The sequence below is a fragment of the Muntiacus reevesi genome, chromosome 12 (assembly GCF_963930625.1).
Source record: "Muntiacus reevesi chromosome 12, mMunRee1.1, whole genome shotgun sequence".
Lineage (NCBI taxonomy): Eukaryota > Metazoa > Chordata > Mammalia > Artiodactyla > Cervidae > Muntiacus > Muntiacus reevesi.
This window is the reverse complement of record NC_089260.1, coordinates 34448391-34592569: the sequence shown is the minus strand read 5'-3', so window position 1 is coordinate 34592569 and position 144179 is coordinate 34448391. Positions and strand designations below refer to the sequence as shown.

The window sequence follows — 144179 nt, the reverse complement described above, 5'->3', positions numbered from 1 at the left end:
TCTCTAGTTGCTCAGACAGTAAAGAATCTGCCTGCAATGCAGGAAACACAGGTTCAATTCCTGGGTCAATAAGATACCCTGGAGAAGAAAATGACTAACCACTTCAGTATTCTTGCTGGAGAATTCCATGGACAGAGGATCCTCTCAGGCTACAATCCATGGGTTCGTAAAAAGTCTGACATGACTGAGCGACTAACACATTCACTTATTATGAACAGGACAATAGAATTTATGAGAAAGAAATCTCTCCCTTATTTGTTTCTCAGTAGTATTGTCCACAGATTTATTTTTTGAGACCATCCAGAAAGGGTATGAAGAATAGAGGGGAAGGTTGTGTGGGTGAGTGGATGATTGAATCACTTTTGGTGTCTTAGGAAGTTTTAGCTTATAGAGTTTCTACCAATGATTGCTAAAATCACATTAAAACCATCATTCCTAAGACTTACATGAAAATGTATGATATTTTAATATAACAGCTCTGTAAGGAATTTTTTAAGAACTGTGCCTTTTGCTAATAGAAAATGCATGATCTCTTGTTACTGAGCTTGTGAGATTGTTGTAGCCACGCATTCCAGGAAACAAACTCACTCAGAAGGACAATGCAGATAGTAGAGTGCAGTTTATTACACTGGTGTGCCCAAGGCAGAGACTCCTCTTAACCAAGGACCCTGACCAGTTTTTGTGAAAACCTTAAATACCCTAAGTGTATGTGAACAAATCTGCCTCCCCAAATTCCCTGAAACTAATATGAACAAAGGAAAAAGAAATATACGATCAAAGTTAACTTGTGATTCATATGCCTTAAGCCTAGGTAGTTAACAGTGGACTATTATCAATAGGCCTGTGATCACACCCCAATCAGTTCAGTTCAGTCCCTCAGTCATGTCCGACTCTTTGCGACCCCATGAGCCACAGTACGCCAGGCCTCCCTGTCCACCACACACTACTGGAGTTTACCCAAACTCATGCCCATTGAATCGGTGATTCCACCCAACCATCTCATCCTCTGTCATCCCCTTCTCCTCCTGCCCTCAATCCCTCCCAGCATCAGCGTCTTTTCCAATGAGGCAGTTCTTCCCATCAGGTGGCCAAAGTATTGGAGTTTCAGCTTCAACATCAGTCCTTCCAATGAACACCCAGGACTGAGCTCCTTTAGGATGGACTGGTTGGATCTCCTTGCAGTCCAAGGGATTCTCAAGAGCCTCCTCTAACACCACAGTTCAAAAGCATCAATTCTTCGGCACTCAGCTTTCTTTTAGTCCAACTCTCACATCCATACATGACCACTGGAAAAACCATAGCCTTGACCAGACAGACCTTTGTTGACAAAGCGATGTCTCTGCTTTTTAATATGCTATCTAGGTTGGTCATAACTTTCCTTCCAAGGAGTAAGCGTCTTTTAATTTCATGGCTGCAATCACCATCTGCACCGATTTTGGAGCCCAGAAAAATAAAGTCAGCCGCTGTTTCCACCGTTTCCCCATCTATTTGCCATGAAGTGATGGGACTGGATGCCATGATCTTAGTTTTCTGAATGTTGAGCTTTAAGCCAACTTTTTCACTCTCCTCTTTCACTTTCATCGAGAGGCTCTTTAGTTCTTCTTCAATTTCTGCCATAAGGGTGGTGTCATCTGCATATCTGAGGTTATTGATATTTCTCCCGGCAATCCTGATTCCAGCTTGTGCTTCTTCCAGCCCAGTGTTTCTCATGATGTACTCTGCATATACGTTAAATAAGCAGGGTGACAATATACAGCCTTGATGTACTCCTTTTCCTATTTGGAATCAGTCTGTTGTTCCAAGTCCAGTTTTAACTGTTGCTTCCTGACCTGCATATAGGCTTCTCAAGAGGCAGATAAGGTCTGGTATTCCCATCTCTTGAAGAATTTTCCACAGTTTATTGTGATCCACACAGTCAAAGCCCTTTGGCATAATCGATAAAGCAGAAATAGATGTTTTTCTGGAACTCTCTTGCTTTTTTGGTGATCCAGCAGATGTTGGCAATTTGATCTCTGGTTCTTCTGCCTTTTCTAAAACCAGCTTGAACATCTGGAAGTTCATGGTTCACATATTGCTGAAGCCTGGCTTGGAGGATTTTGAGCATTACTTTACTAGCATGTGAGATGAGTGTAATTGTGTGGTAGTTTGAGCATTCTTTGGGATTGCCTTTCTTTGGGATTGGAATGAAAACTGACCTTTTCCAGTCCTGTGGCCACTGCTGAGTTTTCCAAATTTGCTGACATACTGAGTGCCACACTTTCACACCATCATCTTTTAGGATTTGAAATAGCTCAACTGGAATTTCATCATCTCCACTAGCTTTGTTCATAGTGATGCTTCCTAGAGCCCACTTGTCTTCACATTCCAGGATGTCTGGCTCACCATCATGATTTTCTGGGCAGTGAAAATATTTTTTGTACAGTTCTTCTGTGTATTCTTGCCACCCCAATAAGCATAATAAGATGTATGATTCTATTCAGTTACACAGTTAATTATGGTATTCTTTAAGGCGATGTAGCATCTAGGTATGAGCTCTGGGGCTCTTCCTTCTGGGGTCCTGGTTTTCCAGTTGATATGTCATTTCCATAGATACTGGGCATATAGCTCAAAATCCACAGTCTGGCCCAAGATGGAGTCCTGCTTTCATGATAGAGCCTATTCTGTTTTCTCCTTCAAGATGATATGAATTGCTCTACTGCCTAGACAAGAGTCCTGACAAACAATGCCAGGCAGGGAAATCAGAAGAATCCAGTTTCCACCCCCCCCCCCGGCACCCCCCACACCCCTGCTGTTATACTCAGAACAGTTTTTGTTAAGTGTATTCAAAAGTCCTATCCAAGTTTCAGAATCCACATTGTTTAGTAATTTCAATCGCTCACAACAAGATATATATGAAAAATATGTAATCTTAAGCTCCCTTTGTAATGGAAGAATTTCAGCTAAGAAATGTAGAGAGAGAATGGGAAAATAATAGGAATCACAATTTTTATAATTCTTTATTAGGTAAGAGTCTTTAGGGCTCACATTTGATTTGCTTCAGCTCCTTAGAACCTGTAGTTCTCACAGAATCTCAGGGCCAGGAATAACCTGGTTAACTGAGTAGACTGAGGTGGCTTGATTCTAATGTCACCACTTTCTTTTTTTTTTTTTTAATTTTATTTTATTAGTTGGAGGCCAATTGTAATGTCACAACTTTCTACCCACATGACCATCCAGGAAAGGAATACCACCAGAAAGTTTAATTTTCAGTTTTCTTATCTGTAAAATATTGTTATGAATAGTATTGATCTCTCAGTAGGATGAAATTATCTAAGACCTAAAATGTGTAACCTTCATTAACAAAAAAGTCACCTACTCTGCAACAGACATTAATTTGATACTCACTTTGTCATAGACCTCACTCTAGGTGCCAGAAATTAGAAAGTGGACAAGACACCAGCCTCTGGCTTCATGCAGCTTTCCTTTTGATGTTGGGAAGACACCAAACACAGTGCAGAGGCAAATTATCAATTGATTACAAGTTATAATAATTGACGGGAATAAAGTAACTCTCCCATTCTTGTAACCTGGAAGGGCTAATTTTGAATTTATACTGGGTCTGCTTCTGTGACTTTAACTCTTTTTGCTATCTTAAGCATGCATAATGGTCATCTGATGGGAACAGACAACTCGTTGGAAAAGTCCCTGATGCTGGGAAAGATTGAGGGCAGAAGGAGAAGAGGGAGTCAGAGGATGAGATGCCTGGATGGCATCACCAATGCAATGAACATGAGCTTGGGCAAACTCCAGGAGATGGTGAGGGACAGGGTGGCCTGGCATACTGCAGTCCATGGGTTCACAAAAAGTAGACATGACCAGGTGACTGAGCAACAGGAATGACAATGGCCTGCCTCAGGGATATAGCCTGGCCCCGCCTACCTGTGAAGGAATGTGATGTTCTTGAATCCTCTGTGTGACAAATGGTGCATTGCCCTGCCTCTCCTCAGCAGCTTACCAGTACTGCCCAGAAATTCACATTTGGGGAAGCCAGAATGACGGATAGATACAACAACTTTGTTTGTTGATATAACAGGGAATATTTCATTTCACACCACCCATGAAATGACTGAAAGGAATTGGAACTAACACATCCCCCTACCTGAGGCTTGTCATTCTAGGAGATGACTGCAGGAATTAAATGGTTTTTTAAATTTTGTTTCCTTACGTCCCCCCATACCTCTCTAATTCATAAAAGAATCAGACATGTAGGTTCCAACAACATGGTTATTTTGAAGTGCTGGACTGCCATCCTTTTGGTTAGCCGGCTCCAGAATAAAGTCCCTTCCTGATCCCAACACCTCGTCTCTGATTCATTGACTTATCTCGTGGTGAGCAGAACAAGCCTGGACTTGGTAAAATTCTGAGAGAGTGGTCAGCGAAGGCCCCTCTGAGGAGATGACATTTCAACAATGCAAGAAGATGGGGAATCTTTGGCAGGAGATGGAATGTTTGTGTGAGGATCCTAAAGCCTATAGCATCTTTGTGGAACCTGCTGTAGACTGAATATGTCTGTCCCTAAATTCATATGTTGACACCTAACCCTCAATGTGATGGTATTAAGAGGCAGGGAACCTTTGGAAGGTGATTAGGTCATGAGGGTGGATCCCTCATGAATGAAATTGGGCCCTTATCAAAGACCCCAGGGATTTTACTCATCCCTTCTGCTATATAAGGACGGTGAAAACACAGCTGTATTTGAATAAGGAAGTGAACTCTCACCAGACACAGAATCTGTGGGGGCCTTGATACTGGACTTTCCAGCCTCCAGGACTGAGAGAAATAAATTTCTACTGTTCATATGCTACCCAATCCATGGTGTTTTTGTTATAACAGCCTAAATAGACTAGAATAGTCAACCCTTCAGAAAATCAACCATGAATATTCTTTGGAAGGACTGATGCTAAAGCTGAAACTCCAATACTTTGACTATCTGATGCAAAGAGCCGACTCATTTGGAAAAGACCCCAATGCTGGGAATGATCGAAGGCAGGAGAAGGGGACGACAGAGAACAAAATCATTGGATGACATCACCAACTCAATGGACATGAGTTTGAGCAAACTCTCGGAGATAGAGAAGGGCAAGGAAGTTTGGAAGTCTGGCATGCTGCAGACCATGGTGTCGCAAAGAGTTGCACACAACTTAGCAACTGAACAACAACAAAGAACCCATGGAGATAAAGCCAGCAGTGAGTCAACGAGCAGCAGAAAATGAGTCTGACATGATAGACAAAGCCAGATCAGTCAGGGTATTTCAGGGCCAGGGTTAGAAATTCAGATTTTGTTCCAAGTGCCACAGGAAGTTATTGCTGGGTTTTGAAACAGATAAGTGACCTCAAGGTGTGTTTTAAGTATATTTTTCAAAGTTGAATGGATTTAGACTGAGTAAGAGTGAGAGGATCTGGTTAGGGGGTTGTTGAGTGATCCAGGAAAGAAGCAATGGTGATCTGGGCTAAGGTAGGTAGACTGAAGATGGAGAGAAAGACATGGATTCCACATGTACTTATGACAGGATAAAGAGGACTTGGTGGAGTAAAATAAAAAGGACTCATGCTTACAACCTAGGATCGTGATTCACTGGTGGGGTGATCACACCATTTACAGAGTTGAGGAGAGGACAGGAGGAGGAAGGGGGACAGATTTGGGAAATAACCAAATCAAGTTAGCAACCTTTTCTTTATGTTCTTCAATTATTATTTTGTTCCCTGCCCTCCCCCCTCCCCACCTTCGACTGTGATGTGTAGACATGCAGGATCTTAGTTCCCTATTCAGGGATCAACCCATGCCCCCTGTAGAGGGAAACTTGAAGATCAAACTTCTGTTCCATCAGGGAATTCCCCTCAAGTCATCAGTTCCTTTTAAGACATATTAAATTTGAAATGTCTCTGAGACAACCAAGCACAGTTACTGTATCCCAGCATGGGAATAAACAAATATAATTTTATTTTTTAATAATAACTTTCATATCTTAGTGAATAAAATTGTTTTGTATGGAGTTTTTCCTTAGCAATTCTTAACTGAGAACCTACCATAATCATAAGTGACTATTCAAAGATTTGAGGATTCTATTTTGGCTAATAAAATTTTATCATGATTAAATTCAATCTACTAAAGAATCTCAAAATCTGTTAACTTTTGAAAAGCATGATTTAAAAATATATATATAAGTATAAAAAATGAAATGTTTTGTGGCCAAATTGAAATAGAGATCCTGGGTGGCCAAACTGCAATAGAGACTTAGTTCATTTAGTTAGTAGTATCAGTGAATAAAATTGTTCAACTCTGACAGCCAAATCATGGCTTCCCAGTTTTCATCTTAGTTATATGAATGGAAAACATACCATTCTTGGATTCAGTTAACGTGTTCGTTTTAGGTTCTGAATTACTTTAATGGTAGCATTTTTGAAAAAGCAAATGGTATAATATCTTTCCCTCATATCCTGAAGAATTTAATCTAAATCAGTTTAAAAACAGGTATTCATTCACACTGTCACTTAAAAATATAGATATAAGGCCCCAATGTGAAATAACTCAAAGTTATGGTTCCCTCAGCAATTATAAATTACTTCTGTTCACTGATGTTTCTAGTACAATTAGGCTAGAAAGTGATGCTATGAAGTGAAATGATTGCTGGAGGTATTATAACTGAGAACTGAATGATTTGAAGGTTTGCTTTTCTTTATTATTTAATATAAGGCATCGAATTTTCTTGTTGCTTTTTTGAACAGTGAGATAAATAAAGTGTATTACTTAACTCCTTGTCAAAAGATCAAACTTTTGGTTTGAGCACTAATTAGTTCATATACTATTCCTAGCAGACTGCTGGGCATACATGAGAAAAACAAGACATATTTTTTAAAATTTGGCTAACTTGAACCTGGTCATGTGTAAGAAGGGTGACCACCTGTCTCAGCTGGCTTAGAACTGACAGGGACTTTCAACAAATAGGATTTCAATTTTAAAACTGAAGTTGCCTTGGGAAAACCTGGAAGAAATCTGGTTAATTATTCACCCTTTAAGAAATCTGGTTAATTATGGCCTTTGGAGTAGGATGTGGGGTTGGGGGGAGTGTTGCCTTTGTTGTTGTTTTGTTCAGTCGCTAAGTCATGACCAACCTTTTGGTGACCCCACAGACTGCAGCCCGCTAGAAACCTCTGTCCATGGGATTTCCCAGGCAAGAATACTGGAGTAGGTTGCCCTTTCCTTCTCCAGGGGATCTTCCTGACCCAGGGATCGAATCTGAATCTCCTGCATTGGCAGGTGTGTTCTTTACCACTGAGCCACCAGGGAAGCCTCAGTGTTATTTTTACATATATATATACACACACACATATATATATACACATACATATATATGTATATATTATAAATTTTAAAAATATATATATGCATACATATATATGTGTGTGTATATATATATTTAAATTTATAATTCCCCAGCAAGAACTAAAAATCACTAAAACTAATTAAAATTGAATCTGCTGATCTTGAGACTAAAATAAATAGATCTTAAAAAATATCTAATAGATTTTTATTTGTCCTTTGAAAGGCATATTTCAAGCTGGAACTGTGTCTTATTTACTTTAGTCTTGACATTTAACATTAATGTCCACAATAGGTACTTTATATACATTGATTCAACTCAGTGGTGATTTGTCTAGAAAATAAAAGAGAAGAGTGACACCACAATGTAAGCTGCCTTTCTTCCTCCAGGCCCCTGACTCTTAGATTCCCATGAAAAGGGAAAATGTCTATAATCTATGCTTTATAAAATTTATCTTGGGGTTGCGGGGGGCGGGGGTGAGGGGGGGAGAAATGTGAGAAATTTCTAGTTCCAAGGGCTGATTCAGAAAGTTTTATGAACCAGGATGCAACCTCTTGGTAATAAAATTAAATTTTTAGAGCCAGAGTTTTCTGTGTTGCTCTAACAAAGTCAAATTTTAAACCCACCTTTTTCCTGCTGAATCATCCTTGAATGCATTTTTCAATGTTAAACTGAAGCATTAGATATGTAGATTTTAATGAAACCCAAAATTAAAGAAAACATTTGCTTCCTGCTTCTTTTCATTAAATGTTTTAAAAATAAATAAAACCAATCAAACCAGTTCATCTACATTCTTGGTAAAGCATTACCTGTTTCTTGACACGAGGAAGTAAAAATACACAATATATATATAAAGAAGTCTTGGATCAAGGCCATGTACCTTACTGCTTGTGTTGGCCTTTGAGATCAAAGATCAGAAACCTCCTTTAATCTAATGTACGACCAATCATGCTGTTGGTTCGATGGAAATGCAAATTACATGTATGCACACAGGTAAAGTTTGAGTGTAAATGGGAAAAGGAACAATGCAGAGATGTTTGTGGGTCATCTCTTCATGACATTTAAGAGTGGGAATAAGTGAAAACTGTCTGAGAATTAGGTGTGGGGTGCCAAGTAACAGATCCAACATTTAGTGTCAGAAGAAGGTGGAGCTTCCAGTGCTGCTGAAGAGTGGTGGAATAAGCAAACAATTTCTCACCATGTCAATCGTATCCTAACTTTTACAGAATTGAACACATTTCATAGTGGCAGATATTCTTGAATTATTGGAAAGGGTTGTGTCAATAATAGGTGTCTTGTTAAGACAGAAATATCCTTGCTAGTAGTTTTTCATGCCTGCCTCCCAGCATACATGCATATACACATCTTTTTTTGCCCTTTTTATATGAGAACTCTGCATTTAAAGACATGTCTAACTCAAGGTACTCATATTTGGGAATTTTAATTAATCTGAGTTTTTTTGGTGGCAATTTGGAATGCATTTAGAGAGGTTTTGATGTGCTATGGGCTGTTAGAATAAATAAGCCAATTTTGAAAATATGTAAAAGAAAATGTATTAGTTGATAATGCTTTTGTAACAAATTAAATTCGGTGCCAAGAAGCAACATAAATTTATTATTTTAGAGTTCTGAAAAGCAGAAGTGAAAACATACGTTCATGAAATTTGTAAAACATGATCAGAGAAGGTTTTTTTCATAATAGCCTCAAGCTAAAAACACCTTGAATATTTACCAGTAGTTGAATGGATAAGCAAATTGTGATATTAATCAGTAATGTAAACTATTTATATACACAGCTACATGGATGAGTCTCCAAAATATTGTGGTATCAAAAGAAGTGGAACAAAAAAGAATACATTCTGCAGGCTTCCATTTATAGAAAGTTCTAGAATAGGCAAAACTAATCCATGGCCATAAAAATCAAAACAGGTATTGCCATGAGTTGAAGCCATTGATTGGAGAAAAACATGAGGAAGGTTTCTGGGGTGATGAAGTCATTCCATACCTTATTGGGTATGTGGGTATACTCACGAGCCAAACCTCAATGAATTGTGCTTTAAAATGAGTGAATTTTACTGTATCATAGTTTTACATTAATAAGCAAATCAAAATAGTAACACTAAGTAAATATACAGCATTATTCTAATTTTATTTTAAATAATGTGAGCATACTTTATGCTTTCCACAAATAAACTAGAAGTAAATAAGCTGATTTATAAACAAAGGTGATTATCAAGTGGTAAAATCATTGATTTTTTTGGTTCTTTACACTTCTAATATTTTCTTTATTCATTTTTTATAATAAAGTCATTTAATAAATAGTGCAATCACACAAACAGCAGACCTATAGTTAGACTGTCATTTTTGGGTCCTATTTTATATTTATTTTATTTATGTGTTATTTATTGATAGCACTTATTATACTAAATTTATTTATTTATATTCTTATGTCTATAATATATTGTGCTTTATTTATTTTGTTGTATTTATTTATATTCTAATTATTTATATAATATAGTTTTACTTTAAAATTTTTATTGTATTTAGTTATTATTTTATTCAAATAATGTTTATTAGAATCCAAACATAGTTTATTAGCATGGAAATTGTTCAGTAATTAAGATTAAATATTAAAGAGTCTCTTGAAGGAGCCAAGCCTTGGTCTTGGGAGGCATGATGAAACTCTTTAAATTTGGTTATTTCTAGGCTTCCTCTCCTTGATTTCCTATCTTTTTTTCTACTCTGTGTATCATTTTGAGTGTTTAATCACTCTCAATAACTGCCTCACTCCCAAGCTAACAATTCCCATATCTTTTTCTATAGGGTTAATCTCTCCGAGTTTCACTCCTTCATGTTTATCTGCCTTCTGAGCATCTCCAACTGAAGGCAGTTACCTCAAATTCAACATTTTCCTACTAGACATGATTAACAAACCACTTTCCTAAATCTTCATGCATTTGGGGGGGCAAACTTACCCATCACTTACCAAGGAACCTAAGGATTCTTTTGTCTCTTTACCGTTACATCTAATGGAGGCTAAGTTCTGGTCAAGCAGTCTCCTAAATAGCTCTCGCGTCCTCCACTTCCTTTTCAGATCCATGGTCACACACAGCCTCAGTCTAGCCTCTTAGCTCAAGCCTGACCAAGGTCAGTAGCAACCTGCTGACATATTTCCCTACTTCCACCTCAAGATTTATAGTAATTGCATTTGGGCCAGCTGCTCTTGTGCCCTTATCAAATGCAACCTGGCTTCTAAAGAGTTTGGTCTTCCCAGGTAGCTCAAACAGTGAAGAGTTCGCCTATGATGTAGGAGATCTGGGTTCAATGTCTGGGTCAGGAAGATCCCCTGGAGAAGGGCATGGCAACCCACTCCAGTATTCTTGCCTGGAAAATCCCATGGACAGAGGAGCCTGGCGGGCTACAGTCCATGAGGTCGCAAAGAGTCAGAAACGACTGAGCAACTAACACTTCCAAAGAGTTTACAGAGCACTGAAACCATATGGGTGCTAGAGTCAATCCACCTGTGTTCAGATGAAGCTCTAGCACTTGCTCGGTGTAACCTGGGTAGGTTATTAACTTCCCCTTCCTCACCCTCCTGGTGAGGAAGTAACAACACCATCAAAGAGCAGTTAAGAACTATACATGGGATAATTCAGTCAAAAGTACTCCATGTGATACCTGGCTTATATAAAGAGATCAATAAATTATATTTTACATAAATATGAATTTATAGTATATTTAATATAAATAGACATTTAGATATATATGTATAAATTAATTTTATGAAGTATAATTGCATTACAATGTTGTATTAGTTTTTGCTGTACAATGAAATGACATAGCCATATGTATATATGATAAAGGACAGAGATGGGATGGACTTATCAGAAGCAGAAGATATTAAGAGGAGGTGGCAAGGATACCCAGAACTGTACAAAAAAGATCTTCATGACCCAGATAATCACGATGGTGTGATCACTCACCTAGAGCCAGATATCCTGGAACATGAAGTCAAGTGGGCCTTAGGAAGTATAACTATAAACAAAGCTAGTGGAGGTGATGAAATTCCAGCTGAGCTATTTCAAATCCTGAAAGATGATGCTGTGAAGTGTTGCATTCAATATGCCAGCAAATTTGGAAAACTCAGCAGTGGCCACAGGACTGGAAAAGGTCAGTTTTCATTCCAATCCCAAAGAAAGGCAATGCCAAAGAATGCTCAAACTACTGCACAATTGCACTCATCTCACACACTAGTAAAGTAATGCTCAAAATCCTCCAAGCCAGGCTTCAGCAATATGTGAACCGTGAACTTCCAAATGTTCAAGCTGGTTTTAGAAAAGGCAGAGGAACCAGAGATCAAATTACCAACATCCGCTGGATCTTCGAAAAAGCAAGAGAGTTCCAGAAAAACATCTATTTCTGCTTTATTGACTTTGCCAAAGGCTTTGACTGTGTGGATCACAATAAACTGTGGAAAATTCTTCAAGAGATGGGATTACCAGACCACCTGACCTGCCTACATGCAGGTCAGGAAGCTATATGCTTCCTGAGAAACCTATATGCAGGTCAGGAAGCAACAATTAGAACTGGACATGGAACAACAGCCTGGGTCAAAATAGGGAAAGGAGTATGTCAAGGCTGTATATTGTCACCCTGCTTATTTAACTTACATGCAGAGTATATCATGAGAAATGCTGGGCTGGAAGAAGCACAAGCTGGAATCAAGATTGCCAGGAGAAATGTCAATAACCTCAGATATGCAAATGACACCACCCTTATGGCAGAAAGTGAGTGAAGTGAGTGAGTGAAGTCGCTCAGTTGTGTCCGACTCTTTGCAACCCCATGCACTGTAGCCCACCAGGCTCCTCCATCCATGGGATTCTCCAGCCAAGAATACTGGAGTGGGTTGCCATTTCCTTCTCCAGGGGATCTTCCCGACCCAGGGATCGAACCCAGGTCTCCCTCATTGCAGGCAGATGCCTTAACCTCTGAGCCACCAGGGAAGCCCATACCTGATGCCAATTCACACATCAGTGAATTGAATAATTCAGTGTCCCTGTTTTCTCAGGAAAGATGAATATGAATGAACCACACTTAATCGGGTTAGCCTCTTCATCTTACTAATTCCTCTGCAGAGACCATCATGAAAGGCCTGTCAGAAAGTTATAGAAAGTTTTCAAACTACTGTGGAAAAGTCATAGTAATATGGCCTTCTCAAGAAAACTCCACAAATTAAATACTTTATACACTGAAGATACTGGGCTATCTTCCTACATGTCCTTCAGTTTCAACATATTTAATACAAATATTCTGCAATAGTATTGGAGGTTAATGTTGGAGAATTAAAGATTTATTTATTCCTAATATGAATTGTCTGATGTGTGGTCTGTGTAAGAACTGGTCTATAAACTTAGCAAATTCGCTACATCTATGAGGATTCTCCCAAATGCGAATTTTTTGGTGAATCTTGAAGACACACTGGTTTTCTTAGAAGTGTTTTCACATTCAGTATATCTGATCAGTTTCTGATCTGCATAAATCACCTCATTATGCCCAAGGTGTGAATATCTGATGAAAAAAACTATGCAACATTCATTACCTGTACAAACTTGCTTTCCAATATAAATCCTTTCATGTTTCTTAGATTTGAACTTTGGGTTAAAGTTTCAGCAGGCATATTATATCTGTGTAGTTTCTCTGAAAGACGTGTAATTTGAGGTCTAGTGCACTCGGAGCCTGGAGAAAGCCCTTGCCCACATATTTCCATGACTCCTCTTCAGTATGGACTCTTGTTGTCAAATGCATCCAACTCAAGGTGAAACTTTTTCCACCCCCACTGCATTTGTAAAGTACTGTTCCAGTATGTTCCCCACCTTACATTTGTAAGGTTTCTCAGCATTATGAATTTTCTGATGATGTGAATGATGAGACCTGTTACTAAAGACCCGGCCACACAGTACATTTATATGGTTCCCTCCATAAGAGTTACCTTATGGTCACTTAAGATTCACTGCACTCTAAATGTATGGATTTTCTTCAGCATGAATTTTCTCTTGCTTTGTAAGAAATGAATGCCTTCCAAAACACTTGCCATATTCACGATGTGGGTAAGATCTCAATTCAGAATTAATTACCTGATGGTTACTTAAGTCTAGACACAGAATCAAAGCTTTGCCACATACAACACATTTGTGTGGTTTTCCTTCAGTGTGACTTTTCTGAGGGTCAAACAGATGATAGCAGAAAGTGAAGAGGAACTAAAATGCCTCTTGATGAAAGTAAAAGAGGAGAGTGGAAAAAGTTGGCTTAAAGCTCAACATTCAGAAAACTAAGATCATGGCATCTGGTCCCATCACTTCATGGCTAATAGATGGGGAAACAGTGGAAACAGTGTCAGACTTTATTTGTTTGGGCTCCAAAATCACTGCAGATGGTGACTGTAGCCATGAAATTAAAAGACACTTACTTCTTGGAAGGAAAGTTATGACCAACCTAGATAGCATATTAAAAAACAAAGACATTATTTTGCCAACAAAGGTCCATTTAGTTAAGACTATGGTTTTTCCAATGGTCATGTATGGATGTGAGAGTTGGGCTGTATAAAAAGCTGAGGACCGAAGAATTGATGCTTTTGAACTGTGGTGTTGGAGAAGACTCTTGAGAGTCCCTTGGACTGCAAGGAAATCCAACCAGTCCATCCTAAAGGAGATCAGTCTTGGGTGTTCATTGAAAGGACTGATGCTGAAGTTGAAACTCCAATACTTTGTCCACCTCATGTGAAGAGTTGACTCATTGGAAAAGACCCTGATGCTGGGAAGGATTGGGGGCAGGAGGAGAAGGGGCTGACAAAAGATGATATGGTTGGAAGGCATCATCGACTTGATGGGCATGAGTTTGAGTAAACTTTAGGAGTTGGTGATGGACAGGGAGGCCTGGTGTGCTGTGATTCATGGGGTGACACAACTGAGTGATTGAACTGAACTGATACATATATTGAACTGTGGTGTTGGAGAAGACACTTGAGAGTACCTTGGACTGCAAGGAGATCCAACCAGTCCATCCTAAAGGAGATCAGTCCTGAATATTCTTTGGAAGGACTGATGCTAAAGCTGAAACTCCAATACTTTGGCCACCTGATGCGAAGAGCTGACTCATTTGAAAAGACCCTGATGCTAGGAAAGATTGAAGGCAGGAGGAGAAGGGGACGACAGAGGATGAGATGGTTGGAAAGCATCACCGACGTGATGGGCATGAGTTTGAGCAGGCTCGGGGAGTTGATAATGGACAGGGAAGCCTGGTGTGCTGCAGTCTTATGGGGTCGCAAAGAGTCAGACACAACTGAGTGACTGAACTGATACATATATCTGAGGAGGGCATGGCAACCCACTCCTGTGTTCTTGCCAGGAGAACTCCCATAGACAGCCTGGTGGGCTACAGTCCATGGGGTTGCAAAGAGTCAGACACAACTGAGCGACTAGGGACAGCACGTGCCTATATCCCATCCCTCCCTTGCTCCCCCTGTAACCTCCTTCCCACCACCCCCACCCCACCATTCTAGGTCATCACAGAGCCCTGAGTTGAGTTCCCTGTGCTATGGGGCACCTTCCCACTCACTATCTATTTCACACATGGTAGTGTAAGCATGTCAGTCCTAATCTCCCAAGTTGTCTTACCCTCCCCTTCCTCCCCTGTCATACAGAGTAAAGTCAGAAAGAGAAATATATCATATTTGAACAAATATGTATGGAATCTAGAAAGATGGTACAGATGAGCCTGTTTGCAGAGCAGGAATAGAAATGCAGACATAAATTACATTCACTGTCTAAATGCTACTCTCTCCACAAGCTGCATCCAAAGCTGTGCAGACAGACTTGTAACATTGATCAAACTTCTTCAGCTTGTATGTTAGACATCTCAGGATTTCAATTTTACATCAAGATAAACTTAGTTTCCACTTCACAAAGAGCAATGGAAAGGTCCACCTTGCATTATCTTGCCCTGTGATAAGACCCTTTATTTTCCACCTGTTATTGCTAAATTTGGCTTGATTCTGTGGAATCTTTAGTATACACAAAGTCTCAGAATAACTTAGTGCAATTTTGCCATTTTCTGTTTATTTAGTCATTCTGTTTACTCTGTCTACTCTGTGCAATTCAAAAAGCAAACCTGAAGAGAAAAACGATGCGTGGACTATGGAACATACTGCAGTGTATACACTGCCCAACTTCACCCAATGAAGCTGCCTTTGCTTCCAGCATCAGGTGACACAACCTAATTTCTAGCTGAGTGGTCTTTACTGATGTGTACTTAATAGGTTTGATCAGGAACTAATTAACTACCTTTCTTCTCTCTCCTTTAACCCCCACTGTGGTCATATGAGAAGCTGATCAAACTATAAAGATGACATTGTTTGTAACTTATTTTATAGTGCCTGTAGAATTAGACTGTTTCTTTCTCTGTAAAAGAGGATAAAATTATACTTACCTAGTAGAGCAGTTGTGAGGATTAAATGAATTCATACATGTCAAGCACATAGTTTCTGGTACATAGTAAGGGTTTGATAAATGTTTATCTATATTATTATCACTATTATTTTTATCACATTCTCAGCACTCAAAGTCTATGACAATCTAAAAATGACATCAAAACAGATACACGCACATACGTACTTATATATCAATATCAAAACCAAACACAGCACATGTATTAAATATATGGAATATTTTAGTTAATTTCCTGTGATTTCATTTTAATTTCCCTTGCATGTTGAGAAGTTTCATTATACTTTCAATAAGTGGTTGGAAGAACTTCTGTGTGATTTTACTTTTCCATTCTGCTCTTTTCAACTGATATTTATTGGGTTATTATGTGGCAGATACTTTTGTGTGCACTGGACATCAAGTGGAAGACAGTGCTAATACATCCCTACTCTGATAGGGTTTAGAGTCTAGCAGTGAGTATATTTATTAAGCAAAAGATTGCAAGTTTGGTTAATTATGTTTGGGGAAATACTATGGGAAGGTACAACTGTCATTCACTGATTTTTTAGTTTCCAGGCAATGAATAAAGTGAGTTATTTAACTCATTTTAATAATAATTTCTCAGACTATATATCCTAAATAAGTAAACTTTTGCTCATTTTGCCTAAATTTTTTAAAACCAGACCTTTGTGAGCAGTGGACTTATCCTGGTAATCAGACATTTAATAGATTAGAATAAATAAACAAAGATTTTGAACCAAGTTATTCACAAAATCAGAGTGTACATAGTTAATGAAAGAAATTTAGGCACAAATTCCACAGCAGTAAATAGTATTCTATAACAATCAGTGGATTGAATGAATGAATAAATGAATTTAGCAAACAAAATAGAAATTTAGTTCTGAATGTAAAATTCTGAAATATATTCTTTAATTTCAGATTGATTCCACAAATTGACTTTATAAATTTTGGCACGTCATATTTTATCTCTTTTACAAAGATTTTTGCCCTTTTGAAACAGAAAATAACTAAGAGAAGTAAAATTGTGTACTTTAAGTTTACAAACCACATTAATTCTTTTAAATTAAAGTAGGTAATAAATGTGATAATGTTATAAAATTTCATGTTTCGGTTTTATCTGACATTTAAGAGAGCTATGTTGATCAATACTGCAAACATAAACAAGCCTTAGATATCATAATGTTATTATATTCTTCAAAGAAACTACATCCCTCTTCAAGGCAGAGACTATCTTTTTAATCCTACTAAAGACAATAAACATTTTTGCAAAGAACAAGGGTTTTTATCTATAATTAAATAACCAGTGAATAATTGTTTCCTGGTATATTTATCTATATATTCATGCATAGTTATACCTCTATAGCCAGGCAACCAGTCATTTAGGTTTTTGCAAGGGTAACAGTCATTCTTTCAATAAGCCTTTTTTTGAGCATCTGCTATGTGCAATGCTGGGATAGACAGTGAAAAAAGACAAAAATAAACAAAATTGGCCCTTGGCTTTGCATAGGTCATGATTATTATCTAAAGATCATTCTGTAATTACAAATTTTGTTGGTCATTTGTTTGCTTGGAGGCACTAAACTTTCTTTACAGAAACCATTTGGTTCATGTAATTTGGAAGTACCATAGAATATAGTGTGAACTGAATATCTCTTGAAATAATTTTCAGACTTTATATTGAAATTCTTTTATAGTTGAAATTTCAGAATTTGAAGTTTAGGACTGCCATTAGTCTAAAATTTTTGTGTCAAAGTTTTTGTCTTTATCTCTTTCTTACTCTCACTCACTTTGCTACATCCTCAAGTATACAAATATAGTTAGAATTTTCTATTTTTAAATCATTAACCAACAACCCCCTTCCTTCTTTAAACCATAAACTTTCTTATTCTCTGTGTGTTTGCATATCACACACATTATTATTACTTTAACATCAAACATGAGACTACCGTTGTATGTATGGCACAGTGAGATACACAAAAATGAAAAAGAGAGAAAGTGTGAGTGGGGTGGGGTGGGAAGAAATTCTACTTGTTGAGAATCCAAAATAGCTGGCAAATTAAGCACAGCTTAGAGAGCAAATGAGTCTATTGTCAGGTTCATCTATTTTAATTCTTTAAGAAACCACCAAGTTTGACCACAATTTGGTTTTCAATCCAGATTTGATGTCTGCTTGCTTATGGCTTATAATTTTATTTTTTCCCCTTCTTTTCTGTTTCTTCCTGGTCATTCACATTCATTCCTCTTCCTTCTGTTAACCCCAATTTTCATCCTTTATAGAAAGCAGTATTTGTGGGATATTTATCAGGTTTCTCTGATCTTCCTAAGCCAAGAGGGATCTAAAGTCTCAAAGACTGAAACCCAAATTAGCATAAATGAGTCATATTGGAATGCAGGAAGATTCTAGCTTTTATACTTTATATCAGAGAAAGAATTGGTAATAATATATTTTTATGTGCTAAATTAAGTGATTATCTTTATTAGTTATTCCCACTCTTTCCTAGTGTAGGTGGCTTCCTCCATTAGAAAAGGAAAAATGTCTGTGACAACTCCAATTTCCATCACCTTTATTATGTGTAATCCCAGAGGAAGAAAGATACTTCATCTCTTCCATTATCCATATGTTAAATCTCAAGAAAAAGTGGTTGGCTTGTGCTTGAGCCACATTCTTGAATCAGTCACAGCGATTAGGAAGTTTATTTGCTTGGTCATCTTAAAGCATGTTCCCACCCACAGAAGGACAGAGACAGAGTAACATGTTTACCAGTCCCTGCTACAGCCACTTGGAAAAAGAAATATTGAGCAAATAACCAATATCCATTATAGGGAGCATTCCAGGGCACTATTTTCTTACAGACCTGACTTTATTTGTCATATTAGACACAAAAATTCTACATTAAAGAAGTGCTACCATGTGTCAAAAGCCCATTGTTTAGACGTGTAACTTTATCTAAATGATATATGGTAAATTGTTACCCTGAGTGTAGGTTGACTTTTTTTTTAAGCATGTCTGTTAATAGTCTAACAATGACAGGTTACAACACACAAACAAGGAACATGAAAATCTAGATCACGTAAGAGCAGAATCATGTTAACAGCAGTGCAGTCTATTTTAAAACCATTAGAAAAGCTTCAGTAGGTACCAGTAATGAGTTTTAAAGTACCCAGGTCAGAAATACCAAGCAAGCTGCTAGTTCACCACACAGGATTCATTAATCATTGACAATGCCTGCAAAACTAGGCTGTTAAAATGGACCAAATTGGCAGTTGGAGGAGATGCTGATCCATGAAATTTTCAGACATGAGGATTGCACAGAAATTAACCATCATTGACAGCTTTGATCAGAAACTGAAGATTGTTGATATTCTAAGAAAAGATTCGAAAAAATGACTTGAAATATTCTAGCCAGACAAATGTTTCTCCATTTAAGATATCAGAGTAAAACAGCCAGAAGCTTAGCAACTAGAAGCTTTCTTCCCTGCCTTTTCAATCCTATTTGCTGGTTTCACTGATGTACTTCATCACTTGATAAATTACAATGACCCATTGCACTGAATTCTTGCAGAGAGTGGACCTCTGGGTTAGCCTGCCTGCTTCAGTTATCACCTGTTAATATGTGTGCTTCCTAAGAGGCACGTGTGCGTGTTTCCAAACTTGTTTCGCCAGGTCACATTACTATAATAATTCCATATTAATGAACAGAGGTAATATTTACAGTAAAAGAGGGCTGTTTCTATGAAGATTAAGTTAAATCCACTATAAATTCTTGGCTAACATAACTTCCCAGAAAAATTGCTGTATAAACAGGTGAGTGTAGCCTTTGTGAAAGTGGCTGTGGTGACTATCTGGGTTGCCACTTCAGAATCCTTTTTCCTTCATTTTCCACTTGGGGTATCTTCCCATGCTCCCTTCTGATTCACTCTCTTTCTCCTTTTTCCAACTTCTTATTTTTTCCCAGAGGCTGAACAGCCTCTCTCCAACTTCCAAGTACTTTGGGTGAATGAGAAACACTGGCAGGAGATCCAAGGGAGGGAGATTTTGAGTATTTATGGCCCTTGACCCTTCCCTGTGGGGTCACATTGGGTTTCATATGTCCCTGGACCTAAGTTCTCATTTTTTTAAATTTTAACTATTTTAGGCATATAGTTGATTCACAATGTTGTATTAGTTTCAGGTGTATAGCAAAGTGATTCAGAAATAAATAAATAAATAAATAAATAAATAAATATATATATATATATATATACATATATATATATATATATATACATATTCATTCTTTTTTAGATTCTTTTCTCATATAGGTTACCACAGAATATTGAGTAGAGTTTCCTGTGCTGTACAGCCTGTCCTTGTTGGTTATTCATCTTATATATATTAGTGTGCCTGTGTTCATCCCAAGCTCTTGGTTTATCCTTCCTCTCACATTTTTCCCTTTCTCTGACTTACTTCACTTAGTATGATAATCTCTAGTCCATTCATGCTGCTGCAAATGGCATTATGTCATTCTTTTTTATGGCTGAGTAACATTCCATTCGGAGAAGGCAATGGCACCCCACACCAGTACTCTTGCCTGGAAAATCCCATGGATGGAGAAGCCTGGTAGGCTGCGGTCCCTGGGGCCGCTAAGAGTCGGGCATGACTGAGCGACTTCACTTTCACTTTTCACTTTCACACATTGGAGGAGGAAATGGCAGCCCACTCCGGTGTTCTTGCCTGGAGAATCCCAGGGGTGGGGGAGTCTGGTGGGCTGCCATCTATGGGATCACACAGAGTTGGACACGACTGAAGTGCCTTAGCAGCAGCAGCAGCAACTTTCCATCGTATACACCTACATCTTCTTTATCCATTCATCTGATGAGGGACCTAAGTTCTTATTCTCTTATAGGTAGGCTCCTCTCTCTCACTTCCCATAGTTATTTATTATTTTTTCCATTCAGTGCTGCAGGCAGGAACTGTGCTCAATTTTACCAGCCCTGGTGTACTCTATTATCCCTTCATTTCCCCACACTTGGCCCACAATTTTGTTAGTAGTTCCTTTTTTCCTGAACATTTAAACAAAATATTTATTTTTAAATTTTTGGCTGCACTGGGTCCTCATTCCTGCATGCGCACTTTTCTCTAGTTGCAGAGAGTGGGGGCTGCTCTTCATTGTGGTGTGCAGGCTTCTCATCATGGTGGCCTCTCTTATGGTCGAGCACAGGCTCTAGGCATGCAGGTTTCAGTAGTTGGTGACTCTAGGCTTAGTCGCCCTGCCGCATGAGATCTTAATTCTTGGACCAGGGATCAAACCTGCATCCTCTGCATTGGCAGGAAGATTCTTAATCACTGGGCCACCAGGGAAGTCCCTATAGTCCCTTTTTAAAACTCACCCTGACTTATCCATTTTGAGTGTACCAGTGGTTTCCTGCCAGCACCCTGACTGATATGCTGGAGGAGGATAAAGTATCTGGGTGCAGGCACAAGATCTCCTGGATGCAGATCTTCACTTCATCATTTCCTGTGTTAGTGACGAAAAGTAGAGCATCTATAGCACTGTTTCAAACTCCAATATCTTATTTATTAAAATGTAGATAATAATAAATTCTACTCCATAGGCACACAGTCTGCTTCTACCACCAGGTGGAAAATCAATTATTTAGAGCTTTTTTGTTTAACTCCATATCTGGCACATAAGAAGTGCTTATTAACTTTTGGTAAATAAACCGTTTTATAAATAAAAGACAATATTTTCTCATTCACATTCGATTCCTGGTGACTTTGGTAGTCATTAATCAGATAATTCCTCTACAGCCTTCAGGAGGAGTATTTCTTACGTGAGTATCAAATTAGGCCCATCTGAAGAATTTTCACTAGTGTCTCATCCTATTGGCTCAGCACACTATCTAAAACAAATCCTGCAAAATTGAAATGAGCTAAAATAATAGGACACAGAATGAGAGGCATGAGTTATTTTGGCCTTAGAGCCCCATGGGCTGGGATTTTTAAATATCAGTATTTCTAGTCAAATCAACTGACTATAGAATGGCTCCTTTGCTAATTATTTTGGTGTGCTCTGAACTGACATTTCAACAATTTGCTGTGTAACTCTTATATAACCTTACATAGCACTTACTGGTGTGCCAGGCTTGCTCTAATTACTTTGTGTATATAAACCTATGACCCTCTGATGTAGTTACCCTTTCACAATCCCCATTTTACATGGAAAGAAACTGTAGCACATGGAGGTTAAGTAACTTGCTTAATGTCCCATGACCAATACACAGTAAAATCAGGGTCATTATACTTAACTACCACTTTGTATTTGCAGGCAGCAGAGAAAATGGTATGTGTTTACTACATTTTCCTTTTCCAATCACACAGAAAGGCTTCATTTGCTAGATTGCCTTGCAACTAGATAGGGCAAAATGACTGAGTTCTAGCTAGAAGAATGTAGGCAATAACGATATGAACTTCCTTCCAGACACGGCCTTTAAAATAATTTCCTGCTGTCTTTCAGATCTCTCTCTCCTTTGTGGCAACTAGGAAGCCAGTGGTTCTATACAGGGCCACCAAGAGATGAAGAAGGACTCCCCAGTCTATTTTTAAGGGTCTTATGAATGAGAAATAAACATATGGTGCATTAAACCCCTATGATTTGAGAGTGCATTTACTTAGACATACCTCAATGTATCCTGACCAGTAAAGGAATTGGTATTTTGAATCAAACCACTTCAAATAAATTATAATATGTGACATTAGCTTCATTATTAGTCATCAGGAAGATCCATATCACAGGCTAGGATTATGAGAAACTATTCTGTTTATACTGTAGAAGAGGAACTGGAAAAGGCTGTGCTTCTAGTAACTCCATAGACAGAATAAATGTCTTTAACTCGTAAGAAATGGATGTATAAGATGAGAACACTAGTGTCTATTGGCTATTACTGGCTGCCTTTGGCAAGGTTATTATGCAAAAAAATATCTGACAAGAACTGGCCAGTATGTAAGCAGAATTGAAAGAGAGCAACATGCAGAAATTGAGTTCTTGCCACGTCAGAAGGCATCCAAAAATTAAAGAAGATGCTCCTTTCTTTTAGTTTCTTTTCAGAACTACCATCTTTTAGTAATTTGCCAAAATGACCAACACAAAGGGACAGGCATTCTACACGTTCTCTAGGCCTTTTAGAAAAGGAGTTGTTCCTTTGGCTACATCCCGGCAAATCTACAAGAAAGGTGACAATGTAGATATCAAGGGAATGGACACTTTTCAAAAAGTAATGTCCCACAAATGCTACCATGGCAAAACTAGAAGAGCCTACAGTGTCACCCAGCATGCTGTTGGCATTACTGTAAACAAACAAGTTAAGGGCAGGTTTCCTGCCAAGAGAATTAATGTGCCTCTCGAGGGTATTAAACACTCTAAGAGTGGAGAAAACGTCTTGAAACATGTGAAGGAAAATGATCAGAAAAAGAAGGAAGCTAAAGAGAAAGGTAAGTAAGTAAGTGTTAGTCGCTCAGTCGTGCCCAACTCTTTGCGACCCCATGGACTGCAGCCCACCAGGCTTCCCTATCCATGAGATTTTCCAGGCAAGGATACTGGAGTAGGTTGCCATTTCCTTCTCCAGGGAATCTTCCCAACCCAGGGATCAAATCCAGTCTCCTGCACTGCAGGCAGATTCTTTACTGACTGAGCTACAAGGAAAGCCCAAAAGAGAAAGGCACTTGGGTTCAACTGAAGCACCAGCCTGCCCTACCCAGAGAAGCACACTTCATGAGAACCAATAGAAGGGAACTTGAGTTCAAGTTGGAGCCTATCCGTGTGAATTCATGGTAAAATGTGTCTAAAAAATATAGAAAACCTGGACTGTTAAAAAAAAAAAAAAAAAGATGTGATGCTAGAAGACATTCAAGAAAAGCTTTAATAAAACTTCTCAGTTGAAATAAAGTAATCTGGGTAAAGACAGATGAAGACTGTAGACTTTCCAACACTGCTTCCAGAGAGTCTCCAAGAGAGGGAATGGGACAGGTACAGAGCAAGAAAACAGAGAAATACATCAGGTTTGAAAATTCTTCCTATCAAAGAATTTTGTGTGTGGTTGCTAGCACATGGAACCTAGAGCAAGAAGAGGAGAAGACTGCTGAGTTTTAAAGGAACTGCATTCCTGAAGAGATCACAACTCTGGCTTTAAAAGTTCCTTTGGATGAGACCTAAGACAATCTTTTGGTCCCAAACTTTTGAAGAACAGTCAAGCTTCAAAGGGGCTTTCCAGGTGGTGCTAGTGGTAAGGAACCCATCTGACAAAGCAGGAGACATAAGAGATGCAGGTTCAATCCCTAGGTAAGGAAGATCACCTGGAGGAGGGCATGGAAACCCACTCCAGTATTCTTGCCTGGAGAATCCCATGGACAGAGGAACCTACAGAGGCTATAGTCCATAGGATAGTAAAGAGTGGGACATGACTGAAGTGACTTAGCATGCACACATGCAAGCTTCAAAAGCTATTCAACCCCGAAAGAAGGCATGGTCTCTAACACCACATCAGTACAGGCCAAGGAGAATGATGAACAAGAAGGAACTTGCCCAGTGATAGAAACAGGGATGCTAAAGATCAACGGCCAAATGTATGCCCTGTTGGACCAGAAAGACTGGTAGGTCAGCAGAATCAAAGAGCACACGTGCACTTATTCTTGTAGCTGGAACAACTTTAGATTCTCAAATTGACTGATGGCGCTGTCAAGTTGCCAGGTATAATGTGTCAACTCAGCAGCCATATGTTTTTTTAAATCACAGAAAAAGCCTTTCTCACCTTGAAAATGTCAACTTGATAAAAAAAAAAAAAAGATAAATAGGATCACCATGAACATAATAAAAACCTGAAATACCTCATGGTCATTGCCATAATTGCTAGTTCCTCATTTAGGAAATGTCTGGTAATCATAAAAATACTCAGGGCAATTAAAATGTCAGTGAGTGTGAAAGTGATCCTACACAATCAAATTGATTTCCAGCTGGCAATCACACTCCCATAGTCTTACCCAAGTTTGGTTTCTGTGTGAGGCAGTAACACAACCCTGCTTATTGGACCAAGATATTTCAAGCAGTGTGCCAAAGAGGTCCAATGTAAAGGAGAAATACGGTCTGTGTTTCTCTACTGCCTGAAACAGCCAGTAGGAACATTGTTTTATATTAAAGTAAACATACTGTATTGTAGATGAGATTGCAGCGCTGAGATGAATTTTTGAGATGAGCTATGGAAGTGCAAATAAATTTATTTTTGCAGCATTGGCAAACTTCAGCTTCCATGGGCTGAATCACTTGGCAGAGACAAGCCTGCCTGCCTTAGTTAACTGAGAAACTGGGAGGCAAGGATGAACAGAAGGGAGAATGGCTGTAGGAGGCAATTTACAATTTAGCAGGATGGGTATCGGTGCCTCCTTAGATATTTATATCAAAAATCCCACTGGTCTTAACTCACTGGATACGAGAGCAGAATTCAGGTCTAGGACTTTCAAGGATGCATGTTCCTTACAAGTAATTGGGGTTGATTGTGATGGATGACGTCTCCTGGGCAAAATGAAGGTGCAGTAATGGCACAGCTAGGTCCTTTATCCCTCTTCATTTCTTTCCCTTCTTCCTACTCAGCCCTTCAATTCTAATCCACACAATTCAAAACAGTATTACTCCATACAAAGATAGATGCCTTTCTAGATGGGTAGATGATTAGATAAATCAAAATATAGAAAGAAAAAAGAAAGACATAGAAAGAGAGAGATTCCATGAGTTACTGTAACTGTTATTTACTCCGCCCCCATCCCAGCTCTTCTGCCTTAGTGCTGGGACAGACCAACACCAAGCTCTGCGGGGACGACAATGGGATCTTGTGCCACAGCCAGCAGGACACGCTGCATTTTCACAGAGGTTGGTGAAGAGGAAGAATGAGAGTCTACATGAGGCTGACAAGTGGCCAGCGTTCCATCGAGGCATGAGAGTCTGTAAGGACACCAAGACAAGAACCCAGAAAAGGCAGAGTCCTGTCAGGACTTGGATCCAGCTGAATCACAATCTAGCAACAGCCCTATGTTTCCCACTTTCTTCCCCTGCTGCAGTCGGCCTGAGCTGAGTTGCTCTTTCCTGCTGTTAAAATATTCTGGTCTTGGCATTGACATGTACACACTGCAGTGTTTAAAATGGATAACCAGGAGGGATCTTCGGTACAGCAAAGGGCACTCTGCTCAATGCTATGTGGCAGCCTGGATGGGAGAGGAGTTCGGGGGAGAATAGATGCATGTTTGTGTATGTGTGCTCAGTCGCTCAGTCATGTCTGACTCTTTGCAATCTCATGGACTGTATGTAGCCTGTCGGGCTCCTCTGTCCATGGGATTTTCCAGGCAAGAATACTGGAGTAGGCTGTCATTTCCTTCTGCAGGAGATCTTCCTGGCCCAGGGATCAAACCTGTGTCTTCTGCATTGCCAGGCTGATTCTGTACCACTGTGCCACCTGGGAAACCCACGTATGTGTATGGTTGGGTCATTTTGCAGTGCACTTGAAACTGTCACAACACTGCTAATTGAGTATACTCCAATATAAAATAAAAAGTCAAAAAAATATTCTGGCCTGAAGCAGTACAAAGGGAAAGCTATAACCCCAGAAGTAGTGGGGCAGAGGGAATGGGGAAACACACTCTTTGCACAAATGACTTCTGCTTGGTTGAGTTGACTCTGATTGACAATAAAATTTGAGTCTTACTTTATGTGTTGTTATGATTAGAATTAAAATAGACTCATGATAACCAATTTATTGGTAACTTTTTGAAAAATTATACTTAAAACTGTATATACACATTTTCATTTCTTAAGTATGACACCCATGATAGCAAAGAATTTCAGGGTCTTGTGGAAACTTTTTTTAAAATTCTCAAGGACTGGGGATCACAAGAGTGTGCTTAAAGACATGAGATGATAGAATATGCAGATACGGATGGTACACTTGAATTCTATCTGACCCTTTTGCATTGATGATTTAGAAACTCCTAAAGTTAGGAATATCTTTTAGTCCCCTTTGCATCTGCCAAAACCAGCTCTGTAGACTTAGTAGTTCTTTCTTCTCTTAAAAATAAATCTGTAAACATTTTGTGAAAAGTCCCTATAACCAACTCTACTATTATAGAGAGTCTCCCCTCCCTCACCTTCTAACTTTCACTGAAACTTTCCTGTTTCATCCTGGGTTCAAGTCCCATTGCCTCACATCTGGTACCTACCATTCTGCTCATCTCTTTATTCTGATGCTTTGTCAGGACTATCTCTATTAATCCTGGCTGTCCATTGCTTGCTGCCTTTCTAAGTTTTGGCCTTCCAAAATCCTTATCATATCCTAGTTTCTAGATGCCCTAGTAGGCATTGTCAGCCTCTGCTTGCTAAAGAAGTGAGTTTGGACTCTGATCTCTCTGGTGGATTATTTTGTTTGCCCTTCAACTCCATCTTTACCTGGCTCCACCATGGTTAGAGTCTATAGAGAGGTTGAATTTTTTAGCCTACAAAATCTGATCCCTTACACTGGTTTCTGGTTGGGATTAGCAATGGGAAGCCCTTGTGGGTTAACAGGGAGGAGTAGGAGATGCTAGTCAGCTAATGATCTGTTGGTTTCCCTCCCCACCTGGCAGAAGGTCACTTTCCTACCTCTAAGCCACAGTTCCTCTTGGATCGCTCTCCCATGAGCTCTCTCCAAGTGTGGTAACCCATTCCTCAGACTGGCCCTACAGGCATGGCTGTTACTGCCCCCCATGTTTCATCACCTCTTGGTGGTTTCTCTTAACTGTCCATGAGCATGCATGCTCAGTCACTTCAGTCTTAACTCTGCCTACATCTTTGTAAAAGCTCCCCTTTGCAAGTCTTCTCACTTGCCTCATTTACATGTTTCATCTCTTTCCCATAAGGACCCTGAATAAAACACTCCTTGTTCCTAAAATACTGCTCTGAACATAGTTGGGCCAGAGGACACCAAGAGACCTTGAACTCTTTTCCTGAATTGGCCCTTTATAAAGTAGTTATTGAGCAAACATGTTGTTGCTTAGTCGCTAAGGCTTGTCCAGCTCTTGAAAACCCATGGACTGTAGTCCACCAGGCTCCTCTGTCCATGGGATTTCCCACGCAAGAATACTGGAGTGGGTTGCCATTTCTTCCTCCAGGTGATCCTCTCAATCCAAGTATCAGACTCACATCTCTTGGACTGGCAGGCAGAATCTTTACCACTGAACCACCTGGGAAGTCCTGTCCCACTATATACATCACAGTAATAAAAGAGGAAGGCAGGGAATAGGTTTTTCCAGGCTAGAATACTATTTCTACGGCAGTGGGACCCAAATGCTTTCAGAATCCCCAAAAATGACTAGACATCCTCACCAGGGGGGACCCACAGGCCCATGCTTCCCTCCAGCAGCACTCACACTGTTCTTTAAGATGACCCCTGAGCATTCCATCTTCCTGCCACACTGCCTCCCACAGTCACACCACTCCAGCCCAGGGAAGCCTAGTTATGTCATTTTCCCTCCTCTAGGTCAAAGCAGTTGCTTCTTAAGGTTCTTTCAGGAACTTCATCATGTTTGGCTTTTAAGTGTTTTCCACCAGATCCCCCCGGAACACTCTGTCTCTATTAGAGTCACTTCCTTTAAGTGAGGCTGTAATTTTTCTCACCTTCTGAGGGACAGAGAAAAAGAGTAGTCTCCAAAACTCTTGAAATATCCATTTGTTCTTTTTGAGATACAGACAATATGTTCCTAAGTTCCAAACAAATTCATGACTGATGGAGTTGTTGTAAAACAGGAGTTTTTTGGACAGTTTTTCCTCTTCTCCACACATCCATCAATACGTGTGCTGTGTACACTGACAACACGCCCAGAAAAACTGATTTGTGAAGGTTTTATCTAGAACCTAACTAGCAAAGCCAGAGCAGAAACTCTGGACTTTCCAAATATGCCAATTACATGGTAAGATGGAACAGTGCAATGATTCAGCAATGAAGCACTGGACTGAATTGCCTGCAATGAAATCCTAGTGGGGTGACCTTAGGGATGCTCTGTAATCTCTGGGCCTCTATGTACTCAAAGGCAAAATGGAGATGGTAATAGCATGTGCCATATAGGGTTGATTTGTGGATTAAATTGAAACCACATGTAAAATGCTTAACATAGCATTCAAATTACTTTAGTTAGTACTGTACTATTATTTTGATTGATAATCCAGTTTCCATTCTTGATTTGATTGTTTCAACTCTCTTCTACTGGAAAACTTCCTGAAAAATATTACCTATATATACCACCTCTGGGACTTCTCAGGTAGTACTAGCGGTAAAGAAGCCGCCTGCCAATGCAGGAGATATAGGAGATGAAGGTTTGATTCTTGGGTCAGGAAGATCTCCTAGAGAAGGAAAGGGCAACCCACTCCAGTATTCTTGCCTGGAGAATCCCAAGGACAGAGGAGCCTGGCAGGTTACAGTCCACAGGGTCACAAAGAATTGGACACCACTGGAGCGACTTAGCATGCACACACGTGTATCATCTTTACTCTTTGCAGACCATTACCCCCGAGACCCAAGTCTACTTTATCTCCTGATTATCTTGTTCTACTGAGATTTCTTTTGCTAAGTTATTTTAGGACTTCATGTTGATAAGTCCAACAGGTACTTTTTAATGGCTTGTCTTTGAACTCTCATAGACTTTCAATAAAGTTGACGCTCCCTTTTTGAAATGTTCCTGAGTGTACTACTATTCTCCCTGTACTCTTTAACAATGTATCTTAAGAAACCTACCCCTCTCCTTCTCCCTAACCTTTAAATATTAGAATACCTCAGATCTCAGGTTTGGGATATCTGGTCTCCGCACTCAACATTGTAACCCAAAGCAGCCTACCTCGTTTCTGTACCTTCAAATCCCATCTCCATGTCCAGGATGGCTGTGGGGAACTCTGACCAGGACTGCCCATGAAGTCTCTAAAATAACATGAATGGGAAATGTCTATGTGCTGTGATACAGACTCAAGTAAAGTGAACTTTTAAAATTGCTAGCATAGAATTTCAAATTCTGGAACCTACTCTTTAGGCATATATGACATGGCTTGCTGAGTTGCAGAATTATTGTCATGTAATAGCATAAATTGTTTCTGACAAGGTCTTTTGAAGAGAAGGAAGCTTGATTTGCTCAGGACTTCTCATAGTATATTACTCTCCTCATGTGGGGTGTTGAGTATTACCAGTATTTTGAGTAAATCTTAGTGAGAAATAAAAAAGGAAGCTTGTTCAGATGTGTAATTTGGTGGATATCACTCTTGCTAGTTAATAAAGTATTGATGATTTTTATTTCTTCAGTCCTTGAATTCATCCTTGCTTTCTTTGATATAGGTTTAAGACCTTTAGTATCATGAGCTGGATGGTAAAATTGATCTACTAGCTTATACGGGAGAAAAAGAAACAAGGATAATATAGCATTTCATCATGTCAGAAGAGGTTAAGGCTAAGCCTAATACCTGGTGGTAAAAGAATCAAAGTCTTATTTTGAATAGTCCATTAATGAGAAAAAACAACTTATGCTGATATCAGCATAAATTCATGCAAAAGGAGGTAAATGAGAGACTTACTCTTCCTTATTGTCCTAGGACAGTTGGAGAGATCAAGTTTAGCAGAAAGATGGGATGCTGAGAATGTAAACACAGAAACAGAAAACAGAAGCTACATCTTTAAAAACGACAGTGCGTGAAGCTGCTGATGACATAGGTCACAGGACTGTGGCCAGAAACCTCAATGCCCACCAAATATCTTGAAGTTAGAGATACTTGATTTTAAACATGAGGCTTCTGAGGAAAGCCCTGGAAGAGCTGAAATACAGAAAATGATAAAAATATGACAAAGTCTCAAAGGTTTAATTCCTTGAGGTTTTTAAAGTTCAGTGGGTCTCAGGTTCTTCTTCTGCTTTCCATTGAATATTTTCCACATTATCTTTTACCACACCAAATAGCCTCCGCCGAGGTCATCTAGTAGGAGCATAGTGAGAAGTGTTTATGACCCCAAGCTACACCGTATATCTGTAAAAATGGCATTCTTCTAGGACAATATTTCCCGAAGCTGCGATACCAGTTAGAATCAATTTGTCTGGTTCTGGTGAGGTGAAGTGGACTCTATTGAACTTGATGGGAAGGAGATTCTCTAGATCAAATGCTTATCCAAAGATCTCTTATGGATGCTGAGCGCAGAAACCTAAAGAAGGTGGGGTTGCTTCCAATGATCTTTGCACAAAATAAAGTGGAATTGCCTTTTACTCTTCATCACTGGGTGTCAATGGAAGAAGCCGAGTTAAGAAGAAAGGAACTAAGGAATTCTAATCCTGGTAACTATGTGATAATTATACTTCTGCCAAGGATGTTTTCCAACAACTCTGGCTAGGAGTTCCCAGAAACTAATAAGCCATCATGACTATGTTAAATGTAAGATTTCAGAATCCCAAGAATGCCAATTATTTAGGAGTGATTATAAAGTTTGACAGTAAAGATTTCCAGTGTAAGAAGTTTACATACCAAGACCCAGATATCTTGTTATTTCTGTCCAGATGTACCTGAGGCTTTGTTTGTGGTGATCAAAGGAATACATACCCCCCCCCCTTTTTTTTCCCTTGCACAATTTCACCCTGTGCCTACCATCTTGATAATTCATACAGGCATGAATTGGTTAGACCTGGATAGTACTTCATACTGAGCTGTTGAATTTTTTTAAATTTCTTTTTGGTTGTGCTGGGCTTCTTTGTTGCTGTGTGTGGACTTTCTCTAGTTGTGGCTCATGGGCTTCTCAATGCAGTGGCTTCTCTTGTTGTGTAGTACGGGCTCCAGGGTGTGCAGGCTTCAGTAGTTGTGGCATATGGGCTCAGTTGCCCCTTGGCAAGTGGGATTTTCCCAGGCCAGGAATCGAACCTGTGTGCCCTGCATGGGCAGGCAGGTTCTCAACCACTGGACCACTAGGAAGTCCTGAGCTCTTGAATTTTTGAAAATGTAAGAATGAGGAAAACTTAAAACACATTTTAAAAGGAGCAGTCATGTAATGCTCCATCCAGCCCCCAGTGATATAGGAAATTATATGAAGAAAGACGAGCTTAGGAATTTTTTTCTTTTACACTTTCAAAGATGGAGACACAAACATTTATATTTATTCCCTGCCCTACACTTTTTATCAAATCTCTCTGTGCAAGGGTGTTTAGAGTTAGAAAACCCAGAAAAAATATTTTCAAGCTTCTCAAAAAAAAAACAAAAAAAAAAACCACCTGTGTTTTTTGATATTTCTCTCCAGTGTCTCAAAATGTATTTTTGGATTTCCTTTTTTCTCAAATGTAGAGACCACTATTTTGGACTGTGTTGGAAATAGCTTCCTGTGTTGGCTCTCTCTATTCGTTAAGTCCTAAGGTCCTTTAGGGCAAAGATAATATCTTAGTTTTGTGGATGAGAGAACTTTGGGGCTTGTAAGTGCCTGTACAAAAATCCTTCATTCTTCCCGGAGATTGAGTCCCTGAAATGTACCAATGTCAGCAGAATCAAAGATAAGATCAGAAAAATCAGGGAGCTTGGGAAAACATATTCTGAAACATATTATTATTTTAAACATAAACATTTCCAGAAAACATCTATGTGTAAAAACACATATACCTCTTCTGGTAAGATTTCTTCAGAATCATCTTCTCTGAGTTGATTCAGGAAATATGCAAATGAAATTGTGATCTCCTAGGAAAGAGTCTCCCACAATTGTCCATTATGTGTGCTATAGTTCTTTTTTATATATTAATCTTTTTATTAGAATATATTAATAATTGGTTTAAAGTTTGCATTAGTTTTTGCTGTGTAACATCGTGAATCAGCCATATGTATACATATATATCCCCTCCCTTTTAAGCCTACCTCCCACCCCACTCCCATCCCATTATTCTATACTTCTTAGTAAAAATATTCACCTAGATTTTATTGGATTTAAATTGAATGTGTTTTGCAATTATGTCTCCATTTTTTAAAGACCTAGGAAATGTTTCTGTATCTTGGCTTTTCACATATTGTGATGGAGCTTATGATTACTCTTCCCAACTGACACCCTAAAAATGTATCAGGGGATGGGTTGTAGACAATCTTCATCTCCCTCACCTCCTCCAAAAGCCCACCAACCAGATTTGCACAAAAAATAAGGCTTACTTAACTTTTGATAAATTAGCCTGTGTGAGGGTTTTGTTTATTTATTTGTGTGTGTGTGTGTGTGTGTATGTATGTGAGGGTTTTAAAGTCAAAAATACATCAGCCAAAGTGTTATGTGGATTTTAAAATTGTATGGACACAGTTTGATCTGTCTTATTTTCCAGTTTCAGATGCCAACATGGTGATTAATTCAAGGTAACCATACTCACATTTTAAAAAATTATAAAATGTCTGATTCACTTCTCCCTTCTTCCTACCTGTCTTTATTATGAAAGTGACAATCTGTGGCAAATCTGTGTTTCATTGAATTTTGGTGTAGGTCACAGAAGAAAATAATGTGGAGGAGCATTTATCAGGGGTCAATATTCACCCAAGCACAGACACAAGGATATATTCTGTCTTCTAAAGAAGTGGTGTGGGTGGGTATACCCAATGACGCAGGAACTTCTTGTTCACATCAAAATTAGTCAGCCTACAGGAATGTAAAAATGTATTTGAAGAAATATGTTAATGTTGCTCTTCAAGAAATGGTAATGTGGTACTTTTATCAAAAAAGTTTCCTTGTCCGACTTGTTTCAGTATAATTTTGAAGTGTTACATTGAAGAGGAAGTAGGAGTAAAAATAGAATAGGTTTATATATTCCATCCCCAACAATGGATTAACTTTTTGGCTTCAGTATGGTAGCCTTGATATTCATTGAGCGAGAGGAGAGTTCTCTTCATGAGGCTAGGAATCTGATCTGTCTTCTTTTTCATTGTGCCTCTCGCCCTCATATCATAGTTAAACGCTCCTTAAGTATATTTGGTGAATTAATGAGTTAGTGAGCTCTACTCTCCACCTAAGTCAATTGTTCACCAAGTACGTTTTAGCACATCTGGACTCTGATCTAGACTTCATCCCACTGGCATTGGACACCTGCCTTGAACCCACTCAATGAGGTCTTACCAAACCATTGACCTCCTCCCTTGGGGTTTAACCCTGTCCACCATATACCTTCTCCTAAACTGGGTTGGCCAAGAAGCTCATTCAGGGTTTTTGTAACATTTTACAGAAAAACCCAAAAGAACTATTTAGACAGTCCAATAAATAGATTATTTATATTTGAGATGCCCACATGACTTTGAATCTTAGTTCTATTCTTTATCTGTGCCTCTAATGCCTCACCAACAAAATCTGAAGTCACTGGGTATAGGGCATAACATCTAGGTTTAGAGAAATGTGGAAAACTTGATATTCACCTTAGTAACCAGTGCCACAGTGATCACAGCCCTCCTGCCCTGATTTGTATTTTCATTAAGAGCCTACCCTAGCTTGTCTCAGGGCCAGGCCTTTCAGAGTTATAAACAGCAGAAAGACAGATGGAAATCAGAGGGAAGTATTTTAGTCCACTGTAAGAAAAAGAATTCAAATGGGGATAGCAAATTACTAAAACCCTTCAGATATGGACTTTATGGCCATCTGATGGAGGGCAGTAAAAGAAAGTCTCATATTAAAAATTGTATGTATACCATAACTGTGGCAAATGCAGTGGGTGTTGCTATTTTGTTAATTTTTCTTATTCCATAGATGCTTTATGTCTCCGGGTATGCAATCCAGAGAGCTGAAAATTAATTGGTTAATAACAATCAAAGCAGTTCATATTTGGGCATACATTGTAACAGGAAAAAATATTTTTTTAATACCAGTAGTTTTTAATGGGTGAATTATCCAAAGTGTAATCAATGTTTGTTAAATGTGTCACAATACAGGATGTATACCTTTTTATTGTGTTTAGGCGATGATTCTGGACATAAGCTCTTGTCTAGTTATAGAATGTGTTGCTTTGAGAAGGCAGTGTTATGCAGCTGTGAATAAATTTTTAATTTTCATCCCCTGGAACCTTTGTGTCATCCTTGGGAAATGCCCAGCTGTATTCCTGAAAAGTTGAATAAACAGTTCACTTTTGAGAATGAAATTTATTTTAAATGCTATTTAAGGAAATTCTCTTCTGAATTATTTTATGGGACAAATAATTACTTGCTCACTTTATATTTTTAAACTTTCTGTTTTATATTGGCGTGTAGACTATTAACAACGTCGTGACAGTTCAGGTGGACAGCAAAGGGACTCAGCCACACATACACATGTATCCATTCTCCCCCAAGCTCCTCTCTCATTCAGAGTGCCGCATAACTTGAGCAGAGTTCCCTTTGCTATACAGTAAGTAGGTCCTTGTTGGTTATCCATTTTAAATAGAGCATTGTGTATCTGTCCACCCCAAGCTCCCTAACTGTCCCTCCCCCTATCCTTCCCCCACTCTGGCAATCATAAGTTCATTCTCTAAGCCCGTGAGTCTGTTTCTATTTTCTAAATACGTTCATTTGTATCATGTCTTTAAGATATTTGTTTTGCTTTCCCTATAGTTATCCCTATAAGTTATCTGCAAGACTACAGTGATGCTGCACTGCCACCTCCTCAACATTAATGACATGTAGACATTCTCAAATTTAAAGAGAAACCTGAGAGTACCATATTTGTAACACACATTTATGAATTCCTAGCATCTCTGTTAATTAGCCCTAATCTTTAACTTTGGAAAATAATCAAGAGAGATTATCTGAGCCTCTGTTATCACAAGAGAATCATGGAAGAAATTCCATTCAAAATAAGAGTAAAATCAGGAGAGAACACTGGATTGACAGCTTCAATCAGCAGGCTGGAGTTCTGCTTTTCTCACAAATTGATTTTGGTAAATTGTTTAGCTTCCCTGGACCTCAGTATTCTCTTTGGGAAGATGGCATTAAAAATGCCCTTCATACTTAGAGTTTATCAGGATTACATGGAAAATAAATATGTGAGAGCATTTATTTTGTAAGCACAAAGTAAGTTTCACTGCAAATCTAATCAAGTGTGTGGTGTCTTTGAAATTTCCCCCAGGCAAGATTGCAGGATAAATCCTATTCACTGAAACTCTGTCATCTTCTTTTGGAAGCATTGGCAGCAAAGATGAGTCATTAAGAGAAATGTTATTATTACAAAGATCATTAAGAGAAATAAGAATAGCATTGACAGTGCACATAATTAATATTCACACTTAGGGGAGCCTAGAACAACTCAGAATATGGGTCCCAACGTGAGCTGCCTGTGGGCAATATTTAGTGTCTGTTCCCTCTCTACTTTCTCATCCTGTAAGTGATCCCTGGTGGATCATTCAGTGGAGAGTCTGCCTGCAATACAGGAGACCCAGGTTCAATCCCTGGGTCAGAAAGATATCTTGGCGGAGGACATGGCAACCCACTCCAGTATTCTTGCCTGGAGAATCCCATGGAGAGAGGAGCCTGGCGGGCTACATAGTCCATGGGGGTCACATGAGTCGGACACGACTTAACGACTAAACCTACCTACCAAAGTATTTCTAGACTCGTGTTTCTTGAGCTCTTGGCTGGCATTCTACCCAGGGTTCCTGACTTTGATCTGATGTCTTGCTTTGTAATTCTGATTTAATTGCTCTGCCTTCAAAATATGCCATATTCTCAAATGTCTGAATCCATAACTAGTTTATTAACCTGATGAATGATAAACATTGACCAAATTCCTGTTATCGAGCTGAATTGAATGTGGTATAAATGGCTGGCCTTGACTTTGGAGCTGAACTGAATGTGGTACAAATGGCTGGCCTTGACTTTGGAGCTGAATTGAATGTGGTACAAATGGCTGGCCTTGACTTTGACATCCCTGTGTCCTAAAGACCTACTATATAGTTAGAACCTTCAGAACTTTTCTTCGGAGGTGAGAAGTGGAGAGGTCACAGTTTTGGCTAGCAGACTGTTTTATATGACTTAGAATTTAGATTAAGAATCACAAGTCACCAGCTTTTAAAAATAGAAAACTAGCTCACAAATTTCCAGCATTCTGACTTCTCTTAAATATCAAACCATGTAGTGGCACTGGGTCCTTCATGGCAAAAATAGCAATGACTGAGGCGCAGCTGGTTTCTTTAGGAGGGCAGTCTGTGTTCAGTGTACCAGGGTCCCCGCCTGTACCACGTCATTTATTTATGTCATCTGTGTGGCCCCTGTAGGACCTGAGTTTGTGACCCTTGAAACATTCTCGGAAATAACCTAATTAAATCCATTCTCATAACCAGTTAGTCATGGATGAAATCATGAACAGATGGTTTAAGGTGAACATATGTTGTTGATCTGTTTCTCTTACTTCATTAACGGTTTTGCCAGCATTTTAAACAGTCTAATTATATGTCACAAACTATAACTGGAGCAGCAGTTTACAAGGGGATAATCTAGGGTTTGGCTGAACTTTTATTTTTAAATTTCAAACGAGAGCTGCTTTGAGGTTTGATTTGCAGTTCAAAGTAGAATTTTAACAGCTTAGTATTATAATATAGGTGAGTCTTAGGCATGTTCCAAATGCCATACTTGACACATTGTTGTGATGTCATAGGAAAAATGTCATAGGAAATGACATCCTAGGAAATGACATCTTGTGATGTCATAGGAAAGCACCACAGATGTGGGGTTTTTACAACATTCAGTCACACAGAATAAAGCACCTGCCATGAAATGTCACCATGAGTGATATATTAGAGGCAGACAAAGACCTTAGAGACATGATGTTAGCCCTGTGAAGCTTCCAGAGTTCTCTGAAGGCTTCACAAACTCTTTCCCTCATCCTCCATGCCCAAGAGAAGGAAAGTTGCTATGGATAAACCAAGATGAGGGAAAAAATGGAGACATATTAATAGAAGGGGGTCATCTTAGCACAAGATTATAAATAATATTGTTTGGGAACTAAGCTTTTCTCTTTTGGGAGGGTCCTTTTTTGGGTGGGGCTGCATAGTTGCTTTGCAACGCTGTGTTAGTTTCTGCTATGCCACCAAATACATCAGCTATACGTGTGCATATATCCCCTACCTTTTGGAACCCCTCCCTCTCCCCCATCCTACCTTTCCAGGTCACCATAGAGTGCCAGCGAGCTCCCTGTGTGATGCAGCTGCTTCCCGCTAGCTATATGTTTTACACATAGCAGTACAAATACATCAATCCACACCCCCCAATTCATCCTCACTCCCTCTTCCCCATTTCCACATGACTGTTTGCCACATCTGCGTCTCTACTCCTGCCCTGCAAATAGATTCATCTGTACCATTTTTCTAGATTCACATACATGCATTAATATACAATATTTGTTTCTCTTTTTATCTTTTCAATTTCTGGAGTTCCCTTTTCCAACATCTGGAGGCCTGGGACTAAGTTGTGGGTGTACAGAAAGGTGGCCCATGTTGGGTATACTTCAGTGAAGGCTGTCAGTCAGAAGCATACCATTTAACTACATGATTCCATATGGCCTAGAATAGGTCACTAAGCTAGAAGGTCCTCATATAGAGACTTAAGGTTAAAGTATTTCTCTGTCTGTGCAAACAGAGGACCTTGCAAGTGTGGCTCTGGCCATGGTGGGTGACTGGTCAAAGAACTGGGGACCTTGGGTTCAAAGACAGATAGTACCTTGACATTACTAATAGAAGCCTTCTCATATATCTGGCTTTGAGCCTAGTCATCTTCAACCCACTGTCCAATTCATCATCCACTAGGCCATATAGACAGTGGTTTAGGGCCTTAGAGAGAGTCAACAGAGCAAATGTCTCTTAGCATTCCATCTGAGAAGTAGACAACCATCTCCTATACAATGAGTGATTCAAGTTCTCTCTTCGGACCTCTAACCTGGTGAGCTACTGAATCAATAACATACCATGTATGAAAAATGATCAAAATCATCGTGGATAAGCATGGCGATGAAGATCCCAAAATTTAGTCTAGCATTTCTCACTTGCCTGGAGTCAGAATGAATCTAGTGCAATTACAAAAGGATGGATAAAAATAACAGCGACGGTAGTCACAGGGAAATGATGAACGCGTAGGGAGAGGGAAGTTACTTTTTCTTCTTGATGAATTCACAGACAAAGTACATGGTAAGATGGCACTCGGTGTCATTCCATCTGCCGGAGCTCAGCATCTCCACGCAGTCCTCGTGGCCATAGGGGTCACTGGGTTCACCCTCCTTCCAGTTGCTGTAGTTCTGCAGGGGAGTGTTGTCAGTGAACACGTACTGACCCTCCCTCTCAAGGTCGTTCACCCCGATGAACACCCGGAAGAAGCCACTCTTGGAGACGTAGTCAGCCAGCAGCGTGTTGGCAGCTTCGTCCTTGGGCATGGCCAGCATGCCACCCCGGATGCGGCAGTGGGTCAGGGATTCCCTGTAGTTCTTCTCCTCCTGCACGATGTAGTAGAATTTCTCTTCGGTTTCCCTAATCCCTGCTATGACTTTGCAGTGAGGAAAAGAAGAACGTGATTATCTGTCTCAAACAGAGAAAAGCTAAGTATGTAATATTGCTAGATTTAAATTAATTTATTCAAGATTTAGCAATTCTTTTGCCTATCACGAGGTAGGCACTGCTTCCGTGTTTTGCCCGCCTTTGTAGTTGTCTGATGGAGAACCAACTCCTGTCATTGGTCCTCCCCTGTCTTTCCTCCTTTACTTCCCACACAACGTGAAGCAGAGAGCTGTTTGAACAAAGATGCATTATATGAACCATATCCCAGCTCATCTCAGACAATCTTTCCCCCCCTAGTTTATGCTTTTGCCACCCTTACAGTTCCATGAGCATGCCCTTCTCTCTTCCCCTTCCATGCCTTTCATGCCTGGAAAGTCTTCTTAGCGCTTCATCTGGCAAATTCCTACCCATCCTTTAGATTTTAATCAAAATGCTTTCTTCTATAAGAGCCTTTCCAGTGCCCCTGGACAGAGACAGGGGCTATTGTGCTTTCTCCCTTATGTTCCACGGACCCCTTCACTTCATAGCACTCAACACATTTTAGCCTAATTGTGTATCTCTTAAGCTTGTGAACATCCTAAGGCCCATGACCATGGCCTTGTCACTCTGTCGTCTCAGTGCCTGCAACAGTGCAGGGTAGTGGTAAAGGCTTATTGGACTGATACAGAAATAACACAGAATCTCATCCACTTCTGGCCAGATTTCTAGATTGTGAATATATGTATCAATTGAGACGGTCTATACTTCACTTCTGGACTGCAAGGAGATCAAATCAGTCAATCCTAAAGGAAATCAATCCTGAATATTCATTGGAAAAACTGATGCTGAAGCTGAAGCTCCAATACTTTGACCACCTGATGTGAAGAGCTGACTCATTTGAAAAGACCCTGATGATGGGAAAGATTGAAGGCAAGAGGAGAAGAGGGCCATAGAGAATGAGATGGTTGGATGACATCAGTGAATCCATGGACATGAGTTTGAGCAAGCTCCGGGAGACAGTGAAGGACAGGTAAGAATGGTGTGCTGCAGTCCATGGGGTCGCAAGGAATTGGACAGGATTTAGCAAACTGAACAACAACACATAATTCACTTCAGGTACATAAAGTAGATTGAACTTCTGAGTAAGATTCAGGACAGAATTAGGAAGTCAGTATCATCCCAAGATCATGATACGCTATATATATTTAGGGCTTTGTGGTCCAAACACACATACACATATATATGTATATATACACTTCAGGACCTATAAGTTAAAATTTACAAATAAAACTATGAGTACTCAAATGTTAAGAACTATGGCACTGTGTTAAACCTCTGGAGTTTGGTTTATTCATTGGGGTCGAAGTCAGGTCAGAGGCAGCATTTGTACAGGTTATAACCAGAGTTATAACTGAGGGTTAATTAATATCAGACATTTCCTATGCCTCTAGGATTACAAGATGAGGATGGACACAAGATAGCATTTGTATGCCTCTACTAATGTAAATAAATATGACTGGAATATAATATTTCTGTACCATTGTATGGAAAACCCCGAATGAACTTTTTGGTCGACCCAATAAATAAAAGTACAACAAAGTGAAAGCAATTGTGACAGTAACTAGAACAGCTCCCTGATTCATACTGTCTCAGGAGAGAGCACATAAGCACCACTTTAAGGGTTTCACTGCTAACCACCCTGGGGAAATACGAGAGAAAACAAAAATGGCTAACACGGACTATTGCACAGTTTTGAGAAATGCATAATGTTCTCATTGATTCGTACTGAGGGTAGAGGAGTCAGTGAAACATATTCAAATCCTTCCTCCACTGCTCATTAGCGTGTATCTATGGGCAATGTAATCTCTCTAAACTTCAGTCTAATCATAACAATTAGTATTATTGCAAGTTAGCAACAAAGCAACTCCTGTTTTCATTACTATTTTTATCTTCTAAGATGCTGGTTGTTTGGCTCTTGTTGTCTCTCTTTTTTTAAGGCCCAGCTAGTCAAATTCTGCCTTTTCTCCATTTCCCTCTCTCACTAAAATCCCCTTTTCTACCTATAAGAATGCACATATGTATGTCCATAGGACCTGGAGTGTACTAAGTGGATAATCAGGATTTTAAGAGATCTCTAACCTGCTGACTCTATCTCAATAATCTTTGCCCAAACTAAGTTAGTTCCTGCTAGAGATATTAGAATTGCAGTGGTTTGTTGGTTTTTGTTTTTTTAAGAAAGAGATTATTTTATTTTTAAATTTGCATTTATTTATTTATTTTGGTCATGTGACATTCAAGATCTTGGTTCCTCAACTGGAGATCGAAACCATGCCCCCTGCAATGGAAGGGCAGAGCCCTAACCACAAGACAGCCAGGAAAATCCCAGAATTGCCATGTTGAAAGAGATAAATCCATGGATAAATACAAACAAACAACAAAGCAAACGAGAATAGACTCACCATTCTTGACAAACTTCATTGAAGCCTTAAGGCGAGCCACACTGATGTCTAGTTGTCCAACAACTTTTCGGTATCTTCCACAATCACAGACAGTACCTTTTAAATGACAAAGTTCTCAATTCATGTTGATGCCCATGAAGAATGGATAAGAAGGGAAATTACTCTCTTCCCAATATTTACTGTCTTTTTCTAGTCTAGCTATGTCTTTCTGTGAATGGCGATGCTTTTCGTCTTTTATTGAAGACAAGGTTTCCAATATACAGGAATTCAGAATATATCTTTTACAATATTTTGAAGGAGTTAAAACAGAGTTCTAAACCGTTTTTTTTTTTTTTTAAAGAACAGTAAGTATGACAAACCACTGCTCACATATTGTGAACCATTTGGCATTTTTGTTGAACACAGAACATACCTCTACAGTCTCAGAATAAAATCTTTACAGCATTTTAAAAACATATTTCTAGTTTTCTCTTGTGTTACTGTATTGTTCGTTGGCGCACATAACTCTTCCAAGATGGGAGAAATCTTTTATGACGACATTAATGTTAATTCTGATTATCCATTTGTAGTATAGCTTAATGTTTTGAGGACTAAGTTTAAATCTTGTGAATAGATTCATCTTATAATTTTAAGAACAAGTTATCACATTTGTGCATTAACTATGATTTTAATTTCTGCCACTAATTCCCCTTCACTCATTTACCTTGTCAATCACCTACTGATAATGTGGCAGAGAAAAAACAGTAAGGAAAATGATGTAAAGTTCAAATGATTTTTTTTTCCTATTTAATGAATGTTTCATGTCAACATTTCCATTTGCTCTTTTCTCTAATGGTTGAAAAGAAAAATGAATTTTACTAGCCAAAGGGAGAAAAAATTCTGTGGCTTTATTCATCCATATTCACAGTTAAATATAAGGAATTTAAAACAGCTCTTACAATTAGGCTTCTCTACATCTTTATGGATAGGGGCTTCCCAGATGGCTCAGTGGTAGAGAATCCACTTGCCAATGTAGGAGATGCAAGAGATGTGGGTTTGATCCCCTGGTTTGGGAAGATCCCCTGGAGGAGGAAATGGCAACCCACTCCAGTGTTCTTGCTGGAAAAATCCCATGGACAGGGAAGCTTGGCAGGCTACAGTCTATGGGGTCACAAAGAGTCGGATACAACTGAACAACTAAGAATGCACACACTCACACCTTTATGGATAGAAATAATTGAAGCTCACTAGGAATGAGCTACTTTCTTTCCCTGCATCAAGCACTGGAAAGAGTGCTCTTTTCAGTATCAGGGAGAGGCTCCCAGGCCACTGATGCATGTTCTATAACCACCAGGCCTCGCTCCATCAGGCCAGGTTGCTTGGCCAACGTTTGGTTGAGACTCTGGTGAAAGGCTGAGTCTATTGCTGGTCCTATTGTTGAGGTCCTTATGGATTTTCCTCTTGGTCTAGGGGGATGAGGGCTGCTTCCTGATGTACTAGATTTGCTACCTCAAGCAAGCGTGGCAGAGATGGAATGAACCACCTTCCTTCTACCCGTTCCATAGAGCCTGAAAAGTCACCACTTGAGAGAGAGGAGAATTTCCTTCCCTCCTTTCCTCTGGCCCAAGGAAAAGGAGGTTAATCACACTGAACAGACTATTGTTCTTCTATTAAATACATTTATTTTTGAGACAAATAGTTTTGTAATGATGCTAAAAATTAAAAAGAAAAGCAACCTGAATATCTATCAACAGAGTAATGGATAAAGAAGATGTGGCTGATTCATTTTGCTGTATAGTAGAAACCAATATAACATTGTAAAGCAACCACACTACAATAAAAATTAATTTTAAAAAGAAAAAAAAAAAAAAACCGAGCATATTATACCTGCTTTGCCTTTTCCCCCAGGTATTCCAGGCAAACCCTTTTCCCCTTTGTCACCTGAAGAGAAACAATAGCCATGAAAAGAACAACTAAACAAAATAGTACTATTCATGAGTAGAATTAAATGCATAAAATATAATGAAAGAATTATATCAGGCAGACAATATATTACACACCTGAAATAAGAAGAAAGAGGTTTTAAACTTCATTTGTAATATCTCCAAATAATATTTACTAATATTATAAAAATAATTTGGTTTCGAGTTGGCTGCACAGGTACAACTAATCAAACAAGTCAATTAGATGGAACAAATTACTTAGATGGAATACAGAATTCCAGCTGGATGTATAAATATTTAATTTTGTGTCATTTATCCCACTAACATGTTTTTATAATGTGGCCTTCTAGGCAAAGATAATATAATATTCTGCATGTTTTTAATTTTTAAAGTTCTGTTGCTTTACATATCTGAATCAATTTATTAGCATAACGTAGTGTCTGTGTATTTATTATATTATGCCCCCAAGTTCTTCCATGTGGCTTTGCTCTTGGATTTTCAAAAATGTATATTGTGCTTTTTCAATTTAATTGAACAAATACATACTATTTACTTACTCTATGCAAGACAAAACATTTGCTTGGTACTTTGAAAAGATATAAAGAGAGATAAGATTAAACTTTTGGCTTGAAAGAATTTATGCTTTTTGGAAGAGATGTGATGTATGCAAATATAGATAAAATAAAGTTGTGTCAAAAATATTATTCTGAAATATCAATCTTGATAATTTTCCTTTCTGTTCTTTTTTGTATGTGACCTTTTTCTTAGTCAGAGACATTGACAAAATAAATTTGAGAATCAGAATTGTTAAAGCACAGAGGAAAAAAGCTGACTTTTTTTCAACTTCAAAATAGGCTCTTGAAGTCCACATCAGACACAATAATTGAAAGCAAAAGCTTTTGATTTATAAGAGGAAATGTTTGGCTGAACTTTGGGGGAATCAAAAGAGAAGATCCCGATAGAAATAAAATAGAGCTTATGCTTCAATGGAGATCTGGAAAAAGAATAAGAAAAAATTCAGGGGGATAAATACAGGATGATGGTCATACAGTCTAAAGAAGAGTATGAGGTTTACTCTTGTAGGACAATGATATGGCCAGGGATTGGGTAAATAACAGAGGGGAAAATGTAAGGGGGAATGGAGTCAGCATTGAGGTTCTGCCTATTTCTTTCCTTTCCCAACAAAAAGGGAAAACCCAAAGGATTCCCCATATTGCCTGTCCATTAGCTATTCTGTCTTTGCTGATCACTTTTCATTAAGAGTCCTGTATGTGTTGATCATTGATCATCCAGAAATTCATGCTGACCAGGGCCTCAAGGATTTGCTGAGCCTTTCCTAATTGACCCACATGGATGTTTTTCTTTACAGTGATGCCAGACCTTCACAAGCTTCCCAGACAAAAGGAGGGGGCTCCTTGAAACTCTGAATGTAGTTTGAGTATGCAGTGGAATGTGTCTGATCCTTGTGCTTAGATGAAATGAGACAATGGTGAAATCTATGACAATGGAATGTGATAAATATTGTAAGAGATACCATGAACAGAGATAACATACTCTGTCCAATGTTAGAGGGAGTTGGCAGAGATGGTGCTCCAGCTGGAAGAATGGAGGAAGGTTCTCCTCAGGATGGTGCTGGAGTTTCAGCAGGTGGAGGTGGGAGCCAGATAGTAGACCCCGAAGAGCAGAGATGTAATTGGGAAAGAAGCATAAAAGTATGCCGAGCATCCTGATAAGGAAGACTGATCTGGACACATCTGATCTGTGTCCTGAACACTCCTCATTTCCCTTATGTGTAAGCTGGAAAAGATAAGAATAGATTTGAGAAAATGTTAAGGGAAAAAAGGGAATATATGTTTGCTGAGTGCCAATTATTTGTCAAGTATTGTTTGGATACTTTAGATGTATTGTCATATGAAATCCAATGAGATAGATGCTACCATTATTTTTATTCTAACAACTGAAGAAATTGAGAGTCAGGGAGGCAAAATAAATGACTCAAGGACATCCAACAATTCAATAGCAGTGCTGCTATTAAAACCCAACCACTTCTGACTCTCTAGTTTGTGGTTCAGTTCAGTTCAGTCACTCAGTCATGTTCCGACTCTTTGCGACCCCATGAACCACAGCACGCCAGGCCTCCCTGTCCATCACCAACTCCCAGAGTTCACCCAAACCCATGTCCATTGAGTCAGTGAGGTCATCCAACCATCTCATCCTCTGTCATCCCCTTCTGCTCCTGCCGTCAGTCTTTCCCAGCATCAGGATCTTTTCAATTGAGTCAGCTCTTCGCATGAGGTGGACAAAGTATTGGAGTTTCAGCTTCAACATCAGTCCTTCCAATGAACACCCAGGACTAATCTCCTTTAGGATGGACTGGTTGGATCTCCTTGCAGTCCAAGGGACTCTCAAGAGTCTTCTCCAACACCACAGTTCAAAAGCATCAATTCTTTGGGGCTTAGCTTTCTTTATAGTCCAACTCTCACATCCACACATGACCACTGGAAAAACCATAGCCTTGACTAGATGGACCTTTCTTGGCAAAGTAATGTCTCTGCTTTTAAATATGCTGTCTACGTTGGTCTTAAGTTTCCTTCCAAGTGTTCTGCCCGTAGTCCGAGTCCCAGGTCAAGAAAGAAGACTCCTCCCCGGTCAAGAAAGAAGACTCCTTGAAACAATGCAACTCGCAATAGGGGAATTTATTACTGACTCAAGCCAGGGCCTCCCACCCTCACCAAGTGTGTGAGGATGAAAGGCCCCGAGCCCCAGTTCTCTCGGGTATTTATTAGGTCAAAACAAGCAGCAGGTAGTTGGCGCAATCGGATTGGTTACACAGTGGGTAGTTGGCATAAGCGGATTGGTTACACAGTTGCAAGGTAATTTTTGTTGGCCCTACGTGGGGCTTTCAGCTTTCCCCTGATAGGTTCCCTTTCTTCTGGCTAGGCATATGTTGATTGACTGGCTCCAGGAGGCCTGATAATTATGTTACCCAGGGAAACCAGGCCTACTCCTACTCTAGGCTGCCTGTTAGCCGTGACAGCCTCACACCAAGGAGTAAGCATCTTTTAATTTCAAGGCTGCAATCACCATCTGCAGTGATTTTGGAGCCCAGAAAAATAGTCAGTCACTGTTTCCACTGTTTCCCCATCTATTTGCCATGAAGTCATGGACCAGATGCCATGATCTTAGTTTTCTGAATGTTGAGCTTTAAGCCAACTTTTTCACTTTCCTCTTTCATTTTCATCAAGAGGCACTTTAGTTCTTCTTCACTTTCTGCCATAAGGGTGGTGTCATCTGCATAACTGAGGTTATTGATATTTCTCTCGGCAATCTTGATTCCAGCTTATGCTTCCTCCAGCCCAGCATTTCTCATGATGTACTCTGCATATAAGTTAAATAAGCAGGGTGACAATATGCATCCTTGACGTACTCCTTTTCCTATTTGGAACCAGTCAGTTGTTCCATGTCCAGTTCTAACTGTTGCTTCCTGACCTGCATACAGGTTTCTCAAGAGGCAGGTCAGGTGGTCTGGTATGCCTATCTCTTTAAGAACTTTCCACAGTTTATTGTGATCCACACAGTCAAAGGCTTTGGCATAGTCAATAAAGCAGAAGTAGATGTTTTTCTGGAACTCTCTTGCTTTTTCGATGATCCAGCAGATGTTGGCAATTTGATCTCTGGTTCCTCTGCCTTTTCTAAAACCAGCTTAAACATCACGTATTGCTGAAGCTAGTTTGTGGTACTTTTCAAATAATTTAACCAACAATCTATTGAAGGGAAGCAAAGTCTTCAAAAAGAGCTATAAAATGTTGAAAGTAATATAAACCTTATCATCACCAAAAACAATATGGACTTGAAAGATCATATGAATCTAGCTTCATATTTTAATTTAAAAAGTTTATTTTCTTTATATGTGAATCTCTTTCAATTCAATATGAGTTGAAAACTGATTCTCATTCTGCTATGATCCTAGTTCTGGTCTAAGTCCAATAATAAATATTTTAAAAGTATACATAAAGTATTTGCTTTAGAAAATTATAGGCTTTTGGAGAACTTCGCTGGTAGTCCAGTGGTTGGGACTCCATGCTATCACTGCTGAGGCTACTGGTTCAATCCCTAGTTGAGGAAGAAGGATCATCCTACAGCTTGCAGCTGTGCAGCATGGCCAAAATGTTAGGTTTTTAAGGAAAACAAAGTGCACGTAAGAGACCAAGGAGATGAGACACTAGCACTATTACTCCCTAACAGAGAAATAAAAGAAATGCCTAGTAGGTATTCAGAGAAGGCAAAGATGACTGTGGATCAGAGTAGGAAAGGAAGGCTTCTTTGAAGCAGCAGCCTTTAACTGGATATTAACAATGTGAAGGATAGATTCTTGAATTGATACATGGATTTTTTTCTGAGAAGATGTAAACACTGTGACTACTTTCCAGTATTTTGACATGAATTCCTTTCTGTTTTTTAACAGATGGGAAAGTCAAAACAGTATGATGGAGTGAAAAACCACAGAAGTCTGAACAACCAGGGTTTGAATGCTGACTCTGCATCTTACTAGCTAAACATGGACCAGTTACTTAATTCCTTTACATTTTCATTTCTTCATTTTTAAAGTGGAATGATGGTGCCTAAAGTCATAAGAAGGATAAATTAGACAATGTCATGGCATTAGGTCTGTGCTTGACTTGTAGAGGGTATTTAACCAATGTTTGCTTCCACACACTAAATCAGAGTTACAGTAAAGGAAAGCATGCCAAGTAGTTAGCCAATTCATGGTGGATGTGAGCTCATTGTGTCTATTTCCCCAAAATGAAATCTGGTTTAAAGCCACACATAAAAATTAATAAGTGAGAACACCTCTGTATTAACTGTCTTAAGGTTGAAGAATCACAGGCTACATTTAAACAAACAAAACACCATAATACTTTCATTGTAAAAGGATTATCAACCTTAAATAAAAGCATCTATTTTGCTATGAGATTGAATTTACCTATAGTAAATCAACCTTTCCTATTCCTGAAATGAAATATTGACATCCAGAAAGCTACCTTCTCCATTCAAGTGACAACATTAAGGTCAGCCCAGAAAGTTGAGATTAATCTGAGTCAGTGAAAAATTTAGAAGGACCAGGGACAAAATGAGGACAATAAATTTCAAAGTACAGTTTAAAAATGAAATTAATCCAGGTGAGCCAGAACACTGAACCTCCATTTTCAAAAATATTCCAGGACATGCTCATAAATTTTCAAGGCATGTCTCTGGAGGAGAAAAACACTTAGCCAGTGTTGAAAACTGATGTTAGGGGAAGGTAGTAGCTAACAAAAATAAAGAGTAGAAAAGAGTCACATCATAAGAAATGACATATATCATTTATTTTTCATTCTTAATGCAGTAAACATTTAGAAAGTTTCTCCTTTATAGTAGATATCAGAAAAAAAAAGATTAAAAAGCAGGATTTCCCAAATACAACTTATATGTATTTAAACAAATAGATTGATATGGCTTCCATTCATTTCCTCCAGAAATTCATAGCCTATTGAATGACACAGACAAGTTAATAAGGCATAGTGATAATAATAAAGTGATAGGTGTGCACTAGGTGCATATGCATAAGAGTTTGAATAAGGAATTGGCCTGAAGAAGATAAGGTTAGTTAACCCTATCCATTCCAGACTGTTACTTCTCCAATATTTGTAACTTCATGCATTTTGAGGCTCAGAAAAATCATAGCACAGTTTTTGACCTTCCCCCCATCTCTGTTGTTTACCATCCTCTCTTCAAGAGTTATCTAGCCTTGTTCTATGGAAGGGTTAAGACTTGGCTCAACATCATGAACTTCAACTCTCCTGGTTGGAGTCTTATCTAGATTTGACACATCTAAATCTAGGAAAGTTCAACATCTAGAATAATTCACTGAAAAATGAAGGTCTTGAATTCTGGATGTGTTCATCGCAATAATGTAGTCTCCCCCTCCACTTCTGCTCATCTCTAGGGCAATACTTGAGATCTTAACCTTATATAATGTGATTGCATCTCAGAAATCTTGAAGGGCAACATCCCACACTCTAGTTACGCATTTCCATCCCTTAACCATTTGTTAAGTGAAGCTGATATAACCAGAGGCAGATTCATGATGATTTTATCCAAAGCTTATACAATTTGAGGAGACTTTTTAAAAAAAATACCAAATACCAAATTGAAAAGTACTTATAAAAATGAACACATTATAAGAAAAGATTTTGGATCATTTTTATTATCATTATTCTAAATTCTTTTTCAGGTAGATTCTCTATCTCCTCCTCTTTTGTTTGGTTTGGTGGGCATTTCTCATGTTCCTTTACCTGTTGGGTATTTCTCTGCCTTTTCATCTTGTTTAGATTGCTGTGTTTGGAGTGGCCTTTCTGTATTCTGGTGGTCTGTGGTTCCTTTTTATTGTGGAGGTTTCTCCCAGTGGGTGGGGTTGGACAATTGGCTTGTCAACGTAAAACTAAATGGCTAAATTTTAAAAGTAGTCAAGGGCCACAATATAAAATTCACTTAAAAATGTAACATTTTAATTAATAAATGAATTTTGTGCATCTATAATTGTTCTTTTCATATAGTATGTGCTGTGTATGTTTGGCTGTATTCATATTCATCCAATTGACCTAGCAATATTTACTGATAGGTGTCTCATTTCCCTTTTCAAAATATTACCTTTGTCTAACTCAAGTTTGGGGTCTGTTTCTGCATTGTTTATTTCTTTCCACTAGTCTATTTGCCTCTGCACAAAATCAACACTATCTTAATTGTTTAGCTTTATAATAAATGCTTAAATTTATTAAACATTAATTTATAACATTTATTTGATTTAAGTCTTTCACTTTTGTTTTTATTTTTCAAGATACTCTGGGTATCCATGGTCATTTTCATTTCCATATAAATTTTGAATTGGCTTATCAGATACCAAGAGAACTACTTCTGGGATGTTAATTGAGAGAAGGCTGAAACTATAGATCAAATTTGGGACATCTTAACAATATTAATTATCCTAACAATATTTACTCTCCCAATCTATGCATGTAGCTTTACTTCCATCTCCTTAGATAATCTTTCTCTCCTTACAATCATGTAGTGTATGTTGTAGAGAGCTTATACATCTTTTGTTAGATTTATTTCTAGATATTTGCTATCATAAAGGGAATCTTTTTAATTTCATTTTTTAAAATTGTTTCTAGTACTTAGAAACAAAAATTGATTTTTGTAAGTTAAAGCTCTGCCTGCATGTTTAGTCATGTCTGACTCCCACCGGGCTCCTCTGTCCCTGGGATTCTCCAAGCAAGGATACTGGAGTGGGTTGTCTTGCCCTCCTCCAGGGGATCTTTTTCACCAAGGATTGAACCTGCATCTCCTTCAGCTCCTGCATTGGCAGGCAGATTCTTACCATTGTGCCACCTGGGAAGCCCCTTGTTAAGCTATCTTTAAAAAAACAATACAAATATCTTATCTGTAGATTCTTTTGAATTTTCTGGGTATGTTACATGATTAGGAAATAATCACCATCTTATTTCTCCATTTCCAAGTATTGTGATTCTTATCTCTTATTCTGGCATTTTTGCTCTGGCTAGAACCTCTTCTATAATGTTGACTAGACTTGATGATGAGGGCTATATTTATCTCATTTCCATTATCAGGAGAGCTGTGTTCAATATTTCATTACCAAGTATGATTTTTAAATAAGTTTTAATTGATGCTATTCCTTTTCATATTAAATGCTCCCCTTGATTTTCAGTTTGCTAAGATTTTTTTAAAAAAACATGAATGGGTGTGTGTTTGACTATTTTATTCAGAATTTCATAAGTTCTAACTGGAGGTTTTTATTTTTGAAATGAAAAATAAGAGTCCCATTTCCTGGGCCACTCATCTCTGGCAGACTTTGAACACCAATTAAGTCTGAGCAACTTTCTGCTCAAGCCTCTTAGTCCTTTAATGCTGCCTCACATGTGAATCTGTAAATGAGGAAAAATGGATCAGGATGTAGAGCCTACCTTAGTGTGGTCCCCTTCTTCTCCAGATCACAGCCCCTAAAGTCTATTCAACTTGGTTGCCCTCTCATGCCTTCAAATATGTTTGTTTGTTTGTTTTTGACTCAACTAGTCATTCTTAGCAGAAGGATTCATACAGGTGAATCTCTCATAGTCTGTAGCAGAAATCTGAATTTTGCCTTTATTATAAATAATGTAGGTGATTTTTCTCACCTTCACAACTTGTTATTGATGGTGTATGTAAATTAAGAATATTGTCAAACTTGAAAATACCTCTGTAAAGTCTTGTTCACATATGAGCTGTTAGATTTGAAATTTTTTTCCACCGATGAACTCTGCCTGGTACATTTCATACCCTGTTTCTTTTGCACAACCTACACATTTCTTGGGCTGAATGCCCTGGACATATTCCAATGATGATCTGACCTCTGCCCCTGCACTTTTCCATCATGACTTTGGTTACATCTGCACAGTAGGTGGTAGAAGTATTCCTGGAAGCTATTCCAACATCAGAATTGTTAGCAGGAACTTAACTGTACGTGGAAGTGACTACAAACTATTGAGATATATTCCATTAAGTCCAAATGAAATATTTCCCCTATTCAAGTTCTTTTTAACTAGCTCCCAAAATACTTGTGTCCACTCCAAAAACTGATACAAGGAGAAGTATGATGGAGGAAAGTTGGATCAGAAGACAGGACTCTTTTTTCTTTTTTATGCTTTTTTATTGTCTTTATTTTGTCCATGAGGGAACTGAAGCACAGATAGATTAAGAAATGTCCACAAGGTCAAATATATACAAGAAAGACCCTGAGTGGATTGAAGCCCAATCATTCTGATTTCAAACCTCAAGAGCTTAAATACTCTGCTGAATGACAGACCAAATAATCCATGGTAGAAGATGTTCATACCTTAATGGATGATCAAGCTTAGGCTGGGAGCACAAAAGAAAGGAGGGGTTTAGGAAAAGCTTTATCAAGAAGTTTATTTTTCCATGGTTTCAAAGAATGAGTGGTATTTTGACTGACAAAGAGGTGTCTGGGGTAGAAAACTGTCTGAGTAAAGGCAGGGGGCAGGAGAAGACACCTTGACATGTTTGGGAAACAGCAAAAGGAGACAGTCCTCTTAATCCATGCATTCCAGTGGGGACAGTATCACCTCACAGATGAAAAGTCAGGGCAGCAGGGGTGAAAAAATCTTACTCTTTTAAAATATATAAAGAAGAAATATACACAAACTACATAACATGTGGTCAATCGGTGGGAAGTTTTTGGAGACTTGCAACAATTTGAAAAAACTCACAAATAAGCAGCGTAGACTAGAAATACCAAAACAATTAAGAAAAAGGTATGTCATGAATACATTAAATATATGTGTTAAATAGTAGTCTATTTTATCATTTATACTATAAAATATATACAAATTGATTATAGAAAGTTAATGTTTATCAAAACTTCCATACACAACCACAGGCCATACATGGTGCCATTCCCAGTTGTGAGAAATGTAAACAAACATAATGATGCAGTATTAAATCATAACTGCATAAATTTAACTGGAGTAAATACTGTACTAAGGTATAGTTTCGTAGCCACCTCCCACTACTCAAGTGTTGCAAGTATCTGCTTAAAATACTCCTCTGATGCAATTCATCTCCACTGGAGCAGCTGGTAGGTTCAAGCAAATTGTGTATCCAAGTAAAAAGTGATCACTCTGCATCTTCAAACCAATAGTACAATGTCTGTATCAATTGCTAAATATCAGAAGCAGTAAGAACTGGCTACCATTGTGGGGTTTTAGGAAAAGAGGATAAAGAGTGCTGAGATAATAAAGAGAAGGCCACCTCCATAGTGAAGCAGGAATGTGCAGGATAAAAATATGAGTGAAAACAAAAGGATGTAGATATATACACTTCAGATTCCTACTCTGTTAACATATCTCAGACACAGAATTATTATTATTCCACTCCAAGTAAAATACAGTATTATACTATTCTTGGCTACCTTGATTTTTATGAATAATTGTTTTCTACAACCTAGTGTGCTTCATGATCATGACACCCATTTTAATCGTATAAAGGATTATAACCAGTAGCTCCCAGGAGACAGTTCTATGTAGAGTTTAACTGAACTTTATGTTTGACTCTGTCCTTGAATTTCAATTGAATTTTGCTCAAGGCCTTTTTGTAAAGACACATTGCTTACATATGGAAGAAACAGCCAAGCTAGGAAGAGAGAACTCGTATTTTAAAAGAAGGAAAAAGGGTCATTTTTGTGATACAGAACATTTCAAAATAGATCAAGGGTAGGTTCCCTCTGCTTTAAATTGCTACTGGAGAATGGTAAAATACAGCTTACCCTTCTTGCCAATGGGCCCAGTCTTGCCAATATTGCCTTGATCTCCTACATCACCCAGTTCTCCCTTAACTCCTGAAAAGAAAAATGTGTCATCTTTATATCTTAAGGTTTTATCTTCCTTTTAATGATATGCCTAATATATGATATTCACTTGAAGGAAATACTTAAAAGTACATTCTTCTATCTGTAATATCTAATATATATTCTTTGCTATATCACCTATTTTAATAGCATTATAATGTATGCACTAAAATTAAAGTGTGGGTGAGTATGACAGTCCTGAGTTTGATGATATTAAAATGCTTACAGATGCAATATTTCTAAAGAACTCAAGCAGAGGATGTTTAATCTAAAGGTCAGATAAGGGGCTGAGTGAAAGAATTCTTGTATTTTATTCTGATTCTATTCCTCCTGAGATCCATTTTAGCTTCACTTTGGGATTCTATTTCCTCACTGCCTTAAAACAAGATTTGACTATCTTATCATTTTTTAGAAAGGGAGCGAATGCACAATCATAAAACCTAGTAATCAAAGGGACATCAAAGATCGTTTCACCATATTTTCATTAAAATATATATATATATATACATAATCAGGAATTCCTCAGTTCCTACAAAACTGTTATTAATTTGGGTTTTTAATCTGTGATTATCTAAAAAATATTTACCAGCTGTAAAGCTGTCTATATGTGAGAATAATTCTGCAGTTGATTGTACATATTTCTTCCCAATCCAGGGATCCAACTCATGTCTCTTACATTTCCCGCCTTGGCAGGTGTGTTCTTTACCACCAGCAGCACCAGGGAAGCCTATTTTCAGACTAAGAAGAGTTTAAGTCAGCATTTCTCAAATTGGAGCCTCAAAAGCCTATGAGTCTGCTTCTCTTTAAATTACTGAAGATACAAAAATCAGTGGTCCAGGGCCGCCACCTTGCAGCAATTGGCGAGGAATGGTTCTAGCACTCAGGACACACACTTACCCACCACAACGCAGAAGCTGTATTTTGTCAAGGTTCAGTCTTGTCTTGTGATTAAAACATTCACAAAAATCCTTTGTGTTATTCTCATTTTCTTTGCTTGTACCTCTCCCACAAATACCCCACCATTTGCTGGGAGATCTTGGGGAAAAGTGAGTAAATGAATGGGTCAGACACTTATTTCTGTTCTTTCTTATCTTCCTCCTCACACTCTAAACCAGAGTTGCTTAGTGTGGCTTCTGAGAAGAGACACAGCAATGAACAAAGCTCTGTTTCTAAAACTAATGGTTTCTCAGATATTCCCAGAGACTGCTATGCTCCAGAATTCCCAGGGTGTTCCTCTTTCATTGGCCCTAACGATGCAGCCTGAGAGCTGTGTCCGAGTCTTGCTGACAAGCAATCTCATGGGAACTCTCTGGGGGTGGCTAAATTCACATGTGAAATACATTTCATGACTCTTTGGAGCAGAGGGTGTTATGAAAGCTGCTAAACTTCCAGGTCAAGTCCTGTATAGAGAAAAGTGTCAAAGTGATGTCATGTCACCTACCTTTCGGCCCCATGCGTCCCACTTTGCCAAGCTTTCCCTCCTCTCCTGGATCTCCTTTTTCACCATCATCTCCTTTTGAAATGAAAAATGAATGAGTGGAGCAGCTCAAATAGTAATATAAGGACAGACTCCCCAGGAGAAACTGAACGTGGTTAGAATTCATCTCTTAGCTCAGTGCTTGCCTTACAGTTTCAAGGTGATTATGCCTAATAGGCACATGTGAACTAAACACTCAGAGAAAGAGAAGAGACTCCCATTAACTTTTTTCTTTCACTTTTCCCTTGTTGTTGGAGGAGGTAATCAAGAGGATGTGACAGTTGAGTTGACCAGCAAGCTAGACCCTAGCTCCTCACCATCTCCCCTGTCCGTGGAATGTACATTCCAGCTTGTTTGCATAGCTCAAGCCATTTCAAGGATGCAACCTTGAGACAATAACGTGTTGAAACCACCTAGGCTGAAAATATGACTGAGTCCAGTTAAGGCATCTATGTAAATAAACCTTTAAGATTCTGGTGAGTGAGTGCAGAGATCTACTTGTCTTAAGGCTGCTCAAGATGAATCTTGAAACTTCCGTTGTTTATGAAACATTCCATCTACCAATTTGGAGTGGCCTGCCTTTCTCTTTCACCCCTTGCCCTCTGTGTAGGGGGACAGGTTCAGATTTCACTGAGAAGATTCCCAAAATTGCAAACCAACACACATCCAACTTGGTATTTAAAGAAATATCCTTTTTGGTAAAACCCTGAGAAGTTTGCTTGGCCTGACAAATCTTTATTCTTGCTGGAGAATCTGGCAAATTCTGGAAGCATGTGCATGTATATACATCCATACACATGCATATCAATGTATTATATGTATAAATATATATATTAAGCATACATAAATTTTATAATATGTGTGTATGTGTCCATGCTCAGCTGTGTCCATCTGGAAAGCCCATATATATTTATTGCTCTCTGACTTGAGAATCAAAGACGCTTGAGAATTCCAAAATCATAGGCATGGACCTAGAAGGTAAGAACAGAAACTAGCTAGGAGTGGGGAAGAGCTGCAAGGCGGGTCAGTGTGAGCAGTGACTATTCTAGTCATAGGTGGGTCTAGCTCTAGCAGTTCCCCAGTCAACAAGGACTGAATGAGTGGTTTGGTGGAAGATGTCCTAAACTGTGACCCAGGAATCCTGACTTTACGTTGAGTTAGTCACTGATGGATTAAGCAAATTTGCAAAAGTCAGTGATTGAGCTTATTGGCTTTGGTGTGAGATCAATCTGGAGTTTCTCAGCTCTAGTAAGTATCTGGAGAAAGTTGAATATGTGACTTCATTTTATGAGCCTCATTTTTGTCTTCTATAAATGGAACTAATAACATCTAGCAAAGAAGGCTCCTGAGAAATTTAAGTAAGATACTATGTGTAAAAGAAGGGCTTCCCTGGTAGTCAACAGTAAAGAATCTGTCTGCCAATTCAGGAAATGCAGGTTAGATCCCTGGGTTGGGAAGATCCCCCGGAGAAGGGAATGGCCACCCACTCCAGTACTCTTGCCTGGAAAATCCCATGGACAGAGGAACCTGGTGGGCTATCGTCCTTGGGGCCGAAAAAGAGTCAGACACAATTTAGCAGCTAAACAACAAAAATGCAGAAAAGACTGAAACATTGTATACAGCTGAAACTAACACAACATTGTTAATCAACTATACTCCAGCATATAATAAAAAATTTTTTAAAAGACCCAGAATGTAATTGATGCTTAGCAGTGGTGGCGGCTTTTGTTCTTCCCTTTATACTTCAGTTTCCCCACCCTTCAAGTGGAGATAATCACCGTCCTCCCCAACTCTCCCAGTGTATTAGGATCAACAAGGAAGGCATGTGAATGTGCTTTGAAAATAAGAAGCACAACCCACAATATTATTAAAATCAGCTACCTGCCTTATCACCACAGCAATCTCAGGACAGGAAGGAGTCCTGGACATCTCCAGTGGAAAGCGGTAGATAAAAGACTTCAAAAAACAAAAATAAAATTCCTGGAACTAGATTAGATTATTGTGGAAGAAAGACTGTTGAGACATTCGTTTATCCAGAAAAAGCACAATCAGCCATTCTCTAATTTTTTCTGAGAACAGAATGTTTAAATGAAAGCATAGCAAAGTATGGAACAGATTAGATTTCCAAATCGTGGGAGTGGTCAGGCACTGGAACTGAAACTCTAGTATCCCCTTTAGGGGAAGGCTTTCAGAAAAAAATTCACAGGCGATTAGTGTGATCAGGCCAGTGACATGACGTGGATGAATGAGATGGCATTTCTCTAGCTAAAGTTATTAGTGAATGTTTATTGAGCAATTATAAGGTGTGCCAACACTGTGCTAATGTGCTCATCACAGCAATTCTAGGAGATAGAAAGGATTACTGCTCCATTTTATGGATGGAAAAACTGAGACTCACTGAGATTAAGTTTTTACCCTACTGTCATAGAACTTGTGAGTGGCAGAACTAGGATTCAACAGTACATCTGTCTCTGCCCCTCTGGATCCCTACTAAAAAACAATTGTCCCTTCCACTCTAGGATTATGTGATTTTTAGCAGATTGTGGATTTTATAGAACTTGACGCTGCACCAGATTTTTCAAGGAGAAAAGGGGAGATGCAGAAAGTGAGTTTTTGTTCCTCTTAAAGTAAGAAAGAGAATGGGGAAGACAAAACCAGCTCAATGTCTCAGTGACTTAATTCATAGGGAATGTATCCTTGAGGTAATTTACTATAAGTGAGATCTGGCTCTGCCACTCATGAGCTGAGGGACCTCTGGAAGCCCTTGACCTTGGACCTTGTTTCACTCATTTGTAGAATGTCAGAATAATACCCTTTTCAGAGAGTTTTAGTATAGGTAAAATTAGAAAAATATTTCCTTCAGGAAGCTCTCTCTGACTCTCTCAGGCAGCATTAGATTCTCCTTCTAATTATCTTCATTGTTTAAAACGCCATTAAAATGAAGTTTAAAATAAATTTCATTGTTTATCCGTGCTGTGTGTTTATCTGTTTATCCTTTATACTCATCTGTGACCTGTGGGATCCCTGGGGTCTTGAGTGATTTTTCTACCACCCCCAAAACTTAGCAAAGTGCTTGACTCTGGAGCTTAATAAATATAATTGAACTGGGTATATTCTATGAGCCATAAAACATTTTACAAATACAATGATAATGTTTATTGAATATTAAGCACCAAAGAGTTTCTAGTCCTGGACCTGCATCCTGTCATTTGAGCTTCACAACAACCTCTGAGATGGATATCTCCCTTTTACAGACGAGAAAATGAGGTCAAAAAGAGGTTAAATGACTTCCCAAGGTCACATTGATCATAAATAACAAAGCCAGAATTCAAGGGAAAATGCCTTCAAAACCAATGTTCTGAACAATGTATATGATTGGGAACAAATTTCTGTTTTAACATTTCTGGGTCTGGGAATTGTTATTCCGAAACAATGAGGCTTCCTTGATGGCTCAGTGGTGAATAATCCATCTGTCAATGCAGGAGGGAGAAGGAAATGGAAAACCACTCCAGTGTTCTTGCCTGGAGAATCCCAGGGACGGCGGAGCCTGGTGGGCTGCCATTTACGAGGTCGCACAGAGTCAGACACGACTGAAGCGACTTAGCAGCAGCAGCAATGCAGGAGATGCAGGAGATGCTGGTTCAATCCCCGGGTTGGGAAAATCCCCTGGAGAAGGAAATGGCAACCCACTCCAGTATTCTTGCCTGGAAAATCTCATGGACAGAGGAGCCTGGCAGGCTATAGTCCCTGCAGTTGCAGAAAAGTTGCCATGACTTGGTGACTAAACAACAATTCCACACAGTGGGACCAAAGATGCATGTCTGGCTCACCGAAAGGCAAGATCAAACATAGGCGTGTGTGTGCTTTTGTGAGTCATAAAACCACACTAATACGAATTATTCGTGCCATGATTATTTCTTCTCTCTCCTTTCTTGTAAGCTTTCCCGTTCATTTTCAAGCAAGTACTTAAGTGGAGGCAGCCAGATGAGTGACTTAGTCATCTGCTGCTCCCTGGTGGTTGCTGATAGAGACCTGGGAGGGTGAAAATAGGATTATTATCCTTTTGACCTGTATGCCTGAATCCCAGCCTGGTGGTGAGAGGGCTGCTGGCTGCAATGAAGTAAACAACTTGTCCCCTTGCCTTGAGACTGGGCCCCAGCTTCATTTGATCTTTGGGACTTGTTTTAATGAGAATAGAAGAGAAGCATAAAAGCAAGCTTTGGAAAGGATCCCCACATGGCTCACAGTTGTCTGCTTTTATCCTCTTGGCAATATTTCATTGGATTAGTAGGGAAATTTAGACTTACTTTCCTTCTTTTAAAAATAGCCACTTTGCATTTAAAAATTAAATGAAAAGCTATCAACTGTAATGAACTCATTTCAATTTTACAAAAATGATTTGTTTCAGCCCCCCGCCCCAGGCCACCAGCTTGCTGTGGTAATCTCTCCAGCAGAATTCCAGCAGAGCACACAGTTGAGCAATTTTTCTTAGGTACATTTTTTCCCCAACAAGCAAAACGTCTTTTAAAATTAAATTCTAGTTTGAAATGAAATAGCTGAGCCTAGGTCATTACCCCCTGCTCAAAGGAAGTAATTATTAAAAATTAGAGAATTGGTTTTGGAAATACTAAAGAAAATTCATAGGAAGTTTTGTACTTTTTCCACTGCCAGAATAATGTTATGTACGACGGGGGTGGAGATGGGGGACATTAACAGTCCTTCTCCTGGTTTCAGGATGATTCAAGGGCATTACATCCATTCCTAATATTATTACATCAACTCCACCTCAGATCATCAGGCATTAGATCTCAGAGGTTGGGGACCCCTGGTCTAAATAGTCTTATACTCGAACTGGTACCGAATGGTTAATGGAAGCCAATAAGAGAAGATTATCTTTAGATATATATTTTTTTGAAGGAGAAGATTAAAGATAATATCAAAGATTATTAGTAAAGAAAATTAAAGATTATCTTTAATTTAAAATCAGGCATGACTTGCTGATTCCCCCAAAGATAGCACTGGGGGATAGTGTAGTGAGATTACAGATCTATGGTGACGTTTTTTATAACAGCACTCTTTCTTCATTTGAGATTCTAAGGAGCAATTTTCTTCATTTTTTTTTTTAATGAGAGCAGAAAAAAATGAGCAGGTATGATTTCTAAGAAACATTATTTTTACCATCTTCATGGCCGGGAGGCATGCTGTCTGTGGATAAGGGAGATCCTGACCTTGGTCAACCTTGCTTGAGAACAATAAACAATATGTTTCGCCATGATTAGTAAAGAGATGGTGGTAGCACACAAGTTCTCTAAGATTTTTCTGAGATGCTTCCCTAACATTACGTCACCTCCTTATGATGAACGTGCATGAAATAAGATCATTCTTGTAAACAGCCAACACTTTTCCTAACACATTTAAAATGTTCACAGGGACCTCCCTGCTGGTCCAGTGGTTAAGAATCTGCCCTGCAATGCAGGGGACATGGGTTCGATATTTGGTAGGCAACTAAGATCCTACATGCCACAGAGAAATTAAGCCTACACACCACAACTAGAAACTTCATGTGTCACATCGAATATCCTGCTTGCTACAACAAAGACCTGAATACAGTCAAATAAATAAATAAATACTAAAACATTCACAAAATATTGCTTGTACCTGTCCAGAGGAGGGATATGGTTACAAAAGAACCATGATCAGGAAACTGCATGCCTTCAAAGAGAAAAGCTGTCCCAGGGAGAATCCTACATGAAAGGTAACAGCTTTTAATCAAGGTGAAATTTTCAAGGGGCTCAGTCTTAAGAATCATAAGTCTATTCAAGTTGAATGTAGCAATGGGACCATCATTCAGGTTTCCTCTAGAAGCTTGATGCAATGGATAGAACAGGAGTTTCATAGTCTGTTATGGGCTGAATTGTATCCTTTCTCCAAAATTAAGTCTGAGCACTGAAGAACTGATGCTTTCAAATTGTGGTCTTGGAGAAGACTCTTGAGTCCCTTGGACTGCAAGGAGATCAAACCAGTCAGTCCTAAAGAGAATCAACCCTGAAAATTCATCGGAAGGACTGATGCTGAAGCTGAAGCTCTAATATTTTGGCTACCTGATGCAAAGAACCAACTCACTGGAAAAGACCCTTGTGGGAAAAACTGAAGCCAAAAGAAGGGGACAGCAGAAGATGAGACAGATAGCATCAGCAACTCAATGCACATGAATGGAGCAAACTCTGGGAGACAGTAGAGGACAGAAGAGCGTGGCGTGCTTCAGTCCATGGAATCACAAAGAGCTGGACATGACTTAGAGACTGGACAGCAACCATAACCCCCAGAATCCATATGTCCAAGCCCTACACTAGCACTTTAGAATGGGACGGTATTTGGAGATAAGGCCTTTAAAAAGGTGGTTCACTTAAATCATGGCTTTTAGGGCAGTCAATCCAACCTGACTGGTATCCTTATGAGAAGAGAAACTTGAACACACAAGGAATATGAGGGATACTTATGCTTACCCTGACAAGGCCATGTAAGGACACAGTGAGGAGACAACCATCTGTAAGTCAACGAAAGGGGTCTTGGCTAAGAGAGACTAAATCTGCCAACTCTTTGTCATTGGACTTCCAGTCTCCAGAATGGCAAGACAATAAATTTCTGTTGCTCAAGCCACCCAATTTGTGGCATTTTGTTATTGCAGCCCTAGAAAACTATTAATAAATCACAGTCATGCGGGATCCAGTTTCCTGACCAGGGATGGAAACCTGGTCCCCTGCATTGGAAGCACAGTGTCTTAGCCACCGGACCTCCAGGGAAGTCCTCCCTTCTATCTCCCATCTTGATGCTTATTTTCTCTCACATCCATCCTTTCTTTTTCTTCCATTTCTACTGCCATTACTTAACCTCTTCCTGTCCTCAAACACTAACCCTCGCAAGTGAGCCCTAAATGGTCTCCACAGTCTTTTATTCATTGGTGATTCCAAGTGCCTAGAACTATGTCTGTTCAATACATAGTTGTTGAAATACTGGTTTCTTTGACACTGAACTTCAGTTTTTCAAACCACTGTGCAAACTTAATCTTTATAAAATAACATTTTCAACATAAAACTGCCCTATTCAAAACACTTCAGCAGTTCCTCTGTGTTTCTAGGTCAAGTCCAAACTAATTAGTCTAGTGTTTAGACTTTCACAGACTGGCATCAGTGGAACTTTCTGGCATTATTTTTTGACACTGACCTGTATAACCTTCTATTCCTGCCCAACGTGTCTGTTCATTGTTCATTAAAATGCCTTTCGATGTGTGTCTCCATTGAAAGGCACATGGCTTTCTCTCTGTTTGAAATTCATCTCCTAGGGAACAGTTATAAAATAAAAGACTTCTATGACCATATGAGAAATTTAAAGTTTTTATATGATAAAAGATGCCACATAAATATATAAAGTTTATCAACAAAAATATGATAGATAAGAAAAAAATCAAACACTAAGACATAAAAAATGATTAATACTTTTATCATACAAAAAGTTTTTGCAAATCACTTCCCAAAAAAAGACAATAAATTAAATTAAAAGGTTAAAAGATAATCTAAAAATATTAACAGCAAATGATGGATGAAAATGTCCAGATTCACTATTAGTCAGAAAAACATATGTCTGTGTAAATATCTGTATCATATTTTGCCATCAGATTTAGTAATAATTTCAAAAGATTAATGTATCGGAAGGTGCCAGAGATAGAGAAAACACTGTCATTGTTTTTGGCAACATAAATTGTTACAACACTTTTGGAAAATAATCTATCAATGATGATTAAAATAAAAAATCCACACACTCTACCTTGAAAGAAAAATGGAAGTGTTAGTTGCTCAGTCATGTCTGACTCTTTGCGATCCCATAGACTCTAACCCACCAGGCTCCTCTGTCCATGGAATTCTCCACGCAAGAATACTGGAGTGGGTTGCCATTTCCTTGTCCAGGGGATCTTCCTGACCCAGGGATCAAACCCAAGTCTCCTGCATTGTAGGCAGATTCTTCACCATCTGAGCCACCAGGGATAGGAAACCTATTTTATGGGAATAACTATAAGAACAAATGTATATATGTCTGTAGGGGTAAAAACAAAAAGTCATTAACAATCTGAAGTTTATCATCATGAGACTAATGAAAATATGAGGAATGTTATGCAACTACTAAAAATAATGAAAGATCCCTGAATTAAGGAGTGAATTCCAAGTTCTACTATGTAAAGAATGCCTCTTGGAAAGTCATATGCATATGATCTGATTTAGAAGAAAGAACAAATAAACAGAACAAAATACAGAGAAAAGTGTTAATATCAAGCTATTAATGATGGTTACATGAGAGAATTGGATCTGAAATGGAAGCCATAGTGAAAAGAGAGATCATTAGCTTTTTCTTTATACATCTTTATTTTATACACATTTATATAGGTTATATGTTACAACAAGCTTGAATTACTCTTGCAATTAAAAAAATAAATCGCAAATAATATAGAGGAATCACAGCCCTTTTCTCCTTTTATAAATCCTACCCATGAGTCTTGTCTCAAATTAAATTCTAAATTCTCTGAATTTATTGATGGAATTATTTCCTTGGAAACTCACCATCTGGTTCCTTGTTAATACTTTCTAACTGCTGCCTTGAAGCATTATTTTTAAATGCATTGTTATTTAAATTAAGAGTGTAAGTTCTTTGTGATAAGGGTGAAATTCTACACTTTGTTCTCAAGAGCTGTTCAGAACTGCACAATGTGCTCACTCATTCATTGCTTGAACACATATTTATTGAGTTTCTACCAGTTTCCAAGTTCTGGGCTGCATCCTAAGGATATAACACTGCCTCAGACAAAACATGATCTAAGACTAAAAGTTTAGCAGGAAGAAGGCACCCAGCAAGGTCCTGTAAGTGTCATGAGAGTTATAAAAGGGAAATTACTGGGTATTTTGTTGGCAATTAACAATGATATAGGGGTAAGGAGACTAGGGCCTTCCCTGATGGCTTAGCAGTAAAGAATCTGTCTGAAATGCAGGAGACACAGGAGATGTACGAGACATGGGTTTGATCTCTGGGTTTGGAAGATCCCCTGGAGAAGGAAATCACAGACGACTTCACTATTCTTGCCTGGAAAATCCTACGGACAGAGGAGCCTGGTGGGCTATAGTCCATGGGGTCGATAAAGGATTGGACGAGACCCAGTGACTAAACAACAACAACAAAAGAGACTTGGCTTTTATTCATCTATACTGCTTTTTCCTCTGATGACAAGAAAACCTATCAAATAAGCAAATAAAATGGAAGTGCTTTTTCTCTATTAACAAACTAAACAACTGCAAGGTAATACTGGAATGGGTAGCCATTCCCTTCGTCAGGGGATCATCCCAACCCAGGGATCGAACCCAGATCTCCTGCACTGCAGGTAGATTCTTTATCATCTGAGCCACCTGGGAAGCCCTTAAGGAGATACTAGTAATGTACTAGGGGCTTCCCTGATGGCTCAGTGGTAAAGAATCCACCTGCAGAGCAGGAGATGCCAGTTCGATCCCTCCATCAGGAAGATCCCCTGGAGAAGAGCACGGTAACCCATTTCAGTATCCTTGCCTGGAGAGTCTCATGGACAGAACGGCCTGGTGGGCTACAGTCCATAGGATGGCAAAGAGTCAGACGTGACTGAAGCAACTGAGAATGCATGCATATTGTATGAACTTATCGACTAATGATATCAGCATTAATAATGATAACAGCTATGATTATTGGGTGCTTACTATGGGCCAAGCTGGGATGTTAATATGCATGGCCATGACGTCAACCAGTCTCTTTACTGTGTTTCATCAACTCCAGAAGCCCATAAACTTCATTTCTCCTTCACCTCACCCTTGTATAACCTAGCAAAGTAAAAGGAGAATCTCAGGAATCCTACAATCTTTCTTACTTGAATTACAAAGCACCTACTCTGTTTTCAGAATTATCTACCTGAAAAGATTTCCTCCTTGGAACCTGCAAGTCTTTTGCAGTCACTGCATGTCTGAGTAACAAGAAGGAAAACAACAGCAACTAATATTATCCTTAATGTCAAATACAACATTAAGCTTTGTGGGGCAGGTTTTCTTCTGCCTGAACATACATTCACTATTTAAAGGCACTCATAGCCAAGTCATAGAAACAAATGCAAGGAGGGTATATCCAATCTGTCTAGACTGCGTGGTGACCCACACACAATGCAGAGGTAAAGAACAGGGCGTGGGGGATCGGCACTCACAGGCTGGGAGAGCTTAGTAAACCATGTCAAATTTTTCAGCCTCGGTTTCCTCATCAGTAAATCAGAACAGTGAAATATCTTCCTCAGAGTGTTGTGGAGATGAGTAAAGTGATGATACCTGCAAGGGCCACATGGTACTGGAATGCAGTGAGTACTCGAGAAATATTACTGGGTTGGCAAGAAACATCATTGGGGTTTTTCATAAGATGTTATACAAAAACTCAAACGAAAGTTTTGGTCAACCCAATGCATTATGATAGGCCCCTAGAATTTCTAGCCACTAGAAAAATTAGAGGGATACAAATTTTGTAATTACCTATAAGGGAAAAGAATTTGAAGAAAATGCATATATTTAAATATCATTTATATATATGCATATATATATACACATTATAAATCAACTATACTTCAAATTTAAAAAATAAAATAGAATGAGAACCCCCATCAAAAAAAAATGTGAAAAAAAGAAATTAGAGTGATATGAAGAGAAGCCAAAGGGAAGCAATGTCCCTCTCAGCCCATACCTTGGTTGTGCAGGTTTCCCATGCCCTGGATGGTACGTATTTTTGCTTCCAGAGGTCTGTGCTTCCGGCATTGAAATGTTTACAAACCCTATAGATGGAACATACAATATTTTGTCTAAAGTTCCTTCCAGCACATAATGGGGGCGGAAGCAAATTTAAACAAAGAGAGTAATACTAGTAGTATTGTGTAAGTCATAATTTTGCTATTATATGAATGAACAGCCCGATCCATGGATATCCAAACTGTCTGGAGAAAGGCAGTCCTTCCTGCTGACTCTCACTGAAAACGACCGAAAGTTACTGAGCAGGACCCATTGGGCCTTCCTAGGACAGGCCTTCCCCTACCTATATCCTTGGCTTTAGCTCCTTTCTGAAGTACCTAGATAATGGTATCTGATGCACATTTCCGGAGTTTTTTTTTTTTTTTGCAGATGTGAAAACCCCCACAAAGTGAAAATGTTCACTACTTGATGACCATGAGCACATAGCTCCCAGGCCTCCTGGAGCCTAAAGATTATAAAGTTAACCCCTGTGACACCACCCTGTAACCTCACCATCAGCCAATCAGAGACTTGTACACAAGTAGATCAGGTACCCTGTGGACCCCACCACCAACGCACCTCACCAGCTTTTAAAAGTGCTTTGCTAAAACCTTTCTGGGAGCACAAGGATTTTTAGGGCATGAGGCACCTCATCTCCTTGCATGGCCCTGCAGGAAATATTTCTCTGCTTCCAAACTCCGACGTTTCAGTTTGTTTGGCCACACTGTGTGTTGGGTGCACGAACTTGGTTAACAAAAATATAATAACTAAGAGTAAAGACTGTAGGTAATGTGATTAGCTTCTACAGAGAGGAAATGCCTAAAAATTATTTAGGATCTCTGTTTTCAAATGCCTATTGCACTTAAACATCTGGATGTTCACAGGCAACTCAAAGAGAGTTTGGAATTCAGTACACTCTGCCAATTTTCTTCTGAAATATATACCCCTTTTACCCTCTCCCAACAGCGTTAATGTATGCCTTATTTTTAATTTATGTTCCACCAGGACCTTCTCACATCCTTCAATCTATTGTCACCCCTTCCAAGAGATTTATCTGGTGGATAAACAAGAGGTAATTTATGTCATTCTCCTACTCAAAAACTTCCATTGTTTCCTTTGGTTTAAACTATCATTTCATTGGTCAGACCTGATAAATATCACTACTTCTACAGAAGAGCTATGAAAACTGAAAAGAAAAAGAGACAAAGAAGAAGAAAGAAAACCTAAAGTACAATGAAGATTAGATTAACAAAGCATAATGAAGCATATGAATATTTACATAGAAGTCAGTGGAGCTAGGATAGGGAAAATAATTCTGTCTTCTACTTTATTAAAATATCAATCCTATTTACCTAAATGGAAGTAGAATAACACTTAACTCCTCCTCCACCAGATACCACTTCTCTAAAACTAGGTCTCTGATGACCAGAAAATTGACTCAATAATTTTGTTACATTGTGATATTTTTTTGACAGGCCAGAGTACTGCATCCTAACCTCCCACCCCTACTCATATTTTAACTCTAAAAGGTAAGGCAGAAAGAGATGGAGAAGGACGGGCAATGGAATGAAGCATTTTCATAGATTCCTTTCCCAGTAAAAAAACTTTTTAGGAAGATTCTGGAACACCTTGGCTGCCATGAATGCTGGACAGTTTAATTTTGCACATGCTCATTTGTCAGGAGTTAAAATGTTAGTCAGTTGCTGGACATTTTAGTTTTAAACATGTTCATTTGTTGAGAGTTAAAATATTAGTCAGAAAGGGGGAGCAGGAAAATGTGCCATTTTTGTATGGTTGAGCAACACTGGAATAACACCAACATGGTATTATTGCTCCCCATGATCATCAGAAGATGATGATATAGATAATATAGATCTAGATCTAGATATTGTTGACTAAAAAAATATGTACAACCTAAAAGTTGAATTATGCTTTATTCAGTGGAAATTTTTAGTACTTCAAGCCCAAGAGGAAGGTAGTATCTCAAGTAACCCTGAGAGAACTGCTTCAAGAAATGAGCAGGAAGCCAGGATATACAGGAGTTTTGCAACAAAGGGCAGCTAGTTGGAACAAAAGATTACTGTTAATTAAAAAAAAAAAAAAAAAAACTAGATATCCCATGGAATTCAACACTTTTCTATGTATGGGCAGATGCAAGAGTCTGGACTCACTGAAATAATTTCTTTGATGTGTACCTCAGTTATCTGGGCCAGTATCCTGTGTTTTCACATCCTGAGTTTTCTAAGGGCTCATGTAGGGAGTGGCTGCAGTCCGATCACTGCTGTTTGCTATGCTAAATCACTTCAGTTGTGTCTGACTCTTTGTGACCCTATGGACCGTAGCCTGCCAGTCTTCCCTGTCCATGGGACTCTCCAGGCATGAATACTGGAATGGGTTGCCATGCCCTCCTCCAGGGGATCTTCCAGATCCAAAGTTCGATTCCATGTCTCTTACGTCTCCTGCATTGGCAGGCAGATTCCTTACCACTAGCGCCACCTGGGAAGCCCCCTGATGGCTGCTAGATGAAAGGTATTCTTCATTTCCTTTCTGAGTTCCCTCAGGGCTCACTGGTTGCTATCAGTGGCTGCTATCACTGATGGCTGACATCTTTTGTTTACTGATATGGCAAGCAATATTTTATTTCTCAATACACATACATATACATACATACATACTTATATATTAAATGTGTGTGTGTGCTCAGTCATGTCTGGCATTTTTTTGCAACCCTAAGGACTACAGACCACCTGTTCCTCTGTCCACAGGATTTTCCAGGCAAGAATAGTGGAATGGGTTGCCATTTCCTACTCGGGGCATCTTCCCAATCCAGGGATTGAACCTGAGTCTCTTGCATATCTTGTATTGGCAGGTGTATTCTTTACCACTGAGCTGCCTGGGAATATATATTAATAAAAGTGGCCCATTTTAACAAAAGTATAATGTCCCCTTAGGAGTACTCTCATCTAGCAAAGCAGGTCATATCCCTCGCCTTTGTACACTCTGTGTGAGCTTTATTTCAATGTCCATGGTCTCTGTCCATGGTCTAGCACTGACTTTGCCCCGAGATCATTGGTCACATTGTCCAGCCTTGCTCTACAAGTGCTGGGGCAGCACTGATAAAAATAGATTGAGAGACCCTCCTTTTTGGTATATCAAAGGCTCCCAGTCTCTGGGGACTTTCATTTTGGTCTGTTGCACATTGTCACACTTGCTGCCTCACTCCATCTCCCAACTTCCTATTGGACATATGGGCCTCTTCCTTTTGGTTGTCTGGTCATATGGTAACTCAGCATGTGGTCTGATGAAAGAGAGATGACTTTGTCATAGCTCTGAATATCAAAATCTTTTTCTAGATATCTGTTCATCTCAGGCCAGGCAGAATGAGAAAAGGAATATTTCCACCCATATCAGTAAAGAAAGGATGTTACAGTCAACAGCAATTGTGTTACCACTGATGGTGAGCCCTGAGGGAAGTCAGGAAGAAAAGGATATCTGCCATGTAGCAGCCAACAGATTACAGCCAATACCAAACTCATATTGATTACATTCTTTGCAGCCAAAGACGGAAAAGCTCTAAATAGTCAGCAAAAACAAGATCGGGAGCAGACTATGGCTCAGATTATGAACTCCTTATTGCCAAATTCAGACTTAAATTGAAGAAAGTAGGGAAAACCACTGGATCATTCAGGTATGACCTAAATAAAATCCCTTATGATTATACAGCATAAGTGACAAATAGATTCAAGGGATTAGATCTGATAGAGTGTCTGAAGAACTATGGATGGAGGTTCATGACACTGTACAGGAGGCAGTGATGAAGACCATCCCCAAGAAAAAGAAATACAAAAAGGCAAAATGGTTGTCTGAGGAGGCCTTACAAATAGATGAGAAAAGAAGAGGAGCTAAAGGCAAAGGAGAAAAGGAAATATACACCCATTTGAATGAAGAGTTCCAAAGAATAGCAAAGAGAGATAAGAAAGCCTTCCTCAGCGATCCCTGCAAAGAAATAGAGGAAAACAATAGAATGGGAAAGACTAGATATCTCTTCAAGAAAATTAGAGATACCAAGGGAACATTTCATGTGAAGATGGGCACAATAAAGGACAGAAATTGTAGGGACCTAACAGAAGCATAAGATACTAAGAAGAGGTGGCAAGAATACACAGAAGAACTATACAAAAAAGATCTTCATGACCCAGATAATCACAATGGTGTGATCACTCACCTAGAGTCAGACATCCTGGAATGTGAAGTCAAGTGGGCCTTTATTAAGCGTCACTACGAACAAAGCTAGTGTTGGTGATGGAATTCCAGTTGAGCTATTTCAAATCCTAAAAGATGATGCTGTGAAAGTGCTGCACTCCATATGCCAGCAAATCTGGAGAACTCAGCAGTGGCCACTGGAAAAGGTCAGTTTTCATTCCAACCCCAAAGAAAGGCAATGCCAAAGAATGTTCAAACTACCACACAATTGCACTCATCTCACACGCTAGCAAAGTAATGGTCAAGATTCTCTAAGCCAGTCTTCAACAGTATATGAACCGTGAACTTCCAGATAGTCAAGCTGGATTTACAAAAGGCATAGGACTCAGAGATCAAATTGCCAACATCAGTTGGATCACTGAAAAAGCAAGAGAGTTCCAGATAAACATCTACTTCTGCTTTATTGAATTTGCCAAAGGCTTTGACTGTGTGGATCACAACAAACTGTGAAAATTCTCTAAGAGATGGGAATACCAGACCACCTGACCTGCCTCCTGAGAAATGTGTATGCAGGTGAGGAAGCAACAGTTAGAAGTGGACATGAACAAAACCCACTGAAATGTTGTAAAGTGATTGGCCTCCAACTAATAAAATAATATTTAAAAAAAAAAAAAGAAGTGGACATGAAACAACAGATTGGTTCCAAATCAGGAAAGGAGTATGTCAAGGCTGTGTATTATCACCCTGCTTATTTAACTTATATTCAGAGTACATCATGAGAAACGCTGGGCTAGATGAAGCACAAGCTGGAATCAAGAATGCCGGGAGAAATGTCAATAACCTCAGATATGCAGATGATACCACCCTTATGGCAGAAAGTGAAGAAGAACTAAAGAGCCTCTTGATGAAAGTGAAAGAGGAAAGTGAAAAAGTTGGCTTAAAACTCAACATTCAGACAACTAAGACTATGGTATCTGGTCCCATCACTTCATGGCAAATAGATGGGGAAACAGTGGAAACAGTGGCTGACTATTTTTCTAGGCTCCAAAATCACTGCAGATGGTGACTGCATTCATGAAATTAAAAGACACTTGCTCCTTGGAGGAAAACTTATGACCAATCTAGGCAGCATATTAAAAAACAGAGACATTTCTTTGCCAACAAAGGTCTGTCTAGTCAATGCTATGGTTTTTCCAGTAGTCATGTATGGATGTAAGAGTTGGACTATAAAGAAAGCTGAGTGCTGAAGAACTGATACTTTTGAACTGTTGTGTAGGAGCAGACTCATGAGAGTCCCTTGGACTGCAAGAAGATCCAACCAATCCATCCTAAAGGAAATCAGTCTTGAATATTCATTGGAAGGACTCATGCTGAAGCTGAAACTCCAATACTTTGGCCACCTGATGCGAAGAACTACGCGTTGGAAAAGACCCTGATGCTGGGAAAGATTGAAGGCTGGAGGAGAAGGGGACGACAGAGGATGAGATGGTTGGATGCTATCACCAACGCGATGGACATGAGTTTGAGTAGGATTCAGGTGTTGGTGTTGGACAGGGAATCCTAGCCTGCTGCAGTTCGTGGGGTCACAAAGAGTCATGGGGTCACGCTGAATAACTGAATTGAACTCAACTGTGACTACAGCCACTCCCTAAGAAAACTCACCTCAGGATGAGTTTCACTCCAGATATGAAAAAAAGAACACTGGCCCCAGGTAGCTGAGATGCATATCAAAGGAACAGTTTCTGAAGTGATAAACTCCTTAACTTGAGATATCTGGTTTTCCTTTAATTCACAGTAGTCTTTTGATGTTCAGACTACCTGCCCTTTGTTGCAAAACTTCTATATAACCTGACTGCCCCCACCACCTCCTCAGATCAGTTCTCTCAAGGTTACTTGAGATGCTGCCTCCTTGGCTTGAAATCCTAAAAATTCCCACTGAATAAAATGTAGCTCTCAACTTTTAGGTTGTGAATACATTTTAAGTCAACAAGTACACACCATGTAAACTATTTTTCACTGCAACTGATATTGTAATGTCTTATATGTACACCCATCCTGGGTGATATGTCAAATAAACGACTTTCAAAAGGATCATAAGCTTTAGTTTCCTTCTCTTTAAATAGAGATAATGATTCCTATAACATGTCAGTGGAGCCAAAGCAAAATAATAGATAAACCTTTGTGAATTCTAAAGACTCATATTCATATAATTTATTTCACAGGTACAAGTATTTTCAAGAGACTTGAAATGATGTTTTTAGATCAAGAATAACCATGATAAAAAATTTGAAAACAATTAAATTATTCAAATGCTACTTCACTTGAGTCTGTCAGTGTAGATTTTAACCACATATATTTATAACTCTTTCGTGAAAGAGTAGAGAAAACCGTAAAGTATAATTTAAAGAATTCTAGAAAATTATAGAATATTGCAGATCAAATACCAGTGCAAAAACCAGACAGACTCGTTATCAGTTGGAAAATCCTGTAAAGATGTGGAGGTACCAAATAAAACCATTTCTAACAGAATTAGAAAGTGTTTAGAAATAGAATTTCATAAGTACAAATAAAAAGATAGATCTAAGTTGTATCTGGCCTATATGTGTATATATATATATGGCTAATGACCTAAGACCAACAGAAGTGCCTGCCCAGGGCACAGATTGTGGCTATAGGAAAATGGTTCTTAAAGGAAAAAAAAGAAGAAGAAAAACCCAGAAATATCATTCTCACTCTCCCTCGGATTTTGCTAATCTATGATTTTCTAATACTTCAAGAGTCCTTGAGAGTGTGTGAGGGATAGTGCTAAGTGCTTTATGTGGCTTAACTCATTTCTCCTCATCACAGTCCTATGAAGCAGTCATGCCATTATCAATCCATTTTACAGATAAAAAGACTGAAGCTTGTTTTTTTATGTTTTTATTCATTTAATCCTGCTACATTCCTAGGGAGTATTTACACTATTATTCCTGTTTAAATGATAAGAAGCCCTAGGTTCAGTTGGAGAGTTAGGAAAAAGAAGCCACATTAACAAAGAGAAAGGGTGGACTTAAGTTTGTGAACTTCTGATAAATAAAAGTTTACTTTGCAGTGAGACTAAAATAGGCAGGAAATGGCAGCAAGGAGCAGAGGTGGGTCCTTTTCCCTGGTAGGTTTCTGTCTGTAGAACCAAGGTTACCACCTATGAGCCTTTGTTTAGGGTTGTGGGGAGAGGTTTATGGTGACTAGTAACAGCAGTGGTTCAGTTCAGTTCAGTTCAGTCGCTCAGTTGTGTCCGACTCTTTGTGACCCCATGGACTATAGCATGGCACGCCTTCCTGTCCATCACCAGCTCCTGGAGTTTACTCAAACTCATGTCCATTGTGTCGGTGATGCCATCCAACCATCTCATCCTCTGTCATCCCCTTCTCCTCCAGCCTTCAATCTTTACCAGCATCAGAGTCTCTTCAAATGAATCAGTTCTTCGCATCAGGTGGCCAAAGTATTGGAGTTTTAGCTTCAGCATCAGTCCTTCCGATGAATATTCAGGACTGATTTCCTTTAGGATGGACTGGTTGGATTTCTTTGCAATCCAAGGTACTCACAAGAGTTTTTTCCAACACCACAGTTCAAAAACATCAGTTCTTTGGCGCTCAGCTTTCTTTATAGTCCAACTCTCATATCCACACATGACTACTGGAAAAACCATAGCTTTGACTAGACAGACTTTTGTTGGCAAAGTAATGTCTCTGTTTTATAATATGCTGTCTAGGTTGATCATAACTTTCCCTCCAAGGAGTAAGTGTCATGGCTGCAGTCACCATCTGCAGTGATTTTGGAGCCCAAAAAATAAAGTCTGCCCCTGTTCCCACTGTTTCCCCATCTATTTGCCATGAAGTGATGGGACTGGATGCCATGATCTTAGTTCTCTGAATGTTGAGCTGTGGAAGCTCATGAAAAATAAAAAGGAAAATGATAGCTGAGCTCTATGCTAAACATGCCTTAATTTTCAGATTAAGCATTTGAGACTGGCAATATAATTATCTCCATTTAGAAAACAGGAACACCGAGGCTGATAAATGTTGTTTGTTGTTGTCTTAGTCGCTAAGTTGTATCTGACTTTTGCGACCCCGTGGACTGTAGCCTGCCAGGCTCCTCTGTCCATGGGATTTCCCAGGCAAGAATACTGGAGTGGGTTGCCATTTCTTTCTCCAGGGGCTCTTCCTGACCCAGCAGTCAAATCTGTGTCTCCTGCATTGGCAGGCAGGTTCTTTACCACTGAGCCACCAGGGAACTCCAGATAGGTAAGTGACAGAGCTCAAATTCAAAACCATATATACTGTCTTCAAAGTGTATCATCTTTATCAACATGTGAGTTTCTATTACTGCAGTCCTTAATAATGACTGATATATAGCCAAATTATTATGTAAGCAAGTTGTGGGGAAAAAATGGCATAGGTCATGCATAAAATTTTGTTAAATGAAACAAACTATTTTTTTTTGTCATTACCTACTGACTCATCTTTGTCCACACTTAGATTGACTGAAGTTTTATTCTTCCCATCCTGACCTAACCTTGAACTCTTTTCTTGACATCTATTCAAAGGGAAAAGGAGAGGGGGAAAAATGGTTCAGAACACCCACATACTGGAATACAAGGTTGAAAAAGCCAAGCCAGTTAAAATTTTGGTCCGTCCTCATGCATAGCATACATATTAACACTCTTAATGAAAGACTCTAGTGAATTAATATAATTAATATAAAGACTTTAGGAAAATGCCTACTTGCTTAACCTCTCTGATAAAGTCATGAGAAAGAACTCAAGCAGCTTAATCTGTATCAAGGTGACCGAGCTAAAACAATTCTGTATCATGTTTACACATTGACCTCTTTTTCTAATGTTAATTTATAACTCCAAGGGAAGGATCATTTCATGCCTAATGAGGATGACAAAACGTGAGGACAATGATATAACATGGTGAAATGGAACAAGGCTTACTGGTTGGGAATCTGGAAGATGACTGTTAGCTCTGCCACCAACGAGCAGCTGTGTGACCTCAAACAAGTTCCTTTATGTCTCTGGGCTTCAGTTCTCACAAATGTGAAAATAACTGGGGTTAACTTAAGTAATCTGGAATTACTTTAAAAGGTATAGTTACTTTAAAAGGTAGTTACACTTCCAATCGGAGTGTGAAAGTGCCCCAGACACTGCTGGGCATACTGGCCATCTGTTTGGAAACTGAAAACACTCTTGAAAAATAACTCGTGTGTCAATTTACGGGATCCAGGGCCATGTTCAGAAGAGTAGTGAGTGGCCAGATGAAGTCCAAATCCTAGAGGTAAGGTGTTTGCCGAGAAAGAAATTGTCCCAAAGAAAGACGTTTACATACTGGCAAAACCATGTGATCTCGTAGTGTCGGGCACTCAAAGATTAGCGCTCTCGTCCACCCACGCATGGGTTCCATAGGGATGGATAGGATTTTTAAGCCAAAACTTAAGTATAATAGCTATTTCATCCTGCCCTGTAAAATCCTCTGATGTCATCAATACCACTTGGGACCCCTCCAGTTGATTAGATGGTTTAGCACGATGACTGGAGTGTGGAGTCCAGTTGAGATTGAACTGAGCTCCAACCCACCACCTTCCAACTGTGTGACCTTAAGCTAGTGACATAATAGTCCTGAACCTCAGATTCTTCATCTCTCAAATGAGAATTATAATGTCTCCTCTCTCAAAGTCTATTGAGACAGTTTAGCTTAAAAATTGCTGGAAAGCACTCAAGCAGTGCCTGGCCAGTAGCATCTATTCAATGGGTGCTAGTCTTACTATGGCCACCACCATGCCTGAGATTGCCATTACACCCAAACTGAAGAGCAGAGAGCCTTTCTTGGCCGCATGAGTTCATCACAGGCCACAAGTGTGGGGTGATGATCATTACATGTAAGTGTGCAGTGTCCTCAGAGGCAAAGGGAAGCCTTCCTTCCTGAGTGAAATGTCACTGAGTTAGTGGTCAGGCCAGGCCAACACAGGGGCACCAGGGGAGCTGCACGGCCGTGCTTACAGAAAACCAGTGGCCTCTGGCGGGAAAGTTCTTTAAGCACTGAAGGGGTGAAATGACAGCGCCTGCCTAGAGCAGTTGTTTGGTTTCTCTTTTCTTTCTTTCTTTCTTTTTTTTTTTTTTTTTTTGAAGCATTGCACAACTTACAGGGGGGATCTGCAAAATATCCCTGGAAAGTATTTTCAAGGAACTGTCAGGGGATCTTGGAAAATCTGGGTTCATTCATTGCATCTAAAGGGAAGCCCCAGTGACTCAAGTGGTGAAGATCTCCCTGCCAATGCAGGAGACACACAAGAGGTGCATGTTCAATCCCTGGATCGGGATGATTCCCTGGAGTAGGAAAGGGCAACCCACTCCAATATTCTTGCCTGGGAAATCCTATGGACAGAGGAGCCTGACAGGCTACAGTCGAAGGGGTTGCAAAAGAGTTGAACATGACTTAACAGCTAAAAAACAATTGCATCAAAAATATTTATTGAGCCATCACTATGTGTCAGGAATTCTTCTAGGGTCTCTGCCTTCATGAAACTTGCATTCTAGGACTGACAGTATGTATATAAATAGCAATAAGTCTGTGAAAATAATAAAATGTCTTGGAAACTATGACAGAGAGTGCAGGGGTCTTCAGGCAGGGCCCCACTGTGCAGACGGCACTGGAGCTAAAACCAGAAATGAGAAGAAGGAACTCTTCTTGGGAAGATTTGGGGCAAGTGTGGGTCAGACAAAAGGAACATCAAGTGCAAAGATCCTGGGTTGGGAATGAGAGACAGAGCAAGAAAGGCTGCAGCAAACAAGTGAGCAAGTAGTTTGAGGTGGGCGAAGGCAGGGGAAGCCAGATGGATCTCAAAGGACCTCTGACTCCACACAGACACACACACACACACACACACACACGCACACGCACACACACACGCACACACGACATTGAAAGAAAAGCCTCCCAAACTAAAAGTCAAAATAAGCAATAGCTAAAATATCATTCTAAATATCATCTCTAATCAGACGAATGAAGCGATGGAGTTTATTATCAGAGAGGCAAGCCATCACATTCAGCATGTAGTACAGTACAATGCTGGGCTGTGAGGTTGCATAAACTCCATGTTCTGAAGCGGTGTCCTATTCATTTCTTATCAAAAAGGGGTCAGTGGGCTGTATTTTCAAACGTTATTCTAATAGAAATTAGTAGATGTCACAGAATGACCATGGACCCATACCAGAAGGTCAGGGGTCAAGCTCAGACTTCATGACTGTAACATCTAAGTGGAAGACCTTGAAAACTCCACTTGACCTCATTGAGAGTATTTGCTTATCCTTAGGTTTAAAATAACTGCTACCACGTAGGGCAATTATAGGGCTTCCCTCATAGCTCAGTCAGTAGAGTCTGCCTGCAATACAGGAGACCCAGGTTCAATTGCTGGGTTGGGAAGATCCCCTGGAGAAGGAAATCGCAACTTACTCCAGTATTCTTGCCTGGAGAAACCCATGGACAGAGGAGCCTGGCGGGCTACAGTCTATGGGGTCGTGAGAATCGGACATGACTGAGCGACTAAACACAGACACACAGGACAACAGTGAAAATTAAACAAGGTAGTGAAGGACAGGGAAGCCTGGCATGCTACAGTCCATGGGGTCAAAATGAGCCAATCAGGACTGACTTATTACCCAAATATTTCTTAGTTGTTTTATGTGTCTTTTTTAACATTTCTTATTAAAATTTCTTGTCATTGCTGTTTTGAAGTAAAACCACTAGAGGTCAGAATTTCACATAAATTGTTTAAGGAAACCACCAACGTTGGCGGAAAAAAGAATGTTTTTCTACTAAGCAGGATAAAATAATAAATTTAAGGTGCAGAAAGAAAAATAAAAATGGCTTTCAACAAATAATTTTTGATAACTAGAGCAATACTCATTCTCAAAACTGCTATTCGATGAACTTAGCTGAATAGGAAGAAGAGGGAAAGACAAATAGAATTTGTTAAGTATCTATTCATGACACCGATACAGTTTAAGGTTCACATTGATTATCTGATGTTATTCTTAAAACATGTCTGTCATGAAACTCATTTTGCAAATAAAGAAAATAAAGTATAGACAGATGTGATCCCATCCTGAATGAAGATCAAGCAGGTACAATCCAATGTTTTCTACTAAGTCAAGTTTGTGAAATAGTGCAAGAAAATGGTGTCTCTGTGTTAGACAATATACTATATGACAGATTAGCATTAACAGTTTTCTGTTTGCCACTCTATATATTTTTTATTTAATTCCAAGTCTCCTAAATGAATCTAGAGAAAGTTTCTTTTATTGTCTGTTTCTCAGCATATTTAGAAGTTTCTGAGCACAGTGCTGGTAAATATGGTATTGAAATGATTAGCCATGAAGGAAAACATAGACCAGCTTGCTTTTAGGAAAAATATTTTGAACAAGAGTAATAATATAGTTCTTTAAAATGTTTACTGAGCCATCAAACCTTTCTTTTTTATCATTTTGTAGAGATAAACATATAAATCTGCCTTATTCAGGGGTGGGGAGGACTATCATCACGTTCATAAGAGGATGAGGTCGGGTGGATGGCAGTCTATATCTTGAGGGAAGACAAAAATCATTTTTGTGTTTTGGGGTATCCACAATTATAGCACAGGGCACAGAGCAGAGGGAGGGCAGTGATGAATAGGCCCTTGATGCTATACGTGTTGTGCTCATAGAGGCAATTTGCAAAGAAAAAATGAGTTACGTGGGTCCTGACCCCAAGAGTTTTTAATCTAACACCAGCTTGAAATGTAAGCTTTTTCCTTAGCTTGAAACCTTTAGCACTGTACATGAGGGACAATGTTTTTCCATAGGACAAGTTTTTCCTTAGCTTGAAACCTTTAGCATTGTACATGATGCCCGGGACTTAGTAGGTATTCAATATGCTCCAGAATCTTGCAATCACTTTAATAAGAAGGAAACGTGGAATCCATTTGATGCCAGGTCCCTGGGCTCTAGGGGAAGAAGAAATTGTACCAAGTCCGTAACAGACTTAGTTCTGGAACCCGGGGTTCTTAAGGGGTCCTTCCCAAGTCTTTCTTCCCTGGGAGCACTCACTTCTTCCTTCTGTCACATTCTCACTTGTAATCATCTCATAATTTCTACACACACTCAGGAAGAGAGTTAAAGGGGTTTCCACTGTTTGGAATCTTAAGAGAGTTGCTAATGGGAAGGGAAAAGTTTTGTGTTAAACTAAAAAACCAGAGTTGGAAGATTCATGTGGACACTATGCTGGTATCCAACACATATTAATTGCTCTCTGCTTTCCCTCCTAAATTATTTACCATTTCATTGCTCGTGACACTGATATATACATATATATATATATGAAAAGTGTAAAAGTGTTAGTTGCTCAGTTGTTTCTGACTATTTGCAATCTTATGGACTGTAGCCCATCAGGCTCCTCTGTCCATGGAATTCAACTGGAGTGAGTTGCCATGCCCTTCTCCAAGGGATCCTCTCAACCCAGGAATCGAACCCGGGTCTCCAGCATTGCAGGCAGATTCTTTACCATCTGAGGCATCAGGAAACTGTATATATACATATATATACACACACACAATTTAATGCATCTCTTGTACATAAAATAGTGCTTAGCATATTCAATATATGTTGCCTGAGTTGAAATGACTAGAATCATTGAATTGGAATACACTGTCTTTTGGACATTATTTTAACAATACTTTGTCCATTCTTCCTCCAGTTTGAAAGTTGCGGTTTCTCGGTAAGGAAAACTGCTTAACAGTTCTATTCTCAAATGGATTCTCCCATTTGAAGGGACAGAAAAATTAATTTTTTAGCATTTTCCATAAACACCCTGGAATCATACAAAATTTCCTCTATTCTGTGAAAAGTCCAGTAATGGCTTTAAGTAGATACTTTGTTTCTGATCGAAACTTTCTTTTCTGAACAGTGACCCTCGCATTATTCGTTTATTCACCCAAGAAATTATTTGGAAGCCCCAAGGTCTCATTGTTCTTCCTTGCATTTATTTTATGGTATCAAAGGTTAAAACTTAGATTGCAATCTTAGGAGGAAATTAATTCACTGATTAAGAAAAATGCACTTTAAGCAATACACATTTAAATCACTGACAAGCACAGGGCGATGTTTTTCTGTTTTGTTTTAAGACCTTTTTTCCAACTAAAAATTTTAAGCAGCTGCAATTCTTCCACCCTCTATCCTGGAGAAACATAGCATGAATTACTAACGAAGGAGAACGATCTGTACTGCAGCAACCACTTTCAGAACAAAAGGGTCAGAGCTGAAACCAAGAAAACAGGAGCATTTTTTTAATCAACCAGTTGCTTGACACGCATTTGGACCTTGGCCCTACCTGAAAAAAAAAATTCCAATATTCTATCATTCTTCTGCTGAAGGCTCTTGGCCCTAAAGTCTCCACTTGCAAATAAAGAAATGCTTATTTCTATACCACCTCCAATCCTTTATTTGTTTTATTTTTATTTATTTATTTTTTTGGAGGGGGTTGTTTGGTTTTGAAGAACATAGAAGTATAATTATAAACATACTGATCTTTCAACATTTGCTACTTGGAAAAGGCAGGCTACAAGAAAAAGGGGAAACATGTCTGATGTTTGTTCTGCAACTATTATGTTCCAGACGTTAAATATTTTTTGCAAATATTACTTTATTTAATCATTACCCCAGTGGTGAATGGAGAGGATGATAACACTTTCCCTCACCCCTAAGATGAAAGAGCTTAGGTTCAGAGAGTTAAAACTTTTGTTAAAGAGCATGTAGCTAGAAAGAAACGAAACAGAAATTTTCAGCCAGGTCCATGTCTCACTAAAGTAATTTTTTCTGTTATCCCACACCCCTCAAAATGGACCACACACTTTGATTATGACTGTAGAAAAATATGATTGATAGGGGACATAAGTTTAAGACATGGAAGAAATAAAAACAATATGCTGAGATGACAGTGCCATTTTCCTTTTTTTTTTTCCTTACTGCCACCTCCAATTCTTGAGGGACCTTTTCCTCTTCATTGGAACCCAGGAGTCCATTAATTTATGAAATGTATGAAAGAATTAAAGTTTACTGAGCTTTTGTCTAGTAGCTTTACCAGAATCAGTATGAAAAAACGGTTGGAGTAAAAACAGTCCATGAATAGAGATGTTATTAACAAAAGGATTCCTGACAGTCAATGTCGCGTCTGTGTATCCCCCCGGAGCTGCATGGAAGGCAGAATATTCCTCTATCCCAGGTGAATTCTATCACATCCCTGTCCCAGGCTTCCACTCCCTCCCCAACTTCTCTTACTTAACAACAAGGGAGATTTTTTAATAAGTATCAGGACATTGATTTTCCTAAAACTGAAGGAAAGTAGAACTCTAGGGGGGAGAGTAGAAAACTCTAGGGAGGAGAGTAGAGAAAGTGGGAGTTAAGAGTGGCACTGAGCAATGAAGTAAGAGAGCTTACTTATTAGATGGGAAAATTTCACTTTTTTCTTTCCTCACCTTTGGGTCCTGGTGAAATGGTGTGTGTGGCACAGACTTCAGTCATAGGACGACTGTCGAGGTCCAGACCCAGACTCTGAATTTGCAAAAGAAAGAGCACCAGGAGAATGAACTGGTTTCTTCGAACTCCAAAGGCACCCATTGCTGTGGTTTCCTCAAAAAAGGGCTGCCCCACAGTGCCAAATGAACAGTTTGATTTTTAATGAAAACTTCTTCTTTGGGGAAGAAAGGGAAATATCTGGAACACACATTCCAGAAAGGGCTGTAAAGACAGGAAGGAAGCATGTCCTAGGTTGTTTATTTTCTCAGTGTTTCAAATGAGCCGTACATTTTCCAGACTGTTTACTTTCAAGTGACAAGAGTTTATTGAAAATTATCTCTGAACCAAACACTCAAGTGTGCAGGTCAGTAGAAACACCCCAGAGAATAGAACAGATATACCTTTGGCTTAGTACATGAATGGATAATTTAATGCCCAAATTGCACTTAAATGTTGGGGTTCCAGAAGGACTGAGCCAGAGATTTTGTGAATTGCCAAACATATTATATAATTGCTGTGCATGGCTTTGAGCTTTTTAACAAGGAAATATTAATTACCTGCTTCTGGTGGCAGTTGAACACTAATACTCTAACTGTTCTCCATGAGCTTATTTCCTTCTCTTGCTACAAAGAATTGTCTTGGGGTTAAACCCCAAAGGAAAGAACACCACTTACTGCAAAGCAATTAAGCAAGAAGTATCAAGAATGTTAAAAATATGTATAACCTTTGCCCTAGTAACTGGCCTTCTGGTACACTGTCTTAAAGAACTATTCTGAAATGTGGACAAAGCTTTGTTTAAAAGATGTGGCCAAAAGGGAAGGGACATCATTTGCCTAATGATACATTGTTGTTGTGTAGTAGCTAAGTCATGTCTGACTCTTTTGTGACCCCATGGACTGTAGCCCACCAGGATCCTCTGTCCACGGGATTTCCCAGGCGAGAATACTGGAGTGAATTGCCATTTCATTCTCCAGGGGATCTTCCTGACTCAGGAATCAAATTTATGTCTTCTGCATTGGCAGGAAGATTCTTTACCACTGAGTCAATGATATGTTAAGGGTTGCCAAATCATAGTACATACAAATGCATGAGCGTACAACACAACACTTTTATTAAAAGAAGGAAATGGCAACCCACTCCAGTATTCTTGCCTGGGAAACCTGATGGACATAGGAGCCTGATGGGTTGCAGTCCATGCGGTCACAAAGAATCAGATACGACTGAGCGACTAAACAATTCTGGAGGCTAGAAATCTGAGTTCAAGGCATTGGCAAAGCATGTATCTTCTGAAGACACCAGGAGAGGATCAGTTCCGGGTTCCTCATAGACCCTGGTAGTGCCTTGAGGCACTACTACAGTACGAGGTCTTGGGGGTAGGACTTCAACATAGGATTTTTTTTTTTTTTTTTTTTTTGGCCTGAGGAGACTCAATTCAACCCATAACAAGAGACTAGTAGTATAACTAGACTCATCTTTTCATAAGTCATACAGGGAAAGGGAGGGAAAGGAACTGGCATTGTTTGAATAGTCATTATGTGCAAAGACAGCCTTGGTCTCTTAACTTGCTTATTTTCTTTAAACCTGAAGACAGCCCTGTGGAATAGATAGTAATTCCCTCGTTTTACAGGCAAAGTACCTGAGGCTCAGAAAAGTTCAGCAGTTTTCCCAAGGCCTCTGTGATGGCTGCTTTTAGGAGTCAATTTGACTGGATCATGGAGGCCAGACCCTTGGCTATATACTTTTTCTGGGCATGTCTGTGAGAGTGTTTCCAGGTGAGCTTAGCATTTGAACTGGTAGACTGAGCAAAGCAGCTTGGTCTCCCCAAAAGAGGGGCTGTCTTCCATTCATTCAGTGCCTGAGTACAACAAAAACACAGAGAAAAGAAGAATTTGCTCTCTGCCTGAGTGCTAGAACTGGGACTGGTGTTGTCCTACACTTGGACTAGAACTTACAACATCATATATGCTGGTTCTTGGGCCTTTGGACTGGGACAGGGATTTATATCATTGTTTTCCTCGATTCTCAAGGTCTTTGGGCTTAGCCTGAAGCTATGCCACTAGCTTTCCCGGGTCTCCAGCTTGCAAATGGCAGATCATGAGACTTCTCATCCTCCACAATCATGTAAGCCAATTCCATCTAATAGATCTCTTTCTTGAGGTATAGACATGCATATCTGTAGATATAGGCATATACAGAGGTATAAGCTGAAGAATGTACAGAATGAAGCAGGGCAAAGGCTAATAGAGTTTTGCCAAGAAAATGCATTGGTCATAGCAAATGCCCTCTTTCAACAACATAATAGAAGACTCTACACATGGACATCACCAGATGGTCAATACCAAAATCAGATTGATTATAGTTTTTGCAACCAAAGATGGAGAAGCTCTAAACAGTCAGCAAAAACAAGACTGGAAGCGAACTGTGGCTCAGATCATGAACTCTTTATTGCAAAATTCAGACTTAAATTTAAGAAAGTAGGGAAAACCACTAGACCATTCAGGTATGACCTAAAGTAAATCCCTTATGATTATACAATGGAGGTGAGAAATAGAGTCAAGGGATTAGATCTGATAGACAGAGTGCCTGAAGAACTATGGACAGAGGTTCGTGACATTGTAAGGGAGACAGGGAGCAAGACCATCCCCAAGAAAAAGAAATACAAAAAAGCAAAACGGCTTTCTGAGGAGGCCTTACAAATAGCTGTGAAAAGAAGAGAAGCTAAAGGCAAAGGAGAAAATGAAAGATATACCCATTTGAATGCAGAGTTCCAAAGAATAGCAAGGAGAGAAAAGAAAGCCTTCCTCAGCGATCAGTGCAAAGAAATAGAGAAAAACAATACAATGGGGGAAGACTAGAGATCTCTTCAAGAAAATTAGAGATACCAAGGGAACATTTCATGCAAAGATGGCACAATAAAGACAGAAATGGTATGGACCTAACAGAAGCAGAAGATATTAAGAAGAGGTGGCAAGAATACACAGAAGAACTGTACAAAAAAGATCTTCATGACCCAGATAATCACAATGGTATGGTCACTCATCTAGAGCCAGACATCCTGGAATATGAAGTCAAGTGGGCTTTAGGAAGCATCACTATGAACAAAGCTAGTGAAGGTGATGGAATTCCAGTTGAGCTATTTCAAATCCTGCACTCAATATGCTGCACTCAATATGTCAGCAAATCTGGAAAACTCAGCAGTGGCCACAAGATTGGAAAAGGTCAGTTTTCATTCCAATCCCAAAGAAAGACAATGCCAAAGAACAGTCAGACTACCACGCAATTACACTTATCTCACACACTAGTAAAGTAATGCTCAAAATTCTCCAAGCCAGGCTTCAACAGTATGTGAACCGTGAACTTCCAGATTTTCAAACTGGTTTCAGAAAAGGCACAGGAAACAGAGATTAAATTGCCAACATCTGCTGGATCATCAAAAAAGCAAGAGAGTTCCAGAAAAACATCTACTTCTGCTTTATTGACTATGCCAAAGCCTTTGACTGTGTGGATCACAATAAACTGTGGAAAGTTCTTAAAGAGATGGGCATACCAGACCACCTGACCTGCCTCTTGAGAAACCTGTATGCAGGTCAGGAAGCAACAGTTAGAACTGGACATGGAACAACAGACTGGTTCCAAATAGGAAAAGGAGTACGTCAAGGCTGTATATTGACACCCTGCTTATTTAACTTATATGCAGAGTACATCATGAGCAATGCCGGACTGGATGAAGCACAAGCTGGAATCAAGAATGCCAGAAGAAACATCAATAACCTCAGATACGCAGATGACACCACCCTTATGGTAGAAAGCAAAAAAGAACTAAAGAGTCTCTTGATGCAAGTGAAAGAGAAGAGTGAAAAGGTTGGCTTAAAACTCAACATTCAGAAAGCTAAGATCATGGCATCTGGTCCCATCACTTCATGACAAATAGATGGAAAAACAGTGAGAGACTTTATTTTCTCAGTCTCCAAAATCACTGCAGATGGTGACTGCAGCCATGAAATTGAAAGAAGCTTGCTCCTTAGAAGAAAAGTTATGACCAACCAGACAGCACATTAAAAAGCAGAGACATTACTTTGCCAACAAAGGCCCATCTAGTCAAGGCTATGGCTTTTCCACTAGTCATGTATGGATGTGAGAGTTGGACTATAAAGAAAGCTGAGCGCCGAAGAATTGATGCTTTTGAACTGTGGTGTTGGAGAAGACTCTTGTGAGTCCCTTGGACTGCAAGGAGATCCAACCACTCCATCCTAAAGGAAATCAGTCCTGAATATTCATTGGAAGGACTGATGCTGAAGGAAAACTCCAATACTTTGGCCACCTGATGCGAAGAGTTGACTCATTGGAAAAGACCCTGATGCTTGGAAAAAATCAAGGCTGGAGGAGAAGGGAATGACAGAGGATGAGATGGTTGGATGGCATCACCACTCAATGGACATGAGTTTGAGTATACTCCAGGAGTTGGTGATGGACAGGGAGGCCTGGCGTGCTGCAGTGCATGGGGTCACAAAGAGTCAGACACGACTGAGCGACTTAAATGAACTGATGTATATGGGCTTGCCAAGTGGCTCAATGGTAAAGAATCCATCTGCCAAGCAGGAGACATGGGTTCAGTCCCTGTGTTGGGAAGATCTCTTGAAGAAGGAAATGGTCTGGAGAAATTCAATGTACAGAGAAGCTTGGTGGGCTACAGTCCATGGGGTCGCAAAGAGTTGGACTTAGTGACTAAGACAACAACAATATAGATATACACAGACAGATATAGATATAAACACAAAGATACAGATAAGATATAGATAGATAAGGATATATCCTGTTGGTTCTGTTTCTCTGGAGAACCCTAATAGTCCCCATTGAAAAGGGGACAAAAGAAATTCAAATACAAATTATGCCTAAAAATTCCTGCTTTAAAATGCTATTTGGATTGCATAAAGCTGAATATACTCAAGGTTTGAAAGTGCATTCATTTTCATACATGCTTAAAATGTCCAAAGTGGATGCATTTGTCAAGTTAACTGTGATAGGAAAATGGAATTAATAGAATGATGTTAGAAGCCTCAAATTTCACATCTGTCATAACCAGATATATGACACAGAGCAAATCACTCACCTGCAATTGCCACAAGGCATATAAAGTGAGTGTGGACTTGATATTTAATGTACTTTCTGAATTCTATGATTCTTTGAAAATAGGTGTTCTTTAAGCTATTTAGACTATTCTAAATCTATTTCGCTTCTTTCATTTCTTTTTTAAGCACTGACTGGCACACAATGAAAATGCATTCATTACATCTATATACAGAGATTCACTGGTAACAGTTTAAAGCAATAGTCCTTAGTATTTTTCCTTGAATGCCCTATTCCTGCTTCTTTTCAACATTTTTTTTAAAAAACTCACAATGTATATAATATCTTTCCATATTAATGAATAGACTATCATATCAAAATTTGAATTAGTTCCGATTATTCATCACACATTTTATATATAAAATGTGATTTAGTCCATCAGTGCCCTATATATATTCAATCAGTGCCCTATTGTTGGGAATTGAAACCTTCTAATGTTATAATATCATGATAAACATCTTTAGAGTTCAAACTGTGTTCTTATTCTTTTTGATCTTGTAGAAGATGAATGTATTTGACTTGGTAACTCACTGAATGCTGAGAGCAAGAGACAAAGAGAAATTTTTAAAAAATAATTCTTATATTGTCAGCACATTGTTCTGTCCTTTCTCATGGAGACTATGGTCTCCAGATTGATTTCTTTCTAATCTGGCTTGGAAATTATAGTTCCCTTTTCTCCTCACTGATAAATATAGGAGATTATAAATAGGTGGATATTTAAAGAAGAGGACTTTCATAGACTAGAGAAGACTGCTCTACTTTTAGCTATGATTTACCAAGAAATGTGATCTTAAAAAACACTTTTCAGTTTTAATCTGGATGACAAGAAAAACACTATTGCCACTAAGAAATCCTGGTTATGGAAAAAATAATTCTGAAAGGAAAATAATGAGGCTGGGTAAGTTTAAAGGTCAGGGAAATAACAGGATGGAGATCACAAGGCAGGCATTTTGGAATGCAGGTTATGTTTCCAGGGGAAAGTCTAGAATTTGAGATTTCAATTGGAGAGTGAAAAGAATGGAGATTATAGATAAAAGTGGAATTTTGAGTGAGAAAAGAAGTTCAAGAGTATGAACGCCAACAGAGTCTAAGTTCAGGGGATCAGAAGGTGAAAGGAGGGTTAGCAAACAGATCACAGAGGGAGCAAAGTGTCAAGGAAGCCAAAGGACAAGAAAGTCTAGGTGTATAATTGGCCCCAATGAATGCCTGGAAGCATAAGATGAAGGCTGAGATAAGTCACGGGACTTAGAAGTCAATAATTTATAAATAGCATCTTATGAATGAAAGAGATCACTTGGTAGAGAGATTTCATGAAGATGAGAGGAAAGGAGTGACAAGGAGTTCTATGACCACTGGGAAAGTCATTATTGAAAAGTCACAATCATAAGAAAACTATAACAACACAAATCTATTGATATATATTTCTCCTCCTTACTTACCTTCAGCATCTAAGAATATGCTCTATTAGTTCTCCTTAAGAGTTCTAAACAGTGCTTAAGTTTAAAAATTAAATGGTATGATGAGTGAGATGATGGAATCTAGAATAATTTACTATGAAATCTGTCGATGAAGAAAAGAAAAATAATATAAAGAAGGTACTAATGAAACCACATTTGTGAACCACTGAAAGTTGTGAGCCCGTCGCTATTGTTTAAAAACTTTGTACAGGTTCCCTGATAAGTCAGTAAATATGGATTGAATGAATGACAGAAATTTTAAAGGGGGAGAGAGGATTGAACGAATGAAAGGAAGTCATCAGATGATGTTAAATGTATTTCTTATGAAAAATATCTGATGTTTGCTTGAAAACTACTGAGATTTAAGAAGTAATTCTCCATTATTTAGAAAATGAAGTCAGAAGTTGAAGTACAAGTCAACTCTGCTTTTTCTTTAAAACATAGTTCTGAAATAAACAATAAATCAATCAAGTTGTCAGTTCGTATAAACTTAGAAGAGGTTAGATGGAGCTAGTGGTAAAGAATCCACCTGCCAATGCAGGAGAAACAAGGGATGCGGGTTCGATCCCTGAGTCAGAAAGATCCCCTGGAAGGTGACATGGCAACCCACTCCAGTATTCTTGTCTGGAAAACTCCATGGACAGAGGAGCCTGGCAGACTATAGTCCCAGGAGTTGGACAAGTCCCAGGAGTTGGACAAGACCAAGCCCCCCTACCCCCTGCCCCCCGCCACACACACAAATAAATCTAAAAAGACAAGAATTAGTGACTCATTTATGAAATTGTCCTGTGATTCCACATTTTCCTGAATTTTTCATCTTCCATTTCCCAAGGCATTTGAAACTTCAGGTTTAAGATTTATTCTTGTCCAAAATGACATACCACTGAAGTGAATAACAAGTGATATTTCACCCCCTTGCCTTTCTTCTACCCATTTTTCATGGTGAATGGTGGCCCCATAAAAAATACATGCACATTTCAATGCCCAACCCTGTGAATGTGATCTTAGTTGGCAAAAGGGTCTTTGCAGATGTAATTAAGCTAAGGACCTCAAGATGAATTATCTGGATTATCTGTGTGTTGTGTTAGTCACTCAGCCATGTCCGACTCTTTGTGACCTTGTGGACTGTAGCCCACCAGGCTCCTCTGGCCATGGAATTCTCCAGGCAAGAATTCTGGAGTGGGTTGCCATTTCCTCCAAGCAATCTTCTCAACCCAGGGAGGGAACCCAGGTCTCCTGCATTGCAGGCGGATTCTTTACTATCTGAGCCACTAGAGAAGTGAATTATCTGGATTATCAGGGTGGTCCTTAAATTCAATAGCAAGTGTCTTTATAAGAGACACTCAAAGGAGACACGGAACAGAGGAGAAGGTCACATGAGGACAGAGGCAGAGGCTGAAGTTATGCAGCCACCAGCTCAGGAACCCCTGGAGTTACCAAAATCTAAAAGAATCTAGGAACCGCCATTTGCCTAGAGCCTTCAGAAGGAGCTCAGGCCTGCCGAGCCTCCATTTCATACTTCTGACCTTCATAGTTTGAGATAATAAATTTGTGTCATTTTAAGCCACCAACTCCGCATTAGCTTGTTACGGCAGGCCTAGGAAACTAAGATACCATTCTTGGGATATTCATTCCCAGTTGTTGGGAAGGAATGATGTACAATACATTTACTTGGTGCCTGACAGAGACTGTGTAACATCTGTTCTTGTGAATTTTAATTATTGTGCATCCAGCTTAAATGCTGTCTGGAGGGAAATGAAAAACAGAATGTGAAACAAGCATATCCCAAGGCCGAAGTGTTTTACTAGTTAAAACAGGAGAACAACAAAAGATGAGGACAACCTCATCTCCTGAAGGAATTTCCTGACAAGGTGATATAACTCAACTCTGGACTTGGTTTGGTCTTTGTCCATTTCCATATAAGCATCTTATTTGATTAAAATTCTCTCTTGCTAAGTTAATTTAATTGTTTGATGTTTGTAAAAAAAATAGAAGTTAATAGAATGGCTTTTAAAATGACATATTTAGAAAGCAAATGCTAACAGACATTCATAAAATTATCTCTTTATATTTTAAGTATCATATTTATAAAAGCATATTAAAAAAAATCAAACATTTTAATAGGTTTATGAGATAAAACACAAGCCTCCTGCTATTCCTGCCCTATTGTTTATTCTTGCTTCTGTGAGGACATTATTAAAATCATTTCTTCTTCTTTTATCTCTTCCATATTTTTAAGCAAAAAATTTATACTGATATTCTTGAGTTTTATTTTTTTCAATTAAATTGACTTAACTGGAAAGTGGAGATATCTTTCTCTTTCATCCCTAGTCCTACATCTTCTTCCACATATGTTTCATTTATTTCTCTTTATAATTTAATATTATCATTTATACAATATTCAGTGTATTATCATGACTGTAACAATTATTCATTGCTGAATCACATAGTGCATTATGATGACATTTTGTTTCCTGAACTAATTTTATTTTCACAATATTTAATAACTGTGTTGTTTTCTTTTACATGGCTTTCTATGTAGCAACCCTATAATAACTACTCATTCTTTGAGATTTGTCAGTTCTGTGTAAAGTGTAAAATGTTCAACTAGTTTCCACTACTTTTCTTAGAAATAACTTCTTCCTCTGCTTTTCTTAGAAATGCCTCAAGTTTCTTGTACCATCTGGATTGAATGTTATTTAGGCTTTAGGTAGAGCTTTCATTTTGGGACTTTTCTTCATTGTCTAAGAACCTGAATTACCACTCCTTTTCCTGTATCAACATTTTTTTTCTTGGTTTTATCCTTCACCTTGTGTTGTATTTTCCTGAAAAAGAATGAAGCTGCATGTCTGGAATTCAGACGCTGCATGTCTGAAAATGTAATAATTCTATCTCCAAATTATGTTGTATTTTGGCTGGGTATAGAATTCTGGGTTGAAAGTAATTTCACCATGACATGAGAAAACATCATTCTACTTTCTTCTAGCTTCCAGTATTGCTATTAAGAAGTTTGATGTCATTCAAATTGTCTACTCTTTGTACAGAATATTGTTTTCCTTTCTCTGAAAGCTTTTAGGAGCATTTCTTTAGACTTTATCTACTGAAATTTCAGTAGCATGTCCTTAATTTGAGCCTTTTTGCATTCACTGCTCTGCGTTATCTGTAGTCACTTTTCTATTGCTTCTTCTCTTCTGTAGTATCTATCATAATAGATTACTATTATTATTTGTATTCCATTATTGCTATTTTGGTGACATTCTGGAGGAAATATAGCATAAATATGTAGATTCAAGCTGTCATGTGGATTCAGATACTCCAAAGATTACCTTATCACATAGTTTCAAGCAACTCCTTCAGGCAGGTGTCCTAAGGTGAGACTCAATGAGCATATTCTTTCCCCTAAAAATTAGTCTTGGGGAGGATATGGCTACAGGAAGAGAGTAGGGCATCCTTTTCATATAACATGCATGAAACTAAACAAAATTATTAAAAATAAACTATTTCAGAGTTCTGAAAATTGACCAAATAAGATAATAAGTGTAGAAACATTTATTCTTGAAAAAACTGTCATAGCTTTGTATGAGAACAATGAACATATGAGTCCTTCATGTGTGATGCCAATTCCATCTTTCCTCTATCTCAGATTGTGAGCATAGTAGTTTTATCAGTAAAAGGAAGTCCCCCAAATCCAACAACTTTGCTGCCACAGACAGACTTAATATAGAGCAATGTATGTGAAAATATACCTTAATGTAACCTACTAGTGAGTACAGAAATAAATCTTAACACTGGGATTGTTGGCAAAAGTACCAAGGCAATTCAGTGAGGAAAGTGATAGTATTTTTTAACAAATGATGCTGCAGGGAAAATTGAATTGCTACACAAAAAGAATTTAGAACTACATCTCACATTGTACTCAAAAATTAACTCAAAATGGATCAAAAACTGCAATATCTGGCATGCTGCGATTCATGGGGTCGCAGAGTTGGGCACGACTGAGCAACCGAACTGAACTGAACTGAAAGGACAAAACTATAAAACTTATAGAAGAAAACATAAAATAAGATCCTTGTGACCTTGAGTTGGGCAAAAATTTCTTAGATATTACACCAAAGTTATGGCCCACAAAAAACTGATAAATTATATTACTTTCAAATTTAAAACATTTGTACTTAAGCACACGTATACATCATTATGAATAAATAGACAAGTCACAGATTGGAAGAAATTATTTGCAAACCATATTTTCAATAAAGGACTTGTAAAAAGCTGAATAATAAAATGCAACTGACTAAATAAAAAAGCATGAGGTAAATAACTGAACAAACATCATCACTGACTCGATGCACATGAGTTTGAGTAAACTCTAGGAGATGGTGATGGATAGGGAAGCCTGGTGTGCTAGAGTCCATGGGGTTACAAAGAGTAAGACACAACTGAGTGACTGAACTGAACTGACATTTCTACAAAGACAGTAAATAGCTAATATAGGTATGGAAAGATGCCCAATGTCATTACTCGTTAAGTTCCAATGAGATACCATTAGCCACAGATTAGACTAGTCATAATAATAAACCAAGTGATAGTTAAGTGTTGGCTAGGATGTAATAAACTGGAACCTTCCTTCTTTATTGGTAGGGATGTAAAATGGTACAGTCACTTTGGAAAACAGTTTGGTGGTTTCTTTAAAAGGTAAATATAAACTTAAAATATAAGCTAGCAATTCAACTCTTGGAAAGATTTCCAACAGAAATTAAAATATATGTCCACACAAATACTTGTACATGAATGTTCATAACACTGTTATTAGTAATAGTCAAAAATTGGAAACAAGACAAATGTCCATCAAGCAGTGGATAGATTGTGTCCATCAAGCAGTGTACCCATACAATGGATCAAAAAAGTCAGGATCAAACTACTAATACATGTAACAATATAGATGATGATGCCTCTCCAAATGATGCTTAAGTAAAAGAAACCAGGGGCTTCCCTGGTGGCTCAATGATAAAGAACCCTCCTGCCAATGCAGGAGACATGGGTTTTATCCTTGGGTCTGGAAGATCATTGGTGAAGGGAATGGCAACCCATTCCAGTATTCATGCTTGGGAAATTCCACAGAGGAGCCTGGCGGGCTACAGTTCACGATGTCACAAAGAGTTGGACATGACTTAGTGACTGAGCATGCAAGCAGAGGAAACCAGACAAAAATTCCTACATATTATATTATTTAACATGGAATTTCTAGGATTGGCAAGATTCTCAAGATAGAAAGCAGATGAGTGGTTGCCTGAGGCTGGGGGTGGAAGCAGGAATTGATTTCACATGGGCACAATGGAACTTCAGGAAGTGATGGCTCTGTTATAAAACTGTATTACAGTTACAGTTGCACAACTATATAAATACACTAAAAATTCCAATTCTTCACTTACAATTGGCTAATTGTATGGTATTTAATTTATACCTCCATAAAACTTAAAAAAAAATCACACAGAAATGAAAAACAACTAACGGTAAAATTACCGTCCAAACTCTTGAAACGTTTTAATCCTCAAGAAGTGTTTGTAAGCCTAGAATACATCAAATAGAAAAATTTGCCTCTGCCTCCACTTTGGAAATCAGTTCTGATAGATTCAGTAAGTTATCAATCTTAAAATTGCTGCCATGTTAGCACCTAAAGGATATCTTTATGTGAGGCTTTTTCAATCAAAGCAATCAGTAAAAAACAGTAGCCAGAGAAAAGAAAAAACTTAATATAATATAAATTACTAAATTCTATTATTTAAATAAATCTGAGTATAAGCTTAATTACAAAAATTAATTACACTAAAGAGCATGAGTATCCCCAACCATTTACTTAGAGATCAATACCTTCTTCTGGCTCTAATGTGTCTTGAGGCAAGTTTCTGATTTTCATTATTTTGTTCTGTGATTAATTATACACAACAATTTCTTGAATAATATTGGATGAATTAAAATGGATAATTATATGGGCACATAATGATAGGGGCTTGAGTTTTAATTATAGATGTGTGTGACACAAATGCATTTATTCACCTACTGATTCAACAACTGTGTATTATTTATCAGATACTGTAGTATAATGTCTGAATTATTTATCAGATATTATAGTTTAATATTTGTGTCCATAAGGCACAGAAGTTTCCTTAGGAAATTCATTATATTTTGGGGAAGACAGAGAAGTTTAAAAATACTTGCCAGTTTAAGTTATTTCTTAAAATTTTTCCCATTCTGATAGGGACAAAGAACAGGTATCCAGTTGTCATGGAGACTTAGATGAGAGGGACTTGACTTAAGTTTTGTAGATTAGGAAAGTTTCCTTTAGTTGATGTTTCCTAAGCAGGTTTTAGAAACCTTATTGGAATTAGACAAAGCTGAGAAGGGATAAAATGAAAACAGTTTGCATAGACAGAGTAGCATATGCCAAGTCTTGGCTGACAGGTATAAAAATATGTGTGGGGAACTGAAAGTAGTTGACTGAGGCTACAGTTTGGAACTTGATTGGATGGATGAAGCTCAAGCTGAAGGTAAGGACTAGATCCGAAGGACATTGTAGGTGTTACTTAGGAGTTTGGAAAAGGTACTAAAGGCAGTGGATGTGCAAGAAAGATTTTAAGAAAGGGGATGTTGCTGCTGGATCCGAAAATCAGAATATGAGAGATATGTCAGAGGTAGACCTTCATTCACAGAAACTAAGAAATAATGGTTTATTTGCTTAACAAGATAGGAGATGGGTTTTTCAGTTTGCTTGTTGTTTTTGTTATTGTTTTTTTTTCCCCCAAATACTAAGAAATCTGAAAGCAGAGAATCCTAATCTTACTAATTACATAGTAGTACCATGCTATCAGGGACCAAGACTTCTACTCTCTGGCTTCACTATATTTTCATGTGGCTTTTCTCCTCATAGTCACAAAAAAGCTGCCATAATTTCAAATGTTGCACCTACATTCTAGGCAAGATGAAGGGAAAAATTGTAGACCAGGGCCTGAGATAATTAGACAGGTTGATAGTCATCTTTTCAAAAAATTATCCTGGAGAACTTCTGGGGTGAAATTCTCTTCCAGTTCATAGGCCAGGATTATGTCCCCATGCCATCAGCAAGGGAGGCTAAGAGATCAATAGTTTGATTAGGTAGATCAGGGCTTTGGAAGCAAGAATGGGTATCAAGTGAAGCAAAGGGATTTAAAAAAGAAAGAGAAAGTAACAAGACATACTGATTGCTTGGAAATGGAGGGCAAGGGAGAGGAAGTGGTCAGGGAAATTCCTAGGTTACTGGTTTGAACAATTGGAAGTGATGTCATTTACTGAGACAAGAAAGGCAAATTTCAAAAAAAGATGACAAATTAAAATTTTGAGTATGTTAGTTCAACATCCTTGTGCAATATTCAAGGTGAGGTATTGGATGGCCCAAAAGAAATCTCAGCCAGAGGTACAGATTTGAAAGTCATCCACATGTAGGTTGTAATTAGTCATCAGAGTGGATGAGGTCTTGAAAGAATAGGAAGTGATATGCAAAGATAGTCAGTGTAGAATAAAGGAGGAATCAACAGAATCTGGTAGCTTGTCAAATCCATATAAAGGAAGAAAGTTCAGATTTTATAACTAAGAGATTCTTTCATTCTTGTGGTAGTATGAAAGGGAAATTAATACTTTATGCACTTCTTTTTCCTTTTTGACAAGGCATTTTTTCCCTTTGTAGTTAGCCCAAATACATGATCTCTTTTAAATTGCTTTATGCTCTCTAGGAAAAATAGATGATTAGACTGAATATTTCTAATAGAAACTGTGTTAAACAAGAATGGCGACTTGACATTTAAAAAGCCAGGACCCAACTTTCAATTTTATTACAGATTTTGTCTCTGGAAAGATGATCTCTTATGTCACACCATATTTCTCAAATGTGGAGACCAAGATCCATGCCCTGCTTATGGAGATGGGTCAAACAAAGGTTCATTGTACCTGAGTTCCCTGGAGACAGGCACTAAACAGATACAGGCTGAATGACCAAAGGGCATCTCATCACTGTGTATAGAGGTCAGAGATGAAAGTTCTTCGGGGTAATTGCTGTTGACCACTTCTTTTGCCCTTTGCTTCTGAGAAGCCACAGCAACAAGGTCTCCATACAGACTGAAGAGCGTCTGGTTGACCTGCTTGGCCTTCAATACGGAGAAGTCAAGAGAGATCATCAGGCATTTGTTGAACTGATGAAATCCAGAATATCACCCGTTCCTGGGAAAAATATTTCCTGCATTATAGAGATAAATATTTACTTCAACTCTGCTGGGAAACATGTGCCTGATAAATGATATGTTCCTTTTTTAATGGTCTGTTTACATTTCAGAGATTTCACATTATGAAATTTGGTCACTTACATCATATATAATTTTCAGCACATATTTTCATGAAATACTTCTGAGAACGTCTAAACTTAGTAGTCAAGCAAATACGTTTCCTTTTCTAAGTTCCCATAAATGAACTCCAAAATGTCTGCCTCATAATAAGCATAGATACAGAAGTCTTTTACTCCTATTACTTTTTCTTCCACAGGATCCAAAAATCTCATAAGGACATGTTACAATGTATACAACACTGGGGGAAAGATGTTGCTTGAAAGTGAGCATTTTTTTGCTAAAATATTTTTAAACAAGTTAATTTCAGAGGCAGACTATATCAGAGAAAACAGTAGCCAGAATTTAGGGACTCCCAGAAATAATGCTGTGTGTGCTTCCTGACACCATGGGAATATGTACATAAGTTAATGTGTTATGATATCTGGGCCACACCATCGAACTCAACTCAATTTTGGTTTTGTTTCAATACTTCAACCCCAGGTCCATGGTGTCTGTGTTAAGTGGCTCCTTGTCTGTCGCATGCTGCCTCTATGAATATGTTTAGTACATTTAGTTTAAAATACAAGCATTGTCATATGACTTGTTGGCAATCTATTGCTATGGAAGAGTTTCCCTGACAAAAAATCACATTCACAAGTTGCATTCTTAAATTATTTCAAGTCAATCAACTAAATTGAGACGGAAGGAAAGACTATATGCCATTGTGTAAGTTCAAGTGTGTGCAATCCATCATCTGAGGAGCTTAATCTCATGTTATACTACCTGCAGTCCTGAGTGGTTGGTAATTACTGCATTTTACAAGTAGGGAACTGACTTTGGAAGGGTTGAGTAACTTACCTAAGGTTTTAGGGGAAAGTGGTGGAGTCAGGGTTCAAACTCTGCCTGTTGACTGCAGAACACCTGCTAAGAACAACTGTTTTTGTTGTTCTTTAGTCCCTAAGTCATGTCTGACTGTTTTGCAGCCCCGTGGACTATAACCTGCTAGGGTCCTCTTTCCATGGGATTCTCCAGGCAAGAATACCCAAGTGCTGAGGATAAAAGAGGGTGAGTAATTTTGAGCACATCAAACAACTTAAACTTGAGTATAAGGGATTTATCTTCTTCAAAATTCTCTAGCCAATAACATACTAGGGATCTCCCCTTTGTCACCTTGTCTTCTCATTTCCTTCTCTACATTTTCCTTTAAAAATTTACCTTTGAGGGACTGCACTGTGTTGGTCCAGAAGTTAAGACTCTGTGCTCCCAATATAGGGGGCCTGAGCTCCCACAAGCTGCAACTAAGACCTCATGTAGCCAGATAAATAAAAATAAATTAATTACAAAGAAATTTGCTTTTGATCTTCTCTTCTTGGTTCTATGTATCCTCACTCTCCCTCCTTCTTGGGCTGCCCAAGTTTCTCCAAAACCATTTTTTGTTGCATTATGCAGATATTTTTTTCTTTCTCACTGTGTGCCTTCCACTAAATTTTTCCAATAATCTAAAATTAAATATCCTTTTTAAAGATACATACCACCACCAGCAACATTTTTTTTCAATCAAATTAAAATTGATAGAAAATACACCAGGATGACAACATTGCCACTTTTATTTTTCTCTCTTCTGAAAATGAAATGGACACAAAAATAACATCAACTGACCTTGGGAGAGAGCACTGACTTGATTTGCTATTTTAATTTGTTCCACAGATATTATATTAAACTGAGAATCTCATTAACACTGTGAGTAAATGAAACTCAGAGAGACTTTAGGAGACATAATAAATTTGTTTAACCAATAAGCACTTCAACCAGACCTTGAGTTCAGATCTTAGAAATTAAGGTCAGTAATGATAGCTTTGGAGCTTTAGAAATTTAATGATATAATGCCTTGAATAATGGAAAGACTTGTTTTTTTTAACTTAAAATACTCACCTGGCAGGGAAGACTTGTAAGGAGCTCTCAGAATTATACCTACTTGCATGTGTGCTCAGCTGTGCCTGACTCATTGCAACCCCATGGACGTAGCCTGCCAGGCTCCTCTGTCCATGGGATTTCCCACACTAAAATACTGGAGTTGGTTGCCATTTCTTTCTCCAGGGTATCTTCCTGACTCAGATTGAACTTGCATCTCCTGTGTCTCCTGCCTTGCAGGCAGATTTTTTACCACTGAGGACCGGAGATGCCCAGAATTACACCTAAGTGACATTAGTATGACCTCTATGAGAGATCAGTATATGCACAGACCTGTTGCTACTATTTCCATAATTTGCCTAACTTCTGACCTCCTATTTAAAAAGTGCATGCATTTTTCTAGCTCTAAGCTAAAACTGTTGCTAGGAACGTGTTGGCTTAAACCAAGTCAAATGAACTTTGGCTAAGAATGAGAAACTTCAATTGTTTCGATAATGTTGTAGGTGGAAATAATTACACCAGCATTGCCATCCTGGTATATTTCCCAGCAGCTGTTCAAAGAATGACAAAGTTACCCCAGAAAGATCTTTATTTGGGGGAGTACTGAACACTTTTGTTACCTCTTTTGATGCTTAGAACACTAAAGTAATACTGATATCTTTCCCATTTGACATGTGACAAAACAGAGGCACAGAGTATTTAAGTGACTTGCTTAACATCACTTAGCCAGTGAGGTGCAGAGAAGGGATTCAAGTACAGGATCCAAAAGCTGCACTTGGGCTGAGTCAGAGCATTTCCATGCTCTGCCACTGGATTCAGAATCTCTACCTTTACAGTTTGCCATATTGTTTCCATATATTGAGCAATATACACGTTATACGTTAGAGAAACTGACAACTTAAATAATGTAATCATGGTCTATAAGGAGGGTGATGTTGCTGCTTCTATTATTATTATCATTTTTTTTCTGCTCAGGCTGGGGAATAAATGTCACTGTTTTATCTACTATGATATTGTCAGTCCCTCAGTCGTGTCTGACCCTGTGACCCCATGGACTTCAGCATGCCAGGCCTCCCTGTCCTCCACTATCTCTCGGAGTTTTCTCAAGTTCATGTCCATTGAATGTATTATCTACTGTACATTCATCTACGAACATTTATTTCTCTCCATCTGTTTGCCAGCCCACTTTTGCTTGTGATCAAGGCCCAGACTTTCTGAGTTGGATACTTTAGTTGATGTTGTAAAACATGGACAACAGTCTCATTAGGCTCATGATCTCTATCTTCCTCTTAAAAATCTGATCTTATAAGTGGAGCAACAAAGGCTCAGGAAGGCCAAGAGACTTGCCTTTAGCCAGATGGGTGGGACATAACAAGAATTTGAATTCAGATCTGATTTGCTATCTAGGTACTTATCTCACTACATCACTAAAAAGGAAAAATGTTTCAGTAATCCAAGTACCACCTAAAACAGTAATCTGGGAAGAGCAATGAATGAGTTACATTACTTATAATTTATCCTATGGATGTGAGAGTTGGACTATAAAGAAAGCTAAGCACTGAAGAATTGATACTTTTGAACTGTGGTTTTGGAGAAGACTTCTTTTTTCCCATTTATTTTTTTTAGTTGGAGGCTAAGTACTTTACAATATTGTAGTGGTTTTTGCCATATATTGACATGAATCAGCCATGGATTTACATGTGTTCCCCATCCCGATCCCTCCTCCCACCTCCCTCCGTATCCCATCCCTCTTGGTCTCTTGGACTGCAAGGATATCCAACCAGTCCATCCTAAAGGAGATCAGTCCTGGGTGTTCATTGGAAGGACTGATGCTGAAGCTGAAACTCTAATACTTTGGCCACCTGATGCAAAGAACTGACTCATTGGAAAGCCCCTCATGCTGGGAAAGATTGCAGGCAGGAGGAGAAGGGGATGAGAGAAGATGAGATGGTTGGATGGCATCACCAACTCAATGGACATGAATTCAGGTAAATTCCAGGAGTTGGTGATGGACAGGGAGGCCTGGCGTGTTGCAGGAGTCACAGAGTCAGACACAACTGAGCGGTTGAACCGAACTGAACTGTGCTCTTATTTCTACTTCATTTTTAATAATTAATTAAGTTTTAGATTTCATTATAGACTCTTATCATCCATAAGTAAATGAAAAATTTTTTAAAAAACAATCCCTCCAACTTGAAAATGGGTTTCAGTCTACAGCTGTAAACGACATGGGTGTTTCATTCAAACACTTAAACTTTGGGAAAAGGATGGAAGTAGGATTTATTCATTTTGAAAAAGCAAATAGCGTTCACTCTCTTGCTGTTTCATCTTTAGCCTAACTATTTATTGATACTTTAACCTTTCTTGTTGGTAGTGGGACTCAGAATGTTTTAGATATACGAAAAATTAATTTGCTTAACTGAATCACTATAAGAGTGCTGGAAAGATCGCAGCTACCTGACCAACATAGGCAGCAAGCTCCTGACTTGGTCCTGTTTTTCCCATTTTATAAACAAGTCAGTAAATCCAGGATAGAACCACTCAGATATGCTTCCATAGCGACAAAGGATTGCTTGGTATCTAGTGACCTGGATATGAACTGATTTATTATCTTTTTATCTCCAAAGGAAAAATTTTTTTTCACATGGGTCTTAGAATCATGCAATATTTTTTTTCATTGTCTTAAAAAGTATAAGCTGTTGTATTAAAGTAAAATAAATTATCACACCAAAAATTATAAAATGTTTTTTCTGAGGAATAAAACAGACATCCAGACATTTAATCAGACTCAGTTCAGTTCAGTTCAGTTCAGTCGCTGTCGTGTCTGACTCTTTGCGACCCCATGAATCGCAGCACGCCAGGCCTCCCTGTCCATCACAAACCCCCGGAGTTTACTCAAACTCATGCCCATCGAGTCAGTGATGTCAATCAGACTACATGTGTGCTAAGTTGCACAGTTATGTCTGACTCGTTGCAGCTCCATGGACTATAGACTGTCAGCTCCTCTGTCCACGAGGATTCTCCAGCAAGAATACTAGAGTGGGTTGCCATGCCCTCCTCCAGGGGATTTTCCCAACCAGGGATTGAACCCTGAACACAGGTCTCCCACATTGCAGGTGGATTCTTTACTATCTGAGCCACCAGTGTATCTATATTGTTTCTTGCATCCTCTGTCTGATGATTTATAAGCTTCTCTTGGATAGAAAATCTCTTTACTAGCTTCTGAAGAAACCATATCACTTTAAGGCTGCCATAAGATGATTTCAAGAAATAATGGTGAGTTTATAATTAAATCAATACTTCAAAGGCCAAGTAAACTTTCTTATTTTTTCTTGACATCCAGTAAAATATTAAAAAGAAAATCAGTTATGCTCTGATTACTGTAGAAATTCTTAGAAATTATGTGACAAGAGATTTGAAATCTAATGCTTTCCTTTTAGTAATCCACCAAAATAAAATGGCTAAGACTTACGAAGTGCTGGGGAATATTCACTTTTACAAGTGCTTTGCATGTATGAACTAGATTCTCACAAAAAGCCAAGTAGGTAGACACTATTCTTACCAGGAAGCAGGTATTTAGAAGTTAAGTGGCTTGCCCAAGGTTTCATGGCTAGTAATCATCATTTGTTGGCAAAGTAATGTCTCTGCTTTTTAATACGCTATCTAGATTGGTCATAACTTTCCTTCCAATTTTCCCAGTGGTTATGTATGGATGTGAGAGTTGGACTGTGAAGAAAGCTGAGCACCAAAAAATTGATGCCTTTGAACTGTGGTGTTGGAGAAGACTCTTGAGAGTCCCTTGGACTGCAAGGAGATCCAACCAGTCCATCCTAAAGGAGATCAGTCCTGGGTGTTCATTGGAAGGACTGAGGCTGAAGCTGAAACTTCAATACTTTGGCAACCTCATGCGAAGAGTTGACTCATTGCTTATGCTGGGAGGGATTGAGGGCAGGAGGAGAAGGGGACGACAGAGGATGATGGCTGGATGGCATCACTGACTCGATGGACATGAGTTTGACTAAACTCCGGGATTTGGTGATGGACAGGGAGGCTTGGCATGCTGCGATTCATGGGGTCACAAAAAGTCAGACACAACTGAGTGACTGAATTGAACTGAACTGAACTGAACTGAATCATCATTTGAACTATGAGTACAGGCAATCAGTTTCAGAGTTGCAACTTCAGCCTTGAAAGCCAGTTTGTCTCTCCAAGCAAAAGCTAATTCAACCACACTGACAGTGTATTTCTGAAAAATGGGGGAAACTGAATTTTTAGATAATTGAATTTTCAGATCATTGATAGAGACAGACAGGAGTGCTAGAAGTTATAGCTTGGTTCTTTTCCAGATGCAATCAATGCTGAGATGGCTTTTTGTTTCTTCTTCAGGGCTAATTCTACAGCTCCTGTAATTGGTGTTAAAAGAAAATTCCTTTGATTCATCAAGAATTTATGAGTACTGACTCTGTGCCACGTACTTGCCTAAGCACTGGAGACTGTACAGTAAGACTTAGCCTTTGAACTTGAGAATTTCTCTTTGTTAAAAAACCAATTTAAAAAAACAAGCCAAACTTAAAAAATTCGATTATGCTATTCTTGTGGCTTAGTAAATAAGGATGTTTTAAAAATTATGTCTTTCTTTGATGATTGAGTATTGAGCATTAGGAGTTACCATGTGGAATGATGACTTATTCTACAGTAGACAGGTTTATGTATGAAGATAGATTAAATTTGCTCCAACTCTAAGAATTTATCTTGAAAATCATATTTTCCTAACATCTATGAGATAAGCTTGTTTTCCTGACATGCTTTTTAAATAAGAGGGTAATTCAGACTTTCCACTTATTTGCATTATTGCTGAGAGCTGTGTTTTATTAATTGGATTTTTACTGTAATTGGCATGACACCTTTGACATTGGACTTTCAAGGCCATCTGTTTTCTCCTATTTGTTTTTAGTTTTTCTTTATACTATGTAATCACATTCCTATAGAAAAATGTAGAAAACTGGAGGGCTTTAGTTCAGAAATAAAACAGTACCTCTTGGGGAGGGGGTTATGTTTAAAAGAATAAATATATATCCTTATTTGCACATTTTTCAGAGAAGAAACATCTCCATTCCAGCCGATGGCAGGGGGTGGAGTGTTGAAAAAGCCGCATCTGCATTTTACAAGTATATTAGTCCTCTAAAAAGACAAAAGTAGATATGCCACAGCTCTATTAAGAGCTGGATGGTGAAAGTCCAAATTTCACTTTGAGCTTTAGTCTCTCTATGTTTGTGCTTCCTGACCCCTATAATTCAACTGAAACTTCCTTGTTGGTGCATCAGCGCAAGAAAAACTTTCTTAACTCGATCTGGAAGGCTAATGGCTGGATGTGACACAGCATATGTTGTAACATACTCTTGGTTACTGAGTACACACAGAGGCTTGAGACAGCTGGCCATGGCCACACTTCTGGCTTGGAGTCACGCCCTGAACTTCCACAGTTGAAATGAGTCCATGCTTCTCTAGCTGCCTGATCCATTACCCATGTGGTAATAGAGCCAAAGTGGTAAACCAGTTTCACCAAGGCTCAGATGGACCCAAGATGTTTACCTTGTACACTGATCCATGTACTCTTTTATTTGAAAGTGGTTGCTTCTTTGTGATAATGATGTACTGTCTCTTTTGAGAAGGTACCCATTAATAATGTGTTGGTATATATTCCTCCCCAAACACATTTTTGAGTACAGTCCAAAGTAGAAGAGCCAGATTACTTAGAACTAAGTCAGCTAAGCTAAGGTTTCCTAAGAGAATGTTCTTCCCAAGACCTCATCACACTCTTTGAATTCTTGACATGCAAGTTCATGCTGGTTACTTCACATGAAAGCTAAAGGTGGGGGAGAAAATTCTATGTTTCAATGTGTGGTAAAGCCATTGACTAACTCACAAGGCCACAGGAAGACAGTCTATGACTCAAGATCAGGTCTAAATGAAATAAAATTGATTTCTAAATAGGCAAAAACATTCATAACCTTCTCCAGGGGATCTACCCAATCCAGGGATAGAACTTGGGTGTCCTGCATTGCACGCAGATTCTTTACCATCTGAGCCACCAGGGAAGCCCCAGATAAAAGAGAAGAGGGTGGCAGAGGATGAGATTGCTAGAGAGCATCACTGACTCAATGGACATGAATTTGAGCACACTCTGGGAGGCACTATGCCCTAGAGGCTCAGGTGGTAAAGAATCTGCCTGCAATGCAGGAGACCCAGGTTTGATCCTTGGGTCAGGAAGATCTCCTGAAGAAGGGAATGGCAACCCACTCCAGTATTCTTTTCTGGAGAATCCCATGGACAGAGGAGCCTGGCAGTCTATGGGTTGCAAAGAGTCGAACATGACTGAGTGAAGTTGCAAAGAGTTGTACTCTTCACTTGGAGTGACTTTCATTTCACTAGGAGGACAAAGGAGCCTGGAATGCTACAGTCCATGAGGTTGCAAAGAGTCCGATATGACTTGACTCAACAACAACAAAACCACAACTAATAAAGCAGATACAATACCACATAAAACTCAGGAAAGTCTAATTGTAAAATTACAATTGTTTGAAAATCAAGGCATCTTTCTTTCATGTTTAGAAGAATTCCAACATCTCTAGCTTCAATATAGAGACTGGATGTGTTGAGTGAATAGTTTGAACTGTCTATTGTTTCTTTAAGTGGTACCATTAAAAGGATGGGTTGGCCACTATAAAATATGGGCAAAGCAAGTGTTGAAATATGATGCAGCCATTATTTAATCTGAATGATAAATTCATGTCAAGAATTCCAATTTACTGTACATCAATGGATTTATGATAATCACCATTAATCATACTCTTTCTGAGAGATCCCATTATAATCTGTACAGAGCCATCAACGAAGCAAAAGTAAGGATAAAATGAAAAGAGTTTGCCAGAATGAAGGTTGCAGAATCTAAACAAAGATGAGTGACACATGTTGGGTAGGATAAATCTACAAATAGCCTGGGGCCAGACATCAGACATTATTTGAAATGACAAACTTCACATTAACTAAAAGAAAAAAAAGAAGATCACAGATGGAGACAGACAGTGGTGCTAAAAGTTATACAACTGCATGATTCATTTCCAGAAGAAATCAATGTTGAGATGACTTTTTTCCTCCTTCAGAACCAATAATGAGCCTCCTATAATTAGGTAAACTTTCTACCTCCTATCAAAACAAACTGTTAAGCCACAGAAAGGCCACTGACACATCTGCCCCTCAACCAAAGCTATAGTATTTTAATCTAAGTACAATGCAAAGATGCATGAGTCAATCTACCGTAAATTTTCAGCAAATAGTATGTGTCATTGGAAATAACTTTTGCTTTTCCGAAGACTGTAGATTTATTCTGTAGGAGTTTTAGAAACAAGCAACAATAATTTTAGCAAAAGCAATTCCCTGCGTTCACTAAACCATAACTGTCTGAAACTAGTTATTTCTAGAATTACACAGAACCAAAATAGCAAACATGTAAACAGAGAGCTATGGGTTAGAATTCATCAAACTGAGGGAGGGGAGTTTTGAATTTTAACGTATAAAATATCACAGTTGTTAACTATTTATAGTTGCCCAGTTTTAATACACAATTCAAACACTAATTAAAAACATTCTCCATAAATAGAAAACCAATTTGCTGTGTGTGCAGAGTGAATGATACAATCAACTTTCCCGGCTATCAGTTTTCTCTTCATACGGGCGGTCAAAAAGTAATTGACCTTAGGACTTCTCATTAAAACTCAGCAACGGAGTTCGGAAAAAATGAAGCTGGGTCTATTCATGCCATCAAATGAGGTTATAGCATGTCTAATCCTATTGTTTCAGTTTTCCCTATTGTCATCATGAGTTGCTGGGACAAATTCTAAGCCAGTTGGGGAAAAAAAGCAGAGTTGAGCCGATTGGTCATGCCACATTTTATCCACTCCACATGTACAGGCAGAGCCTTCATTTGCCACTGAGCTAAAAAGATAAAAACATGAAACATGCAATGACATCCTAGGACACTGGGATGGAGAGATGGACTCCTATGGTTCTGAACTTATGCTGTTTTATGTTGTTGCTGTTTTTAAGATTTTTTTCTTTAGTGCCTATCATTTTAAAAGTCTTTATTGAATTTGTTACAATAACAAATTCTGTTGTTTACATACTATTCTTTTGTCTGTGAGGCATGTGGAATCTTAGCTCCCCCACCAGGGATCAAACTTTCACCCTCTGTACTGGAAGGTGAAATCTGAAACATTGGTCTGCCAACATGACCTTAAGTTGTTAGGTTGTGTTAAGTTGTACTAATGCCCAAGGGAAATTCCAGGAGGAAAAATTCTTTGTGGTTCTCACTTTCTGAAATTTCTGAGGAAATTTCATCAAGAGCTTGAGGCAAATTGGTGATGGTGGAAGCGGGGGTAGCTGTGTGGGTAATAATTTTTCCTGAGAAATGAGAAAATCATGGAAGCTAATTAACAAATCCACAGGAGTCTAAAATTGGAGATGGAGAGAAACAAAGAGTCTCATCAAATCATTTTACTTTATAAATAATGGAAATGATAAGATCCAGAGATTTAGAGTAATAAGCCTCAAGTTACATTTTGCTGAAACATGAGTTTGGATCTCAATGTGTTTGGGTCCCAGCTGTGATTTTTCAGTCACAGCATAGCTTTACTACTCTTCCATGTATGTTCATTTTGTTAAAAACAAAAATAAAAACAGAACCAAAATTCTCATTGAAGACATCTTGCAAAGCTACATGTACATGCTTGGGTCCTTCTGGTAGTGGTTAGCTCTAAAAAGAATCCACCTGCCAATGCAGAAGATGCAGGAGATGCAGGTTCATCTGGAAGTAGGATGAAGATTGGGTTGGGAAGATCATCTGGAGTAGGAAATGGCAACCCACTACAGCATTCTTGTATGGGAAATTGTATGAACAGAGGAGCCTGGTGAACTACAGTCCACGGGGTCGCAAAGAGTCAGACACAACTGAGCGACTGATAGCTTTACTATGGCCATTGTGTGTGACCTTGCTCATTTTCAAGTACTCAGTATCTCCCATCCCCCACCCTCTTTTCAATCCCAAACGCTTATAATAGTTTGTGTATACTTCCTTATGGACGGCCAAGTTAGAATGTACCTTCAGGTTCTTTGCAAGTGAAATGTGACTCTTTACATTCAGCAAGAAACTTGTGCCTCCATTAAGGTGATCATAGAAATTATTTTCTAAATCACACATTTATGAGAGCAAATGGGGGACTATTGATTATTACAACAGGACAACAGATGTACACTGAACTACTCTGGACAAACTAGGATATGTGATCTCCCTAGTTGGAGTGTTTCCAATACCCAAATAGTAAAAATTCCCCTGTACAGGTATTTGTTCTATTTTAACTTTTTTCTTAAGACTCGTTTTTGTTGACTTATTTCGAAAGGCAGCATTATATAGTGGAAAGGTAAAAGGAAATAGAAAGAAGACATGGTGGTCTCACTTCTAAGTGTGAGACTTTCAAAGAATCATCATCCTCCCTTGGGTTCAGTGTTTGCATCTGACTAAGTCATCATGGGGCTTCCCAGCTGTCTCTAGTGGTAAAACCCACCTGCCTAGGCAGCAGACATAAGAGATGCAGGTTTGACCCTGATTCAGGAAGATCACCTGGAGAAGGGCATGAAACTCACTCTAGCATTCTTGCCTAGAGAATCTCTTCCCTTGGAATCCTCTTCCTTTGGACAGAGGAACCTGGTGGGCTACAGCTCATAGGGTCACAAAGAGTTGGATGTGACTGAAGTGACTTAGCACACATGCAAATTACTATTAAGTCTTCCTCTAGCCCTAATGGTCTAGGATTCCTATGCCCCCCAAATTTCTATTTGTATTTCCATATACATATATGAAAATAGAGGTCAATTATGAAAATAATATGAAGCTTCAATAAATATTGAATAAGAAAACAAACAGAATTTGAGTCTGGAATATACTGTTGGTAATGTTATCTCTGAAAAAAAAAAAAGAGCAAGATTGTTTATCTATATTGAAAGTCACACCCAGACACATAATGTCACAGCAACTTGGTTGTTCAGTACAGACAGGAAACGTTTTTTTCATGTGTGTTTTTGGCAAAACTCTACGGCTTAGGATACTGGTAGGGTTTTTTGTTATAACAGTCTTTCATGTGGGAAAGTCACATTAGACGCTGTCTGGTTGCTCTTGGTTACGAAGACTTTTCCTATTTGACTCACCTTCAATTTTCAGGCAAATTCTCAGGCTTCCTGCTACTGTTTCTGGGTGTCTGCAAGTTTTTTTGTCTTTTGAAAGTCTGAGTGATAAAACTGTTACATGGTCCATGTAACTTTAGAGGTGTAAATTATTAAAAACATAAAAGTGGTTGGATAAGAAACAGAGGCAGAATTTATCACAAATTCTAGATTCTTATCTAGTTTAATAAATCCCCCCTTTGAAATTAGAAGTGATAAGCTTTATCTACTTTCTGCATATGCCACAGGCACAATTTGGTATATTGTTTTGACTTTCCATATTGCTTGCCTGAATTCTAACATTTCAAAACTTCCTCAAGTCATCTTGCTGACCCTGGGAGACAAATACAAATATGAATAGTTTCTCTCTTCTGTTATGACTCTTGGTTATAAATTTTAGTTGCAAGATTGCTTCTTCATTTGATTACTATGATGCATTCCTAGCCAAGCTGCAGTGTAAAGAATAGATTTTTAAAGAGCTTACTGAGCTTTGATCTTAATAATGTGCTAAACATTTTCTACACACAATCTCAACAAATTCTCAAAATGATCCATTACATAAAATGAAGGTCAGAAAGATTAGTTAACTCAACCAAGTTTGCATGCCTAGTAAGTGGCAAAGCCAGGATTCAAACACAAGTATATCTGGAATCCAAGGCTTCCCTGGTGGCTCAGTGGTAAAGAATCTGCCTGCTAATGCAGGAGAGGTGGGAAATGTGGGTTCGATAGCTAGGCCAAGAAGATCCCCTGGAGAAGGAAATTGCAACTCTAGTACTCTTACCTGGGAAATCCCATGGACAGATGGGCGTGGCAGGCTACAGTCCATGGGGGCATAAAAGACTAAAGTCTTTTTAGTGATATTAAAGTCTGTTTAGTGACTAAACAGCAACAGTATCTGAAATTCAAACCTTGTGTCTTTAACAACTATAGTGTCATCTCAGGGTATATCATGGGATAACAACTTTCTTCTTTACATTTGCACAGTCTCGTGTTTTTAACACTCTTACTAGCACATCCATTTAGCTTATTTGATCCTTATGGTGCTTTATGAGGGCAGCACAAAAGGGTGGATGCTAGGTTCATTTTACAGATGAGGATGCTCAGAGAGGATGGTCCAGCATCACAGAGCCAGCAAGTTGTAGTGCTAGCAACTGAACTTGTGTCTTTGAGCCGCTGTCCTAGTGAAAACTCCACAAAACCAGGGTTATATGTTGCAAAGACTTTTTAAAACGTTAAAACCTTAAAAAAACAAAAGTTCAAACGTATCACAAATAAGGAACAACTGCCATATTGATCACAAAGTTTGGTTTTCCCCTCTTGCCTATTTCACATCTCAACCATTTTCTGGCCAGTTTGAATTTGTGGTACCACCAGGCAATAATGGTAGCTAGAGTAACTCAGACCTCTGTGACTCTCTCTGAATTGTCATGCAATTCCTTATATTTACTAGTCTGTTTTTCCCACCCAGTTCTGATGCTAAGTACAAAAACTGTTTTTCATAGGTCTTCCCTGTAGAGTGGGTGTCCACTAAAAGTTTCCTGAATAAAAAGCAGAAGGTGTTACTGTTAAGGCATGTAATAATAACATTTAATGAATCTTTACTCATATTTTCTAGAAATACAGATTTAGCTGGGAGTCACAGCTGTTTTTTCTTGTAATTTTATTTATATTTGGTTGTGCGGGGTCTTGGTGGCCTCACGGGCTTTTCTCCTCGTAGTGGGGAGCCAGGCCTACTCTCTAGTGTGGTGCGTGGGTTTCCCATCGCCGAGGCTTCTCTTGTTGCAAAGCACAGGCTTTCGGGGCAAGGCCTTCAGCAGTTATGGTGCACAGGCTTAGCTGCCCTGCGGTATGTGGGATCTGCCCAGAGCAGGGATTGAACTTGCATCCCCTGCATTGGCAGGCAGATTCTTAACCACTAGACCACCAGGAAAGTCCCTTTAATCTTTAATATAAACCAATCACTCTTGAAAGGATTTTAGGTACATCAAAATATGGATTCCTAACAGTTATCTTATTTCACCTCAATCTCACAGGTACAGAAAATGATGTACAAAGAATTCAAAGTTTGCCAAAGACATATTATAAGTAAGAGGCAAGGTAAAAATTTGAACCCAGTTAGTGTAGTTTAGGAAAAGGAAGATTTCAAACTCATTAGCACTTAGCAAATTCTATTAGGTGGTATTCTTTTAGTCTTGGATCCGTTTCATCAAAATGATGAAAACGCATTCTTATAGAGTTTTGCTACTGAAAGGATGTACTGAAGGAAATGCCATTTTAAAAAAAAATACACCTTCAGATTTTCCTACAAAATGAAATGGTACTCCATCATTGGGAGATTAGACTGGAAAAAACAAATGCTGCTTCAGCAGATTGTCTGCTGAGGATCTGACAACAGGAGTCAAAAATAGTTGGTAGTTGGTAGATAATTGCATGGGCTTGGGAGCAAGACAAATAGGTTTAAGACCTGGCTCTATCCATGTTGGGGGCCAAATCCCATAGAAGTCCACTCTCACACAAGGATTTGCATGGCCCTTTGACATGGTGCCAAACTAACTGTGAAGTTTCACAGGTTATGTCCAGGCACACGAAGTACCACCCCATGTGCCTGGAAATTATTCTGTGTTAGTTATTCTCTATCTGCACCTATTATTTTTTCCTGGGGGAAAATCCAGGGGAAAAAAAATCCCAGTGTCCCTCTTAGACCAGATCAGAGTCTCACTTGTCCTCTAGTTTCTGGGTTTGAATTTGCCAAATCGCTGCACATCATTAGTTGGAGTTCAAGAGGTGGGGAGGGAGAGAAGTGGAGGTGTTCCCTCCACACTCCCCCGGTAGGGCCAGAGTCTGACACTGGCTCTCTCTCTTTTTTTTTTTTTTTAAATATTATTTTATTAGTTGGAGGCCAATCACTTCACAACATTTCAGTGGGTTTTGTCATACATTGACATGAATCAGCCATAGAGTTACACGTATTCCCCATCCCGATCCCCCCTCCCACCTCCCTCTCCACCCGATTCCTCTGGGTCCTCCCAGTGCACCAGACCCGAGCACTTGACTCATGCATCCCACCTGGGCTGGTGGTCTGTTTCACCATAGATAATATACATGCTGTTCTTTCAAAACATCCCACCCTCACGTTCTCCCCCAGAGTTCAAAAGTCTGTTCTGTACTTCTGTGTCTCTTTTTATGTTTTGCATATAGGGTTATCGCTACCATCTTTCTAAATTACATATATATGTGTTAGTATACTCTCTCTTGTATCAATAGTCACAGCTCCTGTTGAATGACTCTCTTGCATACAGTTAAAACTCTTCCTCTTGTGGATCCCAAAACCCAGTTCCCCTTTCTGATGCTTCTCCTCTGTTGATAATCTTTGGTGCTTCTTCATCTCTTACTGGTTCCTTTAATTCTGTCCATACCTCTCTGTAAATAGCCCTTTCATCAAATTTTCTTTGCTCAAAGCCTTGAATGTACATCTTCCTGCTGAGGATCTGACTAATATATCCCTTATCAGTATGGAAATTCTTGTTAGGGATTTAAACGAAGCAGAGATGCCCGCAGCATGGCTTCCTTGGTGACTTAGTGGTAAGGAAGCTGCCTGCCAATGCAGATACATAAGAGACTCAGGTTCTATCCCTGAGTTGGGAAGACATAAGATACGGGTTCAATCCTTGCGTTGGAAAGATACCCTGGAGCAGAAAATGGCAACCCACTCGAGTATTCTTGCCTGGAGAATCCCATGGATAGAGGAGCCTGGCGGGTTACAGTTCATGGGGTCACAAAAGAGTCAGACATGGCTTAGCGACTAAACAACAATGACAACAGAGACCCACAGCGGATGCATTTCACTACACGCTTCCTGTTGACCTTCTTTCTCCCCACGTGCTCTAGGATGAATGGGCTTTTGCTCTTCCCTTTGTGATACCTATATCCCTTAGATCATATCCTGAACTTCACTTCACATGGTTTAATCTTCTACCTTGATGTGCCAATGAGATATTAAGGAACTGAGAACATCTTTTTCTCCTTTGAGAATGTCTGCTTATAAGACTATTGCTATGCTAGGTCCCTCAAAACAAAAACAAAATAATAGCTTATTCAAGAAGCCTAAATAATGATGTAATTTTTGTGGTTGGTATCTGCTTTCTTCTTTCTGGCATTTTGTGCATCGTGACTTGGAGTTGTCATAAAGAAACACAATTTACCAGGAAGAAAATAGTAGAATCCATTCATTGGATAGTTTAATATTATATATATTGCCTGGGCCAGAGGCAGAAGATTTCTTAGAAGTCCACTAACCCCATCTCTTGTTTTATAGATATAGAGGTTAGTAAAATTGGTAAAGAATCTGCCTGCAATGCAGGAGACCTGGAATAGTTCCTTGGGTTGGGAAGATGCCGTGGAGATTGGAATGGCTATGCACTCCAGTATTCTTGCCTGGGAAATCCCATGGACAGAGGCGCCTAGGGGGCAATAGTCCATGGGGTCGCCAAGAGTCAGACACGAATGAAGCGATGTAACATGCATGTACACATGGATCATGCACTGTGCCAGACAACAGGTATATGACAAGAAATAAGACAATCCACAGGTCCTTTCCTCTGAGGTCTTATAATATGAAGAAAGAGTCAGGAAGTTAAATCACATATATTTGTATAACTGAATCATTTTGCTGTACATCTGAAACTAACACAACATTATAAATCAACTATACTCCAGGATAGAATAAAAATCACATTAAAAAAAAGAAAGTTAAGTCAGCATTAACATTGAAAGGGAAAGCAATACCCACTAGGAGGGCAATGTGTTATGCATGACCTGGCATGGTGAGTGACGCCAGAAGGGTCAGGAATGGCCTCTGTAGAAGCTGCTGCTTCAAGTGGAAAGCTGAAAGGTGAGCAGAGGGAACTGACCCTGGGAATGTGAGTGGAATTGGTGAATGTGAGCCTTGGTGAAGCCAAAAGAAGGTTCTGTCTGCATGACTGGAATAAAGGCTTCAGAGAGAGCATGGTGAGAGGAGGGGCAATTAAGGTGAACAGGCACAGGGGGCCAAGGCTATGCATGCCACACACGGTGACTCCTGAGCCTTCAGAATTTGGGGGATATAACTTAATACTATTAGTAAGACTGCTACAATTGCACATATTTAATTTTACATATAGTGTCATTTTATATAATTTTAATGTATACTATATTTTTCATGTTACAATTTTATGTATAATACTTAGATGGTCATGTAAAACTGAAAAGAATTCAAAGAAAGCTAGTTTAGCATCATCTGATAAGGTTGAGAAATAATCCTGGTGTGTTTATTAAATTGTGTGGACAGGTTAACTCAAGAACAAAATATCGATGATTAATCTAAAGACCCACAAAGATGGATCACAAGATTCATGAATGAATGAGAATGAGGGTATAACACTATCATTTCAACACAAACATCCATTGATTCAAATATTATACCTCCTAAAGGAGACCAGTCCTGGGTACTCTTTGGAAGGACTGATGTTGAAGCTGAAACTCCAATACTTTGGCCACCTGATGCGAAGAGCTGACTCATTTGAAAAGTCCCTGATGCTGGGAAAGATTGAGGTTAGGAGAAGAAGGGGATGAGATGGTTGGATGGCATCACCAACTCAATGGACATGGGTTTGGGTGGATTCCAGGAGCTGGTGATGGACAGGGAGGCCTGGTGTGCTGTGGTTCATTGGGTCGCAAAGAGTTGTACTGAGCGACTGAATTGAACTGAACTGAAAACAAGTTTACCAGCTTATGTAGAAAAGAGGGGAGTGAATGTACATGAATTCCTATGGTATTTTGTCCAGTTGTTCCTTTAATGTAGTACTAAGATTGGGACTTCCCTGGTGGTCCAGTGGTTAAGACCAGAGCTTCCACTGCAGGGAGCGTGGGTTCGAGCCCTGGCTGGGGAACTAAGATCCCTCATGCTGTGTTGTGTGACCAAAAAATAAATACACAGAAGTAAGCAATACTAGGATTAAGTTTCCACATCTCATGGAAAGGAAAGTTTAATGGAAGAATGTTGATTCCCATCACGCCATGAATTTTTCTAAAATTACAAGGTCTTTAAATGCCCGCATTTGAATCCACTGTCCCATCAGTTGACTTTAACCAGAGCACAGTTTTGGGGGCCCTTAAGGGAAAAGAGGGTGATAGAAGCAGGGAAGCTAGTATTTCTTCATGTCAGTGAATTTACTGTGTACATAAACTTATTACATTCTCTCAGTAACCTCAGAGAAGCTGAATAACTCAAGAAGTTGATAACTCAAGGTTCTCAAGCTAGAAATGGCAAAACTGTGATGTGAGCTCTAGTTGGTCTCATATTAAAGCCCAAGTTTATCCTGTCTTACCATGGTCATTTTCATGCTCTCTGTTCAGTAGCAGAAAAGAGTGAGAATCGACTTTCTTGCTGTATTTCCAAAGTCTAGGAATGTGTCCAGAAGAGCCTAGAAAAGGAAAGAAGAATGTTGACCTGAATAAATTCAGCTTCTAATTATTGAGCATCTATTAAGTGCCAAGATTCATGCTGTGGATTTCATGATGAAAAAGGCAGGGTCTGAAACTTCAGGCAGCTAGACAGCAAAATTTATATTTAACAAAGTCATTCAAGAGGAAAAAAATACAGTTCAATGTGATCACTGCTTTAATGGAATAAGTGTCAATTAGATTCAAAGATTTCCAAGAATAATAATATAGATGTACAGGGGCAAAAGAAATCTCTACCAAGGAAGTTCATACTGTGAACAGATGTTTGAGATGATCAATTGAGAGTTCAGAACCCTTTGCAGATTGAGGAGCTAATGGACATTGCGGTAACTATAGTAACTATGGAAGGTGATGAATTGTGTCAATTAATTTGACTGTGGTAACAATGTCACAAGTCATCTCATTGTACTTGTTAAATATACACAATTTTGTTTGTCAATTTAATCTCAATAAACCTGAAGGGGAAAAAATACTTTGGGAAGAGTAGGAATGGAAACCTCCCATCACCTCGAATGTTGTTTATATGTCTGTAATTATTCCTGTCAACTTTCTCTGTGTGGGCTTCCCTGATGGCTCATTCGGTGAAGAATCTGCCTGCAATGCAAGAGACAGAGGAGATGAGGGTTTGATCGCTGGGTGGGGAAGATCCCCTGGAGGAGGGCATGGCAGCCCACTCCAGGATTCTTGCGTAGAGAATCCCATGCACAGAGAAGCCTGGCGGGCTATAGTCCATAGGGGTGGCAAAGAGTCAGACACAACCACACAGCTATGCACACATACACGTGCTCTGCATGTGAGTGAAACCCTGTACCCTGGAACTAACCATACAGGAAGAACCACGCTGGTATGACTTTAATTCTAGGGTTGGCCTCTCGTGAAAGCAGGAGAGCCCCACCATTCTCTAGAAAACAATTTCCCACCACCAGTCATAGGAAAAGAAAATGAAGAAACTGGCTTAAATAACATTATAAAATGTCAAGTTCAGAAATAAGATCCTTTTTTTCTGGCATTTATTTGCCCAATAACTAGTTATTAAGTGCTTCATCTGTGCCAGGCACTGTTCTGGGCTCTGCTAAAAGTGTGATGAATGAGTTAGATATGGTCCCTTCCTGCAGATGACTCACAAAATAAAATATTTGGTTAATAAGGAGATATACTTTACAAAAAAAAAGACTCTGCCCCTAGATATGTGCTCAGGTTGTATAGGTCCTTATCTGGTTTGGGATGAGTCATTCTGGAAATCAGTAGTGATAGAAATCATCTTTATGTTGGGGTGATTTTAAATTTTTGCCCTATTCAGATCTATTTTTCACTCTTTTGTAAATTTATTTTTATTGAAGTATAGTTGATTTACAATGTTGTAAATTGTTTATAAATGTTAATTTTAACAACGCTGTAAATAATTTACAATTGTTCATTGTAAGTTATAATTGTTCAACTTACGTTATTTACAATTGTTGCTAAGTCCTGTTACACAGCAAAGTGATTTGGTTATATATATATATCCATTCTTTTTTAATATTCTTTGCCTTTAAGGTTTGTCATAAGATATTTTTTTAATTAGAGTATAATTGCTTTACAGTGTTGTATTCATTTCTGCTATATACCACCATCAAACAGCTATAAGTACACACATATCCCCTTCCTCTAGAAACTCCCTCCCACACCCCCAACTCCATCCCTCTAGATCATCACAGAGCACCATGCTGAGCTTCCTTGACATGTATACACTATCATGTATAAAATAGATAGCTAGTGGGAAGCTGCTGTAGTCTTCATCCTTTATAACCATCCTGTTTGCCTTGAGAAATTGACTGGTATGGACCCCATTGAAGAGCATGGGCTTTGGCTTCTGCTTCGCTAAGCCAATGGGACCCCTGCCCCCAGGAAACTGTGGGAAAGGGGACCCTTATGATGCCTTGGCCCTCAACATAAGGCCATGTAGAACTCCTCTCAAGGTGAACTTCTCTATGTGACTTCCCTTGAAGTCCAATGTCTGCTCCCTCCTCTCTCCATTATGCCTCAGAGGTGGTAACTCAGCCACTATTTACCACCTGAAGATTACTGCATGATTCCATGGGTTTCCCGTCTATCCACTTGCATCATTATAAACAGTTCTTTGTAAATGACTCATCCTTAAGTTATTCTCATTTGAGTGGGTGTTCTGTTCCCTGGTGGGACCCTGACTAACACCTTTGTTGTATCCAAGTTTCTATTCTTTATTTACTTATTCTGCTTACATCGATTGATACCACACCCTCAACCCAGTACAGAGGAAGACACACACAGACAATAGAATACCTGCCTAAAACAAGCACTCACACATACTCTTAGTAGGAACTTTATTAATCTGTCAAAACAAGATGCACTGATCCACGAAATGCCATGTAAGGAATTTATCCTGTCCATTACAGTAGTATTTGTAATAACAAGATACAGAAATCACTGGTTAGATATATTATGGTACATTCAAACAATAGAATGACTTGCAAATATTAAAAATAATGCAAAGATCTATATATAATAATATTGAAATGTCTCCAAGAAATGTTAAGAGAGAAATCAAAGTACTCTATAGTATTTTATATTTCTATTTGGGTAAAATACACAATATAGTGTATCTGCTACATGAATGGGTCTACACATAAAATTTGGTTTTATATTTTTTTGGACATATAAAAAAAGAAATTTTGAAAGGGATATGAAGAAAGACTAGGGAAACAAGACTGTTACTTCACATTCTTTTAGCTTTTTGTATCTGTTTTATTTAAAAAGAAAACAACAAGGGCTTGAATTAATTTTTTTAAGTAACATAAAAACAGAAATAGAGATGTAATTTCAACCCCCTGTTTTGCTTCACTTAATAGAGGAGTTCCAAAATAGTAGTCAGAGGAAATAAAATAGCTCCCTAAAACAAATTTACAAGAAACAACATCAGTACATTAAACAATATTACTTGTGAAATCTGAAATGGCAACATTTTTACTCCACTTATTTCACATGAAAATCTATTGAAACTGACTTCAAAGGCTGAACCACATGTCCTTGACAGCCACCAAGGGCCTGTTAACATAACCTCTGCCTGGTTCCTCTCTTATTATTTTTGCAATACAATTATAACTGAAAGTCCCCAAACCTTGTAATTGTCAACTAACTTTTGGAAAATGTGAATGGTTGACCAAAGATTTAATGGGAAGGCCCCTCCTACACTCTCTGAACTTTGTGGTGGTCTTTGGGTACAAAATGACCCAGCTGCAGCAATCCTCAAAGATGAGCCAAAGGAGAAAATAATTGTCTTTTCAAAAAGGGTTTCTCTCTGGACATCAAAGATCTCAGAGAAGGAGTCTGTATAATATTATTTCCTTTTCCCAGAATTTATTGGCCTCTATCCAAGAGTTTTCACTGAAAATTAACATCCTCCTGAGTACAGATAGGTTTGATATCTGAGCTCAGCTGGGTCACCCTATTTTTGTGTGAAGTACAATAATATTCTGTTCATGCCTTGGGCACTCTTATTAATCCAGCACAGTTTCATATCTCTTCTTCCTGTTTCTGCTTTTCACAAATAATCACAACAAACTAGAGACAGCAAATATTCCTGAAAGTACAAAATAATAGCTAATGCACATACAAAGCCATTGTGAGCTTTAATTTCATTCTAGGAGAATACAGATCATGAGCATTATAATTTCTGATAGAGACTTCCATGCACACAAGCACATTACATTAATTATTTTCCATTCTGCTTGCTTATTGACACAGCATCTGCTGTGATTGTTACTCATGTGTGCTGCAAAGAGGCTAAATAAACAAGGTTAAAGAAAATATTTTGTAGGAGATCTTGCCCAATGAACAGGGAATACTATATTATTAGTATTCTGCTAACTCTGTGAGAGTTGGACTATAAAGAAAGCTGAGCACCGAAGAATTGATGCTTTTGAACTGTGGTGTTGGAGAAGACTCTTGAGAGTCCCTTGGACTGCAAGGAGATCCAACCAGTCTATCCTAAAGGAGATCAGTCCTGAATATTCTTTGGAAGGACTGATGCTGAAACTGAAACTCCAGTACTTTGGCCACCTGATGTGAAGAGCTGACTCATTTGAAAAGACCTTGATGCTGGGAAAGATTGAGGGCAGGAGAAGAAGGGGATGACAGAGGATGAGATGGTTGGATGGCATCACCGACTCAATGGACATGGGTTTGGGTGGACTCCGGGAGCTGGTGATGGACAGGGAGGTCTGGCATGCTGTGGTTCATGGGGTCGCAAAGAGTCGGGACATGACTGAGTGACTGAACTGAACTGAACTCAAAATACTAGTCTTTTCTATTTTTCAATGATGCAAATAGTTCTCATCTATTAAACTATAGCCACACACTGGACTAAGTACATTACATGTATTATTGCCTTTCAACCTCATGATAATCTTTGAAATAAAGATTTTGATTCCTATTTTACAAAGGAGAAGTGGAAGTTCAGGAATATTATCTGGGATTGACATAGCTAATAAATGGCAGAGCCAGTGCTTGTTTTCAGTGTACACGTCTTTTCTTCTAAATCCCAAGAGTAGGATTAACTTTTTTTTTTTGCATGCTTAGTCACTCAGTCATGTCCAATTCTTTGCGATCCCATGGACTGTAGCTTGCCAGACTCCTCTGTCCATGGAATTTTCCAGGCAAGAGTACTAGAGTGGGTTGACATTTCCTACTCCAGCAGATCATCCCAACCCAATGATCCAACAGGCAATTCTTGCATCTCCTGCGTTGACAGGCAGATTCTTTACCACTGTGCCACCTGGGAAGCCCTAACTTTATAGTTAGAGCTTAGTACTACTGTAGGTTAGCAGGACGAACATTGCAGACCTTTAAATCACCAAACTGGCCACCATTTTATCTCTAAAGAAAGTGACTTACCCAAAAGACCCAATAACTCTCCTGCCGCCAAAATGAAACAGCAGTACATATCCCAATGTTAAAAAACCAAAGTTAGAAACTTCTGATGGTTCTACTCACCTACTTTTCTGCCCCTATCTGTGGCTTGAAAAAGACCCTTCTATGGGTTTTCCTGGAAATATCCAGACTCTCCAAACCTCTACTTAGAGGGGTTTTTACTGTTCCATATTTGGGCAACAGAACTACAAAGTGAAAGAGAGATGGCAAAATTCAAGCAAATGCATCACAAAAAGTCCCTTTCTGGAGACTCACAGACTTAGAAAATGAACTTATGGATGCTGAGGTGGGGGGTGGGTGGCGGGGAGGGACAGTTAGGGAGTTTGGGATCGACGTGTACACACTGCTATATTTAAAATGGATAACCAACAAGGACCTACTGTGGAGCAGGGGGAACTCTGCCCAGGGTTATGTGGCAGCCTGGATGGGAGGGCAGTTTGGGGGAGAGTGGATCCACGTATGTGTGACTGAGGGAGAATGGATCCACGTATGTGTGACTGAGGGAGAATGGACACACGTATGTGTGACTGAGGGAGAAGGGAGAATGGACCCACGTATATGTGACTGAGGCCCTTCACTGTTCACCTGAAGCTCTCACAACATGTTAATCAGCTCCACCTCAGTATGAAATAGAGAGGAAAAATGGCGATATCACTAGTTAGAGCATAAGAGACAAGGAGATACTGAGGAGACTAATGAACAAAAGTATCTTTCTGTGTAATATATTTCAACACAAGATATGATCAGAATAAAATATTGAAATATATTTTTAAAAATCCCTTTCTGAATTGTTTTAAAACACAGACCATGGCCGAGAAGACCTTTGTTTACAAGAGAATGAGATTTTCCTTTTCCAGAGAAATTCCTCTCACTTCTTTGCCTGTGAACAAAAGGGCAATAATCCAAGTACTGTCTCAGGCTGAGTACAAAACCACAGCCACGGGAATCTTGGAAAGGGCTTTTAATAAATGCAAGGATTAAACCAACGGCCACACTGATTGGGCAATGGCATGCGTTCCTTTTGGTGACGTGCCTGCCCTCTCGGTAGATTGTGCGGATCAGTTACCATATCCCTTTGAGCTCAGAGTCACTCTCAGGATGAATACTCCATTATACAGTCCAAACCACAGAACACAAAGCTTGAAGGGGCTACAGAGGTCTTTAATTTCAACTTTTCCAATTCCTCCCTGCCCTAGCAACCCATCCCTCAATTCATATTTTACAGACGAAGGGTGGCATGACTACTGCCTTGCCAATAAATAGCTAAATTAGGATTCTAAACCAAATTTCTGAATTTCTGACCCTCTGCTCATTCCACAACATAAGAGGATTTTATTTTGAATCCTAGCTAGCTTCTTAACAGTGGGCAAGCAAACTCTCTAAATCTCAAATTTCCCCATCTGTAAAGTGGGAACAATGGTACTTGTCTTATAGGTTTGTTCTATGATGACTGTGAAGAGGTTAATGCTGTGCTTGATACATGGTAAGTGCCAAGTTAATATGCTATCATCATCATCATTAATATAATGTTCTCAAGTCAAAGTCTGTTCTCTAAGATGTGATACACATATGAGTTTTTAAATTACATTTACCCTCTATGAATGCTCAATTGTCATTGTAAGTTGAATTAAGGTCAAATATAACATAATATGGGCTTCCCAGGTGGCTCAGTGGGTAAAGAATCCACCCACAAAGCAGAAGATGCAGGTTTGATCCCTGGGTCGAATCCCTGGAGGAGGGCATGGCAACCCACTCCAGCATTTTTACTCTTGGAAGATCCCATGGACAAAGGAGTCTGGTGGACTATAGTCCAGGGTATTGCAGTGTCAGACTGAGGCGACTGAGCATGCATGCACATAACGTAACATATATAATACACAATTTCTCTTCCTATTTACACTTCTTTTGGATTAACTTCTAACTGATCAAGGAGAAAAGGTCTGCAGTAAGACATGTGAGAATGGGAAGTCCCTCTGTAAATGGTTTTGCTTTTATCTCCTTTAACTATCTCCTTCAACTGCATGTCCCGTGACCAGTCATCAGCATCACTATTCACCAATTGATTTGTTATGTCAGAAATATGGTGATCTTTTCCTTTTTAAATTAATTTTAATTGGTATAAACTTGATGTACAATGTTGCATGATCTTCTTCAACTACTACTTTTCTACATTTTCATCCAACACTTCAAGCTAATCAGTGACTTAGTCCTGTAAGTCTTATTACTCTTATCCATATATAGTCTAACCCATTGCTCCATCTTCATCATAATGACATAAATGTTGACCCTCATCATTTGTCATTTGAATTATTTAAGAATCTCCTATTGCTCCCGGCTCCCCATTTTCCATGCTACAGCCAGAGGTATCACTCTAAAACAAAACAAAACAAAGATCATCTTTCTGTTTTGTCAAAAAACATTCATGGACCCCAACTGTCCACAGAAAAAAGCCTAAACTCTGCCACAAGACATACAAGACAAAAGAGCCCTCTTCAGCCTCAATTCCCAACTATTTTGACCTCAAATGCCGAAATGCTTGTAGTTTTCCAAACATGCTAAAGATTTCTGGCTTTTCTTCTAATCATGCTTTTCTCATGACACTATCTAGTTTGATGATTAACTTCTTTTTACTCTTCAAAACTCAGCTCAGGTTATTCCTCCCTGTAGGCAGCTTCCTCTGTATTTAACAGACCTCACTCCCCAGGTCTCATTGCTGTGAATTTCATATGCCTCTATTATTATACTGTTTTGGAATTTTTTACTTGTCTCGTTCCTCCACTAATTGGAAATTTCCTGGCTAGAGAGTGTTTTTTTCTTATTGGTACCTTCATGTCTATCCTAATATCTGGCAGAGAGTGAGCACTCAATTGATTACTTTTCATGAGTGAGAACCTCCCAGACCCTTGTGATTGATAATTAGTTATTGCTATGTGTTATTGCATTTAGCTTACATATTTTAGAGACGGAAGGCTGGATGAAGCTCCATGTGCCATTGGCCGTGGAGTGAATACTCACAACCATAAAACAGGGTGTGCACAACCACAACTCCAGAGACCTTTAATCTGGTCTGGAATATGATGTAACCCTGGCACCACCCTCTGTCTTTCTTTCCAAAGAATACACTGGACCTTTAAATATGGTTTACATCTGTGATGGTTAGAACCCAACATGATGTGATGCTCTCTCACAACTTCCATCCTTCCATCCCAGAGTCATCAGTGGAATTTTGAAAGCTTCATATAAAATACAGGATGAATAATTATAAATACTTTTGTACACAATAGCTCAGAATTGTGCATGAGTGGTAGGGTAGTCATTGTATTTAATATGAAGTATGATCAATTTCATAGGCATGCTTTCACATGTTCAGAGTTTTCTGGCAATGTATTTTTTTAAGATATTCGACACTTTATTATAAAATAGGCTTTTTGTTAGATGATCTTGTCTGGCAATGTATTGATGGAAAGGACCATATTTTCTCAAAACCTTCAAAACAATTTTATAATAAGTGCTGCTTATGTGCCAAGACTTATTCTAAGCTCATTGCACATATTGATTTATTTGATTCTCCCAATAACCCCAATGAAGGAACTACCATTATTACGTCTATCTTAGTGATAGAAATTGATGCTCAGAGATTTGTCCTTGTTTATCTTTTATTGTTTGTACCTAGTATTATTAACATTCAAATAATTTTTGAATGAATGAACGAATACCACACTACCAATAATTAGTTACTGTGATTTTTACTACTGTCATCAGGAAAAAAATAATGTTTATCTACCTGAGATGACAAGACCACATATGAATTGACTTTTGAAATTACTTCCACTATCTCAAAAAGAAGACTGTGGCACATTCTCATTTTAAAATAGAGATAACAATGCCTTAAGTTTCTGTGTCATACACTTGACATTTCACTTTTTCCAAAAGTCTGTCCTTTACACTACTGTGAAATTTCAGTATGATATATGATACATATCAAACTTTTGCCTTAGCCATGTATCCAGCAGTTATTCATTTAATGCGCCAGACACTCTCCTAGATGTCAAGCAAACAAAGATGTATAAGACAAGCTCCTTCTCTTGAGGAGCTTATAATTAAATGGAGGCGACATGCAGGTAACCACACTACTACTCATATCTATTAATACTGTGAACATACTTGGTGCATTTTGTACACATTTTCTTATTTAATCTTGACAAGGAACTTCCAGGGTAAGCCGAGGAAATCAGGGGTATAATTGGTTCAAGATCACTTCACTAATAAGGGTTGAATTAGGATTTAAACCTAGGACTGTCCAATCTCAGGACACATCATATGATACTATGGACAGTAATGTTAAGTACTTTAATCCAGAGACTGATAAAGAAGGCAGGATAACATAGAGGAGACAGAAAGTAATTTTTCCACTGACAGAGAAAGAAAGATCTGTGTGTTTTTCTGTGCTCATGTATTTGAGGCAGAGACAGCTTCCTAGAAGAGATTTTAGCTGTGGAGAGAAGTTAAACTCACAGAACAATTGGTTAAGGTCCCAGAGTTAAAAGTAATTAGCACAACATTGTAAATCAACTATACGTCAATAAAATTAATTAGCTATTGCTGGGAAATGAGTTACGTATAGTTAGTGTTAGTCGCTCAGTTGTGTCCAACAACTCTGTTCGACCCCGTGGACTGTAGGCCACCAGGTTCCTCTGTCTATGAAATTCTCCAGGCAAGAATACTGGAGTGGGTTGCCATGGCCTCCTCCAAGGGAGTTTCCTGACCCGAGGATAGAAGCCAGATCTCCTGCATTGCAGGCAAATTCTTTACTGTCTGAGCCACCAGAGAAGCCAGAGCTACATGTAAGGGAGTGGCAATTGACAATGAGATTGTCCATCCAAGAAACTTCTACTTCATCTTATAGGAAATGGGATTTTATGATAATTCAAATAATTGTATTTGAATTTGTATAAAAGATCACTCAGTTCAGTTCAGTCGCTCAGTCATGTCCGACTCTTTGCGACACCATGAATCACAGCACGCCAGGCTGCATTAGCTATCTCTAAAGGATTTTTTAAGAAGGAGAAGGATTGAGAGCAAAGATATCAGTCTAGACAATAGCAAATAAGGATCTGAACTAGGGAAGGAATACTGTTGGGACTAGAGAACACATCACTAGTAGGATATTTAAAGCAAAGGATCAATAGAATTCATGGACTGATTGTGGGCACACTTACAGTCTGGCAATCTATTGAATTTAGCCCTGTAACATGTTTATTTCTTTAGCTGTGTTGAGTGGTTATGGAATTTAAACAATACCTGATTTTACCAGGCACTTACTATGTGCCAGATAAAATTTTAAACCATCATAAAAACATGTGGTAGGTATTATCATTATTCTCATTATAGCTATAGAAAGTGAGACATAGAAAATTTAAATATCTTCCCTAAGGATAGATATAGAGCTACTGTAATGCAAACTGTGAGGCTATGCCAAGACTTCCTTTTCCCTTTAGGAACAGAACACATGGCTATAATGGCTGGCAGTATTGCTACTGGACAGCCCTCAGCTCCCAGTCCCACTAAGGGAAGAGAGCCATATTGCTCAAAGCCATAATATCTTTCCCAGGGGAAGCCTAGGCTTCCCTGGTGGCCTAGAAGGTAAAGAATCTGCCTGCAATGCGGGAGACCTGGGTTCAACCCCTGGGTTGGGAAGATCCCCTGGAAGACGGCATGGCAACCCACTCCAGTATTCTTGCCTGGAGAATCCCCACGGACAGAAGAGCTCAGCAGGGGTCCCAAAGAATTGAACACAACCAAGAAACTCAGCACAGCACACAGCACAGGGGAAACTTACAACCAATAATTGGCAGAAGCAGGGTTACAAAGTCCCTCCCAAGCTTGAAAAAGTTCTGAAAGCCCATCCCAGTTCAGTTCAGTTCTGTCGCTCAGTCCTGTCTGACTCTTTGTGACCCCATGGACTGCAGCACGCCAGGCTTCCCTGTCCATCACCAACTCCAGGAGCTTGCTCAATCTCATGTCCATTGGGTCAGTGATGTCATCCAACCATCTCATCCTTTATCGTCCCCTTCTCCTCCCACCTTCAAAGTTTCCCAGCATCAGGGTCTTTTCCAATGAGTCAGTTCTTTGCATCAGGTGGCCAAAGCATTGGAGCTTCAGCTTCAGCATCAGTCCTTCCAATGAATATTCTGGATTGATTTCCTTTAGGATTGACTGGTTTGACTCTCCTTGAGAGGCCAAGGGACTTTCAAGAGTCTTCTCCAACACCACACAGTACAAAAGCACCAATTCTTTGGTGCTCAGCTTTCTTTATGGTCCAACTCTCACTTCCATACATAACTACTGGAAAAAACATAGCTTTGACTAGACGGACCTTTGTTGGCAAAGTAATGTCTCTGCTTTTTAATATGCTGTCTAGGTTTGTCATAGTTTTTCTTCCAAGGAGTAAGCGTCCTTTAATTTCAGACTGCAGTCACCATCTGCAGTGATTTTGGAGCCCAAGAAAATAAAGTCTTTCACTGTTTCCATTGTTTCCCCATCTATTTGCCATGAAGTAATGGGGCTAGGTGCCATGATCTTAGTTTTTTGAATGCTGACTTTTAGGCCAGTTTTTTCAGTCTCCTCTTTCACTTTCATCAAGAGGCTCTTTTTAGTTCTTCTTCGCTTTATTCCATAAGGGTGTGGTCACACATCTGAAGTTATTGATATTTCTCCCAGCAATCTTGATTCCAGCTTGTACTTCATCCAGCCTGACATTTCATATGACATACTCTGAAAATAAGTTAAATAAGCAGGGTGACAACATACAGCCTTGACATACTCCTTTCCCAATTTGGAACCAGTCTGTTGTTCCATGTCTGGTTCTAACTGTTGCTTCTTGACTTGCATGCAGATTTCTCAGGAGGCAGGTAAGGTGGTTTGGTATTGCCATCTCTTGAAGAATTTTTCACAGTTGGTTGTGAGCCACACAGTCAAAGACTTTGGTATAGTCAATAAAGCAGAAAAACACGTTTTTTTCTGGAACTTTCTTGCTTTTTCTATGATCCAACAGATGTTGGCAACTTGATCTGTTTCTTCTGCCTTTTCTAAATCCAGTTTGAACATCTGGAAGTTCTTGGTTCACATACTATTGAGGCCTCGCTTGGAGAATTTTGAGCATTACTTTGCTAGCATGTGAGATCAGCTTCAGACAACTCCACGAGTCTGGTTTGATAGGAGTCTACATAGCTCTACTTCTTTTTTTGTCCAATGCTGCTTCCCTCCTTAACCCCCACAGCTTTGATCTCTACAGCACTCCTTAATAAACATCCTACGCTGATCTTCATCTCAGAGTACCTCTCAGAACTCTCTTCTAAACAGTCAACAAATGACAGGGATAGCATTGGGATTCAATTGGACTGGTGTAATAGCCACAGTTTAAAACACTTTTCTATGTACCTCTGCAAAATCAAAGACTGTAGGGCAATGTCCAGGACTGTAAAAAATGATTAATAAATGAACATATTATGACTTCTACTTTTTGTATTACTTCATGATGCAGAAAAGTCATTCAACAAAATTTTTCTTGAAAAGAAGAGAATTGAGAAGATGCTGAACTATGTATTGTCAAAATCAAGAAAGGAGACTATTTCTAGTTGACTAGAAATAGGAATTAGTCAACTACATCAAGCACTAAAGAAAGACTAAATGGAATAAGGACTGATAAGTGTCCACTGACTCTGGCAATGGGATAGTTTGAGCAATCTAAGTGAGGTCTGTTGACGTGACACAGTGCAGTCGTGAACTATACTACTGTGTTACGGAAAGAACAGGATGATGAGAGAATGAGATGAAAGAACATATGGTTGAGGAGTTATCGTAAACTATGCTCTCAAGGAGACTGGCTTTCAAGGGAGCCAGGATGGAGACTTGGTATTTTCTAATATTATTCATCTGTGAAGGCTGAGCTGGGTCTATGTCTGCTATGTAAGCACAGGGATCCTGGAGTAATATCGTTTATAATAAGGTGGCACAGTGGTAAGGAATCCGCCTGCAGAGGCAGGAGACGCAGGAGACATGGGTTCGATCTCTGGGTTGGGAAGATCCCCTGGAGTAGAAAACAGGCAACCCACTCCAGTGTTCTTGCTTGGAAAACCCCAGGGACAGAGTAGCCTGGGCGGGCTACAGTCCATAGGGTCGCAAAGAGTAGGACACGACTTAGCGATGGAACAGCAACAATGAATCTTAAGCCAACATCTGAGGTTCTATGAACAGTCATTCACACCACATCTTCTCCTTTCTCAAGAACTGGAGGTTCCCAAAACTGAATCCTCAAACCCCACCCTGTGATGTGGTCAAGCCGCGTGGTTGGTCACTTTGGGCCTGGTGCCCGTATTTGTCGATTTTTTGGAAGCCAAGTTTCAGGTAAGAAGTTCCTGACCTAAGGCCACAGGGGTGGGTGGCCTGGAGAAATAACCACAGAAAGTAGTTCCCACGAACCCACAGAGCACAGAAACCATGTTTGAAATGCTGATGTTTGTGTTCATTTATTCTCAGCAGCATGCAGTACCAAGCATTATGTAATAGAGGCAATAGCAGCTAAACCTTTAAAAAATAATCTCTGTGGTAAATTTGAAAACAAAATGTTGAAGCCTGGAACATTTCTGATTTTCCACTCAGTGGACTGAATTGCCAGATACTTCAGTATCACTTTCTCTCCATTTAGCTCTGGAAAGCAAAGGTCAAATGCATGACCTCCCAATTTCCATGTTCTGGAAGGAATAGACACTGAAGCTTTGAAATGGAAACCGAACTCTGAGACATGGTACTATGTAGATGCAAATACATGTTATTGAAGTTGTATGGATATCTTACAGAAAGTGGGATCTTATCTGTTAGTTATGATAAACCATGTAACTCCCAGTTTACTATAACTCACTGTAACTGGGTTGAGAGATTATGTGTCAATGGTCTTGCCCAGATCTCTTGTGGCTTAAAAAAAAAGAGTAGTGTGAGAACTCTTAATTGATAAATTCTAAAATCCTTCCTCAATTTCCCTTTTAAACCATTTTAGCATGTAGAACTTTTAATCTCCAAACCTCTTAGCAAGAAATTTAATATTATTCTCTTTCAGTAAATCAGATGGCCTGTTCTCACCCTCCATGTTTCTTAAAAAAGTAAGAAAATGCAAGCAGGCTTCAGTATGACACCCCATCCTCAGTGTAACACAAGAATAATACAAGAACAGTGGCAGTCTCATGCCAGCTAGGACATTCAGCGATGGACACTCTGCCCACTACCCTTAACACCACGTTATAGATGTGCATGTATGCACATTTGTGTATGTGTGCACATTGTGTGTGTATGTACGTGTGTTTGTGTGTTGGAAGGGGAGGTGATTCTCCCCTAAGAGTTGATGAGCCTTAACAATCAGTGTCTAGCATTCCAATCTATGTGGCCATTCCCATTTAAGGTCACTCATATAATCTAGGCCCTACAAAGGGTTCCCCTATTAAAGAAAACTAGTAAAATGCCATCTCCCCCAATTTCAAAAAGTGAAAGTGAAAGTTGCTAAGTCGTGTCTGCCTCTGCGACCCCATGAATTGTAGCCCACCAGGTGGCCATGGAATTCTACAGGCAAGAATATTGGAGTGGGCTGCCACTTCCTTCTCCAGGGGATCTTCCCAACTCAAGGATTGAACCCTCATCTCTCACATTGCAGGCAGATTCTTTACTGTCTGAGCCACCAGGGAAGCCCAATTTCTGGGGAAGCTTTAAAAATAATTTAAAAAAATTTTTTTTCCTAATTTATTCCATTTCTATCTTTTCCAATTCTTGAAGCCTTTCTTCATAAAAGGTGAGACTCAAGGTCCCAAAGGATATTCTAGGAATGGGTGAGAAATAACTGGTTAGTAATCGTCAACTCTGTCTTTTGTCAAAAGCTAATAATACAGGCCCCTCCCCAACCAGAGGCATGGAAACATAAAGTTTAAAACACTTTCTTGAAAAGGAAACTTGAAAGAGTCACAGTTTTTTCTCATAGCAATGCAAATTTAATATCTGAACTGTACTATACACTCTTCACCTCCCAGTCCTTATCATACTGGCATGTTTCTGACAAATGAGACTTCCCAGAAGGAATATGCATCCGTGTGACGTTTTGACCTTCAGTGACTGGCTCTGAATGAAAGCAGCTGGGAGTACACAACTGTCACATTCTCTCTTAAAACAAAAGCAGCAACAAAAATCCCACTCCTGCCTCTCAAAAAGCTATTCCTCCAACTTCAAATGAAGGTCTGTAACTGCAGCTTTCACCCAATGTCTTGACATCAAATTACTTGATTAAAAGATAAATACAGAATGGGATGTTGCTTTTGCTGAAAGATATAATGATTGAGATATACATTCTAACAGAAACATCATTGCTTTATTTCACTAAATGTTATCCATTCTTTCCACACAATTAAAATTTAAAACCAGAATATTATCCAATTTTCATAGAAGTCACAAAGAGAGAACTAAGCTGAATAGTAAAATGTGTAGAAACTGGGGGATTTAAATCAGCCTCTGGAATATATATAATCTCAGTTTTATTTCTGTTCATTAAATTCTATCCCACCATTTCTCCTTCTATAACTCAATCACTTTTTTCCTCACATTTAAAAAAATACTCTTTTCCCAGATGTCTGCTTGTCTCTGAAGTGTCCCCCGAAAATACCACCCTCAAGAATATCTGGTCAGGAATATCATCTGTTTATTTATTCCCCAAATGGGATACATAAACGAAAGAAATAAACATAAATCCTTACATTCTTGGAATTGATAATGGGGGAAATGGATGGAAGACAGGCAATAAATAATAAACAGAATAAACAAGTAAAAGATATGGCGTACTACATGGGGAAAGTGCTACAGAAAAACATATAGCAGGATCAGCAGTACTGAGAAGTGGGTGTGCAGTTTGTGATTTTAAACAGATAGGGTAGTTGGATGGATTTTCTTGAGACAACAATATTTAGGCAAAGGTTTAAAGCAGGTGTAAGTGCAAGGTGGGTGTCTGGGAGAAGAGCGTATACGACAGCCGTTGCCTGCAGCAGAGCAGATGGCCAGTGCAAAGGTCCTCAAGCAGGAAGTGCCTAATGAACAGGAGGAAGATCAAGGAATCCAGAGCGAGCAAGGGAAAACGAACAGGGGACAATATCACAGAGACAGAAGTTGGGTAAGGAGGGTCTCCTGACAGTTTTAGGATTTTGGCATTTATTCAGTGAGATGTAAGTCACTGGGGTGCTGTTCTGAGATGTAAACCATTGGAGTGCTGGTTTTTTGTTGTTTTTTTCTTTAGCTCTAGTCAATCACTGACTTGCATTATGCCTCTATACATGTAGCTTTTAAAAATATATACTTATTTTTAATTGAAGGATAATTGCTTTACAATACATTTGAGGGTTTTTAACAAAAGAATGCTATGATCCTTCTTGCTTTTTAGAAAGATGACTCTGACTGCCAAGTTGGGAACAAGGCTGAGGAGGAAGCCACAGTGAGAAGGAGTGGTTAGGAGACTACTGCAATAATCCAGGCAATAGGTGATTATAGCTCACACAAGAGTGGAAGAAGAGGAGGTGGGAAGAAGTTCTCACTTGACCACTTTTTAGATCTATTTTGAAGGAGGAGCCAAAAGAATGTCCTGAGAGATTGGACGTGGGATGTGAAAAAAATGGTCCGCCTTTTCCAATGTCAATACCCTGCATGAAAGATAAACTCCGCTTTAACTTCTCCACCTCAAGCACTTTTTTCTTAGTGCTAAAATCTTTTTTTTTTTTATTTAATTAAAAAAAAAAAATTGGCAGCACCATGCAACATGTGAGATCTCAGTTCCCTAACCAGGAATCGAACCTGTGGCCCCTGCATTGGAAGAGCAGAGTCTTAAACACTGGACTGCCAGGAAGTCCCTGAAATAGTTTTTATATAACACTAACATTTCATGTAGATTCTTGTATCTTTGCTGTTTCATCCCACACAGACTTAGATGGGAAATCAAAAGTTTAAGGGGTTATAACTGCTTGACTGTAGGAGAGGCCCGTCTGTATGGAAGAGGGACACATCGGAGGTTTTTTGTTTTTCATTTGCTCTTCTTAAAAAAAACTGGCCAGCAATTAAGTTGTCACAGAAAAAACAGAACCTGTACTCGGTTCACAGTTTATGAGGCTGATCTAATTTATGAGGCTGATCAATTTATGAGGCTGTTGACAATTCCATTACAGTTCTGACAGTTACAGCTTTTATTTTTCTTCAAAACATCAAGATATTCTATTTGGGTGTTGCTGGGACAGAAGTGAGGAATCTTGGCATTTGAGCAAGATGATTGTCAGAGGGAGCAATACTAACCATGAGATGGTCTTGCCATTTTTGTCCCAAAGCCAGCTTTAAGGGTAATAATAATCAAGTACACAGAGTGCTTCTCAGAGGACTGAGCTGTTTTACATGCATCCACCTATGTAATCCTCCCAGCAACTGGCGGATTACGTGTTGTTGGCTGCATAGTACAGAGAAACATATTGCCTCATAATATGTATATTGATTTCCCCAGGTCATATCATTGGTAAATGACAGAGCTAGGCTCAAAACTGGGTTCAGAATTTAACTCTAGTCATATTTCTACTATGCTGCATTGATGGATCTGGAAAGAGAAAGTAGACCAGAAAAGAGCAATGTTATTTCACAATCTTGTTAAGGATGGGTCTTTCCAGGAACATAAGGGGGTGGTGTTCAACAAGTCTGTGGGATATCTAAGGCCTTGACCTGAGATGCAGACTCACCCAGGACCAAACTCTGCCTATTCCATTTCCCTCCAGATGGAACCCTTCAGCCTCCACCAGCTCCAAAAGGAGTAATTCCTCCAGACCCTATGTTTTGATTGTAGAGGACATTCATTTCCTGCCCCTAAACTCCTTAGGTGCATCCCATGTGGTGCTAGTGATAAAGATTCTGCCTGCCAATGCAAGAGATGTAAGAGACACAGGATCGATCCCTGGGTCAGGAAGATCCCCTAGAGATGGTGAAGGCAACCCATTCCAGTATTCATGCCTGGGAAATCCCATGAACAGAGGAGCCTGGTGGGCTACAGCCCATAGGGTTGCAAAGAGTGGGACAAGACTGAGTGACTGAGCACACAAACTCCTTAGAGAGTCCCCGTCTTAGATATAATTGCTACTGCTCTTCATCTGTGGGGCCTACAGTACTTCATCTGCAGGAACAAATGAGAGAACCTGTTTATGAAGTCTGCGGTGCTGCAAAGCCCTTCATGAAATGTTAAGTTCTGTTGGTATAAATCTGGAAGTAATGTGATCCATTTCCCCTTGACAGGATAAAAGAATAAAAAGTCACCATCTGCCTGTCCCCAAAATAATATTAATGGGGCTAATCCCATGGATTTAAATTGAGGCAGCTTCTAAAATTAGGGAAATAGAAAGCACAAAGTTCATTCCATCAGAAGTTTATTGATTTTCCAATTAACATTGAAAGTTTGCTTCTAAAATTTTTGCTTACTAGCTCAGAAATGAAGTATGACTGTGGATAATAATTGACATGAATTGCTATATTCTGTATATCATTCACAATGTCAAAATGACTGATAATGAGCAAATCCTAGTTGTTTAAACACTCTACAACTAAAGTAGCATCATTAGAAAAAATAGAGATTGCACAGCCTGAGATTCTTGTGCATTTTTAATGATTCTAGCTTAAAACAAACCTACAAAAATATATGTTCCTAGGTAAATTTGATTTAAACACACTCAAAAGAAGATTAGTCTCTTAAGAAGGACTAGGTGCTTTGTAAAAAACAAATTTAATTAAGTACACTTTTTGGAACCAGTTCAATATGGCTAGCCTTTTAACCTTTAGAACTTTACAGGATGCTTATAATGAAAAAGTGAAAAGAATGTTCACCGCTATACTGACATCCATGCCCATGGTAACATTGGTAAAAACAGAAATTATTTGCTAACTTTGGAGAAGGAAATGGCAACCCACTCCAATATTTTTGCTTGGAAAATCCCATGGACAGAGGAGTCTGGTGGGTTCCACTCCATAGGGTCACGAAGAGTCACGCATGACTGAGCAACTAACACTAACACGATTGGCTAACTTAGCTACCATTTTGTATTGTGACTGCACAGCTTCAGGGTACTAGGTTCCCCCATAATTGAAGAGATATTAATTGATGTTAATCAATTAATCCCCCTTAATTGCTGTTAAGCGCAACTCTTACTCACAACCTTGGAATTTAACACCTAGTGTTTAACAAGCTCTGGGAGATGGTGAAGGACAGGGAAGCCTGGCATGCTGCAGTCCATAGGGTCGCCAAGAGTTGGACATGACTGAGAGGCTAAACAACAGCAATTTGCAACTTGTACGAGGTATCTGTGTGCATCTCTTAGGTAAACACAGTTACAAAACAAACCCAGAAACCATTATTGCAGTTTTTGGAAAAGTTAAAACCTTCTAAAATGTTTATTTGAGTAGGGAATTTTTAATTCATGTATTCCAAGCACTGAAAACAGTAGCTGGTAAACAGTTGGGTTCTCAATAAATATTTATTGACTGTTGGTTAAATGAATAAATGTTCTATGTTTTGCACCAACATTTAATCATTTCAGCAAATCTGAGTGCTTACCCTGTGCTAAGTAATATGTTAGATCCTAGGAAAGGTAGAATGAGGCATGAGGCAAAAGAACCAGAGACCCAGCTCAGGACTGTAAGTAGCTGGTGACCTAGTGTGTGTGTATGTGCGGTTGCTCAGTCGTGTCTGACTCTTTGTGACCCCACAGACCGTAGCTTGCCAGGCTCCTCTGTCCATGGGATTTTCCAGGCAAGAATACTGCAGTGGGTTGTCATTTCCTACTCCAAGGGATCTTTCCAACCCAGGGATCCAACCCTCATCTCCTGCATAAGCAGGCGTCTTCTTTACCTCTAGCGCTATCCAGAAGACCTCTAGAGCAGAATAAAAGGAGATAAAGAAGCTGGACTATCAACCAGGGCTGTGTGATCATAGAACGGAAGGCTACTGCCTGTCTCAGGAGGTCAAACAAGACTTCGAAGAGGATAGAATACTTGATTTCCGTATTGTCAGAGAGACACAGTGAGGAATGAATGAAACCTCACAGGATCAATGATAACTCAGTTTCCTTTGCTCTTTCTCCCCCAACCTTTTTTTTTTTTTCAGGTCAATTCTTATCACTTTTTAAGAAGTCAGATAGCATGGCACTGAAATTTTAACTGGGCTGCTTAGCTTTATTAATAGTTTGCTTCTTGGGTTAAGTCTTCAAACGAACGCTACCTGTTCAATGCCAAGCGCTGCCCATGCCCAGTGTCTGGCACTCATCAATGTGGAGGCAGCACCACGCCTGCCCTAGAGGATCCCCCTCCTGTGTCATCTGTGTGTCCTAAGGCTGGAAAGACCTCCCCTCCCGCAGGAAAAACTTTGAAGCTGGGACCTGATGAGTGACAGTAGAAACAAACAGGGCTGCGAGGCAAATAAAAAAAGAAAAGAAAAAGAAAAAACCAGGAGGGGGTGGAAAGGAGGGAAAGACCTTCCAGGAAGAGGGAGGAGCGTGTATGATGCCACCCATTCCCATAGGCTCCAAGGACCAATTTCTTGGGAGTCCGTAAAATGAATGGCTTCAGGAGCAAATGGAAAACAGGCTTTCCTGTCACTCCTCTCTCACCTGACCATCTCCCGGGGGCCCTGGCACTGCGCTGACAGGCTGGCCAGACGGGCAACAGGGAACCCACTTTCCCTTTTCCGGCATTCTCCTCCCACTGACCCGGAAGTCGCAAGCCACAGGTTTCTTGGAACTGTGAATACTGTTTGAACTCCAGCTAAAACTGGAGATGTGTTTTGAGTCACATTATGCAAGCATATTTATACCATCTGTTTATGACACTGACAGGTGGACACTATGATTCATTACTCATACTGCATACTAAACATAGACTCTTGGAAAATCCTGAGTCCTGGAGAGTCACAGGATACCGGTCAGGGTGCCCAAGGAGAAGGGAGTGGGAGTCTTTTCTTAAGGTTTTATAGCTTGTCAAATAAAATCCTTATCGTGATGAACACGTTTTTGAAAGCATCTCATACAGTGGATTAGGTAGATGAGGATGGAGGAAATGGAGTCGCAAAATATATACTATGATGACCAATTATGGGAGATTTTCCTTTTCTGGGGGTTATGTGTGTCTATACATGGGTGCACACATTTTGAAGTATCAGAAAATATTTGGTAACTATGGGGTCAGAAACAAGTCAACTCTGTGTCAGAAGTGGGGATTTGGTTCTAAGACAATTACTTCTTTCTCTTCAGTAGAGTTTCTGTCTCACTTGGACTTAGCTCATGCTCTTTACCTTCTTATGCAGATATTTTCTTGTTGCTTTTGTTGTTGTTGTTTAGTTTTTGTTGGAGTGGGGTTTCCTTGTGGTGTTGTGTTAGTTTCTGCTGCACTGTAAAGTGAATCAGCTGTATGTACACCTACATCCCCTCTTTTCTGGATCTCCTTCCCATTTAGGTCACCATAGAGCGCTGAGTAGAGTTCCCAGTGCTATACAGTAGGTTCTCGTTAGTTATCTCTTTTATACCTAATAGTGTATATATGTTGATCCCAACCTCCAAATTCATCCCTGCCTTTTCCCTCCTTGGTATCCATACATTTGTTCTCTATGTGTATGTCTCTATTTCTGCTTTGCAAATAAGTTCACCGTTTATTATTATTATTACTTTAAATCATATTAGGACCCTTTGACCACAACACACAGAGACCTAAATACGAAGCCACAAGATATATCCATCTTTTCGTTTTTAGGGACTATTCCCCCTACCTATGAATTAGGAAATCTACCATCACAAGCCAAGGCTGGTATCACTCCAGCACTCTCTGTTTCAGCCAAACGTGCAAACTTTTAACAGCCTCATAAATAACAATAACTTTTAAAGTAATTTCAATATGCAAGTAGCTCAAAGTCAAGCTATCTGATGGGGACCCTTCCCCTTGGGGAAATAGAAACATCCAAAAGAGTCAAGGAAGAAAGGACTCACTGCTATATTCAATTAGTTGAGAAACCATCAAAGTAAATAAGGCAATACCTTCAAGAACACACAAAAAAGAAGGCAGTGAAGTAGAACAGATTAAAAGAAAAAGGAGCAGTCTGTTTTAGCTACCAAGTGACCCCAAGGGTGAAGAATAATTTCTTCTTCAGGACAATTTTAGTAAAGGTCTCCTAGCAAGATGGCTTGGTGGAAACGATTTCTTTTCATGTCTGTAGAGAACTGATGAAGTTTGCAGGAAACACAGGCAGTTTAATTCCAAACAAAGTATAGTAGGTCAGTTAGAGGGAGCAACTTCAGAACACTTCTGTCCTCTCTTAGAATACTAATGGCTTTCCGAAGTCCCAGTGGTCATGAAGTAAGTTATTTACATCTTAAGAGACAGGTCAGAGGAAAACCTCCTTAACTCTGTATCATTTCAAGATGGCTTTCACAGAAATCTCAGTTTTCTCAAATAGATGACTAATCATGTTCATCCCACAAAATCACTTTTAGCCATAAATCCTCAGTAACAATATATTGAGTCCAACAATCTGCCAGGATTTGTGTCAGACTGAAGAAATAACCAGATACACAAGGTCTCTGATTTCAAGAGTGAGAATGAGAAAAATATCATTAGATATTTATATAGCTATTAATATAAAATCATAGAACTATGACTATAAGGTTGTAAAATCACCAAAGGGATAACTCTGTCTGGAAGATGCAACAAATAAGACAACAAATTCTAAAAAATAAATCTCAGTAAGAGGTCCAGTGAATAGCTGAAAAATTTCCCTCAATCACTACACATGTACCAATGAAAGCCATGACTAATCAATCATTTATTTTGACAGAGCCTCAGCATCCCTCTCAACCCAGCTGACTACCACCAAAAAGTCACAGCTACTGTGGACCCTACTTGCCAATCTGGCTCAGTAAAAATGCAAGGAATTGTTATTTGTATAGTTCTGAGAGCAATTACTCATCTAAATTGCCCATTGCAAAAGGGTATCAGTTCGATCAATTATTTATAGGGCCCAAGACCAAACATTGGAGGATACACATTCATTCCTTAGGTTTGTGACTATGGCTAGACCTTACATCAAAATTTCCTTCCTTGTCAGAAATGGGAAAATATTTTTGAACATTTAAATATTCAATATGAAAGTGTTTTTTATGCCTACTTTGATAACTGAAGTGTTAAAAGAACATAAGATGTGGATTACCATGATAACATCCCTCATAATACCAGAGGTATTGGCTTTAACTAATTTTTTCTTAGTACTCTTGGAAATCTCCCATGGCATTACCCCTCCTCTTTAGCTTGCAAAGCGCAACATAAGTATAATACAGTGAAACTCCAAGGTATCCTTAAAGGGGGAAAGAAGTTTAAAATATGAGAGGGAAGAGATGGGAGCGTTCCTGGGTAGTAGTGTAGTGACTTCAGAGCAAGGGTTTGAAAGCCAGATTATGTGTGTGTACATCTTGCATCTGCCACTAACTGTGTGACACTGGGCAAGTTACTTACTTGCTCTGGTCTTCATTTTCTCACCTGTAAAGTGAGTCCTAAACGCAGTACTTGGGTGCAATCTGAAAAATGACAAAATGATCTCTGTTTGTTTCCAAGGCAAACCATTCAATATCACAGTAATCCAAGTTGTGTCCCAACCACTAATGCTGAAGAAACTAAAGTTGAACAGTTCTATAAATACCTACAAGACCTTCTAAAACCCAACACCAAAAAAAGATGCCCTTTTCATTATTGGGGACTGGAATGCAAATGTAAGAAGTCAAGATAAACCTGGAGTAACAGGCAAGTTTGGCCTTGGAGTATAAAATGAACCAGGGCAAAGGCGAACAGAGTTTTGCCAAGAGATCCTACTGGTCATAGTAAACATCCTCTTCCAACAACACGAGCGATGACTCTACACATGGACATCACCAATGGTCAATACTGCAATCAGATTGATTATATTCTTTGCAGCCAAAGATGGAGAAGTTGTATACAGTCAGGAAAAACAAGACCAGGAGCTGACTTGACTCAGATCTTGAACTCCTTATTGCCAAATTCAGACTTAAATTGAAAAAACTAGGAAAAACCACCATTACTATTCAGGTAAGACCTAAATCAAATCCCTTACAATTATACAATGGAAGTGACAAATAAATTCAAGGGATTAGATCTGATAGACACAGTGCTTGAAGAACTATGGACGGGGTTCATAACATTGTACAGGAGGCAGTGATCAAGACCATCCCCAAGAAAAAGAAAAGAAAAAATGCAAAATGGTTGTCTGAGGAGGCCTTTACAAATAGCTGAGAAAAGAGATAAGTGAAAGGCAAAGGAGATAAGGAAAGATAAACCCATCTGAATGCAGATTCCAAACAATAGCAAGGAGGGAAATGAAAACCTTCCTCAGTGAACAGTGCAAATAAATAGAGGAAAACAATAGAATGGGAAAGACTAGAGATCTCTTCAAGAAAATTAGAGAAACCAAGGGAACATTTCATGCAAAGATGGGCACAATAAAGGACAGAGACGGTATGAACCTAACAGAAGCAGAAGATATTAAGAAGAGGAGGAAAGAATACACAGAACTATACAGAAAAGATCTTAATCACCCAGATAACCATGATGGTGTGATCACTCACTTAGAGTCAGACATCCTGGGTTGGGAAGTCAAGTAGGTCTTAAGAAGTATCACTACGAACAAAGCTAGTAGAGGTGATGGAATACCAGCTGAGCTATTTCAAATCCTAAAAGATGATGCTGTGAAAGTGCTGCACTCAGCATGCCAGCAAATTTGGAAAACTCAGCTTTGGAGTTTTAGTACAGTTTTAGTACAGGACTAGGAAGGTCAATTTTTAATTCCAATTTCAAAGAAAGGCAAAGTCAAAGAATGTTCAAACTACCACACAATTATACTCATCTCACACGCTAGTAAAGTAATGCTCAAAATTCTCCAAGCCAGGCTTCAACAGTACATGAACTGAGAACATCCAGATATTCAAACAGGATTTAGAGAAGGTAGAAGAACCAGAGATCGAATTGTCAACATCTGCTGGATCATGGAAAAAGCAAGGGAGATCCAGAAAAACATCTACTTCTGTTTTATTGACTATGCCAGGCTTTGACTGTGTGGATAACAACAAACTGTGGAAAATTCTTAAAGAAATGGGAATACCAAACCTCCTAACCTGCCTCCTGAGAAATCTGTATGCAGGGCAAGAAGCAATAGTTATAACCAGACCTGAAACAACAGACTGGTTCCAAATTGGGAAAGCAGTACGTCAAGGCTGAATACTGTCACCCTACTCATTTAACTTATATGCAGACTACATCATGCGAAATGCCAGTCTGGACGAAGCACAAGCTGGAATCAAGATTGCTGGGAGAAATATCAATAACCTCAGACATGCAGATGACACCACTCTAAAGAAAGTGAAGAGGAACTAAAGAGCCTCTTGATAAAAGTGAAAGAGGCGAGTGAAAAACCTGGCTCACAATTCAACATTCAAAAAATGAAGATCATGGCATCTGGTCCCATCACTTCATGGCAAATAGATGGGGAAACAATGGAATCAGTGACAGACTTTATTTTTTAGGACTCCAAAATCACTGCAGATGGTGACTGCATTCATGAAATTAAAAGATGCTTGCTCCTTGGAAGAAAAACTATGACCAACCTAGACAGCATATTAAAAAGCAGAGATATTAATTTGCCTACAAAGGTCTGTCTAGTCAAAGTCATGTATGAATGTGAGAGTTGGACCATAAAAAAAGCTTAGCAGCAAAAAACTGATGCTTTTGAAATGTGGTGTTGGAGAAGATGCTTGAGAGTCCCTTGCACTGCAAGGAGATCCAACCAGTCAATCCTAAAGGAAATCAATTCTGAATATTCATTGGAAGGATTGATGCTAAAGCTGAAGCTCCAATACTTTAGCAACCTGATGCAAAGAGCCGACTCATTGGAAAAGACCCCGATGCTGGGAAAGATTGAAGGCAGGAGGAGAAGGAGATGATAGAGGATGAGATGGTTGGATGGCATCACTGACTCAATGGACATGAGTTTGAGCAAGCTCTGGGAAATGGTGAAGGACGGGGAGACCTGGCATGCTGCAGTCCATGGGGTCATAGAGTTGGATATGACTGAGCAATTGAACAACAAAGGCAAGGTTAATAGAACTTGATTCCTAATGATGTTGTGAGGCTTGAAGGAAATTATATGTGTAAAGCCTGCAACACTGCCCATTACATAGTTAGCACGCACTAAACAGCAAGGAGATCCAACCAGTCCATCCCAAAGGAGACCAGTCCTGGGTGTTCATTGAAAGGAGTGACGCTGAAGCTGAAACTCCAATACTTTGGCCATCTCATGCAAAGAACTGACTCATTTGAAAAGACCCTGATGCTGGGAAAGATTGAAGGCAGGAGGAGAAGGGGACGACAAAGGATGAGATGGTTGAATGGTATCACCAACTAAATGGACATGAGTTTGAGTAAGCTCCAGGAGTCGGTGATGGACAGGGAGGCCTGGCATGCTGCAGTCCATGGGGTCGCAGAGTCGGACACGACTGAGCGACTGAACTGAACTGAAATAGGAGATAAACTTTTATTCACTAAATAGAAATTTGTTGAGTGCTAAGTTCCATATCCTCAGCGGTGTGCAAATGCTTACCTCAACTCTCAGCAAACTCCAAATTTGTTCAGTTTAAGATTAACATTGTGATAGGGTGAACACAAGAATAATCTGTGTTTCTTATGAAAAGAGTTTCCTAGCTGTGGGGAAAACATCAAGACTGTTTACAAAATCTGTGATCTTACAGATGAAATATTGTGTAAAAAGAGGTCACCTTTCCCTTTCTCTTTTCCTCTCTTCCTCCTTCTTCCCTCCCTTTCTCTTTCTTCCTTCCTTCAATATTCTTTGAGAGTTTAGCATGCATTAGATTCTATGGTAGAAATCTGAAATTTTTGTATTGTGGTGAATACCTCAGGCATATTGGTAGTTTTGATATTGCCCATAAATCCAATGATTGTTGAGAAGACAGCTTAAATGATCCTGTGAAAGTGTAAATTGATTCACCACAGTAGAGCATTAAAGATTAGTTTCCTAAATTTCAGGGCCTTCAAACTTGTTGTAATATTCTTCTCCATCAGAAAAAAAACATTATTGAGGATTAATCTCTAATATAAGTATAGTATGAATTTATAAATCACATAGAAGAACTGTAATAATAAAATATTGCTTATTTTAAAATAATATATTGTTTATTAGAAATAATTAACAATAAAGAAATGAGATAAAATAAATGATCTAGTATTTCTTTTTGTACTTCCAAGAATTTCTCTGTGCACACCTCTGGGGTTCTCATACCTTATGTAGAAAACACCTCTTCTGTGGGATTTATCTTGGCAAAAGAAGAATATATAACTATAAAATATGGGAAAATGTTTTCTTTTTATAAGACCAACATCTTGAGAAATATTTGGCCAATTTTACACTCTGCCATGCCAAATAAGACTTTACCGCAGATATAATATGCAACAAAAATTTCTCAGAAAATGCAGTACATTTTCTTGAGATGTGTTACCTTTTAATTAAGAGTTGCTAAACCCACTTGCCAAATTCAACAGTAGAGCATAATGGTTAAGCACAAAATCTCTGGGGGTCAATTTCCTGGAATCAGATTTCAACACAACCATCCCTAGATGTGTTACTTAACTTTTTATGCCTCCATTTCTTCCTTTGGAAAAGGTAGAAGGATAGTATGCCTATATCATAGGTAGTTGTGAGGATTCGATAACTCCCTAGCACATGCTATGTGCCCTAGAGTTACTTTTTTTTTTTTTTTTTACTAACTTTGATAAAGATAGCACTGAAAAGCTAAGCTTTCTTTGCTTCATTTCTGAGTTAAACTACTTTACAATCATCAGGCAAGAGCCAAAGCACAGACTTCTTGAAGTGAGTTTAATCCTTAATCCACAGATAAGCAAATCAAAGGTGATTTCCCCAGCTTCTCAAAGGAGTAGAACAGGAAATCAAAGTCAGATCCCCATTTGTGCTGTGCCCCCTGAATCTGTCCTTTCTATAGGCTTTATTCTAGCTGCCCACAAATCGGTTCTTAAGGGGGAAGAGATCCGCATGGTAGGTTCTGAGCCACTGGTGCCCCCTCCCTCCCTCGCTTGTCTGTGTTTTATTGAAATGAATCTCAAAGGTGAATTTTAAGGTTGAATGTTGGCAGGAGCATGTAT

The 144179-nt window shown here is 39.0% G+C and overlaps 2 protein-coding genes across 2 annotated transcripts; one reads left to right on the top strand and one right to left on the bottom strand.

The window, feature by feature from the left end:
* Window positions 1-22977: 22977 nt before the first annotated feature.
* Window positions 22978-25768, top strand: LOC136144719 (large ribosomal subunit protein eL21-like). The gene is made up of 3 exons (XM_065902590.1): window positions 22978-23332; window positions 24385-24490; window positions 25660-25768. The coding sequence occupies exons 1-3, from the start codon at window positions 22978-22980 to the stop codon at window positions 25766-25768; spliced, it is 570 nt and encodes a 189-aa protein (XP_065758662.1).
* Window positions 25769-38979: 13211 nt separating this feature from the next.
* Window positions 38980-82396, bottom strand: COLEC10 (collectin subfamily member 10). The gene is made up of 6 exons (XM_065903442.1): window positions 82255-82396; window positions 55640-55711; window positions 54118-54189; window positions 43687-43740; window positions 41821-41916; window positions 38980-39371 (listed from the first exon to the last, which is right to left on the bottom strand). The coding sequence occupies exons 1-6, from the start codon at window positions 82394-82396 to the stop codon at window positions 38980-38982; spliced, it is 828 nt and encodes a 275-aa protein (XP_065759514.1).
* Between the last annotated feature and the right edge of the window lie 61783 nt (window positions 82397-144179).

Bases quoted from the DNA above. Each gene is read 5' to 3' on its own strand.
- LOC136144719 (XM_065902590.1), top strand. From the start codon at position 22,978: ATGACCAACACAAAGGGACAGGCATTCTACACGTTCTCTAGGCCTTTT. The intron at 23,333-24,384 runs GTAAGTAAGTAA...ACACCACATCAG, and splicing joins GAAGGAAGCTAAAGAGAAAG to TACAGGCCAAGGAGAATGAT. The intron at 24,491-25,659 runs GTAGGTCAGCAG...CCCCCATCCCAG, and splicing joins CTGTTGGACCAGAAAGACTG to CTCTTCTGCCTTAGTGCTGG.
- COLEC10 (XM_065903442.1), bottom strand. From the start codon at position 82,396: ATGGGTGCCTTTGGAGTTCGAAGAAACCAGTTCATTCTCCTGGTGCTC. The intron at 43,741-54,117 runs GTAAGCTGTATT...GTTTCTCTTCAG, and splicing joins TGGGCCCATTGGCAAGAAGG to GTGACAAAGGGGAAAAGGGT. The intron at 39,372-41,820 runs GTGAGTCTATTC...CTCACTGCAAAG, and splicing joins AATGAAGTTTGTCAAGAATG to TCATAGCAGGGATTAGGGAA.